Source organism: Podarcis gaigeae (assembly GCF_964106915.1).
Source record: "Podarcis gaigeae genome assembly, chromosome: 10".
Taxonomy (NCBI): domain Eukaryota; kingdom Metazoa; phylum Chordata; class Lepidosauria; order Squamata; family Lacertidae; genus Podarcis; species Podarcis gaigeae.
In genome coordinates, this window is record NC_139686.1 from 71,962,500 (window position 1) to 72,106,678 (window position 144,179).

The 144,179-nt window shown below is 42.5% G+C and overlaps 2 protein-coding genes and 1 long non-coding RNA gene across 9 annotated transcripts in view; all 3 read right to left on the reverse strand.

Annotated features, from left to right (window-relative positions):
• Positions 1-11,437: 11,437 nt before the first annotated feature.
• On the reverse strand, positions 11,438-13,291 carry LOC310826592. Its single transcript, XR_014555868.1, has 2 exons — positions 13,104-13,291; positions 11,438-13,011 (listed from the first exon to the last, which is right to left on the reverse strand). It is a non-coding gene; the product is annotated as an uncharacterized lncRNA (long non-coding RNA).
• A 658-nt stretch (positions 13,292-13,949) lies between these two features.
• HGF (hepatocyte growth factor) lies at positions 13,950-70,635 on the reverse strand. 4 transcript variants are annotated; one of them, XM_083701493.1, is made up of 18 exons: positions 70,360-70,635; positions 56,135-56,297; positions 53,191-53,303; positions 52,397-52,511; positions 49,482-49,609; positions 48,644-48,764; positions 41,829-41,947; positions 36,087-36,261; positions 29,753-29,880; positions 28,101-28,203; positions 27,023-27,162; positions 26,192-26,230; positions 25,366-25,462; positions 23,802-23,879; positions 21,017-21,160; positions 19,502-19,608; positions 17,864-18,009; positions 13,950-17,188 (listed from the first exon to the last, which is right to left on the reverse strand). In XM_083701493.1, the coding sequence occupies exons 1-18, from the start codon at positions 70,424-70,426 to the stop codon at positions 17,021-17,023; spliced, it is 2,151 nt and encodes a 716-aa protein (XP_083557619.1). In that variant the 5' UTR covers positions 70,427-70,635; the 3' UTR covers positions 13,950-17,020. The 4 variants fall into 4 exon arrangements, with proteins under 4 accessions (XP_083557619.1, XP_083557618.1, XP_083557617.1 ...); XM_083701492.1 differs by having other exon boundaries at positions 23,802-23,876; positions 49,482-49,624; XM_083701491.1 differs by having other exon boundaries at positions 49,482-49,624.
• Positions 70,636-120,108: 49,473 nt separating this feature from the next.
• Positions 120,109-144,179, reverse strand: part of CACNA2D1 (calcium voltage-gated channel auxiliary subunit alpha2delta 1) — a 399,180-nt gene continuing 375,109 nt past the window's right edge. For 2 of the 4 annotated variants that reach the window (XM_083701346.1, XM_083701344.1), the window contains 5 exons: positions 142,588-142,700; positions 140,866-140,948; positions 138,980-139,068; positions 123,151-127,100; positions 120,109-122,894 (listed from right to left, as the gene is read on the reverse strand). In XM_083701346.1, coding sequence (XP_083557472.1) covers positions 127,064-127,100; positions 138,980-139,068; positions 140,866-140,948; positions 142,588-142,700 — 322 coding nt within the window. In that variant the 3' untranslated portion in view covers positions 120,109-122,894; positions 123,151-127,063. The remainder of the gene's footprint in view (positions 122,895-123,150; positions 127,101-138,979; positions 139,069-140,865; positions 140,949-142,587; positions 142,701-144,179) is intronic. The other 2 variants (XM_083701347.1, XM_083701345.1) reach the window with 1 other exon arrangement.

Here is a 144,179-nt window from a genome sequence, read left to right on the forward strand (position 1 = left end):
TTGCTACCAACAGCTGCTTCTGGTTTGAGATTTTTAGATGGAGAAGTGGGGGTGGGGGAGAAAAAATAGTTCTAATAGTACAAAGACAATTTGCTCTCAGGGTTTATCCCAACATATTAAAGGCTAGATTAAGAGATGCTGGTTCATCTGCTTCAAAAGAGAGAAGATTACATGTAACCATAAAATGTCCTATTTAACGTTAAAAGGCCTAGTTTTATGAGGCCATTGGGGTGCATCTGCTGAAGCAGAGCTTGCAGCCTTGGCTTCCAGAACTTGATTTTATTAGAAATGCATGGCCAGTCTTAATGGGGGAGAGGACACAGCACACAAGCGTAATCAGAAGATAATTTGAAGCCACTGAATTAAATTAACAAAGAATAGTCTAACCCCACAAACAGAACATCCTCTGGGGCATATCACAATCTGGTGCAGGTTGTGGCCTTAAACCTTGGTGATAAGACTGGGAACAAATTGTCTAATCCAATTGGACTGAAACCCTGGTTAACCTTGGCTGTGGTCAACATTACTACCACTGAAACACAGCCTGGTGCAAATGTTGTCATCTTTGAAGTGCAGGCTTAAGAATTTTTATTCTCAGAGGCATTTTAAATAAAATACCTCGTTTTCACAGATCTGATGGAAAAAGGAAGCTATGTTGCAAATTTTATTATGTATATTTGTTCTAAATCTGTTGAGTTTATTTCCATTTTCATCAATTTTATTAGGTCTAAAACAAGTAGACATATGAAATTTATCAATATATAGATAAAATCAACAGTTTTATTGTTTGTAGTGGTATTTCATTATGAAAATTTTATATTGTTTTATGTAAAACACTTAAGAGTTTTTTCTCTCTGTTAAGTACAGTAGTATATAAATCTTGTTAAATAAATAAATAAAATAAAATTAAACTGTAACAACCTATTAGACTCACATTTCTGCTTGCCTACCCAAGATTGCTGCGTGGTCCATAGTTCAGCAGGCTACAGCAGGAATGGGGACACTTTTTCAGCAAGAGGGCCACTTTCCCTATTGGGTAACCTTCGGGGGGGGGAGTCACAAGGCAGTAGTGGGTGGGGCCACAAGCAAAAGTGAGTGAAGTAATTACCAATAAAAGTTATTCTTGCACAAAGGCTTGCAAGAGAGGTTAAAAATATTTTTTTAAAGTTTCTTTGTCTATGTTCGAAGCAACAGGAAGAACAAGCAAGTGGTAGGTCCTCTGTGTGGAGAAAACAGATAAATGTTATTGGGTAAAAGAGAGAAGGCGGAACTGCTCAACACATGCTTTGCCTCTGTATTCACCCAAAAGGAAAACAATGCCCAACCTGGTGATAAGAAAATAAATTATGTAAGGAGTGATAGGCAGCCCAAGATAGGAAAAGAAGTAGTAAGGGAACACCGAGCTCTTTTAAATGAATTCAGATCTACAGGGCCTGGTGAGCTGAACCCAGTGGTGGAGCGACATGCTCTGGCACCTGGAGCAGTGAAGAGGTGGAGGCGTGGCTGGTGCACGTCACAGGGGAGCGTGGCGCACGTTGCGGGGGACACTTGTTGCGCTTCCTGGAGGTGTGCGGTGAGCATCCTAGGCGTGCGCGGCGAGTGGCACACATTCCAGGGGGCAGCCACAATGGCACCCCCCCGGAAAAGTAGCCGGGCCAAGCTGCTCCCCCCGCCCCGCTTTCGTCCGCCAGTGGCTGAACCCAAGGATACTAAAGGAGCTTGCAGATGTAAACTCAGAGCCTTTGTCTGTGATCTTTGAGAATTCTTGGAGAACAGGTGAGCTCCCTGCAGACTGGAGGCAAGCAAATGTTGCCACCATCTTCAAAAGGGGGAGAGAGAAGATTCAGGTGAGCTTGACATCGTTACCGAGAAAGGTCCTAGAACATATAATTCAACAGTCAGTCTATGAGCACTTAGAAAAGGAGGGCAACCAAGATGATCAAGAGTCTGGAAACCAAGCCTTATGAGGAACGGTTGAAGGAACTGGGCATGTTTAGCCTGGAAAAGAGGAGATGGAGAGAAGTCACATGGAAGAGGGAGCAAGCTTGTTTACTCCTGCTCTGGAGGGTATGACTTGAACCAATGGCTTCAAGTTACAAGAAAGGAGATTCCAGCTAAACATCAGGAAGAACTTCCTGACAATAAGAGTTATTTGTGAGTTGAATGGTCTCCCTCAGGAGGTTGTTGACTTTCCTTCCTTGGAGGTTTAGAAGCAGAGGTTGGGTGGCCATCTGTAATTGATGCTTTAGCTGAGATTCCTGCATTGCAGGAGGGAGGTGAACTAGATGACTCTTGGGTCCCTTCCAATGCTACAATTCTAGGATTCTAGGATTTCTGCACCCACCCACCACTCTCCAGCAATCCAGGAAAGCAAAAGGCGTTATCAGAATTCAAGGAATTAATTCTATCCAGACCAAAGCACTCAAGGAGGGAGTGAAGCAAGCCAGTGAAGGCTGCAGCCTGGGAGGGAAGACGGTGATTATGGGAGGGGTGTGGCCTGGAGAGAGTCCCAAGAGTCAGAGGAGCACGGAGGGTTGCATTTTGCCTCTCGGCCTCTTGGCATCCCATCCCTGAGCTATAAGCAACCAAGCACAGCAAGGCACACTGTGAGGAGGGCAGCATTTGTATTGCAACATGCAGCCATGTGGTTGGAATCTCTACTGTAGATTTGACTTGTGGCAGACTTGCCAGCAGTAGAAAAGTTTTCACCCATCGAGACTAATGCTTTGTGATTTCCCTGCAACCCCATCCCCACCCAAACTCCAGCCTGTTAGTAGGTTTCATTCCCCCAAAATTACACCGTAATGGTAAAACCTTCCTTAAGTGGGGGCTCTGCATATTCCACAATTGTTTTGAGCCAACACAGACATTTGTATTTAACACTGAATTAGCATCAGGAGACTTTCAAAGCATTTAGACAAAAGACACATTTCAGCCCCTGGTGAATGAAATGGTACAGCAAATGAGTTTTAGGACCTGGAGTTTTCATCACTGCCCTATGCAAGCTTATGCTTACACAGAGAGAAAGAGAAAGAGATACACACAAAGAAACAAACCTCTCTCCCCCGAGCCCCCCCCCCAAATAGCTTATCTAATGTCTGGCAGGCACCTCAGTCTCCAAGCTTCTTCCTCTCCCCTCCATAAATGCCAATAAAATGCCCCATCTTTGAAGAATGGGGACAAAGTAGGTAAAAGTAGTACATGCTGCTCTGTGGATTCTGTTCTTTCAAAATTAAAGCACAGTGTTCTCAGGAATCAGTGAAACCCTCCAAAGACAATAATAATAGCCTTGATGAGATTTGCTTCTTCCAGAAAGACTGCCTTTGAGACAATCTCTTCTGTTCCTTTTGTTCCGCCTGGGATAACTAGTCTCCTTTTGTTCCCATTGGATATTTCACTGGCATATCTATGAAACACTTACTTGAAATCAGCCATTGCAATATTTGAATGATCTAATATTTGATTTCATACGGCAATCTAAAAGTAGGCTTCTGCTATTGGGATCAAATGGAGCCCAATTAAGTTATCTACATATTAAATTACACGCTTTACAATAACTCCAGTTACAGCTGCAGTCCTATGCATGCTTACATGAACTGAATGGAAGCTCCAATACCTAGGATTTGAAATATTAAAATTAGAAAATACGTAATTTTATAGTGCATGAATATAGTGCAGGAGAGAAGCTGTAGCTGGGTCAACTGCAAAGCAGGTAAACCCTTTGTTACCATCTTCCTGCTTTGCTTTGCTACTGCTCCTCTCTGAAGGGGGAGGAGAGAAGCTGGACCCTCTCTGAAGGCAGGTATGCCATCTGGGGTGGGGTGGGGGGCTGAGCCCCCCCCCCAATTTTCAAGGAGGGGGATGGACCCCGTGAAAATTCCCTGGCAGCCGTATGCACACCACGGGGCATGTTGACATTGTGTAGCCCCAGCCCCCTCCATCACGGGGGCAAGACGGTGCACTTTCCTGGAGAACACTGGACCCCCACACTACTGATTTGCAACAGCTGGCCTTGACGCCAGACTTCTGGGTAGTGTAGGGAGGTTAAATGGGGGGAACTGCTGGTTTGAAGTGAATGAGTTTTAGATGAAGCATAGGCTGAGGTTTTGTTTATTCGCTAATTAGTGGGTCAGAGCATTGCTTTGTTTATTATTTGAGTATTGTTAATGTTGCTTGCTACTGTTTATATGGCTGGTATTTTTTTCCATGGATGCTATGCTATATGAAATATTAATGTATTGTATGATGCCCCCCTCATATTGTATCTCTTTCTTTGCTGTAATATGCCTGGACACCTTTGAGTGACAAACGACTAAGAACAATTGAATATGATGATTTTGATTATAAGTATAACAGAGACGCAGGTGGCGCTGTGGGTTAAAGCCTCAGCGCCTAGGACTTGCCGATCGAAAGGTCGGTGGTTCGAATCCCTGCGGCGGGGTGCGCTCCCGCTGCTCGGTCCCAGCGCCTGCCAACCTAGCAGTTCGAAAGCACCTCCGGGTGCAAGTAGATAAATAGGGACCGCTTACCAGCGGGAAGGTAAACGGCGTTTCCGTGTGCGGCTCTGGCTCGCCAGAGCAGCGATGCCACACTGGCCACGTGACCCGGAAGTGTCTCCGGACAGTGCTGGCCCCTGGCCTCTTGAGTGAGATGGGCGCACAACCCCAGAGTCTGTCAAGACTGGCCCGTACGGGCAGGGGTACCTTTACCTTTATAACAGAGAAGTTATGAATGCAGCTGTACAGATATGACTCTGGAGCCTGTAAGAACCACCATTTGGATATCCAGCCTGGGAAAGACCCCTGCTGGAAGCCCTACAGAGCTGCTGAACGTCAGAGATGGATCCTTGGTGTGACTCAGTGTAAGGTGGCTTCCTGTGTTTCTAAGTGCTAAGCCCACAACGGTCATTTGTTTTGCAAGGAACTAAGGGAAATCTACCCCCCCCCCAAATTTGTGGTGGACTTCTGTATATTTTCTTTTTTAGAAAAATGGGAGAGGGGAAGAGCGATAAGATATCAGATGGTATTGAATAAGGTTTTCTATAAAACAAAATCTTGAATCCAATAATCAAGGAACAAGGGATTTAACAGGTTTTGGGATTGCTGTTTTTCATACATTCAATATATTTTTACCTTTTCAATTCCTAGCTCTGCATTTATCCTCAGATTAAGCTGACGACGAGATTGCTTCAAAATGTAGCTAGAGAGCAATTACATCTTGGTATAGAGCAGAAGCAGCCCAGATGTTCCTGGACTGCAACTGCAACCATTGGATATGATGGCGGGGGCTGATGGGAGAGGTAGTCCTGCCACATCTGGAGTACCAAAGCAATGGGGTACCAATTGCTTTGAATCCCAGGGAATTTGTTTGTGTTTCTAGTAGCCAAGTCTTTTCTGGGTCAATATGTGCAACAGACCACTCTTCTAGGAACCCATCTATGTCTGGTGGCAGTATATCTGCCTATTGCTGATAGTGGTATGCCAACACGAGGATGGTGCCACACTGGCCAGAGCAACCATGCCAGAAAATGGAGGGTGGCCCTCTTCTGTTCAAACAATAGGAACCTGAGGGGATGTTTTTGGACATCTTGTGTTCTGGGACAGCTCCCATGGATGCAGAATAAGAGAGGCAAAGTTCAAGACACATCTCCTTGGACCATTGTTGATTGTATGGTGGCAATTTGGTTAATGTCAAAGGCTTGCTAATGTTTTGTTTTGTCTTTTTACAGCTACCTTAGTTAGGCTACTTACTGAGAATAAGGAAAAAAATAGTATTCCACATGAATGCTATTTCTGCTTTCAGTCCACAGCTGTGACTTTTTAAAGAGAAAAACCCATTTGCTTATTAATGTCTAACAGATTGGCCTACAACTTGTTTTATAATTTGTTCTTGGAGGAGAATGAGAATCTAACTTTTCTCTTAAACAAACATTAAAGAAATCTGTAGTTTTACCTTAGACTTTGTTCCAAGGCTAAAAGCAATCCAGTTTCTGGAGAAGAATTTAAATAGCCAATATCCTGCATTTTTGGCGCCAGTTTTGTTTCTTTTTTAAACAAAATCAGTAAATGAATCAAGAAGCATTGAACTTTTTAGCACTAATTTTAGCTCTGAGTTCAGGTACTATATATCTCCATATCCATAATTATTTATTTATGTAAAACTGATTTTGCATGGCATTAAAAACTGTTTTTAAAATCATTCTAATTTGATTTATCTAATGTAATAAGAACGGGAAAATAGATTTATAATATCAAAATAATAGTAGAATGCAATACTCTATGAGAGAAATGGAAATTACTGTAATGGAAACTAAGGATGTCAGGGAACTCTGATGAAAACAGAAAACGGGAGAAATTGCAGGTGTTCACTTATTAGTCCCATGCAAAGCAATTCAGCAAAAATGATCAGTATTTGCTGTTGCTGCTACTGTCAGTCTGCCCCTCCTATGTGATTTCATAGTTTTTCCAAGTATTCATTGCTTTTCTAAGTTATTATTAGGTCACCATTTTCTGCATCTCCCACCTAACTCACTGCCTCCCCCCCAAAAAAACCCTCCTCATCTAAAAAGTAACTGACCCCATTTGGACCATTGCAATGTGTTACGCCCAGTGCTGGTAATTGTAGTCCAACAACATCTGGGGAGCCCTGGATTCCCCACCCTTGACAAACACAACATCGTATCCTATGAATTTTGAAGGACAGTGCTGCACATATGTCATGGGTTTCTCAGGTTAATCTACAAAATTAAAATTAAAGCACTGATTGCTTTAAAGATAGGGAGAAAAGGATACAAGTTTCATCTCTTCATTGTTACCTACTTCTGTAGAAGCTGCCTGTGGAACATTTCTAACTTTTCTTTTAAAAAGGTTTAAACTGAAGGAACCATTAACACAGTGCTGAGACAGAACAGCTGCCATACAAGATGCCAAAGAATACTTAAGCAAGTGTTGGCAATGTAGAGAGAACAGATATGCTTAGGCAATGAAATCTGGATGATAAGCAGTTTCTCTTCAGAGAGTGGTCATCACCTGGGCCTCAAAGAGGCTGAACAAGACTTTGGTCAAAGGCCACACATGGATCTTATAATGCCTACCACCTGGCTCTCATATTACCATAAGTGCTTATGGAATAAACATGAAAAATTGGGCTATGAGACCAGTAAGAAAGGTTTCCACTGTATAAAAAGGGGCAGCACTCCTAAAAGAAATAGTACTATTCGCAAATGGTTTACTGGAGACAGATGAATTTGCTCAGTGTGTTCCTGTAGCATAATATCATTGAAGCAAGTTGGACATATAACCTGAAGTGGCAAACATTCCCAAGTGACAATGAAAATATGCTATCAGCATTAAGTGGAACGTAGTATATATATAACGTTTCTAAATATATGGAGACACACTGTTAGTTCTCTGAAAGAACATTTCAAAAAGTCACATGTTATGGGGCTATTATGCTACAGATTGCCACATTATGAAAACATAAAGCTACATCAACATACTGTCTCAGTTTCCACTGGCCAGCCAAGGTGTTGTGGGGTGGTGTAAAGGCTCCCCGAGCGATTGCAGAAGCTTTCCTCCTTACCTGGTCCTAAGCTGTGCTGCTACACTGCTGTCACCATGCTATGGCTTAGTGCATGGGTTGGCAAACTAAGGTCTGTGGGCCAGATCAGGCCCAATTGCCTTCTGGATCCGGCCCACAGACAGTCCGGGAATCGCCACGTGGATCACCAGCATGTGCGTTCTTTCCCTCTCCCTCCCTCTCCCTCATACAGCGCCGCCGCCACCGCCTCCTCCCTCCCTCCTCCTGGCTTCTCCCCGCCCTGCCTAGAGGAGGAAGGGGGCTGGGCTTTGTTGTTGCCAGCAGCAGCAGTGCTCAAGCGGTGCCATTTTAAGCAGCGCCTCTCCGGAGCTCTTTCACACGCCGCTCATCGTCCTGCCACCTGCTGCCAGCCCCTGCCGCTCGCAAGACACAGGTAAGCAGCAAGCAGGGCTTGTGGTGCTCTTGCATCATCCCCCCTCCAAAAAAATATACTCCAGCCCCCCACAAGGTTTGAGGGACAGTGGACTGGCCCCCTGCTGAAAAAGTTTGCTGACCCCTGGCCTAGTGTGTCAGCCAACCCTGGGCTTCTGGACAAATCAAGAGCTGTGAACAAAGAACAATCTGGAGTGAGCAAACCACAAGTTCAGGTTCAAATAACACAATAAGGAAAACCATGGCCTAGCTCACAGCAGCACAGCAGAGGAGGAGCAAAATGGCTGTAATATTCCTCTCTGGGAACCTGTGGGCTCCAGAGGGCTTCCTCAGTGGGAATGAAACTCGGGCATGGTTTGGCTTAGCATTATGTACAAACCAGGTCATATGATGTCATGGTCTGGTTGGACGCAAAGGAATGGTAGGTGGAACCAGCTGGACGACTACCAAGGGAAGAAGGCTCAGATGAGTGGTCAGAGGGTTAAGACTAGGAAGAGAAGGCATCATAAATTGAAGGGGTAACAAGGTTAAGTGAGTTGGGAAGGTCAGTGGCAAAAAGAAGTCAAGAATCATAAGCTGAAGGCTGAAACTGGCAAGTGGGAGGAGGGAGGACAAGAGGCAAAGATAAGTCACAGATGTCTCCCCGTCCTGCTCCAACAAGATCCCCTCCCTCACCCATCTCCAAGAACCAGGAGAGGCATGAAAAGGGTGGAGGAGAGATTGGCTTTACACAGGCACAGTCTCTGATTGCTTGGGGAAAGCCCTGGAGAGGAGGAGACATAGACAGCTGTGGGGAGGTGGGGACCTTCAGTCTCAGGAACTGATTTCATGGAGGAAGACCCACTGAGTGAGCAAGTTGTTACTCAGGTCTGCTGGGGAAGGATTTAAACTGGCTGCACTTGAGCTGCTGTGTTCATCGGGCCTGACACTCATTTCTAGGCTACATACTATTATATTCACCTTGCTATAATTCACCACCCAGAATCATAGAATCATAGAATCATAGAGTTGGAAGAGACCACAAGGGCCATCGAGTCCAACCCCTGCCAAGCAGGAAACACCATCAGAGCACTCCTGACATATGGTTGTCAAGCCTCTGCTTAAAGACCTCCAAAGAAGGAGACTCCACCACACTCCTTGGCAGCAAATTCCACTGTCGAACAGCTCTTACTGTCAGGAAGTTCTTCCTAATGTTTAGGTGGAATCTTCTTTCTTGTAGATTGGAACCATTGCTCCGTGTCCGCTTCTCTGGAGCAGCAGAAAACAACCTTTCTCCCTCCTCTATGTGACATCCTTTTATATATTTGAACATGGCTATCATATCACCCCTTAACCTCCTCTTCTCCAGGCTAAACATGCCCAGCTCCCTTAGCCGTTCCTCATAAGGCATCGTTTCCAGGCCTTTGACCATTTTGGTTGCCCTCCTCTGGACACGTTCCAGTTTGTCAGTGTCCTTCTTGAACTGTGGTGCCCAGAACTGGACACAGTACTCCAGGTGAGGTCTGACCAGAGCAGAATACAGTGGCACTATCACTTCCCTTGATCTAGATGCTATACTCCTATTGATGCAGCCCAGAATTGCATTGGCTTTTTTAGCTGCCGCGTCACACTGTTGGCTCATGTCAAGTTTGTGGTCAACCAAGACTCCTAGATCCTTTTCACATGTACTGCTCTCAAGCCAGGTGTCACCCATCTTGTATTTGTGCCTCTCATTTTTTTTGCCCAAGTGCAATACTTTTGCTTTCCAATTTAATATGACTTTTCATCAGCATATGGCTTTTATAGACGTTATTGTTCCAGACCATCTCTGGAAAAGACAAGATCTGGAAACAAATATTGTCAAGGTTTGGGGGGTTTTCGGGTCAGTTGGAGTAAAGCCAGGGTGTCGCTAGTACTCTGGTCACAATCCCATGATAGAAATGTACATAACATTTGCCTGTGTTATTTTGTATAGATAGATGCCCCTGAGAAATTAAAATGGTGGCCAGCTGGTGTCTTGGCAACATAGGACTTTGCAGGGTGATGAGATGCTCTATAAAGACAGTAAATAAATAAGTAACCTAACATTTATAGAAAGGGGAAAAGAGATACAGATCACCCTCTAATAAAGCCCTGGGATGTGTGTAAGAGAGAGCTACTTGAAAAAACTACTAGTAATAAAAAGTATGCCCCTCATCTGGTGTTACTTCTATTATTAATAATAATTAAATTTATACACTGCCCTTCATCCAAAGATCATGGCGACAACTTGACTCTTCACGTGCTTCTAGCAGTGGAAGTCTGAAGTGAGAGTAGTTCATTATGCACCACCTTCTAGTGGCAAGATTGGTTTTTCCTGGAGCTGCATTGGTGTGGGAAGGGAAGATGGAATTTCTGTGTTTTCAAATGTTACCAAGCCTGAATCTGCACATATATTTTAAAAACACTGTGAAAATGCTTTTTTTAAAAAAAGAAGTTTTAAAATGTATATTGAATTTGCCATTAGCTCGCCATCGCCATCTAGTGTCACATTTGTATAATGCACTTAAAATGTTGTATTTGCAGCTGTATAGCTGAGTCCTTAGAACAGGGATGATGGAGAATTCTGATGGAGATTGCTGGTGTTCCCTTATTCATGACAAGTCCAGAATGGAAATAAATCCAGCAAATATGATTGGTATTCACTGTCTGCAAAAGATACATTGTTCATGACATTCCCTCCATCCCATTTGCACTGCATTCTTTTGCATTGGAATGAATGGTGTGGAATAATGTAATAATTTGATTCTGCCACAGCAGACAGCAAGACGAATAACATGGCTTTTGTGGGAAACCAAACTGCAGCGGAATGGAGACAGTGCTGCAAGTGAGGAACACAGGTTGGAACAGAAATTGTGCATTCTCACATCACTAGCTTATAATCACAGAAGGAGCAACACTGCAATGGCTCCCAGACACAACACTAATGTCAGAAGGGGTCCTAATAAATCTGCAACTTGAATGTGTGTCACTATAATTCATTTATATGGTGTTCTCCTTGACTTTCAGGGTTTGGGGGCTCTTATAGCCTGTATGGGTTTCGTAAAGAAAACAATACAAATGGAAAATTTGGAATAAGACACAGTTCATTTCAAAACTTAGTTGACATTCCCCCGCCCCTGGGATTCAGGCCACCATCCTCAAACTTTACTGAAGTGAGCTGGTGCAACATCTCAGGCAGAACAGGAACTACCACTGCTGCCATCTTGGATCTTTCTCTACGCACAAATCAACTGTATGAGAAATATCAACTGCAATAACACCACTGTCCAAGATGAAAGTAACAACTTCACTATGGGCACCAGTAAATTGGATTCTTCTAAGCACAGTCAATACAGTTGCTGCACCAGCTCGGAAGAATATAAAATGACAAGCACAATTTTCTTGCTCTTTCATCTCAACATATAAGTGTTTGGAATAATGTTCAAATAAATGGCATACACGGCTATTTGATAAAATATTTTATTAATAATAATAAAGATACAAAAATACCAACTTTAATGGCTAGTGAAGATGCCCTTAGTTACAGAATTATTGTAAAGTCAGAACCATAGTGTTCAACAGATTTCTAACATCAACAGGCAGCATCTATTAATAGAGGAAAATACTGAAGGAAAGTTAAACTGTGATCCATTTAAAAGTGGAGTGACACTCAATAATGACTTTAAAAAGAAATAACATGGCTCCTTTCACCAACAGGCCAACATTCACAAATCAATAATATACTGGCAAACATGGGGGTGGGGAGAGAACATTTTTAATATGGCAAAATATATCATGATAAATCAAATAAACTGAAATCTATTGATTTCCCAGGGGATGAGCTGACCCATAATCTTTCATATTTTTGTTAGAAAGGACACTACAACCCCACTAAAGTAAAAGCAAGCAACCCAAACCTCTGCTTTCTAAATACCACCTAAAGCAGTTTTCCTTTGGGAAAAGCTATTCATCTTCTGCATCTTCCAAGCCCAGTTCCACACACAAAACACATCTATGAATTTCAAGCAATGAATGCTCAATTATTATTTTGACCTCAAATAAAAAGTATGTGCCCTATTTTTCCAATATCTTTTCATGTCAATAGCCCCACCATGTTTTTTACAGAATGATAATATCCACAGCTTAAAAGATTACGTATTCCAAGGAGCACAGAGCTGCCCACTGGCAACTGAAGCCCTGGGATGAGTTCCCTCTTCTTTGTTAATAGATCTTGTTCTACTCAACCATGGCCTGGCATCATTTAAGCCACAAGGGGACGGGAATATGGGACAAGTTGTATTCAGTTTGCTAAGGGGGAAGAAGGCAATTGACACAGGCTGTCATTTTTGTTGCTGGATGCTTCATGTTTCTCGTAAAGTTGAGATCTGCCCTAAGTTGTACTGCACACTCCAAAGCTCAATGAGAGAGTTTCATCACAATAAAAATAGCACACACACAATCCAAAATAATATATATATACATACACCAGAAAGGAAACAACTGACACAACTGAAACCTGCTTTGTAGTCTACACTGCCAGGACTGATGAGGAAAACTTGTTATTCACTTGACGAGTTTTCCATCAGTTGTCGAGATATAGTAGAAAAAGAATGGTTACTAATTACATAATTCCTTGACAGTGTCCTTCTTAGCAATAGTTCTGCAATTGTAACACTTGCATGGCGAAGTACCATGGGTACCAACAAGCAATATCCACAGAATAAATGATGCAGAAACTCTTTGCCCTTTGTGCAAAGAAGCTGTTCCGTTTCCCTAGATTTGTTTTTCAGATTCCAACACTAGCAAAAGGAAGAGGGCCAATTAACACACTTTCTCCCCCCCCCCCCATCCCTTCAATCAAGTTTTCTTGAACATCCATCTCCAGGTACTTGCCGAACCATCTGAAAGACACAGGACCAAGCGATGGCTCCCCCCGCCCCCAGACCAGCTTGAAAGAGGGGAGGATTTAGACCAGGGAAATGGGTTAAATGCCATGTATCGGGGCACCACTTTTCTAATCCTTAAACCAGACTCATGGGGCTGACAATTAGTGAAACAAAAATTTCAGGCATGCCAAATCACAAGGATTCTAGGTATGCCTGGCTCAACCCACAGACCAAAATCCTACTAACTGTAAAATGATCTCAGGAAGCACAAAGGCTCTTTTGGCTTGTTTTTTTATTGAACAACAGCCCTCCAGAGCCTCACAGCAAACTCTCTTCGAAATGGAGGGCAGTTTTAAAATTCTACTGTTACATGACCTGTGATTTGAGAGGGGGTGATCAGCTGTTTGTAAAAATAATACAAAATCCAGTTAGGTTTGCACTAACCTAAGTAGCTCTTTGGATCCCAGTCCATATTTTGCAGATTTAATGCATGATCTGCATGATCTGTTGTGCAGCACTTCCCTCCCTTAGATCCAGAAATTACTGGCACACCTGAGAGCCAAAGGCTGCACAGTGCAATAGTCAATCACACTGTTTGCAACTGACTGGATTACATGACAACAGCTTGCACCAGGAGCCACAAGGCTGGGTGCTGTTTGAACTGCTCCAGTCAGTCATTAACAGTCACAACTGTAATGTGCAAAGCCTATGAAACCATGCAGGCTCCAGACCAAAGCACACTTTGTGTTTGCTGGGCCTTGGTTGCCTGAATCAAAACAATTTACAGACTGTACACGACAACTGCCTGGTCGATATACTACATTTATCCACATGCATGCATACCAGGAGATGATCAGGACAGAAAAGGTACTGTGTGAATGAGCCCCACCCAACAACAAAAAATCCAAAGCCTGATAGGCAAGAGCTTACAGAAGTATTAAGTTCTAAATTATAGACTCTGTACAATTCATTCTACTGAGACTTCACTGAAAACAAATACTTTCGAAAGCCTTACATGTATAACCCACCCACTCCCACATATATTCTTATATCTATATATCTATAGTTGTATTGTCTTCTGCACAGCAGAAGTTTATAATATTTTAGAATCACTTTTATTACACTGAACGAAATGTTTGCATACATAATACAAAATGCCTGCATGTATAATACATAGCATACATAAATCTTGATAGAAATGGAATGTGATTGACATTTTCATTATAGCCCCCCATTCTCTGCTTGTGTCTGGCAGATCTATCGGTCGTCAATACACTGCACAAGCAGAACCTTCCCTCCTTCTCTTCCCTCTGCATGTGCCTCCTGCTTTCTGAAATCTGGTCTAGGGGTTCCCCCAGCCCTTGAGATCATATGGGGAGCATGTGTGGGGAGGAGAGGGAGAGAAGTTCTCTTGCACAACCAGAAGTTGTTCCACTTACATAGTTTTTTGTTGGATATAACCCAGAAAGTTTCTAGGGAAAGAGTTTCACAATATCTTACAACTTCATAACCCTGTTGAATTGAAGCAATTGGATTTATATAGGTTGGTTAACGGTTTATGGGTTGGGTTCGATCCCAATTCAAGCGCACAAGTCTCAAAAATGCATGTTAATACTATATTTCATGTCTGTCTCTCTGTGTGCATGCACACCAAATTCAGAAATTCCATTTTCATAATTCATACCCCATTTTTTATTTGAACGTGTGTAGGTTTTTAAAAATTCATTATTTCTATTAAAAGTTCTGTTGCATAATTATAAACATTTTTACCTAAAAGACAGCAGAAGCAAACAAAAGCCCCACATATATTATATTTCGTTTTCTTGGTCTGCTGCTAAGGAGAATTGTGTTCAGGGAAATAAGGTCTGCTTCACACATCCTATTTTCCACGTGTTTGGTGAATTGCTTTTAAGTGTGATTATGAGAAACAGATTTTTGAACACTGAAGTGACATGCAGATCCATTTTTAATGTGGAGAGTCTTTCAAAGCTGTATGTAGCTGTAAATGCAGCTCTATGCATTCTGCAATTCCATTCTGTATAGGAAATTTACTGTTTATCCTGGATAACTAAACTAGGGATGGTGGCAAAATTCACTGCAAGCAAACCAAGCACTGAATTGCCCATAGTCTGCTTATCTGCTCTCTTTAAGAAGCAGTCTTGCTTGCAATGACTATCTGTGGATTTTCCCAATTATTTTTAAAGAGTTTTTCGAATATGATATTTGGTCTGAAAGATTTAGTCAGCTACTGTCATCACCAACACTTGATCTTAACTGTCTGCTAATTGGATCCTACTGAAATGTGCATTCATTCTGTCTTCTGTCTCATTGATTCACTGTTGAGGTGATTAGGTTAGCCTTTAACCCGTTGCTTTCTGTGAACACACAGAATGTGATGTCATTGTCTTACACCTCACTGTGAACCTATGATATTTATTTATATAAGAAAAATGGGTATTACTTGTATTGTGTGAGTGTTAAAATGCGAGTCTGGTGCACTTATTTTTGTAATAACATCAGTATATTATAGATTATAGCATTATAATAAGTGGTTACTTTTCTTACCATTCTTTTAATGCTTAATATTTTTCATCATCAATCCACACAAAGGGACAAACTGCATTCTTAGTTATTTTTTATGTGCCAAGTGTGGGGTTGGACTGGTAGTGGAATCACAACCACAACCTGCAAGCTATGCCTTGAACAATATGAATTGGGTTTTTGGGATGTGGTGGGTCACTCATTTGCTTGACAATATCAGTTACTGATATGCTAGCTAGGTGACAAAGAACAGTAAAGGGAATGAGGAGTCGATCACCTCCTCAGTCTCACTTGGACAGCCAGTATCCCTGAGGCAGGAGACATTTTTCAATGGGCAATTAGGGCTCATCTGGACTTCTGTCTATTATGGTTGTGGGAGAGGAACCTTTGAGAGATATTGTTGGGAAGGTTACACAACCTTCAGTTTTTTTCCTGCTGCTAATAACAGAGCCATACACTGCAATGGAGAAGCAGTGTCTAACCTTTAAAGTCATGAGGCAGAGGCAAAACATGTAGTTTCATCTCAATAAGCCATTATGCTGCAGAGTAAGACCACTGGGAGCAAGGTGTGCCCCCAAAATAACATGGCTGGTGTATTAGGAGCTTTGTACTGGGCCGACCTACTAGGATTTGTGTCTCCCTCTTTCCTTTGAATACAAAACTCCCCACCTCAGCACACCAGAGCACAAATTGCTTTTTGAAAGATCTCTAGGATCCAAAGTGACTTTCCACATAGTATGGTAGATGAGTAATATCAAGGAGCACATCAAGAACTCCACTAGGCACAAACAATTAGTTGTACACATCTTTGGATCCCTGCCTACCCACTGAGAGAAAATACACTGCTTTTTGCTTGTTGGAACCCATTCATTGACTCCTCTAGATTATTGCAAATATGCATAGAAAACCTAACTAGTTCAAAAATACAATAGTAATTATGGCTTATAAATTTTTATCAAACATCTTCTAGGCATCCCTATTAATTTAGGGTTTTTCTTTTCTTTTTTAAGAGTGTAAAACTGAGAACATGCAGTGAAATCCCATAAACAGTTTGTGCAAGTGATTCCCTCCAAAATCAGATATTGTAGCTTGTGGAACTAAACTGGGTTATAAATCCAAGCAACTGTTTACAAAGGGGATTGAAATATAATTCCATTTTGCTTTTAGTAGGAGAAAGAATCAATTCTGGCTGATGCATGCATTTATCATTGTCCTAAAGAAGTATTAAGAGGCTTACATAAGTATGGAAAAATATTGTAAATTTCAAATTATGTTCATGTCTCATCAACCAGCTGACGTAACCAGCAGCATATAAGAAATTGGGAATTCTAATTCCACAGAACCCATCTTCATCCAGCACTCACATTTTGAAATTCTGCTTTCCCATTCAAGTATTATCAGGAAATAGGTCACCATACTTGCTTAACTACAGTTCATATAATGCACCGACAGACTCAACATGACAGAAATATCCATAAATATCAGCAAAACTTGACTATCAAGCCGTACTTGATGGTTGCTGTTTGTTTAAAGAATCAAAGAACTTTCAATTACACTTTGATTTCATTCCTTCCCAAAATGTTCCAACAACTGGAATTTGCTTTCTTGGCTGGAGTGTTCAGCTATGATTTGAACGTCATTAGGATTTTATGTATCCATCGGGTGTAGTAGGCCACCCTGACAAAAATCCCAGGTCGCCTGAGATTTGCACATCCACGCCCAGGAATGATCACTCCCATTACTATTTTACTTCTGTTTTGCTCGCAGACCAATGGACCGCCATAATCCCGCTAGAAAGAAAGGAAAGAAAAAAGAACAAAATAAATAGAAAGATTCCTATATTGCTACAGAGCAAAAAGTAAAAACTGTCTCGTATATGCCTTACAAGATCTTGATGTGTGTCGTCAGGTGACCGGCCATCCTAATCCATTCAACAGGTTATAAGAAAAATGCCTCATTGCAATTTAAACTTGCTCCACTGAAATCAAAGGCAAAGCTTTCACTAATTTCATTGGTGCTAGAACATTATGCACCTATGTAACTAATTCTATCAAAATATAGGCTAAGCGATTCTTATCAGGGTTCAGCATCAAAACAGGCTCTGATTGGGTGTGGACCCAAGTACCCTAGTAAGAAGAACTTCAGCAATTCATAATGCTTGCCTCCAATTTCAGTTTTTGAATATTACAACTCTAGGGAAGAAGATGTAAGATGCTATTCTACAGATTTCTAACATTTTTTACATTGAGCCCATGTAGAGGTTTGAGAGTGTGATTAGGACTAGAGAGATCAAGGTTCAAATCCCTTCTCAGCTGTGAAGCCCAGTAGGTAACATCCAGCTAGTTATCATCTCTCAACCTGACCAATATCAGAGTATGGTTTTGAAGATAAAATGGGTAGAAAGAGATTCGTGGAAATCCATGAAGGAGGGTAGGATATAAGTAAATAAGCCAACAGAATTGTACCTCACAAGTTCCACTGCCAATGCTCTCAGCCTTAGCACACATTTCTGACTCTTTCACAACTATACTTGTTCCAGAATCTTGACTGCAGCGCTCATTTCCCATGATGAGCATATTTGCTTCTCGAAGTCTCCCATCAAAGGGTGCATCTGAAAACCAAAAGCAGAAATGAGAATATACTGTTGTTTGCTCTCTTCAACAATGAAGATCATGTTTTCCTAACAAAAAACAAGATCCCAAATATGGATGCTATATTGGTTCAAATAAAGAAGCATAACACAGAGTTTGACTTTGCTAAAAAAAATAAAAATAATTAATGCACATTTTGAGAGAGATGTTACCATGAGGCATAAATCAGACTAAGTCTACATAAAGTTGTAATTCTAAAACCATCTCCTCAAAAGCAATTCCATTGAAGCCATTTGACTAGGTACCAGAACAATATGCTTACCGTATAAGCCGACCTGAATATAAGCCGAGGCACCTAATTTTAGCACAAAAAACTGGGAAAACTTGTTGATTTGAGTATAAGCTGGTTCACCACACCACAAACCTGGTTATGGCAGCGGCGGCGGAGGAAGAACAAGCAGCCCGAAAGGGTTGCTTTCGAGCTGCTCATTTCTCCGCCGCCACCGCTGACAGCGGCAAAGGTGGAGGAGGAGGAAGGAGCAGCCTGAAAGGACCCTCACTCAAGTATAAGCTGAGGGGGGGCTTTTTCAGCATAAAAACTGTGCTGAAAAGGTCAGCTTATACTCGAGTATATACGGTAATTAAACACTAAGCAGAAAATACAATCAAGTTAACTGATCTGCTTCCTGACCATACCTGATAAATACCAGGAGCGCAGCAAAACAGATTTTTCCATACCACACAGACAACTAAATCACAACCTGCCATACTTTCTCCCTACTGGTGGGTTAGTTAATCAAAAATTTAAGGTGTGAGTTTATGAGGCAGGTGGTGCAGCAGAAGGTGTGCTGTGCAGGCACCACGGATGACGTCTCCCTCTCTCCAGCACTGAATGTCACGCTGGAAGTCCAGGTCTGGTGGAGGAACTCTAGATGAGCCACTGCCCTGATCTAGCAGGCTATTCTTACGTAGAGGCCAGACAACAGTTTGGGAGGAAAAATATGGGTCAACTTTTTAAAGTAGGATAAAGAAGACAACCATTTGGTCATCTCTGTGTTGTTGCTGCTGCTTTGCATAATCATATATATATTAGGGGTGACTGGAATTCCCAGGGAAATTTTGGTAGCCTTCTGGAAAACTTCTTTTGCTTTTTGCTTCTTTTCCCTCAAAACCCCTTCTGTTCTCCACACACCCACACCTTCAAATTGGCCTCATCATTTCACTTTTAGCAGCAGTGACTCTATCCTAATCAGTGTTAATTGTTAAAAAGCAGGACCAGTGCTTTTTTTCTAAAAAAAATGTTTAGGGTTACTCTCATTTTCCTACTCATATTGAAATACTGCCCCTCAATGGGGCCAAACTTAGATTCACAAAATATTTCAGGGTATGTGTACCCCCAGAAAAAAAGCACCGAGCAGGACCCTCCTATAATACATGAACCCACACAAACTGGGAACCCAGGTGGCTATCAGCATCCCAATGCACGTTCTACTTCAGAATAAAAGCTCTTACTTCCTGTATGTCCCCATCCATAAACAGTGCAAGCAGTGCCTTCCGGAATGGTACATCCAGAAATGGGCAACCTGATGATAGCCACAGCATCACTGCTGACTGCTGGCCTGGGAAGAGATTATAGAAAGACAGATTTATACTTATTCTTACCAGCCCTTTTAAAACAGAGTTCACGCTAGCAACAATTTCAGTAGCTAGATCAAGTGGACAGACATGTACTTGCAACTTTTCAAAAAGTTTAAAGTTCAGCAAAAGGACTTAAGATATATTCTAGAATTTGTTTTTTGAAGTCCACAGACTGAAAGTTCTATGGCAAATTTCTTTACATGCAGACCCTCCAAGTGTTCCTATTTTCTAGGGACAGTTCCAGATTTACAGAAGCCACCCTGGTTTCTGATTTGATCCTGGAATGTTCCACTTTTCCTTAGGACATCCCTATTTTCATCAGAGAAATGTTAGAGGGGATAGTAGGACACCCCTATTTGCATTGGAGCCATAGGAGCCAACTCCTAGGGACTAAGGGGTCTTCAGACTTCCCACCAATAAAATATTTGAGGGGACAGGGCCCCCGATGTTCATGGGCATTGCCATTCAAATGGTATTTGTGTGTGTGTGCCATGTGATTGATTACATGGGGCGGGGCTTACCTCCCCCTCCCCCAACATTTTATTCAAGTTGCCACTGTTGATTGGAGCAAAGAGACAAGACGACAGAGCCTTAGGTTGCTGGGGAAGGAACCTGGGAAGGAGCCTTAGAGAACAGTGGGAAGGTGGGGACTTTCAGTCCTTGCAGATGCCTCATTAGTCAGAGTTCTTGTGATCACTAAGCCTGTGCTGTTTTGGTTTCTTTGAACAAATATTTAACTTCATGGACACCTGTGTTTTCTATTGCTGACCTCGTCCTGACTCCAGCTCTTGACAGCACCGCCAGGTAGGATGCCCATGAGAAAATGCGTCCATTGTGGTGGTGGTGGTGGGGAGGTTCCCCATCCCTGCTACTGTCCATCAGCTGGCATAACTTGAGTAGAACTCATGAACTGGGATTCTTTTCAGGAAAATGACACATTTTTCTACCTGCTTATTGTCCATGGATTTCTTTTTGGGATCTGCCTAGTGGAATTGCCTACTGGAATTATTGTTTTGAGGACATTTTCACAAGTGTGTGGAGGAGCACATGTTGTGATGTGCAATGTGCAATTATTGTGTAATCACCTCAACAGTGAATCAATGAGACAGATGTTAAAATGAATGCACATTTCAGTAGGACCCAGTTAGCAGACAGTTAAGATCAAGTGTTGGTGATGACAGTAGCTGACTAAATCTTTCAGAACAAATATCATATTCGAAAAACTCTTTAAAAATAATTGGGAAAACCCACAGGTAGTCATTGCAAGCAAGTTCTCTGGTCACTTTACTTGGGAATTATATTATATACAGTAGCAAAGTCTCTTGCCATCTAAGAAATGCACAACTGTCAACACAAACCTGCAAAGAACGAAACATGATTACAACTGACCTGGAAAGTTTCAGCAATACCAGTTCTGATCCTTTGGGACCATATACCAGCTGGGAGATATTCAGAACTTGCTTATGCTTTTCTTCGTGTGCTCTTTCAACATTATGAATTCCAAGCCATGCTTGATAGTCTTTGAGATTATACCTAAGGAAGGAAAATTCAATGGCACTTTGTATGTGGTTCTCTGTCCAAATCAATCAACACTTGGAGTGGCTATACGCTCTCTGGATCAGTTTACCACGGGCAGATTTCAAACCTTTAAATGTGGTTCAAAGGTGAGCATGCAGCGTGGTGATGCATAGAGCAAAAATCATGGCTGCTTCACTCTTCTCGTGCCCCTACTACACTGCCAGGAGCCAAGTCACAGTTTGGCTCAGCACTGTATCTGAATCCAAGCTCACGGTTTGTTTCCTCCAAACAAGCCACGGACAGTAAGCCAAAAACAAACCTTGGTTACAGCTTTTGCTTTGTTCTAGAAGATAAATATCGCAAGCCAAACAATGGTTTATCTCCCAAGCAGTGTGGCAGCAGTAGGAATGGCAGAGGAGGGTAGCAGCAGCCATGATTTTCATCCCATGCACCAGAATGCTGTGTGTGCATCTTTAAACTATAGCCAAGCTTCACTAGAGTGGCTGGGGAAAGCCAGCCAGATGGGCGGGGTATAAATAATAACTTTTTATTACTATTATTATCACTATGGTTTAAAGTGTTGTGCAAATCAGACCACTGACTTGCATGCCCAGGGCTAAATATGAATACAATATGAAAACACTTTGTCAGTTTGAAAGACCACGGTGTCCTGTTGAGCCTCTTCGATTGTGGTCCAATACTTCCTGCATCCCTACTTAATTTAGTCTTCTAGTCCTTAGTCCTTCCTACTTGCTATCGGGGTTGTTATTTTTGTGTGTGTGTGTGTGTGTTTTTTTACACCACTGGCCAATCTGTTTTGATGTCAAAATGCAAGTGTGTCAGCTGCCGTCTCAGCTGCCTGACCCAAAGTTTCCCAGATCCTGCGTATAATTACAGGGAAGATGCAGGTCCTAGATACCTCCTCTCTTTCTGGAGAAGACGTTGACAGGCAATGCCACTCTCTGAGCAGGTTGCAAGTAAGAAGGTAGGCAGGTGGGGGTTGGCTAAGGACAGATTGAGGTTGGTGGGGAAGCAGGGGCGAACGAAGGCTAACCGACACCTGGGGCACGGCAAACCACTGGCTGCGCACACGTGCCGTCGCTATGTAGGGAGCAAGTGTGGCGTCGCTACATACAGTGCATGCATGCGACATCACGCATGCATTGTACATAGCGGTTACCCACTGCCAACACCCGAGCACTGTACAGATGGTGGTGGGATCCTCTCCTCACGGCTGCATCTGCAGTGGAGGGATACTTCGCTTGTGGCTTCGCGGTGACGGAGGGATCCCACCATCGTCTGTACAGCGCTCGGGCAACACCGGCGGCAAACCGCTATGTACAGCACATGTGTGACGGCTCTACGTCCAGCGCATGCGTGCAACACCGTGCATGCATTGTATGTAGTGGTTTGCTGCCGATGCCACTCGAATGCTGTACAGACGGTGGCGGGATCCTCTGCTCGTGGCTGCAGCCATGAACAGAGGATCCTCCACATGCGGCTGCGGCGGCACTATGGTTGCTTGCACAGCCACGCCCAGGGGCGGTGGGGTGAGCACCCACGGGGTGCCTTCTTGTCACACACCCCGACATGGCACCTGGGGCACACCGCCCCCCTTGTGACGCCACTGTGGGGAAGAGCTTCATTCACTCTGATAAACCAACCTAGGCTGAACATTGCCCATTTCAAATAAAAACACTTCTCATTTCTGTTGGTTGAAATGGAATTTGTATTATTACACAAAGGAAATGGCAAATATTGAGAACCAATGAAGCTTACAACTGCAAGAGATTTTTGAAAGAGTTCATCTGAATCTTTAGCTGAGATTTCTGCATTGCAGGGGGTTGGGATTCTATGAACCATTTGTTTGTTGGTCCATCAACACTAATCACATTAATACAAGATTATTATTTTTACATTATAAAATTCTGCTGCTTTACTTAAGATCTGTTAACAATGTGACAAAAAATGTCTAACGTGGTATTCTGAATGTATAAATTCTAAATACATATTCAAATGCAGTAGACCACTGAAACTGTGACTGATGCAATCTGGTAGGGAATAGATTTGCAATAATAAGAACCAGCAGAAAACTGTAAACTAATTCTTTTTGTGGAGGATGGAGCTTGTTTATTTCTTATTTTCACATACCCTAATCTACATTTCCTGGTTTCGATTACAGCTTAACGTAAGTACAACACATTTCAAAGAGCAATTGCCAAAGTAGTTTATGGCTACAAGGTCAAATTCTTGGAAAGCTCCAAGTTGCATCTGGATTCTTGACTAAACAGAATAGAAGTTTTGGGTATTCTCCGCCTCACCACCTAAGTAAATCAATTGTGTGGTAATATTAATTATATGAAAAGGATAATTAGAATCATAGAATCATAGAGTTGGAAGAGACCACAAGGGCCATCGAGTCCAACTCCCTGCCAAGCAGGAAACACCATCAGAGCACTCCTGACATATGGTTGTCAAGCCTCTGCTTAAAGACCTCCAAAGAAGGAGACCTCCAAATTGTTGCAGAATGCAACTTTATAAAGGCTATAGTTATGCAAAGCGGGCTAGGTTGCAACAGAGAGATTCTTACCACAAGCTCTTAAAGAATAAAATTATTTTTCTACACTAACTGTGTAGTAATAAAAAGTTACTTTACCGAGAAGGAAAACATTGTTTTGCTGTCAAGACCCAGTCTTCCTTGATTAATGAACCTCCGCAGAAATGCCTGCCTCTGCTGGAGGAAAAGGTTGAAATAGTTACTTGCAGTCATAAGCAGCTGCATACAATTCAAACCAATATTGCTCTTATTATAACTAACATAAGAAGAGCCTGCTGGATCCGGCCCCTGGCCCATCTAATCCAGCGTCCTGTCCTCACCGTGGCCAGCCAGCTGCCTGTGGAAGCAGACCAGGAGCAGAGGGGCCTTCTCCCCAGCCCTCCTCCAAGCTAGCTGCCTAATAATGGGATGCTGACTTCCAGAAAATTTTTCCCCCTCCACACCCAGGTCAATGTATCAAAAGCAATCGTACTCTTTTGCCATTGTACCATAGCATGAAAACAAGATTCCTCTTCCCCCAGCAAGTATAGCTTTGTTTTAGCTTCTGTGCATTGCTTTAAAAAGAAAGATAAGCTTGAGGCCCAAGAGTCTTCTGCTCTTGGGGTTCTATCCAGTAGTGGCTTTAAACGCATAGAGGCACCTCCCTTCGTGCAAGGCAGGGCACCTCTTTTTTGCTTATCTCTTCTACCCAATTTGCACCACCCACCCAATGCCTCTAAGAAGCTTCTCCTAAAGGTTGGTGAGCCATTTGGAAGAGTATGAGCTATGGCCCAGAGGAGAGAGTGAAAATGGGATAAATATCAATAAACACTCAGCATCCAAAACAGACCCACAAAGGGAATCAATCAACAAGAAGAAAAAGAAATGCTTCTGTTATCAGAGAGCTCTGCAGCTTGTTTCAACTTTGCATTCTGACCCCCATGAAGGTCTAAAATATACAAGGCTGAAATGCATTGAGCTTGTTTCTGAATAAAATACCATATAGCATATTGCAATTGTTCTCCTTTCTTTTGGGTGAAAATAGGATGCATCACCTGATACCAACATAAATGATTCTGCTAACACAAAACCACCATGGGCTGCAATCCTAGCCCCACTTATCTAAGAAGGAAGCCCCACCAAATTCAGTAAGACTTACTTCTGTGTGGACCTGCTAAGGAGTATGCTGTTAGTCAGGGTAATGGAGATCATTTAGTTAACCACAAAGGCCAAAGGACTGAGTGAGCAAGAACTGGGATGTGGCCCACCCGAGTACGAGACCCTGATCTCAGAACCAATGGAATATATAAGTGTGAGACTTATGATGTCTTGTGGAAGCAATGTAAGGAACTTGTTACTTAATGTGCAGTTAGAAATTCAGCATTTCTCCCCTAAAACGGAGAATCAGAGACAATAGGTCTGTCCGAATGTTCAAAACCACATGACGGTAATTGCATTAACATTCGTTCAGGGTTTCAGTTCACAGGGACAGCTTATGTGTATTCAACAGGTCGCTCCACTACGTGGACAGCCATGGGGAGAGGAGGGCATGGGGTGAATATGTGTGGCCCCATGCTCCTCTATCACACAATTATTGTTATGTTCTTCTGAATGACCAAATAAGGTCTTCGGAGGAAGGGAGGGTTGGATCCCACACATTAAAGGGCAGGACATACAGTCTTACCTGTCCTTCAAACTAACCATCCATCCTTTGTCAGGTTGAGTAGGAATTCCATTAACAACTCTCAGGTGTTTTGTTGAGGCACAAGGGATAACAGCAGCTGAAAGAATGTTCTTAGGTTACATTATATTCCACTTTAGACCTAAGACTTTGAACAGCTTATACAACTATACTTTCCCATTAAAAGAAAACAACAACTAACAAGCATCTTTTCTCTAAATAGTCTATAAGCCACCCTAAAATTGTTAGTGTTCTTTACCATCATAAATAGCAATGTGAAATTTGTATGTGGTTTTTGCTGTGAGCAGGAGGACAAACCAGGACCCAAGGACCACTTGCAGCATATATACAGACTCTTTAATAGACTTTGACAGTATTATTAATCATGGTTTGGTGCTTAAATGGGCAAGTTGCAGAAAGCTCAAGGAAAGCAACAAGTTCATGCAGTGCCTCTCTTTCGACATGCTCAGGAGGAGTGCAGTGGTACCCTGGTACTCAAACGGTTTGGCTCCCGAACAAATCGGCTCCCGAATGCTGCAAACCCGGAAGTGAGTGTTCCAGTTTGTGAACGATTTTCGGAAGCCAAACGTCTGACACGGCTTCCGATTGAGTGCAGGAAGCTCCTGCAGCCAATTGGAAGCTGTGCCTTGGTTTTCGAACCATTTCGGGAATCGAACGGACTCCCGGAAGAGATTACGTTGGGCTGTTTAGTGTTATGAGTATGACCAATGTGTGAAGTGGGCCAAAGATACACCCAGGAAGTGTGAAAAAGGATGGCTAATATACCATAACAGAATTTATTTATTGGATTTATATAAGCGCTACTTACGGTCTAAACTGCCCATTGTAGGAACGGCATCATCTTCACCTACACAGACAACGCAGTATAATCAAACCATGATTATTCTTGTTAAATAAACTTATTTACAACTACAATGTATGTATGAAAACCGTAAACATAGCGAGTATGTTGAAGAATATACATTTTTCTGCTTAACTTGTGGCACAGGTTCAATAATGTCGCCCACTATAAATATTTTCCCAAGAAGAATGTTTCCCAGAATAAGAACCCTAAACATTTATTTGATTTATAATCTGAAACAGCATCCCTCTTTAGGGGATGCAATAACCTTTCAAACAGAAGATCTATACTAGGAGCTAGCCAAAATATCCCTACCTACTTTTCCACCATGTTTATAGGCAGTCAATTTTAGTGGCTTTTCAGGGTTGATTTGGAGAAAGAACCTCAATCTAGTTACCATTCCCCCGCAACCCCGACCCCCCCACACACCAGAATGATGCTATATCTAAGGCATGCTGAAGGGGGAAATGGTGACTTCCATAATTTGTAGAATGTCACTTGACAATATTCTCGGAAAATTATCTGTTGGTTTCAGTTTATGCACACAATTTTAGCCAAACAAGGACTTGCTTTCATTCCATTTTGCCAATTTCGAAGCTTATCTAGATAAATTAGTACTATCTCCACGTTGATCAACTTTTCCCACCCCATTCTCACCAATATCAGCATCTGAAGCCTTTTTTTTAATTATCACATTTATCAGGTGGAGTACAGAACTATATATGCTCCCTCCTGACTTTTTCCCACTTCCAGCAATTCTGTAACAACATTGGCCTATCATTTATACTGAGCACTTACATCTAGATATAGGGCAGTAGTCCCAGGGGATCTGAGGATCACTTGTATAGCACCAAGGACCATGAACATCATCATCTGGATTACGACAATAATTTTTCTTCAACTTGCTAATATCTGGCTCTTTATATATTGGTAGATGCCTATAAAGAAAATATATGCCAGCAATGTACTTTAATAAGCTTGTATGAACACAAGTTGATTTTCTGATTATTAATGGACATATTTGCCAAGCAATTTGTGCTGTGACGGCATTCACATTTCAGGCTTATGGGGTTTAGAAATAGTATAGGAAATTTCCCCTAAGGCATGGTGGGGGAAATTAACCAGAAAAGCTCATTTGATAAGCAGAAGGCTTCATGAGAAAGAGCAGAGCATTGTGGGAAACTGTTGAGTACTAAAACATAGCTCTCTGTTTCCAGTTCATGTGAGGGAATGATAGAACATACAGCTTGCAGGAAACCCTGAAATCCAAGTAAAATAATGGGAAAATCAAGTCTAATCTCTCCCCCCCCCCCCCCGGACCTTCAAAACAACAGTTGAAGATTTTCCTGAAAATGTCTTATCTTTCCCAACACCACAATTTATTATGAAATTGCAAGCTGTGCACTGAACTTGAAATCTAATTTTATTGCAATTGCCTTTTGAAAAAAGTATATTGGACCCAAAATGAATTGACACTGGTCTGTGAACTCTTGCAAAAGCACCAGAAGAAGACTTCTCACAGTGCTACCACATCAGTAGATCATATAAAAGCCCCTGAAAATAATTTGGTCTTGTGACAGACTTCACTAGATTAAGTAGTCACTTTTCTTCTGAAACGATAAGAAAAACCCCTTGAATAGTGGAAGCAAAAGAGTGAAAGGGAGTCTATATAAAATGAGATGTGTTCATCCCAGTTCTAAACAGGGGTATAAGTGCATCTATGAGCATACCATCTTGAAACGAAAGAAAATAATTAATTTGAAGGCACTGTAAAAACTGTTTAGTAAAAAGCATGGAAGCCACTTGAACAATATGTTGCAACTTTCTCTACTGATTGAGATGGAAAATATTTTTTTCCTTTTAATTTTGTACATACCTTTGTAAGTCTTGAATGTTTTTATCCCACATAGAGCAAGTTAAGCCAAAGCGGGTCTGGGCCATATTTCCCATATAATTCGTCCCATTCCCTCGATAGCAATCTGCATAAAGAACAATCATTTAAAAGAAGCTACTAAAATACCAGTGTTAGTGGTTTTTCTAAATATCCTGTTAATTAAATATAATCCAGTTTTTTCAGCATGCTGTTTAGAAGGTAATAGATACAAAAGCAGGGCCAGTAAACATAGCCATAAGAGAAAGCTAATGTACAAGACAAGAGCTCTTTGAATCTTTTAAATAGTTATGTTTAAAGATATAAATAAGTAACTCAAAAGTAAATAAGTAACTTGCTTTCAATATCTATTGCAGATGTACTGGGAATTTTTCAGTTCAAATGGTAATTTGTTGACTGTGAACTTGACAAGGTCGCCCAATGCATTAACATATGTAAAAGCTGCCAATGTATCTTTAGTTCTGCAGTTTAAATCCAGATGTTTTCAGGAAGTTATAAAATTGAACTTTAAGCTAGTCAAGGAAAAGGTCCTGGATTCTGGCAAGGATAGATAAATGCTGTAGTTACTCATCCCCATACAAGGCAAAGGACAAGCTCACAGCTGATCTCAAGTAAAAATATTCCCATCTTTGAAACGTACATTTTGGTTTATTTTAATTCGGAAAACGTTTCACAACTTTGCTTATGCTGTGAATAAGTTTCACATCTGCAACACTTTTGACATTGTCACTTCAAATAGTCTTGCACCATTCTGCTACATTATAGTTGTGAAGCAGAATCACAGGATGTGGAATTTTAAAAAGAAAAGTGTGAGGTGCTGATTTAGTACGCTGGGCCTTTCAGACTGACCTTCAAGCCACCTGAGAAAACTGCAGAATGCAGTTCACTGGAGAGATTGCTTGCAGAATGGAAAAAGGACACTCACAAACCTCAAAAGTAAGGTAAGTACAACACAAACCCACCATCCCAAGTACAAACCCTCCATGATCATTTCACTGAAATTTCCTGCCTCTTTCGTTATTCTCAAATGTAATTTCTTTCTCATTAATTGATGCAGAATGGTTGAGAAGATCATGGAAGTCCGCTCCCCCCTTTTTGGTGGCCGGTGTTGCGGGACGGCAGATGCTTCACTGGGGCCCCAACGAGGGAATCCTGGCATCAGACCCCCTTCCTGATTGGTGGTGTGGGCGTAAGCCTGTGCCGCCTATCAGGAGTTTTGGTGAATGGGGATGCAGGCCTGGATGCGGATGTTGGGCCAAGGGCAGAGCCGACAGATGGGGAAGGCGTCCCTCGGGTCCGCTCCTTGCCCACACCTGGTGTTCTACCTGCTTTTTCTCCTCAAGAGGGGGTGGTTTTCAGCACAGCACCAGATTGCATTAGAGACATTTGCAAACCAAATATCCAGGTACAGAGACAGAAATTTTTACTCTTAGTTTGTGGTGGCCTCTCTTAAAAAATATTTAATTTGTCCAGAGAATGTTGAATCTGCTACTATGACTATTATGCAGTAAATGACTTAACAAAAAAAATTCTCATGATATTCCCAGCAGCATCCAGAACAAGGATTACTCTGAGGGCAATAGTATGGTTTCTTCCACAGTACTTTAGAATATTCTTATCTTCCTAGTAGAAGTTACCTTGCTCACTTGGTGCATCACATTTTGGTATTTGAAAGCAAAAGCCAGTGCGAGTTTTTGGGTCGGTAGTAAAACACCATGGTGCCTCAGCTCCATCTGGATTGCGGCAGTAGTTTTCTCTTAAGTCCCTATAAAAAAAATAAACATGTTAACATATGTCAGGCACAATGCTGCTGTTTTGCATTGCTTTTTCTAATGCAACTTAGGAATAACAAAAGCTGTTTGACATCTGTGTGTCACTAAGTTTCTAAAGCAGAAAGATTTGCACAAAAAACAACACAAAGTGTGCGCACACTCAAGTAAAATTTGGCAACAGAAAGCAGGAGACAATAGGTACATTTATATTCAATGAATAATGGCTATAGTATTTCACATAAAGTGTGAGGGTATCTATGCACTCCATCTTTCGGCCACCGTTGCTCCAAATGTATTTTACCTGTTACAAACTCTTTCATGTGAACTGGGATCAGAGCCATCTGAAACCTATTATAAATTCTGCTTTCAGGCTTATGCCAACAATAGCCGCTCCCCTCTCAGAGTGAATGGATCTATCTGGTTATAGGGGTAGGGCCCCTTTGGTTTTATCACTGATTTAATTAGGAAACTGAAACCCAAGAGTATGAGAAATGTGATTAGAAATCCTATACAGGTGTTACCTTTTGAATTGGCGTCTAACCATTAGGGACTCTCTTTAAAACAAAGTATCAGTTTGTATTAAAACTGTCAACCTCTTGAAATGTAAGTGTTACTCTCCATTCTCCTGAAAACTTCACTCAAGTTCAATTGAGTCTTCAATTTCATAAGGCTTTTTTTGGCCATCTGGAATAATGATTGATAACTGTTGGTAGAATAAATGTGTGCCCAGTCTTATTAACATGAGATGTCTTCATCAGACAGTCTAACAGAAGAAAGAACTATGACTATCTCTGACATAATATTTCATTCACTGCAATTTTTAAGAAATTGTAAGGAAACAGGGAATCTTCAAAAATGCAGAATTTGCGTTGGCTGGGAGATCAGCCATGAGAGCCACAATGTTCAAGTTGAATGGAATGTATGCTCTGTGTATTTGACTTTTCCATTGCTTAAACCTTGGGTGGGGAACCTATGGCCCTCCAGATGTTCCTGAACACCAACAAGCCCCAGCCAGCTTGGCCACTGGTCAGAGGTGATGGGAGTTGGAGTTCATCCTCATCTGGATGCCCACAAGATCCCCATTCCTCGTTTACACAGACACACATCTTCAACAGTTCTGTATTATTATTTGGGGGGGGGATGTGCGTTGGAAAATGTAACATCAACAGGAAACTAAAACTAACCAGGGTAGCATTGTAGAGCTTTCCCAGTACTCCAGTATTCTTTAAAAAACAAAAACAAAAATAAAGGGAGTTTTCCTAGGAAATAGGCTCAATGACAAATGTTGACTAATATTTCTAAAGTGCTTAATCAAAACTCCTAAGGGAGTCAATTGAGTGTTTTGTCTGAGACATGTTACAGGACCAGATCCCCCATTTCCTTCCTAGTTGGGTTAAAGAGGTTCTCAAGAAAGGATTTGTAGAGGATATTCCATATTAGTGCAGCTTTAAGTGAAATTTATGAAATTTGGCTCACTATTCTGGAAAAAGAGATACATTCAGCTCCGTGCATGCTTTTCTTTAAAGTATGTTACACATATTTGGCTGAACACTTGAAATCACATACTCTGGCTCTGACCGATTGATTGTAGCAGAACAATTTTCAGGGTGAAAATCCTGAGGACTGCTATAAAACTTTTACATCCTTATTCTATAGTTTTAAGGCTTTAATTCTGTGGTCTGAAGATAGATGTCTAATTCTCAACTCTAACATCCAAGCACCACCAGCTCAAAGCCTGGCTTTTCAGAAGTCCAGTTGCTTTTATTTGGACTTGCTGCCAATTAAGTATATGCAGCCAAAGGCATGTACTTCACCCTTCTACAAGTTAAATGGGATTAAATTCCAGAGGCTCACAGAGCCAAATGGACCCACCCACCATATTTCTAATGTCCACAGTAATTGCGACAGCTGCTCTATTAATAGCCTTGTTGATCTACGTTTATTTTGATCTGTAAAGTCTTCAATGATCTGCCCAGGAAACAGCACCAAGGCAACAATAATTACCAAGGGATCATGTTGCATTTAGGGGAAGGACCACAAGTCAGTGGTGCAGAAGGGGTGTTGTAAGCAAAAGGTGCCAGTTTCAATCCTAGGGTGGGAGAGACCCTGACCTGAATCTTGGAAGAGCCATTGCCAGCCAGCAGAGACAATACTGAGCTAGCCAGAGTTGTCTGGCTCAGCATAAGACAGCTTCCTATTCAGGTTCCTATGTGCCATTTTAGAAAGCATTCCCATATTCCTCATTTTCACCAGTGACTAGATCAGATTTCTAGCAACAGTTTACTGAGGCTGTGACTGCAAAACTGTTGCCTTATGCCTGCCATCATGACATAGCCAGGCAAGTGTGGGATTCCCTCCCACATTTTTGTTCTAGTGACGGGCAAGTGGGTAAAACAATGGGTTATGTACAAGGAGAGAAAGCTTGTCCCCTTCGAAAGAGTTTTCCATATGAATGGTTTGTGGCTAATGAAGAAGAAGAAGAAGACAATGAGAAAAGCTTCATGTCCCACCTCCACCTGCAACAGTTAAGGGACTCCTTGGCTGCCCAGCACCAAGCATATCTTCCTGCAACCGTTGTGCACAATATAGCCATTTTTACAGCACGATCCTAAGCATGTCTACTCAGAAGTAAGCCCACTGAGAATCAATGAGACTTACTTCTAGGAAAGTGTATAGAGGAATGGCACCTGGCTCCTGGAGTGCTTTACAGTGCCAGTGGAACACTCACCTAGGCAATTGTCAAATTAATTTGAGCAAAGGAATATAGAAAGGAGAAGTGAAAAATGCATTTATTGGAGTCGCTCTACAAATACTATAAAATCAATTCTCATAACATTGCCAAAAGACTCTTCTGTGCATATGGCAATAATTAATGCAATACAAAATAAAAAGATCAAGTCCACACACCATACATAATGCACATTTTCCTACCATCAGCTATATAGTAACATAAAAAACTTATTTAACAAATATGACACATAAAAGACAGTAGGAACTTGGTTACATTTGCAAAAATTATAATAGGATTTCTTTTGATCCTTCCTTGCTGGTCCACCTTCAGCTCTGCAGTGCAAGAAAACAACAGTGTGTCATCACATGTCCAACCGAGACCTTCTCCCCCGTCCCCCCAAGAAAGCAAGCACTGACAGAAAATACACAAAGCATATACCCATATTGCTGGCTGTTGCAGTGGAACTGTGGGAGTCTTCGCAAGAGATCCCTGGCTAAGATCACACAGGAGTCAGAGTTCTATGAGCTATCACAGTCTATTTCCATCATCACCGTGACTCCATGGACACTGGCATGCAGCGCAGAAAGCCCACATTGCAGCAGTCAACATGAGGGGGGTGATATCATGCATGTACAACTGTGCTGTACTTAGCTAGCACCGCCACATATCAGGTTCACCACAATAAAAAATAATCCTTTAGTAAGCACCATGCTGGAGCCTATCCATCTCGCTAGCAAAACTTGGAATACAATTATCCCATATGTAAGCACACTTTCACCACCATGCCACAAAAAATTCATTGGCACTTGAAGTCAACATTAGAAGAGCCTGTTGGATCAGGCCAATGGCCCCTCTAGTCCCACAATGGCCAACCAGAGGCCTCTAGGAAACCCGCAATCAGGACCTGAGCAGAAGAGCATTCTCTCTCCCTTGAGGTTTCCAGCAACTAGTATTCAGAAGTTATTATTGCCTCTGACTGTAGAGGCAGAGCATAGCCGGTGCTTATTGGATACACATGAGAATCAAACAAGCTGTAGCAACCGTGGCATCTCAGCCTGGTACCAAAGCAGCATGGAATGAAAATGGCAGAGCCACAAGGACTTGCTTCCAGTCAAACAACACCAGTTGCATCGCAGCTGATACTCTAAGTTGCAACTGAGTGCAGGCAGCATTCGCCACTCCCAACCATCACCCTTGATGAACGACATGGGACTTTTATTTGCAACAATGCTTCTGAGTAGATGAAATTTCTAGTAAAAAAGGAAGGAAAGAATAAAAGACAGTTGGTCACAGTGTGGGGTCTTTCTGGGACAAATCCATTTCAACTGATTCCAGCCAGACAAGCTGCAAAATTACTTCAGACTGTTTATCTATCCCAGTGCACAGCTAGATGACGGCACCTATCAAATTCTGATGAATACTGTATTCCAAAAGATACTGAAATATGTCCCTTACAACAGCTCCCATTCATGTAACATTAACCAACAATGCTGGATTATTAGAACACCATTAGCCTAATAAGGATGGTTCTCCAGCATCTATATATGCTTCATTGCACTAGTGTTGCTAGTGCCAATAAGTTCTTTCTCAGATGGAAAATGGAAGCTGAGCTGCAAAAGTAGGTTTCTGAATGGTGCATGAACATGGTGTTCCAAGGGAGAAACCATGTGAGTGTTGCACAGCACTTAGACCATGCCATTCACATCACAGGATCAGTAAATGTCTCAGAAGTGTGCAGGTGGCACAAAGGAGGGATGCTTCATTCTGCATGCATCCTGGAAAAGAAACAGCAGCAAGGGTAAGCAAAATAACTTTTTGCTGAGTGCTTTTGGTCACAGTTCCCCAAACATTCAGAGTCACGATGTAAAAAGAGCTGCTTCAACAATAAATACGTATTTTTAATATTGAGAGTACTAGAAGCAGGGCCTTCCCAAGACATTTTGGCACCTGAGGTGTTCCCCTGCCCACCAGGGAAGGAGGAGGGAGGGAGGGAGGGAAGAGCTCCATCAGGAACAAGCAGTGGGTGGAGAAAGATTGGCATCAAGATCTGCTGCCCCACTGGATCCTGCCATCTGAGGTGGTTGCCTCACCTGGCCTCATTTGTGGGCCATCATCTTTCCATCCTAGAAAGGCCTCCCGAACCCTTTTCCTCAGGTTCCCTTACAGTCTGGAACCACCACTGAGTCAGCCTTCCAATTCTAGCAGAAAGACACTCTTGGGAGCAAAACCAAGCACTGTGCACCTCTGTCTGAACTTGTGTGCATTCATTACCCAATCCTTTTATTGTCGATGCAAAAGCTGGTCCTTCAAGAAGGGGGCTAAGGGGGAAGAAACTATATGTTATCCTGCATATTTTCAGACATTAAATTCTACACTAGCATGAATATAAAATAGAGCATTTCCAGATGGAAAGTTCTGAATTTTTAATGATTTTTAGTAAAAGTAAAGCACTGGTAACAACAATCATACTGGACACCCATTCACCCTGCATTGAAAAACAAGCACACTCTCACAAAACCGTAGCATATTATCAAGTCAGGATAACTTACCCTCAAACAAGATTCTTGTCATCAAGCTGCTACTGTGGCGAAGGTTTCTGACATGGACAGGTGACCGAAGCCTTTCATAGGACACAGACAGCCAATTTAAGAGCTGAAGAATGAGCAGCTACAAGGGATCATGGTTCCACACAACCAGAGCTTCTATAAGCAGCAGGAATCCTAATTAGGAGGGGAAGAATTGATGCTGGGGCTTGCATCATTTCAACTAGTTCACCTGTAGATGTATTAGGTTCCCTAGAAGGGAGAAGGGAACTTTCAGACAACTGGGAAATGGGGGGGGGGTGTTGTGGGGGGAGCAGTGGCTTCTTAAAAATATCAGAGAGTTGAGAAGGTAGGAAGTTTTAGTGTTCAAGGTAAGATAAAGCCATGTTGCAGAAAAAACCCTGAGTGACAGTTTAACACCTCTCCCAACTAGTTCCAAAACCTGTGACCAATTCACTTTTTTACCATCTTTCTTACTGGAAATGTTGGTGTGCCTCCATCACACCAGTATACATAGTCCATGTGCACACACATAAAACCACCACACTACAGTTTGCCAGGTACACTGTGAGAAGCTGGTACTAGACACCATCAGGCACTATGAATACACCACAACTTATGCGCCAGTTTTGCAGGCCAGAAAAAAAGGCTCTGAAGATTCCCACATTGGATTGTTCATGGATCCATGAAATGAGTCCACCAAACATGGAGCAGTTATATAAATCAGATTCAGGTGAGTTGTCCCAAAAGCAACACTTCAGAAACATAGCTACGATTCCTAGATAGTGTTTGACATGACAGTAAAGTATGTTTTATACCACACTCTACAAGTCACATGAGTATTTATTGGGTTGAAGATTAATAATGATTCTGCAAGTCATAATCACTGCCATTAAAATGGTGACACCCATGAGGCCCTACTCACTTGCATTTATAGTTCTGCGATGTGAAGTTGTGTTGATGAGGAGTCTGAGAGTCCCAAGGCTGACATTCAATGCCACTCCATATGGTGCTTATAGTTCCACGGTACCCGTCTCCTTGACCTCTGATGCATTCTCTCGTCTCAGCTGCTGCTGAAGAGCTGTCCACAACATTCTGAGCTAGAAAGATAGACATGGTATCTTGACTACTGTAATTCGTTCTATGCGGGGCTGCCCTTGAAGCTGTCCCAGAAACTCCAGCGGGTACAGAATGCTGCAGCGAGGCTCCTCACGGGGTCTCTGCCATGGGAGCATATTCACCCAGTGCTTTTCCAGCTGCACTGGCTCCCGGTGGAGTACAGGGTCAGATTTAAGGTGCTGCTTTTGACCTTTAAAGCCCTTCACGGTCTAGGACCCTCGTACCTACGGGACCGCCTCTCCTGGTATGCCCCACGGAGAGCCTCAAGGTCCATAAATAACAACACCCTAGTGGTCCCAGGCCCTAAAGAAGTTAGATTGGCTTCGACCAGAGGCAGGGCCTTTTCAACACTGGCTCCGGCCTGGTGGAACGCTCTGCCTCATGAGACCAGGGCCCTGCAGGATCTGATTTCTTTCCGCAGGGCCTGTAAGACAGAGTTGTTCCGCCTGGCCTTTGGCTTGGAGCCAATTTGATTCCCTCCCTCTCTCTCTCTCTCTCTCTCTCTCTCTCTCTCTCTCTCTCTTTTCTTTTCTTTTCCTTCTCCTCCTGTGATGAGGCTACATTTTAATATTTTAATGTTCCATTATTTTAATGTTGTATTTTATTTTTGTTTTAAAGTTGTAATCTTTCTTCTTGTTTCTATTATTGTTTGTAAGCCGCTCTGAGCCCGGCCTTGGCTGGGGAGGTAAGGTAAAGGTAAAGGTACCCCTGCCCGTACGGGCCAGTCTTGCCAGACTCTGGGGTTGTGCGCCCATCTCACTTAAGAGGCCAGGGGCCAGCGCTGTCCGGAGACACTTCCGGGTCACGTGGCCAGCGTGACATCGCTGCTCTGGCGAGCCAGAGCCGCACACGGAAACGCCATTTACCTTCCCGCTGGTAAGCGGTCCCTATTTATCTACTTGCACCCGGAGGTGCTTTCGAACTGCTAGGTTGGCAGGCACTGGGACCGAGCAGCGGGAGCGCACCCCGCCGCAGGGATTCGAACCGCCGACCTTTCGATCGGCAAGTCCTAGGTGCTGAGGCTTTAACCCACAGCGCCACCTGGGGAGAGCGGGGTATAAATAAAAAAATTATTATTATTATTATTATGGTTGTTGCTTTCCTTCCTGCAAGTCAACCTGATGTAAGGGGAATGTTCTACAGTTCATCCTTTGATTCCTGCAGACCACTTAAAAGATACATTGGGTCCTAGGAAACAAGGCAACCCCTTAGGCTGCAATATTATGCATATTTATGTGGGAGAGCTGGACCATAAAGAAGGCTGATGACCAAAGAATTGATGCTTTTGAATTATGGTGCTGGAGGAGACTCTTGAGAGTCCCATGGACTGCAAGAAGATCAAACGTATCCATTCTTAAGGAAATCAGCCCTAAGTGCTCACTGGAAGGACAGATCCTGAAGCTGAGGCTCTAATGCTTTGGCCACCTCATGAGAAGAGAAGACTCTCTGAAAAAGACCCTGATGTTGGGAAAGATTGAGGGCACAAGGAGAAGGGGACGACAGAGGACGAGATGGTGGAACAGTGTTCTCGAAGCTACCAACATGAGTTTGATCAAACTGCGGGAGGCAGTGGAAGACGGGAGCGCCTGGCGTGCTCTGGTCCAGGGGGGTCACGAAGAGTCGGACACGACTATACAACTAAGCAACAAGTCCAAGTGAACATTGTGAGACTTGCTCTGAATATGGATGGGAAAATATTGCACATTTCTCATTTTTCAGATCTTAAGTTCAGTCTTTCCTCATCAATTTGTGATTTTTTAAAAAAGAAAGTCTCCATGAAAATTCAATAACATTTTAGTACAATTTTCTTCCAATATGAAAAATCAGCAAGGCCACCTCCCCCAATATAACGCACCTGTGTAAGCTATTTTCACTAATACATGCATATATATGCACAACCATTTTTGTATACATTACTTGGCTGGATAACTACAACTTGGAGAAGTGTGAATTTAGATGGAGGTTAGTCCACACAGGACTTCACAGAAATTAAATTCCTCAAGCATTATGAATCTTAGCTAATAGCTACTTCTACATTAGGCTAGCACTGAATTCCATCAGTTCAAATGTTGAATTGCTTTGCATGAGAAAGACTTTTATCTACTGTGATTCTGTGACTGTTTTAAGATTTTGTTCTGCAACACAGTAATGGATTTCATTTCCAAGGTTTTTCCTATTAATACAATGGTACCTTGGATTACCTCGTAATCCGTTCCGGAAGTCTGCTCTTAAACCAAAGTGTTCTTAAACCAAGGCGTGCTTTCCCATAGCAGTGGGGACTCAATTTACAAATGGAACACACTCAACAGGAAGCAAAATATGTTCTTATTCCAAGGCAATGTTCACAAACCAAAAAACCTACTTCCGGGTTTGCAGCGTTCTTAATCCAAGTTGATCATAAACGAAGATGTTCTTAAACCAAGGTACCACTGTACTTCTATTTGGACATAAGCAGGAACACCACTAAACACCAGGTTTCTGTTTGCTAGATTGCAGTTTCCCAGAATGCAATTCACAGTGCCTTTCTCTCCCTGTGCTGCGCAACAGCATGCTTCTCAAAGAGCAGAATACTAGGAATCCTTGTAAAGGCACTGTGTTTATGCACCCTGGCCTGAATTACCCATAGCTCAAACTTTATAAAGTCAATAAGATTTTGTGGGTTCACATCTGCTTGCACAATTAGGGTCTACTGTCTAACCTGGAATATAGATTAGTTTTTAAATGTAAAGTCTGCTGGTAAATACAAAGGTAATTCTTCAAGAGGCATATTTTGTTGTTGTAACCCCAGTCATATAAACATGTACAAGACGAAATCTATTATAAACCCATCTAGCTACTTAAATCCCTGGTTCCACTTCAGTCAAAAGAGTATTTGCGCATGGAAAATTAAACACACAAATCAGTGTTTTGGCATCCTAGATTTGTTCTATGTAGATCACGCACAATTATGGATTAACGCAAAAGTATCTGATTTTTTAAATGAATACATTCCTACATTTAATATTCTAATGGCTTTATTAAGCTAATATTTGTGCACTTTAAAGAGTGGCTGTGCTTCTGTAAATCTGATATCAAATTCTCCCTAGAGTAATATGTTTGGAAAGCCAACACGTTTCTCTGTCTCAAGACCTTTTGCAGATGTCTCTGCAAGCTGCCCTCAGTCTGGCGTGGACTGTTTTGAACAGAATTCTGGAAAATGGTAGCTCCTCAAATGAGTCACTCAGGCAGGCAGGCACAAGGCTTATTTTTACTACTTACAAATTTGTGATAACTGGAAATGTTTATGGAACTGAGGCCGCATCAGGAACATAATTAGAGATATAAGGGATTGAATTTGCGACCTTATTCATGCAAAGTAAAGCATGGGAAGTGAGTGCAAAGCATGTGCTGTACCACTAAGCTAATGGATTCTCTCTGTATCTAACATTATTTTTTCCTGACTCCTCTAGAATACTAATGGTCATCACTGAGAGTACTGTATACCATTTGCAAAAGCAAATTTGTCTTTAACAGAAGTGTATGACAATCTGTGATGTTTTTGCAGCAGAGTGATTAGTTACATCACATATTGTGTACTTTTGTAGAAATGTTAGGAAGGAGCTGTAACATAGAATGAATACATCAGAAAAACCAAACGTTACTGCAGAGAAAAATATCAAACTACTCCTTAAGGAAACTGCAATAATGCAATTCAAGGACATTCAAACTCCTACTGGGGCATCAATATTTTCTTGTGTGGCAGTTGTACATTTCCATTGCATTCTTTTTTTATGATCACATTGGTTCAGAGTCATTTCCTGACAAAGTGGTTCAGAGTCATTTCCTGACGTGAGCCACTTGTAAAAAAATGCCCTGTTACCTACAGCTTGTGAATTGCAAATTCATGTAGGAACAGAAAAGACAGAATAATTCCCCTTAAGATTCTTAGGATTCCACAAGTAAATCAGTATATTTTAAAATGGCAAAGATCTTCTACTGGTTGTACACAATTCCTATCTTGCATTTCCAGTGCTTTTTTCTGTGGGTACGCAGGTGTATGCATACCCCTAAACGTTTTGTGAATCTAAGTTTGGCCTCCTTGAGGGACAGTATTTCAATATGAGTAAGAAAATGAGAGGACCCCTGAAGGGGGAAAAAGCACTGTGTATATCTCTCTACACTATTTCTGCACTCTGGCGAACGAGTGCACACCTGCACCCAAGGTAAAACAGGACAAAGGAGGCCTGAGAAACCCCAAGCATGCAGGTCATCTCCTCAGGGAAGCCCACCTGGTGTCAACTTTGTTAATGTTCCAGCACCACGAAGACATTTTTGTTTCCCCAGGCATTCAGGCAGCACCAGTGATTGGATGTTTTTTATCCTCACTGTGTTTATCTGTTTTTATTATTGTATTTTTATTCTCATTTTAAATCACTTTGGAACTTTTTGTTGTGGGCAGCAATATATAAATTTAATAAACCTAAACCTGTCGTTCAAACTATTTATTTATAATACTAGAAAACTGGTTTTCCTATATGAGATTCATGAGCAAATAGATTACCACTCCAAGAGAAGGTAAAATGCTCTTTAGCTTAGCATTTTCAGGCTCACGGAAGAGAGAAGCAGCCTCAAAATGTTTGGAACATGCCAAGTCTAAGCAAGATCGGGTCTTTGATCAGTTTAGTTTGGACGTCAAACATTCAGGTAGCATGAAGTCCAGATGGCAATAAATGCACCAGATGTTTGCATTCTCAGGAGAGATTTTTCAGCACTGTTTAGCATGCTAATTGCTAACATAAAAGTAAAAACTGCTAGACAGTCGATTCTGAGATATTATTTGTTACCTTAAATAGCAAGGTCTCATACATATTGCATTGCTTAAGTGGATTGCAGGGAAAGATAAAGGATTTGCTAGATGTATGCTGAAGCGGATCTCTTATCTTTTCCCACACCAATAAGAACTCTGACCTCAGGAGACCTGCAGCAGCATTGATCTAATATAGTTGTTTTTAAACTGGGTTTTCAAGAACTCTGGGGCAACACAGGAGCTTCAGAGTGTGCTTAGAGGGAAGATAGATATTGTCTACCACTACAACCTTCAATAGAATGCTTCAGAGGATGCTTGGGCATTTTCTAGGTCTCATCTGTACATGCACCTTTGCTTGTGCCCAGGCAAACTCTGTCTCATAAATTCTGAGCTGTTACCCTTAAAATCTGCTTTCAAGACTAATTGTATTATTAGGCCTGCAGCTTCCAGGGAAATTTGTGCATGTGGAGAGGGATTGGTGGAGCCTGTGTGATCTGAGGGCAAGGCCAGAAATGTAGCACCCACGCCCCAGAAATTGCACGAGGAGTCTTTTACACATAAAATGCACCAAGAGGGCTGGGGAGAGCATATTAGGCAAGAGAACAGGGGAACAACCAAACAATGCAGGGGATCCTTGTTATAAGGAACAGGACAGAAGCCTACAGAAAATATAAGAGGGTTGTCACGCAGTGAAGAGACAATCTCAGATAGCCTAGATTAAGGAAAGGGGAAAGTCACAATAAACATTTGCATGAAACTCACCACACGTTTTAATTGTGCAAAACTCCCAGGGGGTGTTTGGGTCAAGAGTGTAGCACCACGGCCTCGGCTTATTATCTGGATTGCGGCAGTAATTATCATCAAGCCCTTTGTCAGGATATCTGCAAAGCACACCGACAAGCACGTCAACCAAGTCAGCTGGCAAGGCTACACAGGCACACAAGATGCAGCCCAAATGACCTCCAGCCTGATAGGGTTCTGAGGCAGTTGGGGCAAACAGGAACCCTAACGTGTGGGGTGCCAAATACCTACAGATGTGGGAGGAGGAGTTGCCATCAAAAAGCAGTCAGCAGCTGCAATATCTGGAGGAGAACAGTTTTGATATGCTGCAGGGCATCCAACAGGGTCACTCTGCTAATTGGGCAACCTCCCATTAGTGTCTGGCTTGACACAATACCTTTACTCCCTATCTTCAAATGGCCCAATTAAATGTGGACAATATAAACACTTCCTGGCATGCCAGACTCATTAAGGAAATGGGTTCAACAGTCCTGGGTTCAAACTGGAAGCTATTTTCAATAAACTTTGTGCTAATGATAGCTCTATTTTTAGAAGTCTGCTTATTCTGAGGGCATGCCCTCATTTCCAGCACTGCAAGGAGGAAAAATGCAGTTTTCCTCTGCCCTCCTTTATCTTGTCAATTTTTTTTCTCCTTTTAATTATTTCTATACCCTTTGTCCTGGAATTACTGAAAGAAGTGAAGGGGGTAATTGATACAACTGTCAGTTTCTTGAATGAATAGCATTTGCTTATTCTTTGAGAAATAATTGTTTATATTACATTTATTATACATGGTATGTATAATAAAGTAAAAACCTTTATGTTTAAGTTTATGTTTATATTTATGAAAGTAAAGTTCTTTTGAATATTAAAAGTCTGGACATTGTATAGCCTTTACAAAGAAGCTATCAATCACCTGGCTGTAAGCTACTCTGCTACTTTGCATATCATCAAAAATTATTTTGATGCTTATTTGATACTTGGACTCAGCCTCTGAGTAAATCTAGACAAGGTCTAGCTGTAACAGAGTAGCAGCTTTCTAAAAGGTAGTAAAATTTCTTCTCTCTTTTCTCTCTCTCCTTCTGACTCTCTCTCTCTCCAATTACATTTAACGCTCTCCATCAGTGCTTGTTATTTCTCGATTCCAGGCAATTGTGATTAACAATAGATAGAAAGGATCTTCCCAGGCATTTCTCAGCTTTAATGGGTCATTAATTTCATGCTTCCCCCTTACTTTACAACTTAACCTGCTATTTAGGTGGCCACTATAATAAGTGAGTAATGCAAGTATAACTGACACTTCCATTAAGTGACTGAAATTTAAAACGTATGCTGTTAATCAAGGCCAAGCTGCATATCCCAAGCTCTGGACCTCCAGGGGAAACATTTAAAGGCAATTGCTCTATCATCTACGTGAATTATTTTATTAGACTACACAGCATGTGCTTTTGTTTACATTCCCTGGAGTTGCCATTTCAGAGGAGAATTGCAGACAGAACTGATCTTGGTCAATCAAAAAACGCCATGTACTGATGACACCTCTACCACTATAACACCAAATATCTGTAGAAATAAATCTAGGTTGTATCCAACTATGACATACCCAGAGCTGAAATAAGAAAGTTATATTAGAAGTACTGACAATGCCATAGCAAGAGTTAAGACTGGGCATGTTTTTGGTGGGTTGGGGGCCAAAGGTCAGAGGAAACCCTGAGATTTTAAATAGGTAGTTGCAGTCTCCCAGTTTCACATACTCAAGTTCCTGTTGGCTTTTGTTTTTGTTATTTTAATAAGAGTTTATGCAAAAGATATTCCAGAAGGACAACAGAATCTTATGCAACTCATTACTTTGCAGAGTTTTGATTTTTTTAAAAAAACGGGGTCCCTAATTTCATCATATTGGCATTTTGCTATTTATAGCAACTCTATAGGATCCTGTGCTATATGTCAATTGTTTACAATTAAGCTGTAGTGGCCTAGAGCTACAAAACAATGACATGTGGTTGATCTGCTGCTATACTGTGTCTTCCCACAACACACACTCAAGGGGGTGGTTTGGGGTTCCCCAAAAAGCAATGGCACAATTACTTCTAAGCCTGATTTCTCCAGACCCACTGGCTGTTGGCACAGCCTTTCTAGTCAGCAGGGAGCAGGCAGAACTATGCTAAATTCTACTCTTTAAATTTATCAGCTGCAGAAAGAAGTAGAGAAATGTAGGAAGCCTGTGGTTTATTGCTTTAGAAAACTCTTGAACTCCCATCACCACTATCAAGACCCAATGTGCAGTAACTGGCTTCTTTTCTGCTCCTCTGCTGTTGATTCACCTCCCAGTTTCAGCTTCCTTTTGCTAGTACTGTACAGAAATTTGTATCAATACAAGCAGCAGTGTGCTGTCTGAATGAGAGTCCTCAGGTCTGACTGGGTGTTACATACACTCAGGTAGGTCTTCAATCCTGGTGACTCCATCAATGCACTTGGAGTTCCCAACTGCAATGCACAAGCCAGGTGGGCTGACAGAGACATTTTCCAAGGGCTGCAATGCTCCCAATGCCTGCTTTCCAAAACTTTCCCTGTGAATTTTGTTCTCAGTCTGATAAAATCAATACGCCAACATAATATCCAATCTTTTGGGTGTGTAGTATAGCAATGAAACTCCCATATTAGTCTTCTCATCACTTCACCATGGCATCCTTCTGGACCGTCTAGGTGGGTTGGGAGCTGGGGGCACTGTTATGCAGTGGTTTGGCTCCTTCCTCCTGGTCCGTCTCCAAAACGTGGGGGGGGGATGAGTGTTCAGACCCCTGTGCACTCACTTGTGGGGTACCTCAGGGCTCTGTCCTCTCCCCCATGTTTTTCAACGTCTATATGAAGCCGCTGGGAGAGACCATCAGAGGGTTTGGGTAACTATTACCCAACTAATCCAGAATGCGAAAGCTAGACTGGTGACTGGGAGCAGCCACTGGGACCACATAATACTGGTCCTGAAAGACCTACATTGGCTCCCAGCACATTTAAAGCACAATTCAAATGTTGGTGCTGACCTTTAAAACCCTAAACAACCTCAACCCTGTACACCTGAAAGAATGAGAAGCTTAGATCCCCATAACCTAAAGGTAAAGGACCCCTGACAATTAAGTCCAGTAGTGAACGACTCTGGGATTACTGCGCTCATCTTGCTTTACTGTCCGAGGGAGCCGACATTTCTCCACACACAGTTTTTCCGGGTCATGTGGTCAGCATGACTAAGCCGCTTCTGGCGAAACCAAAGCAGTGCATGGAGATGCCGTTGGCCTTCCCGCCAGAGCAGTACCTATTTATCTACTTGCACTTTGATGTGCTTCTGAACTGCTAGGTTATCACCTGATAAAAAACCATCATAGACAGGACCCCGAATTTAGAACTATCACAAAGAACAAACACACAAGGCTGGTCCAGGCCAAATGTCCTTCTTCTCTCCTGTCACAAGGGAAATGTGTTATGTGATATTATCATGTTGCACACTTCCTTGTGGCCACCTGTTTATTAATTTAATAAATATATATGCTGCTTTTCAAGAAAAATCTGTCCCAAAGTGGTTTACAAGCCACATATAAAATAAAATTCAAACATCACAAAAACAGCATAACATTTCAAAATCTTACAAAAATCAAGAGAACTGAGCCTAATCCAGCCTTTCTCAACCTGTGGGTCCCCAGATGTTATTGAACTACAACTCCCATCACCCCTAGCAAGCAAGGCCAGAGCTCAGGGATGATGGGAATTGTAGTCCAACAACATCTGGGGACCCACAGGTTGAGAACCGCTGTGATCCAATGTGATATACAAATTTTCATTATCAGCTAAAAATGGGGAAGCTCTGCAACTCAGTTCAAGTTAGCTGCTAATGACAGTGGTAAAGAAGTAAGACTTTTCACAGTCACGCACAGCAGCCGTATCGAAAGCCCGCCATGTAAATACACCACATCATGCATTTCCATTAAGACATGTTATTTACACCATCACCTACACCTAGCAAACAATTTCTGCCTGATTCAGGAATCAGGCATGAGATAAAATGTGGAGCCGGTTGCAGGCCACCGTTCCTGTAGTTAATGAACAAGTGTTCCAATACTGTTAGCAACTGGTTTCCAAGTAGATTACAGTGAAAAAAATATCACTTGTTATGCAAGTGGAGCGCAAAATGAGTTAATGACCATTCCAAGGTCACAAACAATGTCTATGGAAGGAGGACATGGAACCGAATACCAATTCCCTTATTTCCAGCTGTATGATCACACAACTCATTGCAATGGAAGCAAGAACAATGTTCGTAAACGCAAGCTGGTTAAAAGTAATTCTTATGATTAAAAGTCAATTCCAACGTGAGCCACAGTTTATGAAATCCTATCTACTGGACTCCAGTTAAAAGACAGCAGAATTAAGTAGCCTGTAGATAAGTCAACCGGGACGCTGGTGGTGCTGTGGGTTAAACCACAGAGCCTAGGACTTGCCAATCAGAAAGTCAGCGGTTCGAATCCCTGTGACAGGGTGAGCTCCCGTTGCTCGGTCCCTGATCCTGCCAACCTAGCAGTTCAAAAGCACGTCAAAGTGCAAGTAGATAAATAGGTACCACTCCGGCGGGAAGGTAAACGGCGTGTCCGCGCGCTGCTCTGGTTCGCCAGAAGCAGTTTAGTCATGCTGGCCACATGACCCGGAAGCTCCCTCGGCCACTAAAGTGAGATGAGCGCCACAACCCCAGAGTCAGTCATGACTGGACCTAATGGTCAGGGGTCGCTTTACCGTTACTAGATAAGTCAACTGCTCTCCATATACTGTATTTAAGCACTACTTTACCACTTTAACAGCCATAGAAGATCCTGGCAACTATACTTTGCTAAGGATGCTGACTTCACAGAGCTACAACTCCCAGGATTCTCCATGTCTGTGAAAGTGGAATAATAGCACTTCAAATGTATGGTGTGGGTGTGACCTCAACATTCAAAGGCAAAGAATTTTCTTATGCAATTCATATCAATGCAAATATATATCCTACACCATAGGACATATCTACACTGCAAATTAAAGTTTGATGTATACCAATTTAACTGCCATGGCTTTAACAGAATATTATTCACCTATTATTATTATTATTATTATTATTATTATTATTATTATTAGTATTTTTTCCATTAAGGATTCTAAGTCCCCCTCACAGATCTACTGTTCCAAGTGTTTACTGAAGAGAAAGAATAACTATTAAACTAGTTTACATCTACAGTGTAGATACCCCCCCCCCAGGACCATTCTGCATGGCCTAAATTACTCTATCAGCTCCTTTTGAAGGGCTCTAAAGTACAGATCACACTGTATGCTTGGATAACAGCCATAAGAACAAAACCTTTTTAGTCTGCAGTGTCCTTGCATTGGCTCAGATTCACGTTTTTGGCATGAAGTACGGTAAATACTGCAACAACTTAAGTAACTGTCCAAAAACAAAACTCACAGCAATGAACATTGCCTTCAGCCAATGTTTTTTTGTCTGTGGGATGGGAGGATGGGAGGATGGAAGATAAATAAATATTAGCAAAACAAAAATCAAAACCTTTATAGCTTTAATAGGCAAAGGATCAAAAATCTGAGAAGCTTAAAGGTTAAGTATTCTGGTAGAGATTTATGGAGGACAGTAAAGATTAAGCTCATAAATATTTTCAATTATTTAAGTCACTTTGATAACAAGCTATTTAAAGTTGGTTGGGGTTTTTTAGAGATATCTGTACCTGTGTGTGCATGGTCTCTCTTCTTTCACTCTCTCGTTCATTAAACCCTAGTTATGCTATTAAGATTACCTCATGCTTTTAATTAGAAGCTTTTATGAGCAAACATAAAAGTGAGTTACTTCTACTACTCAATCAATATGAAGTTTAACAATTTCCAATGCTATGTATGGTTGTAGTCCAAAGTTCATTAAAATTAATGAGGATTGTACATGATTCAATACGTCATAGATTGCATAGGGTTTATGTTGAACAATTAGCATTCAAATGAATGGAACACCACTGACATTGGTTTGGGCTTGACACATGAACGCTCATGGATTGGGTGATAGCTCCAACATCTACTCAAGTTGCAGGTAGCAATATTCCTACAGTCTACTTTTCAAAAGCAAGCAATGAAAAACTATGTCTGCTATAGAGGATTCACATACCCAGATAAAACTTTTTTCTGGGCCTAAATAAAAGTGCTGTATTTCCATTCAAAGTGCTGGTTTTGACCTTTAAAGGCTTCATAGCTTGGGGGCAGCAGACCTATAGGATTGCCTAGATTCACATCCTATAAGACCTTTCACAACAGCCCTTCTTAGGTGTCCCCATCATCTGGGCCTTTTTAGTGGTGGTGCTCCAGTTATGGAATGCTGTCCTCAGAGAGACTCACTTTACACATACATTGTTATCATTCTGATGCCATTCTGAGGCACTCTTATTTTCTCACGCCCTTTCATTTCAGTTAGTTTCTTCTCTGCTGAAGGTTTTCATGCCATCTTTAGATTCTGCTATTTCTCCTCTGTGCTCTGCATTTTTTGTTTCCTTATTTTTAAGCTACCCTGGCAACTCATTGGAAGGACAAGACAAACATCATTCTAGTTACTAATTAAATGCATGAATGAAGAGTTGAAATCCAATTCATGACGTAAAAAGGTGTGCATTGCAATGATTCCAATAGCCCACAGACAGCAACATTGCAGCAGTCCTGTCTCAAAAAGACAGACAGGTTCCATTCACAATCTGTACTTCCTTAAAATAAATGAAGAGCATTTTTACTTCTCTGGACGAAATGGATGCCTGTGTGGTCTCTGAAGGTCCCAGCGTTGACATTCCTTGCCAGTTTCTGTGTGGTCCATGGGGCCTCTATAGCTTTCGCCATGGCACGTCATGCATTCAGCTGAAAGTACAGAAAAGTGACTCTTTTCTAGGATAGTGTTGAGCTCAACACCTCATTCCAATACTGCAGATAAAGGCATATGTCAACAAATAGCAACCCCCTGTTAGATTCACATGGTCTTCTATAAAATTAATTATGGTTTTTATCAATTTTTGCCTAATGTGAAATTTGAAGTACAGTGGTGCCTCGCAAGACGAAAAGAATCCGTTCCGTGAGTCTCTTCGTCTTGCGTTTTTTTTCGTCTTGCGAAGCAAGCCCATTAGCGGCTTAGCGGATTAGCGCTATTAGCAGCTTAGCGGGTTTAGCGGATCAGCTGATAAGCGGCTTAGTGGATCAGCTGATAAGCGGCTTAGAGGCTTGGGGAAAAGGGGGGGAGGAAAAAAACCCCACAGGAACTCCCAAGACATTTTCGTCTTGCAAAGCAAGCCCATAGGAAATTCGTTTTGCGAAGCACCTCCAAAACGGAAAACCCTTTCGTCTAGCGGGTTTTCCGTCTTGCGAGGTGTTCGTCTTGCGGGGGACTTTCAAGAGTTTCCAAAAGGCAGCCTAGATTGTCACAAAGTTTGAATCTTAAGCGTGAAGAAAACGTTGTCTAATAATTGTCAGAATCTAAGCTGCACTCAAAAGACAGAAATTTGTGATGTGTCATATTTGTAAAGTTAATTCTGCTTCTGCACAAAACTGAAATCAACTAATGGTTGACCTTCTGGGTGTTACCTTCTGAGCAGAGGGGAATGTCACAGGGTTCGTGACGCTTCGTTGGGCTGCTCGTAAAGCACCAGGGCCCGCCTTCCTCTCCCCGGGGATTGCGGCAGTAGTTTTCACGTAGATCTTTACCTCGATAGCTCGAAGGCAAAAAGCTAGTTTTAAAATGACAATCATTACAGTATAAGAGCATGCAAACTTTGTCACGAACCTTAATAATTAGTTTATCTGACTCCTATTTATTTATTTAATAAATGTTAACTGCCGGCTGACTTTCCTGCACGAGTTAAAAATAATACTTGAAAACTATACAGTAAAGCAGTAGAGAACAAAAATGTAGTCAGGCGAACAGCAGCAAAGAGCATCTGTGAGCTAGAACTGTACCAGTAGGTTTTGCCGGTGCCAAATAATATCTTCCTCTGCAATTATTAATTAGACTCCCTAATTTTATACCCGAGTCTACTACTTTACATATGCTTATCATCCAGGCCAGGTATGGTATTAATTTATATTATACACCTGAGGACATTTTACGGCAATTGTTGGCTAGAATAGGACAGTATGAACATATAACACCAGTTCTGCCTTGGCTGAACAGGTTACCAATTCATTTCCAGGCTCACTTCTAGCTCATATGCTAGAAACATCTCTTTTTTCTGGAGTAAAGAGAAGAGGTGCCTTTCTCATGTAGTCCCTATTTTTCCTTATTTCCTCTTCCATGCTATCAATCTTTCATAACCTCTTTGCTAAGGACAGCTTCAGGGAAGCTTTTCTGACAGAGAATTACATTCCATGTGTGTGTTTAACAATGGTATGCCCTTGTGTTTTGCAGTATTATGGAAATTTCCTCCCCCACCTCTTTCATCAGAAAGTCCTAAGCTTGGGGAAGATAAGCATTAAATGCAAGCCAGCAACATTCAATCCAGATTGCCCTAAATATGTTATCATACAGCCTTTCATATAGAACAACAAAAAAATTCTTGTTACAGTTTTGGAGGATGAGATCCAATCCTGTCTACTAGCTTTCCAAAGTTCTGCTGGGACACAAGGGCCAGTTTTTGCTTGCCAGTGCTACATGGGCACATGACTTGGAAGCATAAAAGAATGTCACAAGCAGGCAGGGCTCACCATGAAGCATCACTTTGGCAGGCAACTAAAGGAGCCTCAGTGCTGCCTGAAAAATGTGCTCCCAAACTTAAATGTGCTGACAGTGTCTACATATTGAGCGTTGTTTGCCTGTACTTATGCACATACCAAAGGTAATTATGTAGAGGTCACAGGTAAGTGTGCACTGGGTCCCACCTTTATCTAAACACAACAAATAAGCAGAAAGAGCAATTCTAGGGGAAGAACACTTCTAAAAAGTAGCTTGAAGTTGATCACCGTGATGCTCATCAACTCTATTGTACTAACTAGACAATTCCCATATTTTTTTTATTTTTTTTTTTTTTTGCAGAAAATGGCAATGAAATCTACTCTACAGAACCTTTTTATTACAGAAATTTATAACAAAATCTACTGGACAGAATTTTTCTGCCTTAAGAATCCTATATAAAAAAATATTTTGCCCATACAATGAAATCCAAAATAGGGAAACATCTCCTAAACCATGAACCCAGGTTCAGACAACACACTCAGCCAAACGGTGGCTTGTTCAGCACAATGCAGAGGTAAAATTGTGTTCCTGCCATGAGTGGGTGTGGATTTCACCACCACTACCTAGAAGAGACACAAGAAGAGACTTTTCCAAGGGAAAGGGGGTGGCAGTCAAGGCGAGGTAACCACTCATGGGGAAGCAAACTGGGGCTAATAAGGCCACTCCTCTCCTTCCTCATCCTCAAAGCAGCCACAATCTCTTTTCTGAGCTCATTCACACTAAGCCATCATTTGACTTAGTGTTACGTGCAAACTGGGCTCCCAACTTTAGCCATGAATATTTTTAACGCTGGAATGATCATGAAACCACTCTTTATGTGAAAGAATTTCAAAAGACTTCTCTTATCTGGCTTTTGCAATACCTGATTCTTTATGCATTTCCCAGGATATGTATTCTTCACGGAAAATGCCCAAGAACATTAATCTATGATCCTGATCTATTTTACATTGTCTGTTTATATTTCAGTGAATGGTCTCCAAATACAAGTATTCCAGATTTAGTACAATTTAACTTCCGTTTTCTCTCCTTACAACATGTTGGAATATCATACATTCAATAGCACAAATCTAGCCATCCCAGTGTAATAAATTATGGATTAACCTCAACATTTGGAGAGAAAATTCAAGATTCTCACAGTTTTCATTTATCATTAATGAAAATTAAGCACTTCCTCTGCTTTGAGGGCCCCCATCCTGCTGTGTCCCCCATCCAGCACTGCTGTCTCAACGTACAGCACTTTTCAAGAACCACTTCAGCTTTTCTGATGTATATATGGAAATCATTCTAGTGTACACCTTAAAAATAAAATGATACTGCAACAAACTTGTGTTTCCCAATATGTACACCCTACAGAGATCATCAGCAGTCTTAGATCTGCAGGTGCATTTGCTGTCAACTGCCCAGTTGTTCATATGACAGTCATCTTTCAATGTCTCAAGGGCTGTCACACAAAAGATGGAGCAAGCTTGTTTTCTCCTGCTCCGGAGGGGAGGACTCAAACCAATGGATTCAAGTTTCAAGAAAGGAGATTCCAACTAAACATTAGGAAAAGCTTTCTGATGGGAAGAGCTGTCTGACAGTGAAAAAGTCTCCTTTGGAAGCTGGTGGACTCTTCTTCCTTGGGATTCCTGCATTGCAGGGGGTTGGACTAGATGACCCTTGGGATCCCTTCCAATTCCACCATTTTATGATTCTATTATCAATGAAAGGAAAGGAAATTGGCGGGAGAAAGTTATGCAAGACTGGGTTCTTGTGATCTCATCAATCTTACCTGTGTTCATGAGGTATTGTGGAATTCCATGCCTGACACCGAATGCCACTTTTTGTGACTGATATGGTTCCCTTATAATTTGCTCCTTTACCAATGATACAATTTCTGACATAGTCTGTGGGAGATGAATCATAAAACAAAGCAGATAAATGGAAGACCTCACATTTTATTAGTGAATAAAAATGCATAGAAATTTAGCAAGTGTACATTTATACTCACACATAATAAAGGTCAACTCATCTTGCTTTGTGCCAATTGTTCATGACTAGTACAATTTTAAAAAATCTAAAATTCCATACAATAATTTGTTAAATGTTTGGGCCAGTATCCCAAGAACTATTCAACTAATTCTGTGCACCAAGAGGGGCTCTGAGCTTCCGTTTCTCAAACAGCACCGCCCCAGTGCCAAATGGCAAAGAGATGAGAGTCAAAATAGTTCAGAGAATGAGCCTGCTGTTCAAAGTAAACAACATCAAATCATTGGCCACTTACAAGTCCTTGGCCTTATCTATATTTATTCACTCTTTAAAACCTTTGTTGGGACATAAGAAAATGTTCTGTTTCGTTTCATTAATTTAATCCTGCAGCTAAACAAGGAGTTTTACTTGACTTTTTTTCCTGGAACTGTTCTTTTCAGTTCCCCATCTGACCCTTGGAATGAAAATGGTTCCCCATCTCTGTATTAGAACTAAAGGCAGGGGGGTTCACAATAGCCAATGAGACATTATACTAACTCACTCACTCAGGCAGGCTTTCTTGTCTATAATGTCATGGCTAACGAAGAAGCAACTTACCTTTCTTTTCATACAGGTCAAATGTGTTGTCTTCCCTGCTCCTCACTCCATTTTCTAGGGCAGTAAAGGAAAACCAATGGCAACGTTTGGAAGCCTTATCAAATGCAAAAGCCCTGTGCAGAAAATGGGATGAATAAATAGTCAAACTCTAGTAAGATGTCCAACTCTGTTTGGGAAGGAAGAAGTCTCAGTCTGACTGAGGAGACTCTCAGGCCCTTGACAGACAGAATGCAACATCTGGCCCTAACAAATGCCGAGGTTTTTCCTCTGAACTTCCATGAATCCACTCCCCATTCCCCTCTTTCAAAATGGGAACGAATCACTAGCCGGTTCAGGGAGATCTTGCATTGCTACCAATAATGAAAGTCAGATACTCATTGTTAGAAGCCTAGAAAAGTACAAACGTTGCTGGTGGTGATGATGATGATGATGATGATGATCCAATGGCTTCCAACCTTGCTTCCAGTGGCTCTTGGGGGGTAGGAGTGATGGCTGTCCTCACTGACATCACATGAATATCTCATGGACTTTTGCTATGTTATTATGTAACATTATTCCCTATTCTGTTTCCAGTAACAGAGCCAGTGTGGTGTGGTGGTTAAGAGCGGTAGACTTGTAATCTGGGGAACCGGGTTTGCTTCCCTGCTCCTCCACATGCAGCTGCTGGGTGACCTTGGGCCAGTCACACTTCTCTGAAGTCTCTCAGCCCCACTCACCTCACAGAGTGTTTGTTGTGGGGGAGGAAGGGAAAGGAGATTGTTAGCCGCTTTGAGACTCCTTAGGGTAGTGATAAAGTGGGATATCAAATCCAAACTCTTCTTCTTCTTCTATGTGCCTGAGCCCAGGAAAGAAGGAAGGAAGGAAGGAAGGAAGGAAGGAAGGAAGGAAGGAAGGAAGGAAAGAAAGAAAGAAAGAAAGAAAGAAAGAAAGAAAGAAAGAAAGAAAGAAAAGAAACTACCCTAAACTCAAAAAACCATGTCCTCAAAAAGGTCTTACAATTTCACATACACACACAAATCCAAAATCGAATCAATCTTGAAGGGGGAGGTATTTGCACTCTATTCTGCACAAAATGCAATTTAACTCTCCCCCCCCCCCAAATCCTGGGCCAAATAGTTTCACATAGTTTTAGTAGAAATCTGCTGCCTCATCTTCTTCCTTCTTGTATCTGTTCTGAGAGAGGGGAAAGTGGGCTTTCCAAGTGGCTCTATTGGCCAGAGCTGGGAATAACAGTTTTCAGGAGTTACTGCAATATGCAGCGCCACTAGCATAGAGGTGCCATCAATATAAAGTGGAAAAGCCAAAGTTTTCAGGAAACAGATCCGTTCTCTCTCTCTGTCCACCTGCCTCACTGCCCCAGACACCTGGCTCATCTCCCAGGACATGCTCTGAAAGCTCAGTGATTATGCTATCATTTTTAATGACCTGAAAGAAATCTTCCTTTCATAACTAGTAGAAAAGGCCATGTTATACAATAAAAATCATTCTGATTTAATTCATTGACTACAAGATATTATTATTATTATTATTATTATTATTATTATTATTATTATTACCTGAACTTCACCAGCTGGTCATAGTGCAGGTTACAACAACTTAGGTTACTGGACTACAACTCTCATCAGCCCTAGCAAGCATAGCCAGGGATGATGGGAGCTATAGTTCAGCCACATCTGCAGGGTCAAAGGTTCCCCACATCTGCCATTGGGCAACGTAAACCAGAAGAAAAATGTGGACACATTCCAAAATGGAAAAAAAAATGCTTTTGTTCCACAAAGACATATAGGATATCTGCTGCTATAAGCAGAAAAGCAATCAGCAGCCAGATAAATGGAGAATAAGCAACTAGCAATAATAATAATAATAATAATAATAATAATAATAATAATACCTGCCCATCTGGTGGGTTGCCCCAACCACTCTGGGCAGCTCCCAATATCATCGTTGTCATCATAACAACAACAACAATAACAACAAGCATTAATAGTAACAATCAGATCCTATATATCAAATAAGCAATACTCAATAATCCATTAGGATCCAATACTAAACAGTAAAAATAAACTAGCCAAACCATTACATATATCACAAAACTGTCTAAGGTGAAATTACATATATATAAAAAATGCTGTGAAAATGCTTTTTTAAAAAAAGTTTTGAAAAATACATTGAATTTTGCATAGCCTTGTTGCGCCCTGAATTTTGCATAGCCCTGTTGCGCCATCTAGTGTCGCATTTGTATATTGCACTTTACAACACATTTAAAACATTTTATTTGCAGCTGTATAGCTGAGTCCCAAGTTTGCAAAATACATGCACGTGAAGCTGATCTGGGCAATTGCCTGAAAGCACTTCTCTCTTAGAAACTCTTGGCCCTGGGCAATTCCTTCAGTTTGTTCTTTTCCAAATGGCTGACCACCAGCAAATCTCAAAAAAAGACACTCCACATTTACTTACTTTTAACACCTCATTATATTCCAACTTCTGAAAACATGATCTCATTTTATAATATTTTATAGCCTTTTTCCAAGCAAGTTCAAAGCAGTAAAGTTGTCAAAATGTCATAAGAAACAGATAAAACCAACAAAACAAGAAGGCTAGAAATATCAACAAATTTATTAGGAGGCTATTCACCCCTCACCCTTCGCCTGGTATCCCAGGACTGTCTTCAAAAGAGATCAGTAGCAGGAAATGAGTTTATGCAATTCTTCCACAACCGCAGGGGGAACAACAATAATCTGAACAGGCCTGAAGTCATATAAACAGCGCACCTAATATCACCTAACATCAGCTCAGCCAGCCAGCTTCAAAAATATTTTGCTCAAATGCTCTTCTAAAAAGCAACGTTTCCTCTTGTCTATGGAAGCTTGTCAGTTAAATATCATGATGCTTGGACTAGACTAGTATTTTGGCAATACTAAAAGCAAATTAAAACATTGCTTACTTGCAAGAGAATGGAAGTCCTTTATTCCTGTTGCATCTTTTGGCGCACTGTTCCGTAGTATTTAGCAGCTTGGTCTTCACTTTCAGCGCCTTGTCTATTCTCATTAACGTGGCATCAGCTGTCTTCCTGTAGTCATGAAGGGCATTTCTTTTCCCTTTGCCTTCTGCAGAAAGAACCAACAGGTTCATAGAGGCAGCACTTTTTCCCTAAAGAAATATTTAGGGGAACTCCCATTTCCCTACTCATATTTAAATACTGCCCCCCAATGAGGCCAAAGTTAGATTCACAAAATGTTTAGGAATATGCCTCCCCCTGCGTCCCCCCAGAAAAAAGCACTATATACAGGCATTAATCACATATGGATGAAGAACTGGGGGGGGGGGGCGGAAATGAAGAGTAATGAACAACGCTAACAGACACTCAGGATCCAGCAGTAATTGCAGATTTGGGCTATAAATTGGGGAGATGTGGCAGGAGAAAGGTGATGATGGAGTGATGGTAGCTGAAGGAAAAGCAGCAATGGACAAATTACTCTTTGACTACAGGTGTAGCTTAGGGCCCAAGGGATGGTGCAAGACCTGACAGATGGCATAAACTGAATTCAAGCTGAGCCAAATGCTTCTTCCCTCGTTTTGTGGGACCATTCATCTCTCTTGAAAGTGAGGGGGATATTCAACAATTCTGGGGGCAGGGGGAGGCAGGCAAATTCTAAAGTGGTGGCAATCTTACTTTTATGATTCCATGATTCTATGAAATCAGAAGCTGGGATTGCGTCTGTAATTCCATAGATGTCCTGGAGAAACAGGGACACTTGGTGGGTATCTACTAGTAGACCAAGAAAAGAAGCTTGGAAGTTTCCCTGCCAGGGCTAAAAGAAGCCGGATGGGGGCGCAATTTTCATCAGAACTGTACTGCAAGAAGCAAAGGTTTATATCCTCCTCCCTGTGCACTGCAGTCCCAGCACATTTCCAATTACCTAAAAGCATTGGGTTTTCTTAATGAAATAAATCAAATATAGACACAGTGGCAAGTTTATCATCACATCTAGTAAAGGTAAAGGGACCCCTGACCATTAGGTCCAGTCGTGGCCGACTCTGGGGTTGTGGCGCTCATCTCGTTTTATTGGCCGAGGGAGCCGGCGTACAGCTTCCAGGTCATGTGGCCAGCATGACTAAGCCGCTTCTGGCGAACCAGAGCAGCGCACGGAAACGCCGTTTACCTTCCCACCAGAGCAATACCTATTTATCTACTTGCACTTTGACGTGCTTTTGAACTGCTAAGTTGGCAGGAGCAGGGACTGAGCAACGGGAGCTCATCCCGTTGCGGGGATTTGAACTGCCGACCTTCCGATCGGCAAGCCCTAGGCTCTGTGGTTGCAGGCTTGCTTCCAGCTGTTGTTGAAGATAATGTGAATGCTGAAGGGGATGCATGAAAAGTTGTCAAGGCTACTTTGTCCTAATGTGGCCCTAGAAGTAGTGTTCATTTTCACTTAGGGTAATTCCAACTGCACACACCAAAATGGGAAAGGACTGCTAAAGCAGCAACAAATACACACCCAAACACACCGGAAACCTCAACAGACAGGGTGGTAGACTGGATAAATTGTTGGGGCTTGCATTTGGAAAAGCCAAATTCACATTCTCACTCAGCTGTGATGTGACGCTCACTGGGTGGCCAAATACTCTCTCTTTCCACCCCACCACTGCCTAACCAACACAGCAAGCATAAAATCCCACTCAAAGGTCCTTGAGGGTGGGCTAAAAGTGTAACAAATAAGCACAACAAATAAGTATTCAGCCATTTGGAACACAAGCTGAAGCCTTTATTACTTTTACCCACTGGTTTGCATTATGATCTTCTGAGAATAAAGCTGATTTCACTTTAGCAAAGAAGCTACATAAAATGTAAATCTAAAAACAACTTTAAAATAGTTGAGTGCCAGAAATCTGTCACGTTACTGCACATGAAGTATACTTTTGTTTCTCCTTTTGCAATATTTCCTTCCTTCCTCTAAAATACATTGCACCAGTAATAAGCTAAAGAGGTGTCACAAGCAATCAAGATTACAACAGAGGTTTCCTAGAAGGCCTTTTTTTCTTAAAGCAACTGTAGACTTCTACATCTAGTGGCTCCACCACATTTTTCAATCTCGGTGACAGCTTGGATGGCTTTAAAAGAGGATTCTACAAACTCCTGAAGGAGAAAGCTGCCAGTCGTGGTTCTGCTCAGGTTCTGGTTTCAAGCTTCCCATTGGCATCTGGTTGTTCTCTGTGAGAACAGGACGTGGACTCGACGGGCCATTGGCCTGATCCCGCAGGCTCTGCACAGGTTTTTAAGTGTTATATGAAACTTTCTCAGCACCCCTCCTCTCCTCTATCCCCACCTTCATGATATGCAGCAGATTCCACAGACCTAGCTGGCCTGACCTTAGGTCCCCCAGCTTCAAGCCTGTTGCCACCAGGCAATCGATCACCTATCTGTACGGGGACTGCCTGGTGGTAGCAGTGGAGAGCAGCAGCAACACTGTATTCAGCACTGGGTTGCTTGGAGCCACAATTTCCCTCAACGGTCCCTCAATACACCAATGTATTTTTTGAAATTTAAGTGGTGATGCCAAGCCACCTGACACAGGGAAGCTTATGGTAGTTATTATAGCAGTGGCAGTGTTTCTCAAACTTGGGTCTCCATCCATTGTTGGACTGCATCTCTAGCTAACAGGACCAGTGGTCAGAGATGATGGGAGCTGTAGTCCAACAACGGCTGGAGACCCAAGTTTCAGAAACACTGGATTAGAGCAGCAGAAGGCCCTGTCAAGGCAATGGGGTCCCAGCAGCTGCTGAAGGATGCAACACACTAAACCTTGACCTGTAATACCATCTACAGACTTTTGGCTGGCCGTTAGCAGCTGCGTAGCTTGAGCCCTTGGACCCTATAGAAATGAAAGTAGGTCTAATTCTGAAGCACCCTTCACATATGAAGGAGATGCTTCCACATAGTGCAATCTTCCAAAACTGGGAGATCCATATAAATGACAATGATCTTGCAAGTGGTGCCAATTTTGGGGGCCTTTCCCACCTAATTAGCATCTTTCCTTCCACTTGTGATTGCATCATTCACTCACAGTTCCTTCATGTGTTGAATTGCCTCTGTAAAAAGGTAAAGGGACCCCTGACCATTAGGTCCAGTCGTGGCCGACTCTGGGGTTGCAGCGCTCATCTCACTTTACTGGCCGAGGGAGCCGGCATACAGCTTCCGGGTCATGTGGCCAGCATGACTAAGCTGCTTCTGGAGAACCAGAGCAGTGCACAGAAATGCCGTTTACCTTCCCGCCAGAGCAGTACCTATTTATCTACTTGCACTTTGATGTGCTTTCGAACTGCTAGGTTGGCAGGAGCAGGGACCGAGCAACGGGAGCTCACCCCATCGCGGGGAGGTAAAGGTAAAAGGTAAAAGGACCCCTGACCATTAGGTCCAGTCGTGGCCGACTCTGGGGTTGCGGCGCTCATCTCGCTTTATTGGCCGAAGGAGCCGGCGTACAGCATCTGGGTCATGTGGCCAACATGACTAAGCCGCTTCTGGCGAACCAGAGCAGCGCACGGAAACACCATTTACCTATTAATCTACTTGCACTTTAAGGTGCTTTCAAACTGCTAGGTTGGCCTCTGTAGGAAAGCACAAAATGAGTGTCTGAGTCATGGTGAAAAACGTAACGCTGGAACAAGGGTAGGGTACCCTTTCAGCTCCATGGATCCTTATCAAGATCAACCTTGCAGGCCAAATTTGACATGCGGGGAGGGCCACCCATGTGGTGACATGGCATTTTATTCCTGGGATAGCTGACAGCTCAGGCAGCAGAGAATGAGATTCTTAATCTCAGGGCTGTGGGTTCAAGACCCACGTTGGGCAAAAGATTCTGCATTGCAGGGAGTTGGACTAAAATGACCCTCATGGTCTCTTGAGACTCTGCAATTCTATTATTCTATTATCATTATGACGTTGCATGATTGATAGGTGGGTTGTCCTCCCCACCTCTCAAAATCCCTTGTGCACCCATCAGTCAGCAGCTGACTACAGTATAACAAAGAAATCACTCACTGGGAACCTGCTGCTTTCACCCCCTCAAAGAGTGAACATAGCTAGTGCCAACAGGACCAAGGGCCACAATGGGCCACTGGGAATCAAGAGGGTGGTATCAGAAAGCTCAGAGGAACCCCAAGCTTTGCAGAAGTACCAAAAAACCCTTCGAAAAATCCTGAGGGTGCACAAAGCCCCCAAACAGCCTTCACAGCAAGCCCAGTAGCTATGAAATATTGTCAATTGGAAAATAAAAATAACATATAGTCAGGGAGTGGAATGCTTGAGATCTTTACAGTTTATAGTATCCTGGAGGAAGCCATGGCTGGCTGGCAAGAACCCTGAACAGGAGATGTGGATATACTGCAATATTTTGTTGCAAGTACCACCTGTATATAACCGGTGAAACTAGCATTCTTTTCCAAGTACTGCTGCACATTACGCAGGGGGTGGGGAACTCTGAAATAAAGTGTTATAAGTTTGGGGGGTGGGGAGCAGGCTGTATGCCAACTCACTCTAACTCCTGGATTCAGCAAGTGTTAAAAAAATAAGCCAGGCTGGCTTCCTTGTAAGGTGATCACCTAGGTGATGGGCTATTAAGAGGAACAAAGACGTGGATCAGTGCAAGATGGCAAGTGGGTGGGTCCCCTTCCCTCAAATGTTTGCTTTCTCTTGGGATTCAAGGCTGTGGCTGTTGGGGAAGCAAGGCCTTCTGGAGGTGTTAATGCTGTGAAACCCTCCATCGTAGGCTCAGGTTGTATATATGTGTAAATAAAGCATGTTCTCCTTCATGGAGATCACGTCTGCTGAGCCACCCCTCTGTTACCAGGCAGGGTCTCTAAAGTTGACCTGGGGCAGTGATTGGTTCACTGGGTTGCTGGGGTAAAAGTTATGTTGCAATTTTGGTGGGAGGGGTAAAATGTTTAAATACTCTGCACGCAGCCTGGAGCTTTCTCTTTGCTGCGTGCAACGGATCACCCGCCCACCTGCCCTTGAGTAAGGGGTTGTTGCATTGACCTTGTTATGCCTGTCATGGGGTCGTCTGCCGTTGGGGCAGGGGCCTGGTAGGAATTTTGTCCATCTGGCTGATTGGCTGGTCCATTTGGTTTTTGCCTACTGCGTAGCAAATCGTCACAACTTGTAAGTTTGCGGTTAGGCATTGGTTATAAATTGGTGGAGGAGGGGTTAGGATAGGCTGGGCCTGCCCCTCCATGGTTGCTGCGGAAAGGGAATTCCATTAAAGGAATCCTGGGGCTTGCTATCTTTTCGTCCAATCCCTGGAATGGGACTAGGGCCGGCAAGCCTTCGGGGAGCATGCGGATGAGAATTGAGGGTCTGTGACTCAGCTCCATTTCTCCCCGACTTGCTTTCCCCTGCACTGTCTCTCGGTGGTGCCCGGAAGTCAGTTCTGTCCCCAGGCGGGGGGACAGATAGTCTTAACCAATGCCTAAACAACCACTCACAGTTTTGTATTTAAATAAAGTTGTGGCCAAAATTATGCCAAAAACCTTAAACAAAAATTAAGTGTGCGTTGTGAGTTATTTGGGGGGTGGCTTGGGGACCTTGACACGAAAACCATGTATCATAAAGACACCAGGCTACACTTCATTTGCAAAGGAAGCACAAACCCCTGGGTAAATGCCTGGAACCCTGCAATCTCACCCTGCTAGGAAATTGGGGTACAACAATAGTGTATTAAAGTGAAGAAACATGAAATCTCCAAACTCTCCAAACTGAAAGGAACTTTAACAGAGGAGGCAATTGTATGCAGCTTCCATTTTTTCCCTGGACTTATGTAAAACTGAAGACATGCCAAAGAAAAGATTACATCTTTCGCATTAGTAGGTGGAATGTCAATAGATATTTATCTATAGAAAGAGCTACTGACTAGCCCTTAAACATCAGCTTAAAAAAATGCAATCTGTAGTTTTGTTTTGTTTTTAATTAAGAAAAGAATTTCACTTGGTATTGTGTAAGACTGCTCGTTAGCAATTAGCATATGGATAATTCAAGTCAAATAAATACTAAAAATCAAGTAATTTGTAGTAAAACACGCGCACGCAACTAGGTCACAGCAAAGTTACAAAATAGATTTACAAAGTACAGTCAAATACAACCCCAGGGCTAATAAAATTGAAGTCCAGCTCAATTGATTTTTAAGGGAAAACAGCAATGAATATGCTGGAAACAGCAATGGGTGAGGGAGAAGGCAATTTTTAGGCAGTTTGGTATTTTTAAACACTTTACCATTTTTACCAAGGAAATGAATGTTACCCAGCTATGATATACATTGAATTGTCTTTTTATCTTCTTTCCAATCCATTTTTCAGTATATTACTGAGGCTTCTGTTTGTGCAGTTGTCACATAGACCCCAAAGGATTTGCCTTTCATCTGCATCCTGCATTCTGTACATGTTGCCTTCACAACCTACATCAAGAAGGGCTACCAATGCAACAGGCAGTAACAAAGAGCCACACAGGCTGTTTTATGATATAGTTAGGGATTTTCCTGGACATTACTGGGACTTCAAAGGCAAGTCCAGGGGGAATTTCTGAAAGGCGGTGCTTTGTCCTGAATCATAGCCAAGTCAATCGAAAAATCACATGGGGGTGTTATCTAAAAAAAGCTGAACAATTTCGGAGTCTTTCTATTGGGGTGTCCTGGTTTTTACTTTTTGAAATATGGCAACCCTAAGTATAATTGGAAGGTACATGCCCCAGAGAGGGACAGCCCCTTTCTTCCTTCTTCCAGGAATAGGTTATCTGCACATCAGGGTGGTTTGGCAGCCTGGCATAAGGTTTTGTTCTGCTGTTGTCCCTCTGTAGATGCCTATCAGTCTAGATACACATCGGACGAACAGCAGCACAAAGCTTCCAAACAACGAATAAGAAGCTTTTGTTTCGACGTTCAGTGTCCCCTCCCACCAGTAATAACGTCACCAAAGTTTCCACTCCTTTTCATAGGAAACAGTTCCCTTATGTGACATGTATAATTTTATAACTGGTGCCATTTTTGTTTTTATTCTGCTAATGAATATAAGTAGCCTGTGCACTCCCATTGGGTTTGAATTCAAGTGTCCTCAGCCCAAGTCAAATTCCATATCCAACCCCTAGATTAGCTCTTGTAATTTTATTATCTTAGTCCTGAGGAGTGGGTTTTAATAGATGAGAGAGGATAGTTTAATTAGAATTTATCTCTCCAGGCACCCATGTGTGGGGATTGAACAGAGTTTGAAGTCCCATCCTTAGTAGCAAAATTGAAGCATAGGAATTAGGCTGTAAAGCATGGGAAGGCAAACTAAGGACCGCGGGCCGGATCAGGCCCAATTGCCTTCTGGATCTGGCCTGCGGATGGTCCGGGAATTGCCGTGTGGATCACCAGCATGTGCGTTCTTTCCCTCGTCCTCCCCCTCCCTCACACGGCGGTGCCGGCACTCCCTCCCTCCCTCCCCCTGGCTTCTCCCTGCCCTGCCTAGAGGAGGAAGGGGGCTGGGCTTTGTTGGTGCCAGCAGCAGCAGCAGCACTCGAGCGGCCGCCATTTTAAGCAGCCCCTCTCTGGAGCCCTTTTGCATGCTGCTCATCGTCCCGCCGCCACCGTCAGCCCCTGCCGCTCGCCAGACACAGGTAAGCAGCCACCGGGGCATGTGGTGCTCTGCCATAATCCCTCCCCCCCAAAAAAAAATATAGTCCAGCCCCCCACAAGGTCCGAGGGACAGTGGACCGGCCCCCTGCTGAAAAAGTTTGCTGACCCCTGATGTAAAGCATTGCTTTGAACAAGTCCAGCTACAAACTAAGCTGGCTCCTGCTTTTCTCACCCCGCCTAACAAAGAATCAGACAGCAGACTGGGGAGTAAGTTTAAAATATGATTTATTTACTTATAGTCATGCATCAGTTCTCAGTTACAGCAGTAGTAAAAACTATGCAGATAAAATACTTATATTTTCAGTAGAAACAGGCATATGCCTGGGCTGGAGCACGTGGAGGGCATGTCTGCCCCCTCGCTGGTCCAAGGAAGAAAATGGGAGGGAAGGAACAGGAAATACTTCTTTGATTCTTCCTGCTCAAGAGAAAAGGGGAAATGACATCACACAGAGCCCTCTCTTTACCAATTACATTTCTATGGTCTGAGTCTTTGCCTACCAGCAATACAGCTCTGTGGTCATTAGCCCCTAAACTTACTAACTACAGTCATACCTCAGGTTGCGGACATGATCTGTGCGGGAGGCACGTTTGCAACCTGCAGTGTTCGCAACCCGCAACACTGCGTCTGCACAAGTGCGTGATGCGATTCATATTCATCCATATTGCTTGGGAAGGAGAATCTGGAAGGGTAATAGTGTGGCAGGGTATCACATCCAAGAATCCCTGAACACAACAATTGGTGGGGTGGCGCCAGTTTCCTTGGCATCCCAGCTGGAATCAGGGCGAGAGATGAAGCAAGACATACATCCAGTGAGTATTAAATGTAACTCCACATTCTATGGCTCTCCACTTGCACTAGTTCAAATTACTACAGCAGCAGTTGTAGTACTCATGTAGAAATGCAAAGGAACAGGTTTAATACTTGAGAAATACAGAAGTCTCATTCTTCTGTGAAGTCCCTGCACTGCTTCGTTAAGGCTAACTTCCCTCATTTCTAGCTAAGTAGTTTGGTTAGGGCAGGCTAGCTTCAGAAGACCAGGAGGATAATATGTGCACAAAGTCCTACACACGGAAAAAATGAATGATGATGACAGCTTGAAAAAGCAACAATGGTTGAAAGCAGAAGTGAATAAATATTACTGCACGGTGAACAACCCACAGAAGGACTTCATTAAAAAATGTTAGCTCACCATGACATTTTCCTGAGCTGAGTTATACAGAAATACATACCAAATTAAGAAATGAGGGCAGGGAGTAAAGAGGAAGAAGCAACACATCCCCTCCTGTGTTTGGAACAATGAATGGCCATTCCTATTCCCCAGCTTAACACAGTGTGTGATAGCGTAGGCAAAACAATTCCTCGCCAAACTCCCAAACACAACAATCACTGACATGACATGCCACTATGACAGGTGTGGAGAACCTTTGGCCCTACAACTCCCATCAGCTCCAAGAAGAATGACCCATCCAAACTATGGGAGTTGTAGTACAGCAACACCCAAAGGACCAACAGTTCCCCATACCTTCTCTGTGAGAATGATCTGAGAAGTAGGAAGTCCTTTTTTCAATTATCACATCTAGCACGAACTCATTGGGTAGCTTAGGCCGGCAGCATTGGACCATCGCACAAGGAAGCTGCCTCCACAGCTCCCTTGCATTCCGGATCCAGGCCCCAAAGGCCCAATCCAGCTGCGACTTCCTTCCCCGCAGCTCTGGCCTCAGTGATGGAGCCTGTCGTGGGGGCACCTAGTTGTGCCTCTAAAAAATGTACCTGGGTCCATGCCCCCCCCATGCTACACCACTGCCTTACTCTATCTTACCATTCAGTGTGTGTGTTCCAGATGTTGTGGACTACAACTTCCATCAGCCTTGGCCAGCAGAATCAATGGACAGGGATTTGAGGAGCTGTAGTCCACAAATATCTGGAGGCCCCAAACTGCCTATCCCTGTGATTGAATATCCACTGGATTCCTTTCGAGCACTGTGGATTTATTATAATGGGTACAATATTTATCAGATCATATTAACTAAAGATGGCATGTCCATTTGAAGCCGAGGTGTTCCAATATGCCTGTTTGAAAAACTGCAAGCAGAAGCAACGTGAGCGCAATTCCCCACAAGCAGTTTTCCTCTTGAATTCTGCTTGTTCCCTACCCCAGCCAATCCCCACTTCCCCAGGTCTGGACTGGCTGCTTATTGAACTCTGATTATCAGCACCAACATTGTCCTCTGTATCCATGACTATGGACTGCAAAACTTGCTGTTCCAAAAAATAGCTAATTCTGGTCAAATAACAGCGTTCAAGGGCTTCTGACAGCAAGTTTCTTCTTGCTCTGCACCAGCCATTTTTGTATATGTAATTTTCTTTTTCTTTTTTACCCTGAGATGCATCACTTTACAGTTGTTTACACTGAAATGCATTTGCCATTTGCTATCCCATGACTGCTAGGGACGCGGGTGGCGCTGTGGGTTAAACCACAGAGTCTAGAACTTGCTGATTAGTTGGCGGTTCGAATCCCCGCAATGGGGTGAGCGCCCGTTGCTCGGTCCCTGCTCCTGCCAACCTAGCAGTTCGAAAGCATGTCAAAGTGCAAGTAGATAAATAGGTACCGCTCCGGCAGGAAGGTAAACGGCATTTCCGTGCACTGCTCTTGTTCGCCAGAAGCGGCTTAGTCATGCTGGCCACATGACCCGAAAGCTGTACGCCAGCTCCCTCGGCCAATAAAATGAGATGAGCGCCGCAACCCCAGAGTCAGTCACGACTGGACCTAATGGTCAGGGGTCCCTTTACCTTTACCTATCCCATGAGTGCTAAGCTTACTTAGGCCATATTGGTTCTGCTCCAACAAGGCTTGTTCTTCTATATACTTGATCATTATGGGTGGTATTCAAGCACGTTTTGCTCACAGTAGACATGTTGGGGTGTTTTTTTAAAAAAAAAAAAACCTGCAGCAAAACTGTCATTTTCCTGCCTTTTAAAATCTGTCATCCAAATTTCACAGAATGTCTGTGTGCACTTTGTTCTCTGATATCTATACCCATTTTTTTAAGTTTCATGAGGAACAGCCTTCACACACCCATCCACCAGCCCTCAGAAGCAGAGATCCCTCACTCTATAGCAGAGAATGCACATTTCCACTCTAGCTTTAGACCATGTTATAGAGTGAGATAAGCTTTCCCCACTAAGAGGCTTTCCTTTCTTTGATTTCAGCGGATGATTTTCCAGTTTTTACGCAACATCCTAATCTTGAGCCCTTCAGCTCCACTTTCCTCATGCTGCTCTGCTCACTAAAATAGCTTTAAATAGGAAAAGTGGAGGGGGGAACTCTGATAAAGGGGATCAAATGCTATGTGCTTTAGGACTCCCCCCTCTCAGTGTGTGTGTGTGTGTGTGTGTGTGTGTGTGTGTGTGTGTGCGTGTGTGACCAATAAGCAGCTATTGGCACTTTGCACCGAATGGATTCCATTATCCAAAAAGAATACAGTCTTCAGACTGGCAGAATATCATTTTAACTGCTGACAGCATACGGCATAATAATAATCTACAGCTGAAAGAATAAATCACTGCAGGCTAATGACATGTAGTTATGTAAACACAGAGCCAACAATACACAGCAAAATCTCTACTATGCTTCTGAATATTTTGATTCACCAAAGTTCAGATTTTCTTCATCTGTGATGTGTGGCTACATGAGTCACATGGAAAATGCCATGAAATGTGACCAGAAGCAGGCATGTTTGCAGCAAACTCAGCTTCCTTGTTAGGTGGTTTATTTACACACTTGAAGTCTGAGTACTCTGGAGAGGTTGTGGCAAAAGCATCCACACCATACATTTAAAGCACTCTTACACCTCTGGGGAAATCCTGGGAACGGCGGTTTGCTAAGGGTGGTGGGAATTTGTGAGGTCAGCACAATTTAAAAGTCTACAGTTCCCGGTTCTCCTGGTGCACATCAAATACAGCACCTTTACAGAGAGAATGGGATGCAGCAGATTCCTATTCCAACTCAAAGATGGCCTTGACTTAATAATTCTCTCTCAAACTACTGTAATCTAATGCACAGGGTTAAGCTAAGGGTGTAGCATTAATCCACTATGAAGAAATTTGGCCAACAGATTCGACCACTAAAGTGTTACCATAATTTAATAAATCCAAAATATAAGGGGGTAATGTTTTTAATTAGTTGATCACAAAAATATATTTAGGAGCAATTATAATCTATAGTGTACTGTCACTAAGATATATAGACAGCAGATTTTCTAAAAGCTCAGGGAAGTGTCACAAACTTTTATCTGTGATTTTTCATAACTTATATTCGCATGTATACTGAAAGAGATTCTGATAATCTAGAGCAACTCACAACTGAAAAAGTCAGCATGCATTTTTAATTGAAGTCCCCCTGCCCATGCCCTCAAGAATGTGATGCAATTCAAATAAGGTGTGATGTATAACAGAGGTCTTGCTCTTGGCTGAAACAAACAAAAACCTACTTTGCAAGTATAAACATTTATGTTTATATATTTAAAACTTGACCAATCCAAAACCAGCCCAGACATCCAACAGCAGAATAACCATGATGTAATAAGACTATTTGATTCCCAGATACTTGCAGTGATCAACTAGATTAGCTTCTGGAGTTTTATCTATGAGAACTGATATTAAGAATTTTAATATAAATCCTGTAGCAAAAATTAAATAACACTTTCCATAACAAAAAATTAAGAAGAAAATAAAGAAAATAAATGGTAAAGGGGGGGGAATATTTGTGTTTATAATACTGTATGGAGTCAATCTATTGTTTTTCCCAGCGTGTGAAATATTTACATTCTGAGAAAATAAGACTGAAATAAAATGGAATTTGTCTATCCAAGGATGCACTTTGGGGATGGAAATGAAATAAAAACTTGTCTTCATCCTAAATCACGTTAACTGGGATCAAATGTTGAAAGTGATTGCAGGAGAGAGAGGCGGTAGGACAAGAAGGATGCTGAAAGTACGGGGGAGATCATGTTAGTGACATGGAAACTAAAGCTCACCTGGACCGTCATTAAAATAAATAAATAGAAATAGCACTTCGTATCAGACAAACTACTCGACTATCAACTCTTCACAGCTGTATAAATAAGCTGCATTAATAAGATGTATAAATAAATTAGAGGAAGTTAGCAAAGTGCTCCATCATGCTGTCAAAGTTATCTACAAAAAAGGTACTCGTGGTTCCAAACCGATAAGCAGGTATATCTGTTTCCACAACATTTGCCTTAGCTAACTTCAAAAAAGAGAAAGAGGGACAAAAACCCAACGTGTTTCCTTTATAATAAAAAAATATCCCCCAGACAACAGAGAAATGCAAGCCCCGTCCCTCTGGTGTTCCAGTCCCATGGAAGACACTCAGAAAACAAAAAACCAAGTCAGCAGTTTCCAGTTGTTGATTGCTGATTGTTTGCTCTTCCTACTTTCCACAGCCTCGGGAACTTGATTGGCTCGGAGATGAAATGTTAATTAACTTGGTCCAGAAATAGACAGTTTACTGCACTGGAGGCACACACAAGGACATGGCCCTCATTTAGGTGTTCGTTCCAAGCCTTGGAACTAGGTCTCCTGAGGTTAGGATGCTCACTGTTGTCCTCATACTGCTTAACATGTAATCAATTACACTGCAATAAGGGACAGATGTTTCCTCTTGCCCCATCACAGTTGAGAGAGCCTAGAAACAAGCAGCGAAATAACTCTCCCGCTTCCCCTTAGATCTGCTAATCTGTCCAGTTCACAAAGATTGCACATATGTAGGTCTTTGGGCTCCGAAAACTGTGCACATGGGGGTTTTTTAGGGGGGGGGGCAGAGAGTGCCTTTACACAGAACAAGACAAATTCTGCAGCCACATCCACAGAGAGTTCTCTTCCTGCACAGATCCATGAAGTCTTTTTAGATCTACTGTATTTACAGGAACACTTAGGTGGGGCAAAATACATTTCTGTTTTGATTTCTAACCCAGCCAGTCTCCCACTTGCTCAGAGAGGATAACGGGGTTTGCTTTGAGGCGTATTTTTATTTCGCTGCCACTTTCTGGCATGGATAAAAGGGAACCATATTCGATCCAGACACCTGAATGATTTGATGCCCTACTACAGTACAAGCGTCCTGGGACACGGATCAGGGGGTGTCGCAAAACAAACTTAACCCTTTAGTTGCCGGGCGCTTTTCACACGTTCATTCGCCCTCCGGACATCCCTCGCCAGAAAAAAAATAAATCGAAATAGTTCTCGTCATGCATTTGGATACATCCTAAGCACAGAAAATTCTCAATATCCCCCCTCTCCCGTAGATGCATACTCGCGCGCGTTCACACGCACGTGTGCGCGTGTTTCCAACACAAACGTGGGGAACTTTCAATGCACGCAAGAAGCGCATTTGTTCAAAAAAGAAAACGAAAAGGCAAGAAGTCCCGAGTGGAAAACGACCGACCAGCTCCTTGAGGGGAAAAGAAAAGCAGGAACCGAACTCACCTGCCCAAGGGATGTTGCTGATGGAGTGGAGGAAGAGTCCGAGGGGCAAAAGCCGGCTGGTCCACATGGGGGCTGGGGGGGCTTCGGTGGCCAGGAGGGAAGAGGAGATGCCCAGCCGGCCAAGAGAGGAGACGGAGCGAGCCGAGCTGCTGCTTTTTATTGCGAGGAGCCAAGTTTGGTTGTGTGATTAACTGGAAAGCTCCGGGTCCCAACTCCCTCTTACGGTAAGAAAGTGTTGAGACAACACTCCCCTCCTCCCTCTCCCCGCCTCTCCTCCAAGCCAGTCCAGAGAGAGAAGCACGAAGGGCGCAGGGACCCCCGCAGACTCCGACGGGCAAGCCGCGCCCGCCCGGGGGAGGGAGGGAGGGAGAGGCGGGCGCGGCGCCGACGACACGCGCCCAGGCGCACAGGGGAAGCCCCGAGGCACCAGGCTGGCGGGACGCGGGGAGCAAGCACCCCGGCCGGCGGGGCCACGTGTCAGCGGAGGTGCAGAGAGACAGGCTGGCCTGCGGAACGCCCTGCCCCTAGAAAACGCTTTATCTAGTTATCCGTTTGCAAAGATGTTGTTGTTTAGTCGTTTAGTCGTGTCCGCCTCTTCGTGACCCCCTGGACCAGAGCACGCCAGGGACTCCTGTCTTCCACTGCCTCTCGCAGTTTGGTCAAACTCATGTTCGTAGCTTCGAGAACACTGTCCAACCATCTCGTCCTCTGTCGCCCCCTTCTCCTTGTGCCCTCCATCTTTCCCAACATCAGGGTCTTTTCCAGGGAGTCTTCTCTTCTCATGAGGTGGCCCAAGTCTTGGAGCCTCAACTTCAGGATCTGTCCTTCCAGTGAGCGCTCAGGGCTGATTTCCTTCAGAATGGAGAGGTTTGATCTTCTTGCAGTCCATGGGACTCTCCTCCAGCACCAGAATTCAAAAGCATCCATTCTTCGGGGATCAGCCTTTTTTGTGGTCCAGCTCTCACTTCCATACATCACTAGTTTGCAAAGATACAGCCCGCTTTTCCGCCAAGGGTGCAGACATACATCTCTCAACAGCCCTGTGAGGTGGGTTAGGCTGAGAGGGTGAGTGACCGCCTGAGGTCACCCAGTGAGCTTAATGGCCAAGGGAGGATTTGAACCCTGGTCTCACCTATGCTAGCTTTCCTGCCAGTGAGTATGCCCATGTTTCTACACTCTGTGGCTCGATGGGTCTGGCTGTTAACCAGGAGGTTGGGGGTTTGAGCCTGTGGGCAGGATTGGACTAGATGACCCTCAGGATCCTTTCCAACATAAGATTCTATGGTTCTGTATTCAGGGGAGGGTTTTTGTTTTTACAATGTGGTGGGAGAATCACCACATCTACAGTGCAGCAATACCTTTATTAGTCCTACCCAGCATTTGATAAAATAGTGAGGTATCACTCCAGTTCTGCAGGACACATAATGAGGATGGATGTAAGAAAAATGGGAGAGCAGGGACAAAAACAACTGACTTGAGTGTTAAGCTCACCCCCCCCCATCCTCCCCACCTTAGCTTGGGGCCTAGGCTGGAGAACTCAAAGTCGTGCTCACTATCTTGTTACACTTAGCTTGATTATTCCAATAATTATATTGCCCAACTCTAATGCCATGCTGGGCTTTTAGAAGGAAGGATGGATAGACACCTAATTCTTTAAATAATACACATTAATAGACCAAGACTGCTCCCTGCTTTTACAGTGGTACCTCGGGTTGCAGATGCTTCAGGTTACAGACTCCGCTAACCCAGAAATAGTACCTTGGGTGAAGAACTTTGCTGCAGGATGAGAACAGAAATTGTGTGGTGGCAGTGGGAGGCCCCATTAGCTAAAGTGGTGCTTCAGGTTAAGAACAGTTTCAGGTTAAGAACGGACCTCCGGAACGAATTAAGTTCTTAACCCAAGGTACCACTGTATTACTTTCTTTTTGTCCCTTGCAGAAGCATTCAGAAATGTAAACTCCCATCCACAATTTAAAGTGGTCCTGGCGGGGTAGAGAGAAATACCGCTCGATTCTGCTGAATGCATCAACAGGGCCTGAGCCAGTATGTTTTCAGCAGCTGGGCTCCTGTGCCTTTTTTAATTGCTGCACGGTGGGCAGAAATGCTGCAGGTACATGCTTAGCAAGGGAATGTGGCGGTGATGGAGAGAGCATCACCTGTTGCATTTATGGTTCCAAAGCTGCTGTTATTGTTACAGGACTCCTGACTCTTTGCCCCCATTCCCCGGATAGTTACTTTAGCCTGCTCATACTCCCTTAGAACACTTTAAAAAAAAATACTGCTCTTAAGCATTTTTGCAGCCTAGGCAAAAGAACTGGCTTGGTCTTTTCCACAGAATGGAAGGTGGCAGGATCCCCAAGGAGCTGGCTTCAGGCACCAGGACTGTTGGCAGACCAACTCTGCATTACAAAGATGTTTGCAAATGGGACATGAAGGGTGGCAACATCAACCCCGCCATGTGAGAATTCTTTGCAGGCGACCTCAGTGCCTGGAGACAGTCAGTCAAGTTGTGCATCCATAACAGTGACCAGAGGAGGAGTGAGAAGAAACGGCATGGTTCATCTGCAGCAGCACAAACAGATGCCTTCACTTGCCCCAGCTGCAACAAAACATGTCTCTTCTGCATTGGTCACTACATAGTGGTGTCGCAACGGGGGGGCAGGGGCGGGAGGGGTGCCATGTCGGGGGGGGGTGACAAGAAGGCATCCCATGGGGGCTCACGGCGGCGCAAGCAGCCATCGCGCTGCCTCAGCTACATATAGAGAATCCTCCATTCACGGCTGCAGCCGTGAGCAGAATGTGCTGTACGTAACAACACCGCACATGCACTGTACATAGTGGTTTGCCGCCAGCAACGCTCGAGCGCCATACGGACAGCGGTGGGATCCCTCTGTCGCCGCTACAGTTGCATGTAGAGGATCCTCCGTTTGCGGCTGTAGGAGCAACAGAGGGATCCCGGCACCATCCGTACGGCGCTGAAGTGGCAGCACCGGCAAACCACTATGTACAGCGCATGTGTGGCGTTGCTACGTAGGCCGCATGCAATGCCACAAATGCACCCTACGTAGCAACGCCCCAAGTGTCACGACGCCTTCGTTCGCCCCTGTCTCTACAGCCACAGCAGGTGCTCTAACCTTTCAACAGTTTGACTTCACCCCCATCTCAGAATGGGTTATGCTACAGAACCAAGCTCCCTTTAACATTAGCACAAATCTGAAGAAGCCCAGTAACAATTAGATTTGAAATCCCACTCACATCGACTCGACTGTACCCCAAAACTGCATCTCTTCTTAAATAGCAGGCATCCACCCAAACCTGTGGCAGACTTGCCAGGGCACAAGCCCCTTGATTGTCAGTCAGAGAAGTGTCCAAACTCAGATGTATCAACCTTCTTCCCCAGTATACTCTGAGTATGACTAACATTGGCTACAACCTGATGTTTGCAGTGTGTTTGAATGCAGAGGTAGTAGGGAGCAGGGGTGAGCAACCTTTTGTCCATTGCATGTTAGTGGGCAGGGCTGACGGTGGGCAGGGCTGGAGCCAAAAGTGGGCAGCCACTGGTTTCTCCTCTTTCTAAAGCCAGTTCTAGGATTGAAGGCACAGGTGGCTTTTGCCAGAGGTTTGCAGAGACTGCAGATTGCATGAAGCACTAGATTGCAGCTTGCCTACCCCTGGCATAAGAGATAACACTTATTAGTAGCAAATGAGCAGAGATATGGCCAGCCATTATTTTAGAGGGTGAGTGCAATTGGTGAAAAAACACAATGTGGTTGTCTCCCATTCATCAGATAAGTAGAATTCAGTTCTTCCCTACGTAGTTGAGTGAGCGCTTGCCATTTCAATTCTGGGAATCATAGTATGATAGAATTGTAGAGGAGGAAGGGAAAGCTTGCAGGTATTGCATTTTTTTGCTTTTTACACAGTTCTTAAAGGTACAGAGGCCTGCCAGAAAGATGAACTCTGTGAATGGTATTGCTATTGCACCATCTGTGTATATAAGAGCTCAAGCTTCCAAGTACACACATACAGAGTATTTGCAAGAAGCCCTGAGGATCAATTGACACATACACGCAGTTGTTCATACTGTTGCAGGCCACCCAATCTCAGAGTGGTGTGAGATTCCAGGGGTTCCAGACACAGTTCGCGTTTCCTTTTGCAGATGAGACACTGCAGAGACTTTGGTGTCTTTAGGATATATGGTTTATTTATACATATGTACAACTTGAGCCTGGCAATCCAGAGAAATTTTATCAGTGAAGCAATTTTCCCCACATTCAAGTGTTCTGTTGAATTTTAGATTTTTAATGTTGTTTTTCTCCTGCAACTTACTTACTTACTTTCTCCTGCAACTTACTTACTTATTTTCTGTTTGCTTATTCAATTTATATCCTGCCACATGCTTTAAAAGGCCTCAGGGTGGCTCTGTTCTGTTCAGAGTTGTATCACGTTATCTTGCCTTTATTTGCCTAAGTGCTTATTCAAAGTGCTGCCAAACTTCGTTTCTCCACAACCATATTTATCTTCACCTACCCACTGTCAGAATTTGGAGGTATTCTCTTGAGACTACCACTGAATGAATAATCCAAGTAAGGTGGTATTTTCTGAGGTGTTTAGTCCAAAACACACTCCCATAAAATGGTGTGGAATACCTCTTTATTTCCACTGATTTCAATGGGACTGTCTCTTCAGTAGGTGCATAGTATTGCAGTCACAGCCTATTGCTTTTGGTAAAGGGAACAGAGATTTCAAAATGTCAAAATAGAATAAATTAGAGAATACATACAGAAAAAAGCTGGGGAGCTTGGATGCATCACAAGAATATACTTTTAACATGAACCAGCATGGAGTGGGATCTGACATGACACTGTAAAAGGTAAAGGGACCCCTGACTATTAAGTCCAGTCACGGATGACTCTGGGGTTGCAGCGCTCATCTCACTTTATTGGACCAGGGAGCTGGCGTTCAGCTTCCGGGTCATGTGGCCAGCATGACTAAGCCGCTTCTGGTGAACCAGAGCAGCGCACGGAAACACCGTTTACCTTCCCACCAGAGCGGTACCTATTTATCTACTTGCACTTTGACGTACTTTCAAACTGCTAGGTTGGCAGGAGCTGGGACCGAACAATGGGAGCTTACCCCGTCGCGGGGATTCGAACCACTAACCTTCTAATCGGCAAGCCCTAGGCTCAGTGGTTTAGACCACAGCACCACCCGCATCGCAACATGACACTGTAGCAGGTAGGAAAATAAGAATTATCCCATAGGTTAGATATGGAGTTTCTGTTTGACTGGTCCCTGAAGTCACATTTGGCTTGAGCAAAGTGTTGTAGATGAAAGTCCTGTGTTCAGAAGCTTAGTTCAATAAGTGGTATTCAATCCTTGACCGACTCAGAATCAGCCCATTGAAGTTAATAGACATGACTAACTTAAATGGGTCTACTCCGAGTAGGACTTACAGCCCGGTGTCGTGGCATGTAAAAGGCTAGTTCACATGTACATATGCATAATTTGATTTCTCTGTACCTGATTGCTATATACCTGAGCTGCTATCTGAAACTTACTAGGGAAAAAGTCCCTTAAACACATTGAGATGTATTTCTGGTTAATATTCATAGCACTGTGCTGCCAGGTTTGGAAACAGGTGAATGCTCTTCTGTGGTGAAAATCTGCCAAAATTAAAAAGTCTAGTTCAAGTTTGTTTTTATAGGCTTGTTTGTTTGAATGGACTGCCAGATATCTAACGCCATGGGCAGAATTTTTATATCACAAATGTCATGCTTTCCAGTGAAGTTTGCTCATTCATTCTTGACCAAGTCACAAAGTTAGATACTTAATAACTGTGACATCATGATGACTTGAATATATAAAATGGTCATCACAGACATGTCTCTACACCAACCGAAGCCATTGGGGTCAGTTCACACATTCAGCTGTGAAAAATGAAGTCACAGTAATCGAGAAAATCAAGTGATGTGCCAGAGTCACTGGCAGCTGAAAGGATGGAGAGAATAAGTTGATACCAGATGTTGGAGGATAAAAAGTATGTATGTATGTATGTATGTATGTATGTATGTATGTATAAATAAAACGAATAGGAGACATGTTTAAGATGCCACAAGACTCCATTTCATCTTCTACTGAGTTTCCACGTACTTCTACAGTTTCTATTAATAAAATTACACTTGCATTGTACTTAATGTAGCATCAGTTCTATCCATGTTAAGGTTAGAAATACAGCCTTTCATTTCTTCTGGTGTAATGACACCTTTTCTCCATGCTCATGTCAGCATGTCACACACATTCAAGTAAACAGACATTAAGGAAATGTAAATTGACTCCTGCAAATATATTGGAAATGAAATAAAGAGAGGCTGGCAAATGCCTTAGCAAGGGGCAGCCAAAAGAAGCCTGACAAAAAGCAAGTTAAAAGCAAGGGTGCAATTTTATTTCATATTTTAGATATTTTAGGTGTGCTTCTCAATTTAAACCCCATGGTTACTGTCACTGAGCCATGCCTGGCAGAGGGTTGTTACAGAGATAAAATGCAAGGGCAGAGAAACACTTTGAGTTCCTTAGAAGAAAGGTGGGCATAAAATATAATAAATCCATGTAAGACCTGCATGCTTAAATGTATACAAACACATTTCTGAAATGAGAAGTGCTGGCATTCAAGCCTGGCAATGGTTCCTCTGCAGTGAAGGAAGCCTATGAAGTGTCCAACTGAAACAGACCACGGTTGAATCCAGTCTAACATATTGTTCCTAGCAGTGGTCAGCCTCTGAGGAAACTGGAAACAGCACATGAAAACAGCCTCTGTTTTCTCTCTCTCTCTCTTTCTCTCTTTGTCCTCTAGCATCTGGTAGGCAGAAGTATGCTGATAATAGTCTTGAAGGTTTCACTTAACTTCCAGGCCTAATAGCCACTACTGATAGACCTGTCTCTTCCACAAATTTGTCTAACCCCTTTAAAAAGCCACCTAAGCTCATAACCGTCGCCACATCTTATGGTAGCTGGACACTCTCAGCACCACTTTCCTTCATTATTTTTTCATTTGTTCCAAAGCATCAAACACAAATTTTCCTGTCTGGGACTGAGCAAAGGCTCAAATTAGGTCCTATTCACCTATGCCACCTTTAGGTACAAAGACATCTGGCATTTGATCCCCAGGCTTAAAATAAATTGTAGATGACCTGCAATTAAGTGGCAATGTGTTTCTGAAAGAGGTCTGATATGTAGTCCCATAGGAAGAAGTGGTGTAGAAAACTGGCTCCAGATCTGGAAATAAGCTTATAATAACTAGCAGAAGCAGACAAATGACTAATTTTGTGAACATTATATATTGCCTTTCAGACAATGAACACTGATGACATTGCTAAACCATTTCTGTAGAAGCGTGCTTAGAACTAGGTGGGAAATGAAAAGGGAGCGTGCCTTCGCCCTGTCACTATTTTGCAGGAAGGATTCATAAGTGCACACCAGAACTTTAGGTTTGTCCAGCTGAAGTGGATTAGAGACTTCTGTCCCCTCGTGCAACAAAGCCACTTAAAAAACCCCAAAAAGTACAGTATTGCACTCTTTGTGGTTTGGAACGTGTTTGGGAACTGCACTGAACAGTATGGGATAATGACTAAGGTAAACATCCTGCAAACAAATCAGGATGAACACAAGATGAATGCTCATTGTTGTATAATAACAAACAAATCATGATGACTGCTCAGTTATCTGGAGGGGCCTTAATTTAACATTTCACGATTGAATTGAATTTTTAAAAATGTTGTAAAGAACTATATTCATGGAAAAATGATGTTTAATACTTTCTCCTGGGCTGCTTTACCCAAACTCTTCCAGGGACTGTTTCCCCCCTCCTTGCCTGGGGATTCAGATGCTAGTGTGCCACTCTCTGCAACACACTCACACTAGCTAAAGTCAAGAGTCTCCAGGTTTCCTCCTTTCTTTCCAGACCCACAACATTGAAGGTTTTTCTGTTTTCCCTCTTAAGACCTGTGCCCCTGTGTGTCCATAGGGCTGATTAAGTGAAGCCCTCACTCACTATCTTCAGGTTTGTTTTCCACCAGCCTTCCACCAATATTCTGCTCTGCAGCTTACCAATAACCATGGATGTAAAGCCTCTCAGTTATGTCCAAGTTGGCCTTCAATCTCCAAGGGAATCATCTTTCTTGCTCCTATGAACAAATCTTTATATGGGAATAGTGCATTGGTTGGTGAGTGTAAAGAGGGGTGTGTGAGCAAGAGGGAAAGGTGACATAGACCAAAAGAAGATATTGCAGGTACCCACAATAAACATGCATCCACAGATTTCTGCAAGTCTCCATACATAATGTATTACCGTACTTCAGAAAACGCTATCCTAAATAAACTTCTAAAGCAGATCCCCGTGTTCCACGAAGCACCTTCTTTTTGATATTATAAAATTGGCTATCTAAGACTTTCAAAAATCCAAATACAGTGGTACCTCGCAAGACGAATGCCTCGTAAGATGAAAAACTCGCAAGACGAAAGAGTTTTTCGTTTTTTGAATTGCTTCGCAAGACGAATTTCCCTATGGGCTTGCTTTGCAAGACGAAAACGTCTTGCAAGTTTGTTTCATTTTTCTTGAAACCGTGCATTCAGGGGGTGCAGTTGCGACTTGACTTCAAGGAGCCTTGTGGTAGCCTTTTTGAGGTTTTTGAAGACTGGTGATTTTTGAAGCTTTTCCAAAATCCGTGCTTCACAAGACGAAAAAATCACAAGACGAAAAAACTCGCAGAACGAATTAATTTTGTACCACTGTACAAGGGTAGCACTGAAGGGTTCAGAACCATGACAAAAGAGGGAAGCAGAATTCCTAGGAAGTCTCAAAGGCCCCACTTAGAAAATTCTTCTAAGAAATGTTACATTATATAAAGTAACTAAAACAGATAAAAATATTCAATATTAAACTAAAAGAAATAATTACACTTCAAAAGTATTTATGGATTATATAAATTCATAGAGGATTTAAAAAATAATAATTCTCAATAACCAGAAATTACCATGTTCTTGGGGAATATTCACATGTGATCTGTGATGGTTGTGTAAATGGGGCTGCCCACCAAAGACCAGCCATCTATAAATTTCATCCTGCTGGAAATTATTATCCATCAGGTTGAATTTCTGAAACTGGATATTGGTTCACATTTGTAGCCCTGCTTTTTTGAAAATACAAAGGAATTGTAGAGAACACTTGGATTATGCCAAAATCTACTGCAGAGCTTTATTGTGATATTAATACACTAATAAAAATGCTATGTAACCATTACAACTTCTTTTAAAAGCTGGTTTCACTTTATAGTTGGTCTAAATAGCAAATGCAGATGTACAAACCGTACTAAGATTGAATGTTACAAACTGCCTGGCTGAGCTCATAGAGGTGGTCCTGAGCCTGGTGTCGAAGAACTCTCAGTTGTTAGTCCTGGAGGATTACAGCATTCACATTCATTCAGAGGCCACCTTATCAGGTACAGCTCATGACTCCACGGCTGTCATGGCAACCATGAGGCTTTTCTGTTGTGATTTAGGCCCTACATATTCCGTTGCTCATACTCTTGACATGGTATTTTACTTTGGATATTTCAATGGGGTTCTGGGAGTAGGTAAAACTTTCAGGGTGCCATGGCTAAAGAATTGCCTGATGATAGGTGACAATGGTTTTCCCAGTAGTGATGTATGGGAGCTGGACCCTAAAGAAGGCTGATTGCCGAAGAATTGATGCTTTTGAATTTTGGTGCTGGAGGAGACTCTTGAGAGTCCCATGGACTGCAAGAAGATCAAACCTACCCATTCTGAAGGAAATCAGCCCTGAGTGCTTACTGGAAGGATAGATCCTGAAGCTGAGGCTCCAATACTTTGGCCATGAGAAGAGAAGACTCCCTGGGAAAGACCCGGATGTTGGGAAAGATGGAGGGCACAAGGAGAAGGGGACGACAGAGGACGAGATGGTGGGACAGTGTTCTCGAGGCTACCAGCATGAGTTTGACCAAACTGCGAGAGGCAGTGGAAGACAGGAGTGCCTGGCGTGCTCTGGTCCATGGGGTCACGAAGAGTCAGACACGACTAAATGACTAAACAGCAACAACAGGTGACACAGGGCTCTATAACTTTCAAAGTGGTTGGTAACTGATTAAATCAGAATCATAGAGTTCAATCCCCTGCAATGCAGGCCTTTTTTTGCCCCACGTGGGGCTTGAACCCATGAACCTGAGATGAAGAGTCTCATGCTCTACCTACTGAGCTACCCCAGCTGTTGAATCAGTTTGCCCCCAAATGCTGCTTGTGTCTCTGGACTCCCAGATTGCTCTTGGGAATTAGAAGTCAATCTAGTAGGCTCTTGTGCTGAAGCCCTGGTCAAAATTAGGATTTGATTTAGGATGCTGAAATTCTTTCCTGTGATTTAGATCTGAAACTGATTCCTGAGGAGCTGCTGTTGGTGGCATGATTGAGACGTTGACTAGAGCACAGGTGATGGGACACTGAGGATGAGCCCAAGTGAACATTGGTTAAAAGAGCTCATTTTAAGTTTCTAAATTGGGCTATAGACCTCTGCCCTTCTTATCTAGTTGTATCTAATTGTAGGAAGCCATCTTGCTAATGAGCATGTTTCTGTAGGACTATTACCTGTCAGTCACCATGAAAAAGGTAGTCTTTAACTCCCTTCATTAAAAATCTAGACCTCACTGACCTATGAAATTGTAGATCCATATTTAATTTCTCTATAACATCTCACCTGGAAGAGGCCAGATCAGTTGTGAGCTGCCCTGTGATCTTCAGGTGAAGGGCACTATACAAATTTAATAAATAATACACTGAGTGGAGCACCTGGCCACACATATATTACACCTACACTGAGTGCCTATTAGCTACCCAGCTATTTTCGCACCATAGGGCGCACCGGACCATAGGGTGCACCTAGTTTTTTGGGGGGGAAATAAAGGGGGGGAAATTATTTTTTCCCCCAGGCGCGGGGCTGGGACGGGGGAAGCTCGAGCTTCCCCCGACCCCAGCCCCCAAACAGGCAAGTCTCCGCAAGCCGTGGGAGCGCTCCCGCTGCTTGCGGAGAGGTCCGCGAACCCTGTACGCGCTGAGCTCAGCGCGCGCAGGCTTCAGCATGCAGGCAACTCTCCGCAAGCAGCGGGAGCCCAGCGCTGTCCCCCGAGTTTGCGGGGCTGGCGACGGGGAGGAGCCGGCTTCTCCCCCCCGCCAGCCTTCTAGCCAAGTCGGGGGACAGCGGGAAGGGCGTGCTGCGTCTCTCCCGCTGTCTCCCGAGTTTGCGGGGCTGGCGACGGGGAGGAGCAGGCTTCTCCCCCCGCCAGCCTTCTAACCAAGTTGGGGGACAGCGGGATGGCGGCATTCCGCCTCCCCGCTGTCCCCCGAGCTTGTGGGGCTGGCGGTGGGGCTCTCCTGAAGCCTGGAGAGCAAGAGGGGTCGGTGCGCACCGACCCCTCTCGCTCTCCAGGCTTCAGAGAAAGCCTGCATTAGCACCATAGGACGCACACACATTTCCCCTTCATTTTTGGAGGGGAAAAAGTGCGTCCTATGGTGCGAAAAATACGGTATATTGTCAACATATAAATCCTTGAACAACTCGGCACAAGTTTGCAACATAAAAGCGGCCCTTTTCCATGGTGGCTCCTATCCTCTGGAATAATAATAATACATACCCTGCCCAGCTGGCTGTTATTCAGGAAGCCCTGAGTCATGAGTACTGTTAATGCAAATTAAAAACTCACCTATCTGCAAGGGCTTTCCCTGAACATTTCCTACTATTCTATATTTCTGTTACTATCTGTGATACTGGTTTCATTTTGAAATGATTTTATTTAATGTATATTTATTATTGTTGCTGTAAACCAGATCAAGATTTCCCTTTAATGATCAATTGTATAATATATTAAATAAACAAAAGCTTCTTTTTGAGCAAAGTGCTCATGAAGCTGAGAGTCTTAGGTGGAATAGCCAGGGGGTTGCTGCCACTCTACACCATCTGCACCCCAAAGCAATTTTGCAGCCAGGTGTGCTATAATTATACAGCCAAATCTTTTGTTAAGAGTAATTTGGAAGGCTTTCCCATTCATGTCTTCCACTAGGAGTAAGATTGTTGTTTTCTGACTCAAAATAATTGCCTTTTGCCCTGAACATCCTGCATAAGTTGCTGGTTTTGAGCACCAGTTAGAATTCACTACATAATGCTCAATTGACTGTCCCCACAGAGGTGCCTCCAAATCTGCTTCACCGTTGACTTCAATGAGTTGTGCAGATCATGTGTGATCTTGAGTGTTACAGCTTCCTTAAAAATCCTCAGAAAAAGGATATAAACAAACCGTTCTAAGGCTTAACAGTCCTCAGGAGTCTTGCAAAGTCCCTTTTGCTCAACTTTCAGAAATATGACTGAAGTATTGTGCAGCACCATTCTGCACATTTAAATCAGATGGAGGTGGAGAAGCCAATTTTACTTCTAATCCATATGGTAGACAGCTGTTCTTCACATGAGCAAGTTCTTAAGAAAATGTTTTCTGGAAACCACAAAAAAATAAAACAATGAAAGTTCCAGTAAGTTTATCAGAGTAAAATGTTTCATGACAAGATGGGTTGTTGGCGTGGCTAATAAGGAACAAGTTTTGAACAGTTAACAGCAGGCAGCGTATAATCAAGGGCTGCCATTTTCCAACAAAACAGCAAGGGAGAATAAAGATTTGCAAAAGCAGGGACCAATTTAAAACAATGTCTGGAAATGTAGTGTGTATTTTGGAAGGGGCATTTTGTATTGTTTTACGATTATGTTTTTGAAAGCACTTTCTATAAGCCAATTCGGCTCCACAACAAATCTCTCACTGACTTCAATAGAAGAACATTTTGTTGCTGTGTCTTCCTCAGCTTGTGTCAAAGGCTGATTTTCCACCGGCATTTAAAGTAATTTAAGTTTGCATTGTCTTTTACTGAATGAGCTCTACTTATTTCAACTTTAGTTTGTGATGTTAATATTAGCTTGTGCATACTTACCATTCCAACTCTGGTTTCTGTTTTGATCCTAATCATAACTCTCAGGGATGGCTATGCATTCTTCATACATGATGCCATACATCTTTCCATTTCCTAATTGTTTGAGGCAGAGCATCAGAGGGTATAGAAACCATAGGGGTACTAGGAATTAGTAAGGTAGGTGGGTTTCTGTACATTTCACAAAATATGCAAATTTTCTTTGTAAAGTTCAAACAAGCATTTATGAGGAAATCCACTAAATCAACCCATTGCCATTGGCCCAATCCAACTCTCTTCTTACGTTCTTAAAGGGCACATTAAGTCATTGTGGTTAAGCCAATAATGTCAAGGAAATGCTTTTACTGAACAGCAACCCCCAAAACTATTTTGGAGATGGTCAGTGTTCACATCTGATAGTCTTAGCATGCAGTTAATCAAGCCTCAGAAATGTTAGCGACAGTCTTTTAAAGGGTCATTTTCCTTCCCTGAATATTGGAAAATTATGGTGAGTTTGTAATACATGTTTATTGACCTATATGCAAGCTGAGAATTGAAACCTAGGAAAACATTCAGATACAGAGAGTGCAAGTCTTTAAAACAGAAGCAGTTCGATCCAGATGTCCACAAATCACTGTTGCCAAGTTGTCAATTGCAACCATCCAATCTGCTTGCCATTCTTGGCCTACAGACTGAGCACAGAGATTTCCTCCATGCCTTCCACATTTTCCTTTAATGAGATGCAATTGTTACAATGACTAACAACAACAACAATAACAATTCATGTAGCTTGGACTCATATAAAAATATATCTCTGTGGTGTACAAAATCCTAATTAAAACCAAAACAGCAGAAGTGCATAATGGGGAAACTGACAAGGAGGTTATAAAAAACAGTAAATCATTTTCATAAGGAGGCTTGCTGAAATAACCTACTCGCAGGATGGCACCCAAAACTCATTGCAGATGGTTCCAGCTTGATTTCATTAGGTAAAGAGTTCCATAACTCCAGGGCCAGCACCCCAAATTTCATGTCCAGCAAAGTCTGATGCTGCCAGGCACTGTCAGATGTGCTTCAGTGACAGATCACACAGATCAAACAGCGGTATAAGGAATAGGGAGATCGTTTAAGAATACTGCCAGGATGTTTAAGGTTTCAAATAGTAATAGCAAGATCTTGAAAGTAGTGTATTTGTACCCAGTACAGCTCCTTCAACAAAGGTGCTATATATCATCCTTGGGCAACACCCAATAACAACAAACTGCAGAATTCTGCACCAGCTGTAGGTTCTAAACTGGCCTCAAGAGTAGCCCCACATACAGCACATTGCAACAATGCAAACATACGGTTACCAGTGCTCGAATCACCATAGCAAAGTATCCCAATCCAGGAATGGTCAGAGCTGACACAACAATTGAGGCAACCCACTGAAATAACCTGAGGCGCAAGAAATGGCTGGATCCAGGAGCACCCCCAGATGGTGTACCTGCCCCTTTAGGGGGAGTACAATCCTGTCCTGAACAGGCAACTGGTTTACCTCCTGGACATAAGAACCACTCACCCACAGTGCTTCCATCTTGCCAGGATTCAAATTCAGTTTTTTGATCTTCATCCTGCCCACCACTGCATCCAAGCACTTACCCAGAACACCCCACCTGTTATGTAGAAGTAGAGCTGAGCGTCATCTGCAAACCCCCATTGCCTGCTCCCAGTGGCTTTGTATAGATGGTGAATGGTATCTGTAGCATCGGGAATAATATAGTCCCTGCAGCACTCCAGAAGCACCGGTAGGAATGGGGACACACTTCTCTAATGCTACTGCCTGGACCCAACCCCATAGGGAAGATCGGAACCCCTATAAAAGAGTGCCCCAGGACCATGCTCAATGGCATCAGAAACCACAGAGAAATCAAGAAGTTAAAGGGCTGCTCTCGCCCTGTCTCTCTCCCAGTAAAGTTTATCCCACAGGGTGACCAAGGTCCACTGAGCTCCCAAACCGGACTTGAGCCCTGATTCTAATGGGTCTGGAGAATCAGTCTCCTGCAAGAATCCCTGCAGTTGCACCACCCACTTTTTGACACCTATGCCACAAAGGGGAAATTTGGAACTGAGCAATCATTGCTATAAACCTATTGATTCAGCCATGGCCTCTTTAGGAGAAGCCGCACCAGTGCATCCTTTAAGGCAGCAGGCAGCTTCTCATCATGTAATTACACATTAACTGCACCTTAGGCCCACACAGGCATGATCTTAGATGGCAAGGAGCCTTTAAACTGTCTTGATGCTTTATTTTGGTATCTGTAACACTGAGGAATGCCAGAATCCTGACTTTCCAGATTCCCGTTAACATTGTTAACAGAAAACACATCTACTGTTCTGTTTTGTTTCAGAGGTTTCTGCTCATTACTTCTTTCTCTCCTTTTAAAAATAAAAGGAGTCTATTACAAGTTGTACATATTTAAAACAAAATACATAGATGCAAGTCTCAATTTAAATTGCCTATTTGGGAATTTTTAGCCACTTTTGTCTGTACAATTAACAGAAGCACGAAGGAAGGGATCTTTTAACAAATAAGCAGCAAAAAATAATAATCATGTGAAGTTCAATTAGTGTTTATCTTATTCAGAAGTGCACTTTTCTCTGTTTCTGCATTGATATGGCATTGCAGGTATGGATAGCATAAAGTAATAATCTGATTGATCTCAAAATCCACTGTGAGGCAAATGCTCCCTGAATGTCACCTAATTTTTACATGTTTTAGCTGATTTCCCCACATTTGCCTGGGAAAAACTGCATTAGCCCAAGCTCATTAGCAACCATGAGTTATGCAAAACTCACACAATTTTCCCTAGTCTTATCCATATGAAGAAAAATGAGTTGTGATGGGACTTGTGAATTTTTATTTTTGCTTTTGCATAACCTTAAATTGCTACGGAGTTCCACCAAAACTGAAAGTGAGGCAAATTGGAGGTTCTTGCCCAGATAAAACATCTGTTAAAAGAGGAATAAAAATAATGTTGCTGTTTGGACAAGAAAACTCCAAGTTCAAGTCCACATTTTGCTTTAAGAGAAACATTGCTCCAATTTAGGTGCATGCTGATTGTTTAGAATGATTGTCAGTATTCGTATTCACTTCCCATGGACAAGACTAGGGAAAATGTCTAGGGTAGCATCTACACACATATAAAAAAGTTCTGCAAATGCTTTTTTAAAAAGCGTTTTAAAAAATACATTGAATTTTCCATGAGACTTACCATCACCATCTAGTGTCACATTGTATATTGCACTTAAAACACACTCAAAACATTTTAGCTGCAGCTGAGTCCCAGGTGCAGCTTTGCATGCTCCTTGGTTAAGCTGTTGCGATTTCTCAGGAGTAGGGTGAGCTGGCATTCCACAACTGGTCTGCCACAATTTTGTTATGGGACCAGCAACCAAGCTTCTCTGCGAGCAGTCCTAATACTGAACAGTTTGCTCAAGCTGCAGCAAATGCTGGAAATAGGATTCTCTGGATCCAATAACACTGGATCTAAAATCAATAACATGGGTTTTCTCAGCAGCAAAAAGCCTTGTGCTTGGTACTCCCACCCTTACACAAATGAGCTAGAAGAATTAACCACTGGGATGTCTACATTGCAAGTGAACTATTTGGTACTGGAGTGTTAATTGGCTACCTTTGGTGAAGTATTGACAGGCCAGAAATCTTGCCATCTGCTTCCTAGATGGATTGCATGAAGTGGCCACATGCAATTGGGTCACCCTGAGCCAAAAATTTCTGCTGCTAAACATGCCTGCCATGTTTTTGTTACCAGCTGTACTCTCTCTGCAAGTCCCCTTTGGGTTCCTGACAGCATCATGCAATGGCAATCTCCTCTTGCTTTTCTGTATGCATTTCCCATCTATACGTCATTTGCACAACTGCACAGATAAACAAGTCACACAATGATGCCTGTGGTAAATATTACCTACTGTTTATATTGTTCTTTCCTCATGCAATAAATATTTGATTTGTCACTGACAGTACTTGTTTCCATAATGTCCAAAGTTCTTAATTGGAAGCAACTGGTCCCTTCAAGGTGAAATTGAGGTTATTTAAAATTCAGTAAAACCCGCAGTAAGAAAACCAATACTTTCAATGACAAACCAAATGTATTTGATTATGTTGTTTTGCGTAAATGTTTTATATATATATATAAGATATTTATCAAAGTTTTCAATATTAATACAAAAAGAAAAATCAAAAAGAAAAAAGAAAAAAATAACAAAAATACAAAAGTAAGAATAATTAAAAAACACACAAAATTTCCACAACTTATTTTCCATTGACTTGTTTCCCAGACCTCCTCATACCTCCCTTTTTTGTATTCCAATTCAAATTGTTAATTCAGCAAATCCTTATCAATAAGTTTTAACCTGCTTCTGAACCTTTTTTTTCCCTATTCTCTTAAAACATTACAGCTAGAAACCACTTAATTTCTATCTGACATCATTCTAACATTCATTAATTTTACAGTGTTTCTGTAGATAGTCTTTAAATTTCTTCCAATCTTCTTCCGCTGACTCTTCTCCCTGGTCTCGGATTCTGCCGGTCATTTCTGCTAGTCCCATATAGTCTATCATCTTCATCTGCCATTCTTCCAGAGTGGGTAGATCCTGTGTCTTCCAGTACTTTGCGATGAGTATTCTTGCTGCTGTTGTTGCATACATAAAGAAAGTTCTGTCCTTCTTTGACACCAATTGGCCGACCATGCCCAGGAGAAAGGCCTCTGGTTTCTTCAGGAAGGTATATTTAAATACCTTTTTCATTTCATTATATATCATTTCCCAGAAAACCTTAATCCTTGGGCACGTCCACCAAAGGTGAAAGAATGTACCTTCATTTTCTTTACATTTCCAACATTTATTATCGGGCAAATGATAGATTTTTGCAAGCTTGACTGGGGTCATGTAAATGTTTTGGGGTTGTTGTTTTAGTGTGTTTGTATCTGGGACAAATTGCATTTATTTGCTTTGAATGGCAGATTGATTGAAAACTGATTTTGAAAACTCTGGCTATACTTTTTGGATGAGACATAGAAATAACTGGTGGCTGAAGACTTGCTTTCCTCTTCTCTTCTCCTGCCCCCCCCCCCCCCGTTACAATGTGTGTATTTGGACTCAGCAATATATCACAGCTTCTATAGCCTACATACGGTGGGGGTATTTAAAATGAGTGTCATCATAATAATCCATAGTTAAAGGTAGAAGTTGGCAAATGTGTCCTCTTTTTTGCTGTTCAAAATATGACAACTCCAATTTAATAGTTTGGGAATTGTGCAAAACTAATTTGAGGGCTCAACTTCTTCAGGCCTTCTGAGATGGAACCCAGAATTATTGACATGACTTACGATGTTACTCACCAGACTCTTAAGTAGAGCAAATTGACTAATTAAAGAGGGCATTTTTATATTGGATTTCATAACCAACAACCTTTAGCTGCCTTGTCGTACTAAATGAGATGTCTGCACAAAACGTAAGCTGAAAATATGACTAATACGGGGGAAATCGAGCATTATGTAAGCACTTTGACCTTTCTTGTGGCTTTTTGGTACTTGAGTTTATAATACGACATCTGGAATGTATCTGTCTTATGAACAAACAGGTCTGAAAAATCACAGTGAATAAATTCTAAGGCTGGACAAAATCTGATCCAAAAGCTTCATGGGTGTTTTTTTTAACAGTCTGGGATGCTGGAGCCCACGTCTATTGACCCTTGTTGGGGGATTGGCTGCAAATATCACTCATTGTTGTGGATGATGCTTCCCTCTTTCCTAGCAGTGCTATAACATTAGGAGAGTCACCTGGCTGCCTAGCCAATGCAGGGATATCTCCTCTTTTCCAAGACTCTCAGTGCAGTAGTGGAGAATGGGCAAAGTTGCTCAGTTTCTAGGCAGAAATAAAATTAAGACATATTTGGGATGGGGGGCATTCTGCACCCCACAAACCCCCAGTTTCATGCCAAATTTTCAAATGGGAAACACTTTGGTGCACACTTAGTTAATTATTTGGTCCAACTTTAGTATCTTCCATAGGACTCTATTTCTGATTTTCTATCAGTTCTGTATGGGATAATGGGTCAGAAATTATTTCCTGGCATCAGTCTTTTCATGCAGTTTCAATTTTAATTGTTCATACTCAGCCTTGTAAACATTTTACTACTTGTAAGGCACCAAGACAGAATCTCCAGGATTCCTGCCTCCAGCAATGATGAGCTCAGTCCCAGTATGACTAGAAGAGTACAAAACTAGGACCATCCCTTGGGATGGTAACAGAAAGCTACAAAGTACGAATAAGGCTTTATCCATATCACATTTTACAATGTCTTGTGATAGGACACACATTCAGTGATGGACGACGGGGGAATTCAATTCACTTCATATTTAAAGGTTAATCTACCAAATTTGCACTTTCCATATCCTTATGAGAACCAAAACACTGCCATCCTTTAAAAATCGAACTTTTCCGAGCTTCGCATTGGAGTTCTCCAACCACACTTGGTGGGGTGGGACTAGCCCCATAGTGTTACAGCCCCACCCTCACCCACTCTCTCCCTTGTGCAGGGTGCTTTGTGGCAACCTCCCATTTGGGATTCGTGCGCAGCATGGCCTAATACGTTATTAAAGGCCTTTCAGGGATATGCTAAAGCAGGGGTCCTCAAACTATGGTCCGCAGGCCAGATCTGGCCTGCCAGGGTCCTGAACCCGGCCCGGCCGGCAATTGCAGAATCTGCCACGTCCCCCCCCCCTTATTTTCCTTTTCCCGCAGGGAGGCTCTAAGGAAATGCTCGGCACACACAAAAAGGGAAGAGGCAAAAAGGAGCAACAATTCCGTCCTCAGCGTTCCAGAAGGCTCCTCTGTGTTCCAAAAGGGCCCCTCCTCTGCCCCGCTCCACACCCCCAACGGCACCCCCAACATGCCAAAGCTTACCCGCCCCAGTCCAGGAGGGCTCTGAGGGGAGACACACGGCACCGCTGGGCTGCTGGGAGAAGCAGGGTAGTGCTAGCCGAAGGTGCTTCTTTTAATATATGTTGGTGTGGCTGCTTGCTTGATCGCCTTTCCCTCCCCGATGGTCACAGATCCATCGCAAACACAGGAGGGCAACGTAACGGCGGGCGAAGCTCCCTTTCTCTCTGCCTCTCTTACCCCCCCACCTTTTCCCCTCCCCAAGCCCAGGCCAAGAGACAAGCTCAACAAGTATACGACCAATTTAATAATAATGATAAGGCGTTTCGGACAGTGCTGTAAGTAATTGGGAGTTGGGCAAAACTCAGTGTTACTCCACGTAGACCCATTGAAATTAAAAGACCCAAGTGACTCGTGTTCATTATTTTCAGTAGACCTATTCTGAGTGATCTAGCAAACTGGCAATGGCTACAACCCATAATCTAACATTTTTAATATTGTATTGTTTTCCTGTTTTTTGTGCACTACACATAAAATATGTGCAGTGTGCATAGGAATTTGTTCAATTATTTTTTCCAAACTGTAGTCCGGCCCCCAACCATGTCTGAGGGACAGTGAACTGGCCCCCTGTTTAAAAATTTTGAGGACCCCTGTGCTAAAGCATGATCACAACACCTCAGAGTTTTCCTAGGACCATATCTCTTAGAAAATCAACATGCTTTGATTTCACAGGATAAAAGCAAGTGTCAGAGCTGCCCCAAGGTCCCAGCTCACAGAGGACCAACGCCAGGTCGTCGTTATGTACAAAAGTCTTTATTGAAGTTCAGTTTCCATTTCAAAGCCGCAGCGCGCAGCTCTACGTCTTAAACCCTAGACCGTCGAAGTCCCGTCTGAGTCTCCTCCCCTCTGACACCAGTTTAAGATCTTAGCCCTGCTCCACCTCTTCCGCTGCTCTCTCCTCCTCTGGGTCCTCCTGCCCGCTGGGGCATTCCCCTTTCTGGACTCTTCTGACGCTGAGTCGCCTGACTCCTCCTCCTGCCTCCGGCGGGCTTTAGGACCTGGTTCCCAATCCTCATTCTCTGCTGTCCCGCGCTCCTGTACATTTGAACTTGTCCCTCGCGCCAACCCAGTGACCTTCCTCCTGACCGTTACACTGCTTCTGTCACTGCTTCCCTCTTCCGGGAGGCTAGCTGGACCTGACCTCCCCTCCGTTCCCTGACTCTCCGATGGAGGCGTGGTCAGCCCTGACTCATCTTCTCTCCCTGGTGGGGGATACGCTGGCCCCGATACCTAGGACTCTTTCCCCCCACTATGCTCTGGTGGGGAAGCTGGTCCTGATTTCCAACTGCTGCTCTGGGAGTCCCCGCTGGCCCCTTGCTCCTGGAGTGTCCCCCTTGGGAACCCCCTTGCCCTGGCCACCGGCGCCCCCTTCTGTGAATCTTCCGATTCGCTGGAGAGGCTCATGGAATCTCTCGAGCCACTGTCATCTTCCCCCATGCTCCCCTCGGATTCTTCCCCTTCGCTCTCCATCTCCTCCCTTCCCTGTGCTTCTGCTCTTGAGCCCCTGACAGCAAGAATTAGCTTTTATCTTTAAAAGTTAAAGGCCTAATTATTTTGATAATCTTTAGTGTGTGTGCTATTTCTAAAGTCTGCTTTTATTGTTATTTTAATGACTATTTTATACCATGTTTTATATACCACTTCAAGTGAGACATTTTGAAATCAAGCAGCATATAAAATCTTGCTAAATAAATGCGTAAGCATGACAGATAGGTAGAGAAGGCCAGAACTCCCGGAAGTCCTTTTTACATTGTCCTAATGGATATTCATTTCACTTCCTTTTAATTTCTTCTGATGTTTTGCCTTAATATTTCACTATGGGCAAAGCATAGTGGCAGTTTAAGAGTTTTACATGCTACTATCATCAGCTCCACACCAATAAATGTTCTGAGCCTTACACAAATTCACTTTGCTTTCCTCACAGTTCCTCAGATTTGCCACCCAAGCAGGGCTTAGTTAAATGCCAAAGTCTACTCAGTTAAAATATTAGCCATGCTTGTTTAGAAATCAATCAATAGCTATCACAATGATGTTACAAAATGATTTTTAAAAAACATTCTCTATGGCTTACAGAAGAGGAGGCAGTAGGCAGACCAACAAAGATGAGTGTGTTTTAAAAGAGAGAAAGAAACACAGGCTATACTTTAATCTCTATAGGGATTTACAGATTATGGGGATTAGAAATGACAACCTCTATATGTCAGTTTTCATCAAAAGACATCCTTTCAGAAGAGCTCTTTATAAAGGAAACATTTAGTCCCCTTTCATTTTTATTGTGGGTATTTTATATGCAAAGCTGTACTGTATACACTTTTCAAAAAAATTCTGTATCCACTATCAAATACCCGGGCAGTTTATGGCAGCCCTTAGCAACAACACAATGGTATTAAAAAAATAAGGAAAAATCTTTGTGCAGCCTAACTTTCAAACAACAGCAACACAAACTCACCAAAAATTTGGGGGAGTCCAGAGACTTGCAAGCTACCAAGCCAGTCTCCAATGGGCGACTGAGAAAATCTTGAAGCAATAGGTGAAAATGTCTCCTGTGCCTTTTAGAACAGCAGTAGAGCGGCTGGTTGGTGGTTGCCTGTGGAAGTGTCTGGCGTGTTTTCCATAAAGGAACTCCATACAGGGGCAGACTTTGGTCCTCCAAATTTCAGCAGTGCCCTGTGCATGGCCACCTCTTGCCTTCTGTTCTGCTCAGTTTACTACATCATAGTTGTGACGCCCTGCAACACCCCCCAGACCTGGCACCGTGTGTGGTGGAACCAGATGCGTCCCCCTAAATCTGCCTTTGTTCCACGTACCTGAAAGCTGTGAACAAACAACAGGAGAAGATTATTACTTCAATATCTTGGACAGAATCTGACTGCAGTCCTTAAACACCGTGTGTTGTTGTGGAAAGAGCTATGCATCTTGCAGCATAGCAGGCCTGCCCGTGCAGTTCCATGTTTGCTAACCTAGTTGCTGGCTGCATTCTGTCCCAAGTGACAGGCTTGCAGCAAATTTGACGTTGGCTCATGTACATATATTGTATAACCCTTCAAGTGGTTGCCCCAGCTAATGTTAGTCAGACCACATAATTTCAGGTTCTTTCATCATTTCCTGGAGTCCTCAGTAACAAAGATTATTGCTTTACTACTTCATCAGCCTTGTAAAGGTTTTACTACTGTAAATAAGAGTCACGGTGGAAGTAGTAGCATGTTTATCTCCAGCAATGATGCTCCAGTATCATGAGCTGCTGCAATGAGGAACTGACAACCACACAGAGGATATTCACACTGTCAGCCCCTTAAACCCAACCCAAGGACTGACGAAACAACAACTAACACTGCTATATCAGCACTCCTTCCCCATAGATCAAGGAAGGGCCTAGCCAAGAAATGATCTTGGAGACAAAAGTTATAGCACCGCCTTCCGTAAAACAGATGTATGGCGGCAGAATGTCTCTGACCAGTTTGTCATGTATGAGCATGTGCTTTTTATGCAGAAGTTTCCAGGTTCAATGCCTGGTATCTCCCTTTAAAAAGGATTAGGCATGAAATGCCTCTACCTGAGACCCTGAAGAGCCATAGAATCATAGAATTGTGGAGTTGGAAGGGACCCCAGGGATCATCTAGTCCAACCCCCTGCAATGCAGTCAGAGTATCTATTTTACTGCTGAGAGGCCTGCAGAGTTCAAGGTTTTGCCCTTAGCATTTAAAGCCTTAAACAACTTGGCACCAGCATATCTAGTGTTGCAGCCAGTGTTCGAAACTCCCATTGTTCCAGGTGCATTTTGCGACAGGGAATTTCATTAATGAGAGCAGTATCTGAGCTCCTGGAGCGCCACTGCTGGAAGGAAAAGAGGACCTTTTTCTGCCTCCCCACTTCCAGCCACTCTCTGAAGACTGGAGAAGGGACCCTCATAAGAATATGAGGGGAGTGGGCAGGGGAAGTATGGCTTTGTTTTTTGCAGATGAGGACTAGACCGTGTGAAAAATGAACATAAAATTTTAGCTGCAGTTCATTCATTTTCAGCTTTGTACACCTAGACACTCCATTGTGGCGCCCATAACCTAGGTTTAAGGTGCCATTTAGCTCCTAGCTTTCATATCTCAGTTTTTAAAATTGGTTGCATGTCCAGCTTTCAGGAATCAGTTGCCAATCAAAATCAGACACGTGCCTAATGTCATGGCTAGGTGCCAATAAAGACATTTTTGTTTAAGAAGGCTTTCCCTAAGGTATGACTCAGCCATTTATGGAATATCCATTGTATATTTGCAGAAATTGTTTTATTGGTTTTATAATTGTTGTTAGCCGCCCTGAGCCTGGCTTCGGCTGGGGAGGGCAGGATATAAATAAAAATTATTATTATTATTATAATTTGGAAGGATGATTTTACTGATTTTAGTTTGTTGTAATGCTTTTATTGTTTTTAGAACTTGTGCTTTATTCTGCTTGTAATCTTGTACATTGGTTGGTAGTATGCTGGGAAGCGGTCTATAAATTTGTTAAATAAATTGTGTGTGTGTGTAGGACTTGATGGAGAGATAGTTTGCTATGGTAGCTTCCAGTGTTCTTACATATGGTGCATTACACAATATCCTATTTCCATATATTTATATCTGTATGGAGGCACGCACACAACTTACAGAGTTTAATGTTTTATCCACATCACCCATTGAAGTGGTACTCATAAGCAGGTGCTTGGGGGTGGGGGCTAATTACACGCAAGTAACATGGAATGCTTAAGAGGATGACAGGCTGAGATAGAAAAGAAGAAGACAACCAGAAATATTTGTGAGCTTACTGAATAGCATTTAGGTGAGGCCATTCTGGGGGAGACACGGTGGGCTTACATTTCTCAGGTGTACTCAGGAAAATGAAGATCATTTCCCCCCTTCAAACTATTTTATGTGGAACCAGTCCAGAAGTGCAGGGCTCATGACTGTTTCCACAATGTCATTATGAACGGCTTTATACCAGTCAACTCCAAAATGCAAGCCCATCTGTTGACATCCGACTAAATTGCCTGCAAAAATGAGTCAGTGCTTCTAAAGGTCACTCTGGCCTGATGTTCACTTATTAGTCACCACCACCAAAACAGCTCTCTATAATAAATATAGATTAAATAGGAGAACAAGACAGGAACAGCAAGATCACCGATTTCTTCTTTCTAGTCTTCATACTTTAGCTCTTGTACAACAACAAATCTTGGACCAAAATCTTCTCAGGAGCCAGACCCACTCTAGTCAGAGACTGAATGTTGAGGAAATGTACATCTAGAATTGCTACATACGTCTCTTGCAGTACAATATTTGGCACCCAGTATGTGGCATTTAGGGACACGGGTGGCACTGTGGGTTAAACCAGAGCCTAGGACTTGCTGATCGGAAGGTCGGCGGTTCAAATCCCCGTGATGGGGTGAACTCCCATTGCTCACTCCCTGCTCCTGCCAACCTAGAAGTTCGAAAGCACATCAAAGTGCAAGTAGATAAATAGGTACCACTCCAGTGGGAAGGTAAACGGCGTTTCCGTGTGCTGCTCTGGTTCGCCAGAAGTGGCTTAGTCATGCTGGCCACATGACCCGGAAGCTGTATGCTGGCTATATGTCTTCTCCACATGACTGCAAAACATTACATTGGAATTGGTCTTCATAAAAAAAAAAAAACCCTCTCATATACCTCACAAATTAAGTCAAGAAATGTGAATGAGGCTCTTACTGCATTTCAATAGATTTTGAGTTAGAGCTACAAACTGTTCTACTTTGCTGAGCTTGGAAAGATGGTGTCACAAGAGGCTGGCCACATTTAGCTACTTCTCAAATGCATTATTTTCACATTTTTGAACTGAAATAGCAGAACAGATTTCTGCAGTTCACACTTTTTAGATTTTTGACTTGAAATATGTGGAATTGGACAATTTCAACATTTTTTTCTATTTCTGTTCATTTCTCTGCTCCTAGACTTCCCAAGCTTCACGTTTTGAAAACATTATTTGTGCATGTTTTTGAAGAAGGATGACTTTCCAGCTTTCTAACTATTCCTTTGCACCCAACTCCACTGTATTGCTAAGCAAGCAATTCACATGTATTAAATGCACAATATTTTCCATGGATCATGTGCAGGAAACCTGGGCAGAAGTCTTAGGGCCCCATTTGCCCTAAATGCCCTCATCTCTCACTGGCTGCAGAAGCCTGCCTGCTTTAAGTGCACTAGGTTCATGTGTTACAACAGTTACATTATTCAGATCATACCTTGAGAACTAGACTTGCAAATAGTCAAGGAACCTTTGAACATTTTGTGTGCATATGCCCGTGCAGCATTTCCCATCAAACATTTTAAAAAACTTTTAGATATAGTTGTTTGATCCAAGCGAATGCTTTCAAGCCAAAATACAATTAGTACAAACTCCTCATTATGATCTTTGCAAATGCTGTTTGCATATAATTAACATTACCACAATACTGGTAACATCCACTGCAACATTCTTTGGGCAGAAGGTGAAACTGAAAAAAATCATAGCAGCTACCCTTGTAGAATAACAAAAATGTTAAGGGAAATCTGTTAATTTTAATTGGATGTTTACAAGGGAGAAACACTCTGTAATCATAAGAAGGGGGAGCATCTCCAAAACGGTTTGATTGTATATCGTTAACACTTTTGGATTGACAATGCAAACAAATGTCCATGCCCCATGGTGCCATATTTTAGAGTAGAATTCATTTGAGAGAGTGATAAATCCAGAGTGAAGCTGTCCAGTGTCTGAATACTGCCCCGTTTAATATGGGAGCCCTATCACAATTTATGCAGTATGCTCCTCTAAAGGTTAACAAGAAAGCATCCAATCTCTTCCGCAAATGTCAGCCAAGCACTTTATGGATTTCTTCACATCCCCTTCTGCTGCCCCTTCCATTAAATTAGTGCAGCTGTCTCCACCATCAAATTTAAGACCTTGGTTTGAGAGAGCATGCACAACAGGATTTGCCAGTCACTGATAAGGTGAGTGAAATATTTGTGTAAATAAGATGTGACAGTGGGAGAAGGGAGGAAGCAGGCGAGGGGGGGGGCTACAAACTGATGCCTAAAAACAGACATAGCTTAAGGATACAATCATGCAAAGCACAGCACTGATGCCTGGAAATATTTTTACATTGATGGGCAGAGTATAAATTAATAAAATAGAAGAAAAAATCAATTCGATTAACAGTATGGTCCTATATATGGCCTCTCAGACATAAGTCCCATGCAATTTGGTGAAGTTCACTCCCAGGAATGCAACCTGAGTGACTTAACTAGTCCTGTGCTGAATGTTAGTTTTTATTAGCTGACCTGTTAAATCTGGTATCAAAACAGTAAAGCAGCCATTGCTCCAGCCCCAAAACCACAAGTGAAGTGTATATTCTATTTTGCACTACTGGCAATAGCCTCACCCACCCCACAATAAATATATTTATTTATAAGGTGCCACAGTAATCTTCCTCATTTTTCCTGCTATTGATGAAAAAGGTAATTTGTTTGGGACATAAAGTGAGACAGTAGGTGCTGTGGCAATTTAGGCCTGATAACGTAGTCTGTTTTCAACTACCGGTGTTGAAAGGCATGCTTCACCGACCCCATTCCACATGCTTGCCCCCTACTTGATTACAGTACTGGTAATGACTCACAGTAGAAGGCAGGGACAGTTTGCTGGGGAGGGGGAGAGAACTATAGTACTGTGAAATCTCAGGGATGTTTTTTGTTCTGTGGTGGCTCTTTCACACATTCAGGTCATCTCTGGAGTGTGTGCAGTTGCTCAGAGATGAATATGCACACGTGACCAAGGCCTGTAGGAGAGATTCTATTTTTCTCCAAGGACCATACAACATTTTCCATCCCACATCATTAAAATAAGCAGCTAACTTTTAGATGTCAACATTTGGACTTTCATTGTCATTTTAAAAAGTTCTAGCTCATCTGAAGCCCTTATTGGCTGCCTGTGTCTCATTTCCTTTTAGCATGAAGGCAGAAACTGTTGGATTGTATGAGCTTTGTTAAAAAAAATCAGGACATTTAACTGCATGTTTTGAGTCTGGTGAAATCATGGATTATAATTAATCCAGTGTGGAGTCACTTTGTTTTTTTTTTTAAAGTATTTAAAGCACAAGCTCTCCCCCCCCCCCCTTATTTCAAAGTGGGGGGGGGGGCTGCACTGCAAAATCATTGTAAGTACTATTACTTCCTGCTTTTCTTTTTCAACCTAACTAGGTTTGTAAAGCATCCTCCTCTTCTGGTTTTAGAAACTTCATCTGTAGCTGAAAAATTAGCAAGAGGCTTCTAACTTCCCTGCCCTAATTTCTTAAAAATAGAGTTTCCATCAAGCTTAGTGGCATTGTTATTCAAATAGCCTGTGTAAAATGAATTTAGAGCAGAAGTGAAAATTGGCAAGTGAGCATGGAAATCAATGCCTTTGCAATCAACAGAATCATAAAATAGAGTTGGAAGGGACCCTGAGGATCCTCTAGTCCAGCCCCGTGCAATGGAGGAATATGCAACTGCCCCATATGGGGATCAAACTTGCAACCCTGGCATTATCAGCACCATGCTCTAACCCATGGGTAGGCAAACTAAGGCTCGGGGGCTGGTTTCGGCTCAATCGCCTTCTCAATCCGGCCCTCAGATGGTCCGGGAATCAGCGTGTTTTTACATGAGTAGAATATGTCCTTTTATTTAAAATGCATCCCTTGGATTATTTCTAGGGCATAGGAATTCGTTCATTCCCCCCCCCCCTTCAAAAGATAGTCTGGCCCCCACAAGGTCTGAGGGACAGTGGAGCGCCCTCCTGCTGAAAAAGTTTGCTGGCCCCTGCTCTAACCAACTGAGCTTTTGTTGGACTGTACCTAGGGATGGGGATAACTTTGATTCAGTTTGTATTTAAGGAGAACCAACCCAATTTGTGCTTTCGGGGGGGGGGGGACAGCTGTCCTTACTTCTCACAATTTTGTAGTGCAGCTCTCCTGCCAAGTAGTATGTGTGTGAATGCATATACCTGGGTAAAATGTGCATTAAAGTCCATATATTAGTGAAATGGGAAACTAGCCTGCAAAATGTGTATGTTAGACAAAATTGCATCCAAAAATATTAGGAGAAATTAACATGAAAATGCTGACTTTTCATTAGGACTTTTAAAAATATTCACAAACTTATTATTTATTCAATATATACCCCAGTATATATTCAATATATATTTAAGAGAGAGAAAATGAGGAACTGAGAGAAACTGAAATTGACTGATTCACCTGCCCCTAACTTTACTGCTGCAGAGAAATGCAAATTTGACTTTTCCTCCACGAGGACATGTTGTAGAAAGAATCTGAGGGAAAGATGCCCGTGCTCTTTGCTTTATTTGTTTTTTATGTGAGAGCCAGTGTGTTGTGGTGGGTTTGAGTGTTAGGCCAGGACCTGAGAGACCAAGGTTAAACTACCCACTCAGCCATGTAGCTTTTACTGGGTGACCTTGGGCCAGTTACAGTCTCTCTGCCTAGCCTACCTCACAGGGTTGTTGTAAGGATAAATGGGAGGAAGTGAGCCATGTGACCACTTTGAGCTGGCGGAAGAGAAGAAAAGATATAAACAAGCACAGCAGGTCAGAACAATGAAGTAGAAACAGAAATCTCCTAGAAGCTCCGTGAGTGTTGGCAATGCTGTGTTCCAGCAGGTAATATCCACATCATGAGAGAACATTTTGGACAAACCACTCAGGCTTATAATGAAGGAGCTCAAATGCCAGTGAAATGCTGCTGGATAATCCCAACCCACATGTAAAAAGGTTGCATTTAGTTGCTACCACATTTTGAGTTCTATACTCATTTCTAACAGAAAGGAGAATTGTTCCCATTAAGGTTTTACAATTAGTCTTGCTGTGAAGCCTAATTTCCATCTGTCCTAAGTCTTTAGAAACTGGGACTTTGCCTTAATTCCTCACCTCCTGCCAATTTACTTCTGTGTCTGAGATTGGGATGCATTAAGGCACCAGTTCATTAAGGTCAAGGGGTTGGGTTTTTTTCTTTTTTTAATGGAACCCCAGGTTTTCTTACAAGTTGAACTGAAGATGGGAAAATAACGCATTAACATTTGACAATGTGTTGGCGGTTTGAATCCCCGTGACGGGGTGAGCTCCTGTTGCTCTTTCCCAGCTCCTGCCAACCTAGCAGTTTGAAAGCACGTCAAAGTGCAAGTAGATAAATAGGTACCATTCCAGTGGGAAGGTAAACGGCATTTCCGTGTGCTGCTCTGGTTCGCCAGAAGTGGCTTAGTCATGCTGGCCACATGACCCTGAAGCTGTACACCTTGGCCAATAAAGCGAGATGAGCGCCGCAACCCCAGAGTCGCTCACAACTGGACCTACATGGGAAAAGAGCCTCCAAGTGAAACAGCTCACCTTCAAACAATCCAGCACACCAACAAAATATGTTTTCCCATCAAGCAAGGCACAACAGGCTACAGACCGAATTGGTTTGGTCATTTAGAAGGAGTTGCTAAATAAACATACAGAAATCAGAGGTTTATCTCCTTTTCTAAGATTCTTTCACATCCAAGACTGGTACAGATGCCTAGATCATAATGGGGCAATTGGAGCAAGGTGGGTCAACTCTTCCTTTTGTAGCAACCCTGCAAATGAGAAAATTCATAGCACACTTACTGAAGTGGCTGAAAACAATTGCAGGTCCCTTTTTATTTTTTGCTAAATGAAATATGATCCTAAGAAAAGGGTGCTGCCTGTAATATTATGTAAAACAATCCTTTTACATTTATAAGTGTCTGCTTTCCTGTTTTACCTATAAAATATCATCCTTAGGGAGACAACCATTTTCAGCACAAACCATAAAAGCATTGTAGCTCATGACAACATTAAAATTAATTTACGGGTACAACAAGGAACATATGTGATATGATGCTACATACATGTATTGAAGAATTTTTGAGGGATGGGAACAGATGCAAAAAGGGGATCATGATACCATAATATTTGAGATGCTGCAACTGAAATCTACATCACCTAAATGACAAGGGACATAAAGAAGATTATTATTAATGGAATTTTTGCAGGGAAGCTTAAACCATATGGGTGAGAGCATAAATATATATGATATTTTGCTACAAAAATTTATAAGACCAACTATTAAGGCCACAATCCTACACATCCTTACCTGGAAGGAAGTTTCATTGAACTTCAAAGGACTTACTTCTGAGTCGGGAGACACAAATTTGTCTTGTTTCCACATCACTTTACATCTTTCTTTCTTTCTTTCTTTCTTTCTTTCTTTCTTTCTTTCTGTCAGTAGTGCTCATCTTTCAGCTCCAATTCAAAACTTTTCTTTTCCTTCACACCTTTTGATTTAGTACTTTGGCTTGAATGATGGTGTGATGACAGTTGGAGCCATTTAGTGTTTATTTTTTAGTTTTGGTTGTTGTGAGTCGCCCTAAGATGGTATTATGATGGTGGGCAGGATATAAATAAATAGCCATATTGAAGAATATTAGTCCCATGCATTTAATTAAAATGAAACATGGGGTTATTTAGCTGAAAATATAACAGCTTCTGTGAAAGAGCAAGCCTGAATAGAAACAATTTGCCAAGGGCTTGGGGCCTTTTAATTAGACACTTCATGGCTTGAGACGTAGACCTAGTCACCGTGGTTTGAGAGTGCCCAGGCCTCAGAGTCCACTTTAGGTGCAGAAGTGAAAGGATACACAACATTGGTCCACAGTGAAAAGCTTTTGGATTGGCCAGACAGAGCCTAACCTTCTGCTTTACCTGGACAACAGTGTGGTGCTGCATTTCAGAACCCAACTATTCACTTTCTCAGGTATGTCTGGCTTCCACCTCAGCAACAGGGCTTTGCTCCCCCCCCATCCCCCGCCATGACCATTGCCTTTGCCTCTCAGCCCAACCAACCTAGAGTGGTTGTTCAAAATGAGCTGAGGTTCCTAGTCATTCCTTCTTCTTCTGCCATGGCTTTCTTATTTGGAGAGGGCAGGTAAACAACCAACAGCCACAGGAAGAGGAGCAAGAGGGCTGGAGGTGGGTCACCTGTGGACCACCGACTGAGTCATGGGCCTTGAGAAGTTTTCAGTGATGTTGTGGTGGTCGAATACCAACCTGGGACCCTGTGGGCTGAAGGGTGGTCTAGAAGTTCCCCATATTAATAAAACTTCTGTCACCAGCTCTGCACAACACAACAGACTCAGAGACCCTAAGCTGGAAGACTTTACATCCAGGTATGGTTGCCCAGCCTAAGCTTGACGAAAATGAAATATGTCTGCATATAGGAATGCCAAAACAAACCCATATATTCCAGAGAAATCACAGCTATTGACCTACGTGTCAGTGTTCCCAGGATAGGGGCTTTACAGACCCCACAGCCAAACTGTGTTCAGTTTATTTTTCTTTACCTGTGTGCATGGGAACAAGGACTCCAGTATTTATTAAAAGCAATGGGCAATAAGTGATATTTAACCTTCATCTATATATTTTTGAAATTTAAGTCTGCCCAAACATTAATATAATAAAGCAATGATTCATTCTATCCATAGTAATGAAATTCAACATGTACTGTGTTCTGGCAAAGGAACCATAACTTTAGAATCCAACCCTCCTAACAATATCTGTCTGGTGATAACAATATATAGCCCTGAAGTGATGTCAGCTGAGAATGAAACAGAAATCTACTATATTTGTGCTGGTCTCAGGTTGGGTTTGTGTTTATTTTATAAATCAAATTCATGATACTCTTTCTTAGTCTTTATTAAGCTGGGGAAGGTGGATTTAGTTTGGATTTCAAGAAATGGTTCCTTTACACACCCAAACACATGCACACAAGCATGAGTGGAAATAATACAAGCCAATAATAAATATTTGATATCTCCCAAAAGAAAAGTTTTCTAGCCTTGGTGTATTGGGAACTATGCTATTACCAATGCTTAATCTGTCCTCCCTTTGTGAAACTTCTATTATCTAAACATGTATAAAATTATTAAAGACCACCATCTTGAACCTTAATCAGTGTCAGGGTGAATTTTAAATTACTGAACTATAGAGAACACTTGATTTGTTGGCACACCCTAGTATTGAAGAACCTCTATGGACTGAAACTGAAACAACTGCAACTTTCATACCTTAAATTAGGGTGAAAGCAAATCCTAGACTTTATTATTATTATTATTATTATTATTATTATTATTATTATTATTAATACTATTATTATTATTATTATTAATAGTAATAGTTACTTTCACTGGTATCTTCATTTTTACACATGCTTTCCCATAATATACATATTTTTAAAACACTGGTTGGCTGGAGAACTACATTGCAAAGTTCAGATACATGTGAATTTTAAAGAATAGCTGTGTTTCAGTTTGCATATTGTTTTGGAAAGTGTGGATTTGATAGATTTGGCCTTAATGCAGACTGAAGTGAATTCCTTCTCCATCCCTACTTGGAAAATAATCTCCACTTCACACAATGCCGCTTAGTTCCGAGCAAAATGCACAGATTCAATTCATCAAACACATTGAATATTTGTTTAACAAAAGCCTTTTCTTCAGCCGGCTGAAATGCAAACCTCTAGCTTCTAATTCAAAATGCACATGCTCTTACAACTACATTTTACCATTCAGACTGCTAATCGCGGTAGGAAGCCCATCAAAGGGAAAGCAAAGGATACCCAGCACACACTTGATTCTTTTCCTCTCTTTCTCTTTCTTTATATTTAGACTCTTGCAGTTTACATTAGTGGTTTGTAATGTTAAAACCGAATTCTTGGTACTGTCGTTTGTTAAGGGTTGCTGGAGATTGCATCATGTTTGTGTCTGTGTGACTCTTTTTGTGTATCCTCCTCTTTTATTAAAAGCCGAGCTTGCTGTTAAGATGAGATTTTCAGCGTGTGCACTGTTTACCCTGAGAGAAAAGTTTCTACATGCCAAGCTGAAAAAACCTACTTTTAAATCAGCTAGAAACTCACAAGCAGAAAAAACTAACTTTCACCCTGTTATTCATTGCACACCATTCATCTGTTGGCATTTGCTCAGCAAAAAATATTGAGGCCCATAGCTCTGTTTTCTCCACCTCACCTAGAAGCATCAAACTTATCATTGATTTACAACAGGTCCTTCCATCATCAACTGGCTAATAGGCTGTTGTGGAAGTCCCAAGAGACTGACAAAGGAAATATGAGCAGAAGGTAATTGCTACAACTGGAATCACATTGCACTTCAGAAGCATCTTAACATCATTCTCAGATGTGTGAATAATCCATTAGTGACCCAAGGGATCATTCACTGGCATAGAATGCTTCCTTTCTAAGAGGATGCTACCTTGCATTTTGCTCTCTATATAATAAAAATGTAAGAATGTCATCACAAAGCCTTCATTGGAGGATCTGTAGTGGATTTTGAATTTTGCAAAATCTGGATTTGCATGAAGTCATAGTTGGGTAGGGAAGTAAAAATGAAGGCACAACATCAGTCACTATGGCATGGGAGCAGGAAGGTAGAGAGAAATTTAAACAACAGTAGGAGGTTGAGGAAAGCAGCAATGGAGGTCATTGAGATGAAAACGGTAGTTTTAAACTACAGTAAGGGTTAAATAAAGCTTAGGCAGAGAAATACTGAGGGGGGAGTGTTCATGTTAAACAATGGCAGAGGTTTGAGTAGAGCTAGCTGGGAGTAACATTTGAGGAGGGAATTAGCAGTTCAAAATGAAGTTTGAGTACAGCAAGATGGGAGTTTGGAAAGGCTCTGAGTTGTACCCATCTTTACTATTTCTCCTGGTTAAAAGCGGTTGGTTTTTTGTTTTTGTTTTACAAAACAATCCTTTTGTTTGCCTCCATCCTTGCTTTACGTCCCTACTTGGTTGGATTCAGTTTGCAGACAAAAAACATATACCAACATGCATTCATTTTAATACCTTCACTATGACAAACAGCAGGTGTGGGGAACACTTTTCAGCCCGAGGGCTGCAGTCCCTCCTGGGCAACCTTTCAGGAGTCATATGATGGGGGGGGGAGGGAGGCAAAAGTGGACAAATCAACTAATGCTAATTATGCCTTTGTACAGTAGACTAGTATGCACACAGGCTCACATATCCCTCTTTATCCTCCTTTAATGGAAGGCAAGAGGCATTTTCAAAGTTCAGTGACATAGTCCAGCCAAGCTAAAACACGCAGCAGGGGTGGTGAAGGGCCTGGTGAAAGGAGATGCAGCCAGGGACAGAATGTGGTATAAAGTCCCATGGTATAGCTAGCGAGGCTTGGAGGTCCACATTTGGCCCCTGGGGCCTGAGGTTCTCCCCTCCCCGACACAGAGAGTAGGAACTGAACATGGCAAGCCAACTAGAGATGCCCCTTTCCCTTACAGCATAGGACTCACATAACACACATATAGACATGTCTTATGGTAGTTTAGAGGTGAACAGATTTATTATAGCATATTGTGGTATAAGCCACAACAAACATATGCATCTCTAATGTTCCCAAAGACTCCATGTTTTGATTTTTGTAAGAGACTAATACAAATGCTTCTCAGGAATTTGATGCACACACATACAGAAGCCATTGGCTCCACACAAAATTTCCCTCCAGATTCTGAATAGCTAGCAAGGAAATTATTATCTCTGTGCAGAATCCAGTCCACTAACCACCGCAGCCACTTAAGAGAAGAACCATCTAATAAATAGCAAGGTTTCATGTCTTGGCAACCCAAGTGGTAGCAAACCAGTCTCGTGTCACTGATCTCATTTTATGCATTTGGCCATGCAGATGGCCGCAGTGACCTAACGGTCACTTTCACTTCCTGTTCATCTTCTCAGTTTGGACAGAGTATGCGAGGCTGAGTTCTCAAAGGCGTAGCCAAGAAACTGTCTCCCGATGGTTCCTCTTCTTTAGACACATTGTGTGGGATATTATGCAACATCAGCAATAAAACAAAAACAAGAAATGTAGGGCAATGTTCAGTTGGCCGTTGAGCACGACACACAGTTGCTAAGTGACTATTTCAGCTGAAGAATCAAGAGTGACTTACTCTGCAGCACTGATAACCAACGTGGGGCGCTCCAGCTGTTGTGGGATTCCAACTCCCTAAGACAGCATAGCCTCAGCCAGTACAGCCAGTGGTCAGGGATGACAGGAGTTGGAATCCAACGACATTTGGAGGACACCACATTGTCTAACTCCGCCTTGCTGCCTAGTAGAAGATGGCAGTGATGGCTGTTAAATAAAATGGCCATGCTGCTTCATTATTGTTTTCTAACATGTGCTAGGCATTTATGAACATGGCAATCCAAAAATTTGGGTTTATTCTGATGATAATCAACTAATGGTTTAGTGTAAATCTGGGCAATTCTTTTCCTCCACCTTGAAATTCTGGGCGGTCACCAGCATCCAAAGAATCTCAACCTTCATTTTCCTTTTTCTTTTTTAAAAAGAGGGTGGAAAATAGGCTTAGCTTCCATAGTTGCATGGTCAAAATTGTTAGGGCTTAGAAACCAGGAGGCAAGAAAAAGGAGCCTAAATCAATTGGTTTTCATGTATTAAGGTTACCAAGACTTCTTTTTGCCACAGTTGTTTGTTTACGCATCTTGCATTTTCAGGATCATTGAATAAGCACAGCAGAACCTTCCATGGAGGTCATTGAAACAATACAAAAATTATGACATTATAGCAATGAGATCCAGTCTTTTAGCCCATGCTGTACCTTTGCTTAACAAAGGTAGTAAAAAAGGTTCTATTGATGTTGGCTGTTGTATGGACCTTTTGGTGATTTCTAATGGCTATGCCTGGCACAAAAAAGTGTTTGTGTATGTGTGTGTTTGTGTAGAGGAACATTTTTCTTCCATGCTTTGTTACATTCTGCCTGCTTAGATTGCAGGATTTAGTGGTGGATTCCTGCAACATGGAACAGATAAAGACAGACTACCTAGACAATGCCAGCTGGCTGAGAAGTCCTGTTGGCTTCAGCTACAGAAAGGAAGTTTCTAGTTCTGACTTTCCTGGCTGCAGGAGATGCTAAGCAGCAGCCATCTGCAAGAAGAAGGGGTGACATGAGAGCATAGCTTTGATAAGTCATGCCAAATGACCTGCCCCTTATGAAATCGAAGCCAGAAAATAATCTGAGGCCCTCTGAGAAAATTCTAATGACAAGGATCTTAAGTTCAGTTCCTCTGGATTTATTTCTTTGGTGGTTTCCTGAAAACATAAAATATCCTGTGACTTCAACAAGCTTTTACACAGTCCCTGAAGTACAACTTCCAAAGATCGATCATGTGGTTTTTGCCTCTCCCAAATCTACATCTAATCAAAGGAAAGCTCCAACATGCCATTATAAACTCTGGTCCCGTCTTTTGGACACATGTGCTAACATGTGCTAGCGTGCAACACCCCCCCCCCATGAGCACTAAGTTTCTAAGTGCAGCAACTACCTCCATAAATTGTTTCCAGTACCAAGGTTCAGTGCATGTACAGATTGCCTTTTCTCCTCAATGGGTAAGTACTTCTCCTGGATCATTATATTTAGAGGACTGAGAAGCAGATTTATGCCCCAGTGACCTCTGTCAAATTTAACAACAGAGCAAGTCTCATTGGTTTCTTATAGATAAATTTACTGTTTTATCTTTCTTGTATACTGCTTTGAGGGTTTTTGTTTAGCAGTCAAGCGGTGTATAAATTTTATGAAATAAATAATAGCCTACACATATGCCTCAAGTGGTGTAGTACATAAGATTTTTTAATTTTATTTTTATTTTTACAATAAGGAAGTGTAAAAATTGTAATTAATTAATTAATTAATTAAACCAAATGGCACTCGGGACAGTTTACATAATCCATTAAATTCATTAAATACCATCAAAATAAAACCAACAGTAAATCTCCATTTAGTACAATTTTCAGAGGAGCCTTACAGCTGGAGGAGTGGGAGAGAATTTTGTTTTTGTTTTTTTAAAAAAGAACTTTTCCCATGTGTGGGTAGTAGGCACAACCGAAAGTGACCTTCCTAGCTTGTTTTCTTTAAAGGACAATTAAATAAAGGAGTGGAATGAATTCACAGTGAACTTTTGTGTGTGTGTATGGTTAGATTACTGACATCACTTCAGCAGAAGTGTAGATGGCCAAAGAGCAGATGTCAGATATCAACTGTTTTCTATTATAAACTGGCTCCTGACTTGGGAAATACAATGATAACATCTGAATTGCACATTTACTACTCAAGCGCCAGTGTCCAGTCATGTTTACAAATAAATCTGGAACTTGTTCTTTACAAGCAGTGACCCAGTTGTCACTTACAAGAGAAACATATGTGGGTGGAAAATGTCCCTATGGCCATCGTGTCACTGTCACCATTGAGTTTTGATGTGGGAAGTGAGGTCTTCAGAACTTAATTGCTGAAAATTTAAAGCAACTCCCATCAGCCCCAACCCAATGGCTTGGGATGATAGGGACTCTAGTCCATCAACATTGCAGTGGGGATGCAGGTTAGTTAGTTGGAGCTACGACTGTCAAATTTTGTTTCTCTAAGTTTCTCATTTTTCTGTTTTTTAGTTCAGCTCTCTCCACATCATTATGTGCATCTTTAAAAAATGAAGTTCTCGTGAACATTCATCAGCATTTTTGTGTGAATTCCAACAAATATGCATAATTTCGCAAAGCAATTTCCCCTTAATACAATAGTATTTTTGCACATAATTTTCACTAATATATGCATTTTTACACACCCGTTACCCTAGCAAATGCATTTTGTACACAGTAACTTGGCTGAAGGACTATATTGCAAAATTTGGACAAGGTTAAATTTTGAAGGATAGCTGCATTTTTTGGACGAGGTGTAGTTAGCCTTAAAAACAAAAACTTACTGAAACAAACCAGGGTTTGAAGCTGGATTTGTTTCAGTAAATCATGGTTAAACTTTGCCATAATTTAGTATTAGGACACAGTGTTAAATTGCTTTTATTAGTAATAATAATAAAGGTAGCAGAGTTTCTTGTTTCCTCCTTGCAACTGTAGCAAAGAGAGAGAGGGAACACATGAACCCCAAAGTTTGCCTAGGCTCAGTCTTGTAACATAAAGCCATAATCTATCATTATATCAAAGTACAGTCTGCAAGTTCCCAAGAAAGAAAAGTCCTGAGATACCAATTTTGCTGAAGAGAATCTGCAGTCCCATTTTAGGACTGTAGGAAGAAGAAGAAGAAGAAGAAGAAGAAGAAGAAGAAGAAGAAGAAGAAGAAGAAGAAGAGTTTGGATTTGGTATCCCGCCTTTTACTCCCTTTAAGGAGTCTCAAAGCGGCTCACATTCTCCTTTCCCTTCCTCCCCCACAACAAACACTCTGTGAGGTGAGTGGGGCTGAGAGACTTCAAAGAAGTGTGACTGGCCCAAGGTCACCCAGCAGCTGCAGGTGGAGGAGCGGAGACGCGAACCCGGTTCCCCAGATTACGTGACTACCGCTCTTAACCACTACACCACACTAGCAACATATGCATCCATAGGGCTTGGCTGCTAAGGAGGACAGTGTAAATTTTGAGGAGACATTGCTGAACCCTGGACTGAGGCCCTTTGTGTGATGAACTGCTAATCCTTGAGTGACACCAAATGTCAATAGCATTGTGAAGAATGCTGCCAGATGTGCTGCTGAAGGAATTCATGGCAGGAAGGTGTGAGGAGAAGAAAGCTCACTGCCTTCCCATGTTGGTGATCTGCCTGGAAGGTGAGGGGCACTGCTCAGAACCCAGGAGCCAGCAGAGGGACACTTTGGATGCTGTGATGAGAGGTTAGAGGAACTGTGGGTGGAGCAGCAGTGGTGGGTCGCAAGACTCATTAAACGAGAGAGACATTGGAGAGATAGAAAATGAGTGCAAAGCAGCAGAGTAAGTGAGAGGGTGTGACTGTGGATGAAAAGAGAGAGGAGAGGAAGGTGCAAGGTGATGCACGGATGTGTGAAGGTATGAGAGGCTGAAGATTCAGGAGAAGTGGGACTGAGAGAGAGAAAACCAGAATGTGCTTTTAGTAGTAGATGTATATGTGAAGAAACACGAAAATGAAAGCTGGACGTGTGTATGGGGGAGGGGACCAGGCTACAAGGTAGCAGGGAAGGAGAAGTCTGTTGAGTCAAGCACAGAGCTGGAGGAGAGATAAATTAAAAAGGCAGAGGGAAATATCAGGAGTGTGAAATAATCCCAAGTGTGTTTGATAACCAGTGCTTTCCCCCCCGGAGGTACTGAAGGGTACGCAGTTCCGATGCCCTTTTCCTAGAAGAAAAGCACTGGTGATAACGAAAGGGAAGACACCAGGGAAAGGTTTATCCAGCAAAAGGCTAATTGCCCAGTACTTCCTTCCTGGGAGAAAACAGGCAAAGGCAGGAGGATGTGGAAGATTTTGGGGGTTAATGGTAGGCCATAGACTAGAAAAACATAGAACATCTGATGCAGAGGGTGCCCTATGATGAAGAGAACCTCTAGTATGAAAGAGTGAAGGGTTCAGCAGGAATCTCATGCATAGAGATGTGCAAGGGATTTTGGGGACATGTGGGACTCAAAGAGGAGTAAACCTCATGTAAGGTTTAACTGGAAGCACCTAGGAAGCTCATGAAGTCATTACCAAAGACTTTCTCATGTGTGTGCATGGAAAAATAAATATCTTAAAATGCGGACATGCAAACAAATGCTGCGGGTTCTTCAGTTATTAGGTGCAGGGCGGATTTTGCAATACTTCTTCACAGAAGAGGAGCTTCCATGTGCTTCTTCTTCTTGAGGCATTATGCTGCTCACCTGAGTGGTTAATTCTCCTGTCTGACTAACTTCTGTAAGGTGACTGCTATGCATGCTGTAGAACAGCACAGAAGACACCATTGGATGGATTGGAAGGGAACCGCACTGTGGCATAGTTAGTTTTATTATTTCACAATCTTTGCCCTCAATCTTCTTTTTCTTGTCATTTTTAAAATCACTTTTCTTTCTTTCTTGGCAACACAGCTATTTCCAGTCATAAATAACTATAAATCATTCTATGCCAGTATTTTAGGGAACCCCAGAGATCAGGGATTACCACATTATAACCCGGGATGTTACAAATTATTCCTGTAAAATGGAAAGCATACACATTTGGCATTTCTGTGGTATTCCCTGGCAAATTCTCCAATGGTAAACTAAGACCAGTGGATTGTTAACTTGTAAAATAACAATATTTAGAAGTCTGTAGTTGGATTGAGTGACTTCCAGAAGAAACCACGTATTCTAGTTTTATATCTCCTGCACCCAAACCCACAAAGAAGAAATAAAAAGATAAGTAAAGATGACTGCTTGACAAGTATAAATGGAGATGCAGTATTGGCCACAAAGCTGAAACAGAAGCATTACTAAGTTTAAGTAGAAGCATATCATCTAATTAAAAATTATATTACTTTTAAAATGTGGTCTGATCAATGGCATAATTTACCAGTTACGCTATACAGAAGACAAGATCTTGGCAATAGAGCCAATAGAGTTCCTGTTCCTTATTATCTTGGTGCTATCCCCTGGAAACACGTGTCATAGCTCCAATGGCAATTTGCAGAGATTGTTCTTTAAAAAGCAGGAAATCTCCTGGCTTTGACTTCATAACTGAGATTTCTAAGAAACAACCCCTTCTGAGAACAGGTTAAGGTTTCACAGGAAGTGCATTGATACAAACAACTCTTCCTGTCTGGACTGTGTTAAAGGAACAAAGTGATTCCTTTTGTGCAAGTGTTTCCACAGGTCTGGTGCCGAAAGACAAGGACCAAGATGATATCTGACCTTACATAGGGGTTGAGAGCAACAAATTCATCAGAATGCAGGTCCTCATATGAAGAAGTAGCCCCTGGTTTCCCCACTCTCATGGATTTTTAAATTTTAATTTTAATTGCTTGAATTGTAATTGTTAGAAAGGTTGTTATGACCTAGGCATTATAAAGCTCAAAACTGCAAAATATATAGAATACTGCAAGGCAAGCTACTAGCTTTAATGTGCCCATTTTCTACCCTCCAATATCCTGTGGTCTCTATAAAGCCTTGTCTTGGTCAGAAAAGCAATTCCCACTGGAACTCCCCTACCTTTCTCCGGAAAGCTGAAGCAATCCATTGAGCAGACTCTTTGGATTCATCTCTACTCAAAGCACCCTTCAGGAGTTACCCATAAAATTGTCCTTTTGTTTACTTTCTCAACTCTGTTTTTTGGAAAACCTCTTTTGTCTGCTGCTGCTCCCCAAGCACCTTTTGACCCAACACAACTCACACTGCTCCGGCATATGGCACTAATACCCCTGGTTCTAAATAAAAGGTACAGTGGTACCTCGGGTTAAGAACTTAATTCGTTCCGGAGGTCCGTACTTAACCTGAAACTGTTCTTAACCTGAAGCACCACTTTAGCTAATGGGGCTCCTGCTGCTGCCGCACCGCCGGAGCACGATTTCTGTTCTCATCCTGAAGCAAAGTTCTTAACCTGAAGCACTATTTCTGGGTTAGCGGAGTCTGTAACCTGAAGCGTATGTAACCCGAGGTACCACTATACTTTCTTACAACCAAACAGAAGGTACGCATGCCAGAGGGTACAGGACTCTAGGCATTTTCAAGAGAAACTGGACCTGATCAGGTAGCCATGGCATATTCTGGTATGCAGGGCCATTGTTAGTGAGTGGCCTGGAGGTGGGCAGCAGACCTGAGCTCTGGATCTTAGATTTCCTGCCCTTTCCTGCTGTTTAAAGATAGGTATGCTGCAAAGCACTACCCACCATCTAAGTTTGCTAAGAGGTCTAACTAGGGCATGGGGCTTCTCTAGCCTTCAACAATCTCCATGAGCCCTGACCATTGGCCAGCTTGCTGGGGCTAATGGGAATCATGCAGGGACATCTGGAGGCCACACCTGGTATAAATTTATATTTGTATACAAAATTAGCATATGAAAATTGTTTGCAAAATTGCATATTGAGCTTTTGCCCTAACCTGAGTTTTTAAATACATAGAAACACCTCTGCTTTTAGCCCTTTCTCTCTCTTCACCTGTGTGATACTGTCTATGACTGGTTGGACACAGAGGAATGGTGGGAGGAACCAGCTGGAGAACCACCAAGGGAAGAAGGTTCATACGTCAGGGAGGAGCGGTGGGAGGATGAGGATGAGTGGTCAGAACGAGAAGGAGGAGAAGCCTGGGAAGAGGAGGTCTCAGAAGCTGAGGAGGCAACATGGCTTAGTGAGCTAGGGGAGTCTGTGGAAGAGAGGAGTCCAAAGTCAGAATCTGAATGGGATGAGGGAGGTCAAGAGGCAGCAATGAGTCAGGCTGGTGAAGAGTCATGCTGTGACAAGCTCCCCTCCCCCGCTTGTCTCCCAGAAACCAGAAGAGGCATGGGAAGGGTGGAGGAGAGAGTGGCTGCAGACACAGACTCTGGAGGGGAGGGGAGCATCTGTGGGGAGGCTACCTACCAGGGATGAGTTGCTGTGCTGGCCTGACACTTCACCAAGACTGGCAGATTGTGTTTTTGCTAAAAAGAGTTAACTCCAACTTTCACTGTGTGATTTACTGCTGGATCACTCCTGACAGATTTTGAAGTTGTTTTAATAAAGCAACCTAGTCTAGGACTTCTTCTTTGTCTTTCCCTGGGGCCTTAATGCAGCTCCTTCATACTCTAGAGTTGCCCTTCCCCACAAGTGTGGCCATGCTGTCATGGGAAGAGTTTACGTCAACATCTCTGCTGCAGTGGATCTCACACTGCAATGCCCCTCTCCCCAGGATTATCTCAGGATTATGCTGAGAGTCAAACATAAACCAAAAAGATGTTAATTGACTTACTACCCACAGGTAAACATTCTTCAAGATCATTTTAATGTGACTAGAATAATGGTAAGAAGCCTGCTGTATTTCTCTGAATGAGTCCATCTGAGCAGAGTATATTCACAGTTGAATGCATAGTGCAGTTGCCAGAAGTTTGCATACTGTATGCTATTTTTTATTTCATGCTTTAGTCATTCATTTTTATTTTTTAGCTTTCATTGCTGACCCTAAGCCAACATCTCCAATTCCCTTCAGCTCAAAATGTATGACTCTCCTGATTCTCAGTCATTATGAATTGGTGACTTGACTTAGGCAGGAATGGGAACTGGGTCAACTGTTTTTCTTTTCTATAATATTAATGGGAAGTGAAATAAGTAAATGGGTTCTTTTGTGAAATGGTTTCAGTTTTCATCCTGTATTTCAATATCTATTTAATTCACATGCTTTCCTCCAGGACTCATTAGACTAGAATGTGCCATATCAGACTTGCAATGTCTTAATCTTTCAAACAGCAGTTTAATTTCTGGTTTTGCTATATACTGGATAATGCAAACAGGGGTTCCTTTGACTCTCTTTCTCTTTCTTTTCTTTAATTGTGAGAAATGGTTTTTTTTATTATAGATTAAAAGATTGCTCCATACAATTAGGACCACCTACCTGTCTCTGTCTCTTCCCACCCACCAGTCTAGTGGTGGCATTGAAAAACATACCAAATGAATGATATGTCAGCAAAATAAATTCTACCTTGAATTAAGTGGTAAGCATATTACTGTGTGCGTGTTCTTTGAAGCATCCTGAAAGCATTTCATTGTGAGCATGAACAAAGGTGAAGCAAGATCAAACTAGACAAACGTTTCTTAACGTTGCTATACTTGGTTAGGTGTGGACCTTTGTGCTACATGTCATTTGTGTTGTGTCATGTATTTGTGCTGCCGAAAAGGGGCAGCTTAGGCAAATGTGTGAATTACAGATGGTCTAGATGTTATTCATTTGTATATTTCTAGCCCATCTTTTGGCCGTTAAATCTTCACCTGCCCCTTAGAAGCTGCATGGCTTGGAACAGTATATGTACACAAAACCAGGAATCATACTTGTGGGAGCTGTACATGAAGGCACTATATTATTTACTTACTTACTTACTTACTTACTTACTTACTTACTTACTTATACCCCGCCCATCTGACTGGGTTTCCCCAGCCACTCTGGGTGGTTTCCAACAAAGATTAAAAATACATTAAAATGTCACACATTAAAAGCGTCCCTAAGCAGGGCTGCCTTCAGATGTCTTCTAAATGTCAGGCACAGTAGTACCTTGTGTTACAGACACTTCAGGTTACAGACTCCGCTAACGCAGAAATAGTACCTCGGGTTAAGAACTTTGCTTCAGGATGAGAACAGAAATTGTGTGACGGCGGCAGCGGGAGGCCCCGTTAGCTAAAGTGGTGCTTCAGGTTAAGAACGGACCTCCAGAACAAATTAAGTTCTTAACCCGAGGTACCACTGTAGTTGTTTATCTCTTTGACATCTGATGGGAGGGCGTTCCACAGGGTGGGTGCCACTACCGAGAAGGCCCTCTGCCTGGTTTCCTGTAGCTTTGCTTCTCGCAGTGAGGGAACCGCCAGATGGCCCTTGGATCTGGACCTTGTGAACTAGCCTTAAGTCTTACAACCATGCATCTGAAGTAATAAAATAAATTATAATATATTAATATCTATTTGGATTTTCATCTTCAAAAAGCACAGTGAGGTCTTTGTTTCAACACCTCCATTTGTCATTCCTTATGTACATTTGTGGGACGCAGGTGGCGCTGTGGGTTAAAGCCTCAGCGCCTAGGACTTGCCTATCGAAAGGTCGGTGGTTCGAATCCCTGCGGCGGGGTGCGCTCCCGCTGCTCGGTCCCAGCGCCTGCCAACCTAGCAGTTCGAAAGCACCTCCGGGTGCAAGTAGATAAATAGGGACCGCTTACCAGCGGGAAGGTAAACGGCGTTTCCGTGTGCGGCTCTGGCTCGCCAGAGCAGCGATGTCACGCTGGCCACGTGACCCGGAAGTGTCTCCGGACAGCGCTGGCCCCTGGCCTCTTGAGTGAGATGGGCGCACAACCCCAGAGTCTGTCAAGACTGGCCCGTACGGGCAGGGGTACCTTTACCTTTACCTTTATGTACATTTGTAATGTGATAACTCCAAAGAACACAGATATCTTAGAATTAAATTTGGTACACACATTCAGTGCACTATGCTATCTTTCAATGCTCATTTGATTCTGCCACCATTCACTGCTCACCTCAAGCAGCTGGTGCTCCAGCTTCCACAGGGCTACTACTGTATGTCCTGTTCTGGCCCCATGGAGAAGCCCATTGGGCAAGGCAGCAACACAAGCCAGTTGTTGTTACAGCACCAAGGAGAGCTTCTAGGTAGCAACGTTTTCCAACAAATGTTGGACATGAACTGAGGCCCTGTGAGCCTCTGTTTTCAGTATAACTTTTCTAGGATTCACATTGAGCACCTTAATAGTCAACCTTCTGGCTTGAAGACAAACACATCTCCATTCTGTGACTTTCTGCCTGGTATGCTGCCTGCACTGCTGAACTGGTGAGGTTCTGTGGGATGCACTTGGTTCTTCTGGCCTAGTGTGCCCCCTGAACTGGAGGATTGGGAAGGTACTGAGCTGGATTGAATGCCCAGACTTAAGGGACAGTGCTTGTGAGGCTCCTGGCTCTGATTCTATGGGTCCTACATGCTGTGGCATGCTTTTCAGAGCCTAAGGTTCAATGTGCCCCAGCACCATGCTCAGAGACAAGAACCCAGTCTGGCTCCATAGCCAGTGACCCTTCAGCCTCTGACTCAGTGTGATGGTCACTGCTGGGCTGATGATGACATGCTTAGCATGAAGATTTCCCATGCAATAAGGCCAAACCATGTAGTGAGCTACATAGATGCAGAAGAGGTTTTTCAGGGGCAACTAAACAAGCAGCATAACACCTAGTGCAACCGAAGGCTATTCAATCTATACTCCCTTTTGTCAAAACATAGATAAAGCTCATTTTTGGTATGCCCAGGCTATAACAAGACCAAGCATCAGAAAACCTGATAAGAACAGTGTGTCTTACTTTATATATTACAGATGCTTTTTTAGAAATGAATGAATGAATGAAAGAAACTTTATTTGTGTCAGCTATCGGCCATAGCCACAAAAGAACATTGCGGTATCCACAGAAGAAAATAAAAAGTTGATTAGGAACATAAAGGGACATTTCAGGATCTTCTATGCTTTAAATTAATACATTTTCTTTTGGTTGGTACCAACAATATGATAGCCCAAGATGAATGACCTCAAAAGCATTAATCTTGTATCTTAGACCACAAGACAAAACACTACTGAAGTCACTTGAGAAACATTCAGATGACTAAGATTTCTTTTCTTTCCTTTTCTTCAGCATATGTTATGCCTCAATTCCATACAGGCCTAGGCTGAATATATGTAACCTTGGGAATCTGTAAGAGTTTGGTTCATGAAGTTTAGTTGTCTCGGAAATAACCTCTTGAAGCTTAAAAAGAAGTTAGCCCACCCTGTGCTTTCAGTAGACATCTGCCTACATTGCTACAGATTACATTACTTCCCAAAGTTATAACCAGATGCTCTAAAGTCACTGATTTCCAGAATCGTTGGTTGTGGCTTTGATCATGTATTTCATTTCTAAGACTTTGCTTTGGCAAACAATGAATAATACTGTCAATGAAAACTGAATGGAACGTGCCTGGGCCTTGATTGGGAAGGGGATGTGCTGTGGGAAGCCAGGAAGTATTCTTGCAGACAGCAGTAGAGGCTTGCAAGACATCAAGAACTCCGTGCTAGCAACTTGCACTGGAGATAGAGTGTGTTTGCTGCAGAGAATCTGTTGTAAAATGAAATCATTTCAACCCTATAGTGGAGCTATAGACATCAGGTGGGTTTTTATTTTCAGCTGAAGGTGCAGGAATTTTGAAAGCCATCATAAAAGCCAGTTACTCCAGGGAAGCATAGTTTTACAGTTTGGTAATGCACTAAAATGGTTTTTTTTTTAAGGTTTTAACAAAAGTTATAGGAATAAGATATCAATTTGCATGAGTCAGCGTCTTCTGGAAACAATAAAGATACCTATCTTGGGCTACTCCGTTGTTCCACCTTTCCTACTCCCAAGATAATTCCACAGAGGGGAGAGCCAGAGACATTTGAAACCATTTCTGAAAATAAAGATGAGAAAAGTGACACAATGGGTGACTTTTTATCTATAGGCAATACAATGAAATCTTTAAAACGGGATTCTTCTGGAGGCAGACAGATTTTGCTAAGGAGTCCTAAAATGAAGCATAAAAGCACACAGGAGCTGCTGAACCCTGGTGAGGCCACTGTGACCCACTTGACCAATCGCAGCACACCAGCCAGGTATTGCAGCCTCTCAGGTGCCTGGACACCACCTCTCTTCCTCCTTTTGAAGTTCCATGCAGACAACCAAACAAAATGTTGATTGGGTCTTTAGTGGGCAGCAACTTGAATAAAATATTGGAGGGGCCCAGGTAAATCCCGCCCTGCATAATTGATCACATGATGTGTTGCACACACAGCATTTTAATGTCAATGTGCATCAACTAGGGGCCGCCCTGCCCCCTCAAATATTTTAGGGGGGGGGCGAAGATCCCTCGGCCTCTAGGAGTTGGCTCCTATGGTAGGTGGCATTAAGCTTAGAGGCAAACGTTGGGGCGCTGTGCTCATCTGGCGTGCAGTAATTGGGCCTAATAAGTTCATAGTTCTTGTTCATTCTTTCTCTGCAGCATCAGTCAGGTTTTAAGCCTCACATGATTGAAATTTTATGAGAGGGGCAGAATGGGGGGGGGGGACTCTGCATAGAGGCAGCTTCCCTCTTCAGAAGCTCATGTAGGGATCTAGATTATGCAGGGGGAAGGGGAGAACAGGCTTCCCACCTCACTCAACTTGGGGAAAGCAGAGGACACAGAGCTGGAGCCAGAGACCAGACCAGAGAACAGCTCTCAGAAGCAGGCCGTTAGTTCAGCAGCAGTTCCCGGCACATCGTGGGGTGTTTTGACAGCTCTCTCTTACATTAAAAATGAATTTCTAAATCTGCTTCAATACATGAGGTCAGCTTCAGTTTTCTGCCTCTCTCATGCTTTAATGTCTGATCTTGTTTGTTTTTTCCTTTCGAAAAATTAACAAAAACGTTTTTTAAGATGTCTGATCAGGCAGAAAAGAAAGTGAAGAGTATAGGATTCAGTAGCAGTATATTATCAGCACATGGGCAGCCAAGCCTGACTGCACCCTGGAACCTCTTCTTGATTCCCAATGGAATAAGCTCAATTTCAGTATATTCTCTCCTCCCCCTCCCCCGCCACAAAATGGCCACATAATTCCAGGATTCCCACGATTTGGAATCTGATTAAGTCTCCAATATTTCTTCTGCTTCACTGCCATAGACTCAGTCCAATTTTCTCTGCAAGGTACTTCTGATTGCCCTGTAGATATGACCAATCACAACTTTCATTTTTCAGCTGGCACTCAGTTCTGGCACCTATCAGGTAGACACCATTGCCATTATAAGAGAACAAGTCCACTCATCCCTTTTGGTGCGGCAGTGTTGCAGGACAGCAGAGGCTCCACTGGGGCCCCGAGGGGGGGATCATTACTTGAGGGCCCCTTCCTGATAGGTGCCGGGGGCATAAGGAACTGGATCCAGAGGAAGGCCACCCACACCGACACCACGGCTAAAAATGTTTGGGAACACTTTCAACCTGCTCAGCTTTTGTCAGCTTTTTGTGTGCTCTTTGTATATATGATACTTCAATTTTAATGTGTAGGAATTATGAGTAGAAATTATTCATAAAAATGATAATGGCCATTCGTTATCTCTGCTGACTGGACCCATTTTTTAAAAAGTAACACAAGAACAGTACTTGATTTCAAATGATAAACTTTTATTCTGAATATACTGTTTATTCCACAATAATTAAACACAACAATTTTCAGGATTATAAATTTTTTATAACAGTATTGTACAAATTTTTACAAAATGTTTTGCATTTGTTCCTTATTCCAGGCTTCTCAAATTCACAAAAGTGTCAAGAGAACACAATAAAAGGGAGAAAAGTTCTATCTGTCCACTTCAGAGCATTTCCCTCCATCTTTTTTTTTTGCTACTGTATATTTAACATTTCAATAAAAAATAGCTCCCTAAGCATGATATCCCATAAAGCTTAAGACAATTGGATAGCTTTGTTAGATCTGAATTGCAAATCCAGTTAGCATTTTAGTGAGATGGCAGCACTTTATTTTCAGCAAAATAAATACTTTTCCAAGATGTGACTTCTGTGTTATAGAACACATAGAGTGATAGATAACCAAATTGCTGATAGCAGGCAGCAGCCAACTTCTGAAACTCTGGACACTTTTTGAACGCTTTTTTTTTTTTTTACAATAGTCTACAGCTGATATTAACAATATTAACATTGTGGTATGAAAGAAAACAAAACAAACTAGCAACCCAGAACCTTGGCCAGTGTTACAGGTCTGGAGATCACAGTAAACTTCATATTAAGCATGTGATTCAGTTGCCTCGTGTGTGTGTGTGTGTGTGTGTGTGTGTGTGTGTGGAGATATTTCAAATACAACAGAGGACTCTGAGCAATGGTGTTATCACTCTTTGGATGTGCTAGTTTGGTTGGACATTGCAAGATGGCTCAGTTAAAACATTTCCTTTCCTACATGTTTGTCACCACTCTGTGGTCACCTTCCACATTGCACCACTCATGTCTGAAGTTCCAGATCAGATGAATTGCCTGGATTACAATGGTACTTCCAAACACCAGTTTTGCAATCCCACCAGTGTGGGAAGTACTGACACAATATGGGAGCTGAGCACAGAGAAGCAGCAATAACACCAAAACAGATGCGTTCACATGTGATTTATGTGAAAGGCGGGCTCAGCCCATCTAAGGGGTCCAGGACCCAGATGCAGGCACTGCCCCAGACCTAGTGCACATTGACTAGCCTGACCCACAGGGTTGAGTGTGGACAACTGCAGGGGGGAATCTGTTGCAAGTGGACCTCTGCACAATCAGAGTTCGAGTGCAGAGAGCTACATGTATAGGCTTCCCTAGTGCAGACACAGGGATGTCAGGCGTGTGGCTAATCATGCTCTCAATGTCAGGGTGAGGCCAGCAGTGCATCTCCACACCCCTTTAAAGTATAAGTAACATGTAAAAGCAGACTTCTGGAAACATTCAAGCTGAGCCTACTTTTTCTAAGCTTCAATGCAGAATGGAATGAGAGATCTCCATGTCCTTTCGAAGATACTGCAAAGTTTAAAACAGCAAGTAACACTTGGGTTGCAAAGGTCACTTAAAAACGGGATACTGCCTATTTGAATGCAGTAAGGCCAGCGCTTAAAGTCAGTAAAAGGAATAGTATACGAAAACTTACAAATGGCAGCAACACTGTTTTCCTTGTCAAGTTTCAGCAATAAAGCCTCACGCATTAGAAACACATAAAGAGATCATACTAAAGTCTTTAAAGGTACAAGACCTAAAAAAAAATATATTCCTCAGTCAAACCCGTGAAGTATATGTCATGTTGAAAACCTGGTACAAATATGGACCACACTCAGTGTTTTGGCAGTAATGCTGGTTGTTCTAATGGGGGTACAGGGGAATAGCAGCTAAACCATTCAATCTGTGAGCTGTTCTCGCTTTTCCTTTTTTTAAAAAGGGCAAAACTAGAATGCCTTGACTCATTTGTTGTTGGTTAATGCAGCGGGGCTTCATGGTTAATGCAGAAATGAAAACAGTTCAAAGAGCTTCTCCATATCCCTTGGTGCAGCTAAACATTTTCAAACATATATAAACTTTTTCATTTTTCGCTTTTACAATATATATTTTTATAACCTGTGCTTCCCAAGCCAATTACTATGAAAAGGGATTGTTAAGAACATAAGAAGAGCTGGCTGGATCAGGCCCATCTAGTCCAGCATCCTAGTCTCACAGTGGCCAAACAGATGCCTATGAGAAGCCCCAGAGCAGGACCAGCGTGCAATAGCCAAGTCTTGGAGGAGAGCCTGCAAGGACGATTTGCAAGTTGCTCCCTTTTAGAACATAAATTATTTCTAAGACCTGTCCTTCCACTATTCATACTGTGAGAGACATTTACAATGTCATGGTAAGTTCCCCTCTTAATATGTATGTGTGACACACCCCCCCCGCATTGTTTAAACATTAAACAACTGGATACTATTTGCATACTATCAGCAAAAAGAGTTTTCTGCAAACCACCAGGCAAAATCCAGTAACTGAACATTATGAATAATACGTAGGGCCAAAGTGAAAGCTTTGCTTCTTTTCACTGATGTCAAACTACGTGTTAGTTTGCCAGGAGTGTTACAATAAGTGACAAAGGAAACAGGCCTCACCCAGACAGCTGAGCTGCTGCCCCTTTTCCAGGTGGGCTGACTAGCCCTTGGCTGTGTTGTCACATGAGAGCCGCACAAGGCTAGAGGGGCTTCACTAACAGAAAGTCAATGATGGGCCTCTAAATCTAAGACATGGGTAGGCAAACTAAGGCCTGGGGGCCGGATCCGGCCCAATCGCCTTCTCAATCCGGCCCGTGGAAGGTCCAGGAATCAGCTTGTTTTTACATGAGTAGAATGTGTCCTTTTATTTAAAATGCATCTCTGGGTTATTTGTGGGACCTGCCTGGTGTTTTTACATGAGTAGAATGTATCCTTTTTATTTAAAATGCATCTCTGGGTTATTTGTGGGGCATAGGAATTCATTCATTATTATTATTTTCCAAAATATAGTCCAGGACCCCCAAGGTCTGAGGGACAGTGGACTGGCCCCCTGCTGAAAAAGTTTGCTGACCCCTGCTCTAAGACATAGTGGACATTCTTTTAGACATTGTTTTAATACAAATCAAAAACTAGCTCTTTCCTGGACTGTGTACACATATGAATGTGTTTGACAGTAAGAAGGTGCTTGCTCCTGTTTGTGTAACTATCAGTTCTTCTATTCTAATTTTCAGATATGTTTGTCAGGATTCTCCTATTCTCCACCGAGTATGAAGCAAATTACATTTAAGCACTGTACAAGCAAGCCAGTTGCCTGGATCATCTTAACAAACAGTAAAGAGAATTTCCAACAGGTTTCTGATCAGTTAAAAATTGTTGGTTGCTTCCACAGTCACTGAAACCTTCCTTTTCCGCTAGAAATGCCATCACTAGATTATCCTCCAAGACCCATTTCCATGACTAAGATCTCTCTCAACAGAAGTCCCCTGCAGCGTTAGTTAGAACCTCCTGCCTCTACTTGATTTCTGTTCAGTGCAGCCATGACATTACTGATGGATTTCTCTTCAATTAGTTCAGCAAGTTTACAAGTAGTTTCTTTCATTTATTTTCTTCTTCACTGTGTATTTTAAAAAGATAAGAATAATGAGAGAAAGCCACTGATTAATCTGCCCCCCTTGCAGGGAACAAGAGGTGATTAATTAAGGAACAATGAATGTCCCAGTTTTACCGAACAGGAAACAGAGGCAGCACCAGCAGGATGTTGTGGCTTCTAATGAAAGTCACAGTAGCCCTGAAAAACCTCCGTAGTGTTTTGTTGGTTCACACTAGCAGCTGACGTTGCACGTATGCTTGAAGTAATCGAAATGTTTGCCCTAAAGCAGGACTGGAAAAAGGTGGGAGGATAATACAGAAATACCAGAATGCAAGGGGCTGATAGTGAACATCTGGCTCTACCATAAAAAGTGAGTGAACACTGAATGCCAGAATAAACTGCCAGTGTAAACACAACCTTTGCTAAAATTCTTCCCTATACTTAACACAATTACATTTACCAGTTGTCTTACCAGTGCTTACTGTCATGCTATAACTTACCACTTGATAAATGGCCCTCTATATTCACTAGGGCTGCATCTAATGTTCATATGCGAACCCTTGTTTGTGTCAACATAGTGCTTGTGGGATGTTATGAAATGCACCAAATCCTCTCTCTCTCTCTTTTCAAGGCCACTCTCTCTTTTGCCTTTTTTTGACAGCTGTCTGCTGGCCAGTTGGTGGCTCGTTCTGCACCATGAGATTCTTGAGATTCTTCATGCTGATGTTATCCCAGCAAATTGTCTCAGCACCCTAAGAGATTGTACCTAAATAGGGGATTTGTTTGTGAGCCCTTTTAGGGGACTCTCCGATGCTGGGCTGAGATGATTTTCACTACTAAAATCTTGGGAATTAAGAAGAGGGATTGTTGTATCCCTCATGCTCTGGTCAAGTTCTCTTAAACACCTGTGCCCAGCCATTGTTAGGCGGAATGCCGAAGCAGGTGGACAAATGGCCTGATCCAGCAGAGGAATTCATAAGATGCAGCTCTTCCCACTAGTCTAACCATCCAAGGCACAATCAGCTCCTAGCAAGATGAAGTCAAATTCACTCCAACAACGTTGCAATTTTACTCCTAATACATTTCAGAAAAATAATAATGAAAACACAATACTTAACTGCCACCTGTTGGTGTGTGTGTGTGTTTGTTTGTTTGAAACTAAGATGCAAATGAATACTTGCCAAACAAACTTTCCTGCCTTGTGTCTTCTTCATAAAGAGAATATTAGTTGAGATAAGCTAATCATTCTGGCTCTGATGATATTTGGGTAAAGGCAACAGAAGTGCAGCAGAATGAGACTCTCCTGAGTTATTTCCTTTCCACCATTTTCATGTTTCCTTGGGATTACACAACTGCTTCCTATAAATCCATTGAAACTGTTCTTTTATTTACAACCACATGACTTTACAAACAAGCTGTTAAAGAACTGTGCTCATGATGTTGCTCTTCTATAATCTCTGATTTTCATAGTAAAGCTAGAAGCAAGGGTACTTAAGAAGAAAATAATTCAATGTTGGACAAGACTAAAACCAGAATCTTTAAATCCATATATAAATATGAATTGGGTGTTGTTGTTTTAAAAAAACTGTCATTGCATATGAATGCATTCCCAATAATTTTCATAGAAGTTTGGACTCAACATTAGATGAGAGTCATTTAACAACACTATTATATTACATTTTTTAAAATAAAAAAGTGGGGTTTCTTATACAAAGTAAATAGCACACTGCAGCTGTTAGCAGATTTCTACAATATCAGTAAAGTTAAACATTCATTGGTTTAGCTGTCTTGCAATACTGGTTAGTTCTGAAATATATGAGGGTGAGAACATATTTTATCCTGCATCTACAGTATTCTTTACTGTTATTTTCCTTCACCTATCCGATTCATCACCAGGTTTGTATAAAAACAGTATTTTTTATTATTGACAATCAAGTATCATTGAACATACATACAGATTCAAGGCTCCCCATTTGTTCAGGTTTTGCTACTGTTTTAGTAAAATTCAGCACAGTTTTAGTTGAATTCAGCACATTTTAACTGTAAAATAATAAAAAGGTGAATGCTTTATAGGTACTAATAGGTAGATACTAACTGCAATGGAAACAAAAAAGAATCTACCAGATACAAATCTGAGCATACATGCTCTTCAAAACTAAATGCCTGTAATTTGATTTCATTTATTTAAAACACCTGTAGATAGAATTTTAGGTGTTTTCACCTGCATAAAACCCATTTTTCCTTATTTGTGCAGACAGATAAACGTACCATACCCCCTTTCCACTTTTACATTGCACAGTATATTCAGATATCTGTTTAAAATATATAACTTAAGATCAAATTGCATCACATTGCAATATTTGGTTTCTCACACAACAAAAGAATCACTCAGTTACCTTTTCAAAAAAACAAAAACAATCCCAAAACCTATACTCTACCATCAAAAGAATAAAGGGAAAAAAACCCTGAAAGAAACAGCAAAAGTAGCAGCTTCAACATCATGCAAAATACCCTTGGAAACCAACGTTCAATATTCACGAAGACATTTTTATTCACAAACTTTGTGTCTGAACGTTTTGGAGGACTTGGCTAGCAGTAAGTCATTGTTCTGCGAACAGGAACCTTGATGTGGACATCAACAACTGTGCAATGAGGAAATGGACACCAAATTTGGGATGAAAACCACATTTTCTGCCGAAGGATGACATTCTCAATAACTCTTCTACTTAGACATTATGTTGTTTCATTTTTGCCTTTTAAAAAATTGTATTCATTTCATGAACCTACTCAACCTGGCCACCCTTTTAGACTAATTTTGGCTGGGGGAATCATTCGTCATAAGGCATTTTAAGTCATGTTTAATCTCTGTAGAGGTCTAGCCAGTCTGAAACAACTCTGGATCAAAGTCTATTTTGCATTCTGGACACAAGTGATATTGAAAGCAGACATTAAAACATCAGTACACTAAATAAGAGTGCTAAGGGAAATGGCCGGGTTTCCTTCTCCCCCTTACAAAGCATTCATGTTAAAGAAAAAAGAGTGCAACCAATTGAAAACTCAGGTCAAATTAACCGAAACCATGTCATCACCTTTTAAAGGGGAGCCCTTTTTACAGAAGTCTTCAAAAGCACAGAAACCGCAATTCTTCAATAAAGCACATAGAGAATTCAGTTCCAATGGCCTAGATGATGCAGCATTCACACACGTTTACAGATCTGACACGCCAACATGCAGTCACGATGGGTGCCTTCAGAGTCTTTCCCAAAGAATATATCAAGTAATGGGCTTTGCCATTGATCTGCGGTCTGAGCAGACGGACCCTCCTTTTCCAAATGAAATGGTGGGCTAACATTTTGGCAGGATCTTGATTTATTACGCAGGTTTTGGTTTTAACAGGGTCATAACTGGCAGTGTCTGCTGCCAGATAACAGCCAGAGCAGGATAAGCTGAATTCCTACCATAGACCATAGTGATGGGCTCAATCCAGAGACCCCACCACAGTCTGATGCATCCTCCTGTAGGCAAAAAAGAAAAAGAAATAAAGAGATTTGTCAGTATTAGCTGAAATTACTAGCCAGTTCCAATAGCTCTCTCACCATGTGATGACTCGCGTGTTTTATCCTCACAGAGGTGACCCACATGGGGACCAAACTTTTAACAGGTTCACTAAAGTATTTGCATCCAAAATGAGCAGCTCTTTACCCTAGGAAGGGTAAAGTCAGATCATTAACATGTGTGCCAAAGTGCTCTGACACATGGGCCCAGCCCCTGGTATTGGTGGTGACTGCCTAAACTCAGTTTTGTCACCATTCAAGGTGCCAAAATGCAGCTGTTTGTCACCATTCAACTTGCAGTTATATGAAAAGGGTCTTTGACTTACTTTGGAGAGTGATTTTTGTCACACACTCCCCCCCCCCCAACTTGCAACTGACAGAAGTCAACACATACATATTTTAATCTGCGTGGAAATGTTAATAGAACACAATCACATTACACACCTTACCACAGCAAAACACTTTCACAGGGTTATTCTTGCCGCTTACCACATGTACAGTATGCATGTACATTCAATTAATAAAGAACTTGTGTTCTTGTGTTCTTAAAAATAACAAGTGCAGTTTAGTTGTTACCGTTGCCATTTGTCAATTTGTAAACACATGTTTAATTCAGTCACAGCCGGTTTGGAAGCAGTTACATCATATGACTCTGGCTTACACCATCAGACCACTGGCCCATTTGTTCCAGTGTTGTCTTGCTGGTGGTGACTCTTTGACTTTCAGGTAGATGCTCCTCCCATCCTTCTCAACAGGCAATGTCAAGGATCAAACCTGTGATGTAATGTCTTCAAAGTAAGTGCTTTAATGTTGAGTTAAGGGCACTCCCTAACCTCACATCATATTGGGATTTATCGTGTCCCTGGTCACGTGATAATGAAAAGGACTCAATAACTGGGTGCACAACTCACTTTTCAGATCTTTCTGGTTTTATTCAATTTAGTTGGCAACTTGCACAAGCCTCAAAGGTTTTGATTGCTTCATCTGAACCTGCCATTGAGCTTCCCTAGCCTGCATTGGTCCAGCTCAAACCAACCAGTACTGGTACCAAGAACAACAGCTTCTTTTCCCAGTCATGCAATGGGACTCAAATACAGTATATTTGTCTAAGTCTAAGGAATAAATTGAACTTGGGAATGCTGTTTTATAGCTTAGTTAAATTATTAGCAGCAATCGTTTGGTTGCAGAAAGAACTGTGATTGGTGCTTTACAGAATGGGAAATGCTTAGGTTAATAAAAACCAACATATTGTATCTTTCTCTCCCCCTCCCTTTTTTTTTACAGAACACAGACAAAATTGCAAGATAATTGGGCAGAATTGTCCATAATTGTAATAGCTTATAATCAATGCAGAGGTCATGATAGACCTGCTAATTATCATTGGATAGGTTGGTTGATTTAAAAGATTGTTTACTTTTCCTAGTTTGTATGTATGTCTGTCTGTCTGTCTGTCTGTCTGTCTGTCTGTCTGTCTCTCTCTCTCTCTCTCTCTCTCTCTCTCTCTCTGCTTTTGGTGGCGGTTGATGTAAGTCTGTTCTCCCCACGGATGGAGGCGGGTGCCTGCTCCATTTTGTGGTCCTTTCACTTTCTCCTCTTTTAGAAGTTAACAGCCATTTTGTGTTATGCCATGCCCCACCCCCACAGCAGTCACCTTTTGACTGGCACCCACAGCACTTTCTCAGAATTCCAAATGTACCCACTGGCCCAGAAAGGTTGGCAACCCTTTTACTAAAACTAGACCATATTTCAGGAGCCCTGGATATTTTATCTTCAGAAGCACGTCTACATTTCCCCTCAGGAGACCAGGACAGCTTAGGATCCTTTGAATCCAAGCCACTTTCCAGAATGCCAAGAGTTCTGCTTTTGGCCATTCCAAGCTTGGAATTCCAACCTTGGTTGGGCCAGGGTTTCAGAGCAGCTGAGTGATGGAGATGAAGTATTTGACACTGGACCTGAGTCTCAAGTCTGCCTTTTAACACTGGAAGGTTGGAGCTGCCATTTAAGCCACTGGGACACCATCCATAAGTTTGCTCCCCCACCACACTTTCCAAATCCAAATACTTGGGTATTTACTTTATTTCAATAATGCAGGTAATGTAAAGGACCCCTGACAATTAAGTCCAGTCGCGGACGACTCTGGGGTTGTGGCGCTCATCTCGCTTTACTGGCCGAGGGAGCTGACATTTCTCTGCAGACAGTTTTTCCAGGTCATGTGGCCAGCATGGCTAAGCTGCTTCTGGTTCAATCAGAGCAGCACGTGGAAATGCTGTTTAGCTTCCCAACGGAGCGGTACTGATTTATCTACTTGCACTTTGACGTGCTTTCAAACTGCTAGGTTGGCAGGAGTTGGGACTGAACAAAAGGAGCTCACCCCATCGTGGGGATTCGAACCGCTGACCTTCCGATTGGCAAGCCCAGAGGCTCAGTGATTTAGACCACAGCACCACCCACGTCCCGCAATAATGCAGGTACCAGTTAATAGAGCCATCAGGAAAATGTTGCATTCTATTTGGCACACAACCCTATCTGGAATAACATCAGATGATATACTGAACTTTTAGGGTTGTTTAGTTTGGCTCCCTCTCCCACTCATTGTGTCTGTGTTGTGTCATGCTGTAGCAGAGCTTCTTTCATGAAACTAAACAAAGACCAATTGGTCTTTCCTCAACTGATTAAAAAAAACCTCCTCCTCCTTTAGTACCTTAAACACAGAAATTTATTTACTAAGATTATACTACCAAGCTGTTAACTGAGTTTAAACATTTGGTGATGAATATGAAATTTTATAGGAGCCTGTTATCTAAATGTATGGATTCTACTGATAATAAAATGAAGCAATATATAATCAGGTAATGAGAAAGAGTTCTGGAGATGCTCAAGTTAGAAGAACATTGGAATTATATATGCAAGTTTCATCATAGCTATTCTTTACACATATTTTTGAGAGAAGACTTCTAAAAAACTTAAACCTCCCAAATTAACAAAAATGTATGCTGTCTGGGAATTGTGTAAGATATCGTTGAGTGGATGCCACCTATCTTCACACATGGTGGAGACATAGGAGGCTGAAAATATATTGGCAAAATATCTTAGGAGTGATTAAGAATATACATTTTTATAAAATCCAGTATAACCCATTAGTAAGCTTGTTCAGTGAACTAAAACTTACTCTGTTAGTTGACAGCCAGAATCTTTATTGGCAAAATTTTGGAAAAATGGCTTGAGTGGTTGAGAAAAGTGTTGCAGACTGCTTTAATGAATACGTTAACATGTTCCAGATGGTTGTGGGATGGGAAGCTATGCTCATCCAGTTGTTTTTCTGAAACTTGGTCTCCTTTTATAATTTTTTGGGATGGAGTTGTGCATGAAAAGAACATACGGCAAGGCACTTTAGAGCTGATTTAATATTATTTTGAATAAATGAAATATTTTGTTGTTGTTGTTGTTGCTGCTGCTTTGACTCAGCATTACCTATTATGGGATGCCTCCAAATGTATTTCTGCCTAAGCAGAACACACTTTCTTTCATGCACACTTTCCTTTTTGATGATCATGCCCACCCACTGCAATTCCCCCATGTCTTCCCTGCAAAAGCTGCTCTCCTTAGGACTGCAGAACTTTTTAAAACAGTACGGGATGTGGCAGCAGGATCCTGCCTGATGCAAACACCTTTGGAAACATGCCTATGTGAGTAATGCTATTTTTCTTGTTCCATTTTTTATTTGTATATTTTTAAAAATAATATCTACCATAAATGTTATCATTCAAAATTCTTAAGATCTTTTGCCAATTCATTTGTTAAAGTTTTTCTAGACAGCAAGTGAATTTATTAAAATAATTTTGAAAGCTCCCTTTCACTAAAAATGATATGTAATTTAGATTATGCGTATGAATGTTTGATTTTCAAAGCATCTGAAGATTTATACAAAGGGTAGATATGGCCCAGCCAAGATTAGAATGAAATAAAGAATTAAGAGACATGGACAAGGAAACTTCCAACAAGATAAGGAATGAAATATGTCTGAAGAACCAGTTTCTACTGTAACTTCTACTCTGCACTGAAGTATTTTTGGAATGACTACTGTGGAATCATCTGCACGGAAAATGCTGTTTCAGAACTGGTTATTCACATGATATTTTTTTTAAAGAAGAAAATATATGGGGATGACTGAATCCAACAGAACAGCTCTCGGATGTATGAATTCATAGGAATCTCTTCAAAAATATTTATCTGAAGGCAAACAGTATGTCAGAAGAGTGTGAGCATCTCAGCTCCTTGAAGTGTTGGAACTTGGTCAGTGTTTGCAATTTAAAATTAAAGGATAAATCTTTCCAGGTGTGTGTGCATGTCCTACCAAATGAAAAACATTTACAATCCTGAAATATTCAGTATGCCTCCAGAGACACAGAAAACATACTAAACTGGGTTTGCTGTATCTCTATCTAATATTCCTAATATCTCTAAACCAGGCATGGGATGGGGCTTGGGAGAGAAACATCACTAGAGTGGGTTACCCTCGGGGAGAACTGGATCTCTTAAGCTAGAGGAATGCACTGGGACCATCTTGTGGTCTATCTTGTGGCACTTATCTTCTTTCACATTGGCAGAGGATGATCCACATAGTTTCTTGCTACATCTGTGTTGCTCACATGATTACTTCATGGAAGCAGGCATACTATTTGCTGATAATCTAAAAATGTGGCTTAGCTCTTTCAGCTTGTGTCTGTCCTAATGCAAATTTCTCTGCAATGGGTTTTTATTTGCTTGAAATGTACATGTGTCTAGAGATGAAGTTTGCCCAGTATTTCTGCTAGGAGGCTATTCTGCATTCATACTTAGTGCACATACAAATTCTGCAGAAAGCTTCTGTGGAACTTAATAGTGAGTGACTCAAGCAAGAGGAAGCCAAAAAACCCTTATAGATTTGCCTTCGGAAAGTGCAAATAACTCATAGCGTTGGCAAGGAACTTAGTAGCACTTCTGGGATGTCCAGAGAATCTTTGACCTCATTAAAAAAAAAAAAACTAGTGTTAAAATGCACATCCAAAAGAGATCACATGTAAGCCCCTGACTCAATATGTTATTGTAGCTTTGCAGGATCATTTGACTGTGGGTAAAACCTCAGCGCCTAGGACTTGCCAATCGTCAGGTCGGCGGTTCAAATCCCCGCGGCGGGGTGCACTCCCACTGCTCGGTCCTAGCGCCTGCCAACCTAGTAGTTCAAAAGCACTCTTAAGTGCACGTAGTCCAAGCGGGAGATAACTAGAGCATGCACCACTCTGGCGAGACAGTCCGCGGGCAGGTAGGGTCTCAGCCTGCGTACCAGGTGGAGTTGGTAGACAGCTGCCCTGGATACAGAATTGACCTGCGCCTCCAAAACGACTCCCAGGCTGTGCACCTGGTCCTTCAGGGGCACAGTTACCCCATTCAGGACCAGGGAGTCCTCCACACCAGCCCGCCCCCTGTTCCCCAAAAACAGTACTTCTGTCTTGTCAGGATTCAGCCTCAATCCATTAGCCACCATCCATCCTCCAACCGCCTTGAGACACTCACACAGGACCTTCACCGCCTTCATTGGTTCTGATTTGAAAGAGAGGTAGAGCTGGGCATCATCTGCATATTGATGGACACCCAGTTCAAACCCCCTGATGATCTCTCCCAGCGCCTTCATATAGATGTTAAAAAGCATGGGGGAGAGGACGGAACCCTGAGGCACCCCACAAGTGAGGGCCCAGGGGTCTGAACACTCATCCCCCACCACCACTTTCTGAACACGGCCCAGGAGGAAGGAGCGAAACCACTGTATAACAATGCCCCCAGCTCCCAACCCCTCTAGACGGTCCAGAAGGATGTTATGGCCGCTGAGAGATCCAGCAGAACTAGGAAACAACTCTCACCTTTGTCCCTAGCTCGCCGGAGATCATCAACCAGTGCAACCAAGGCAGTTTCAGTCCCATGATGCGGCCTGGATCCCGATTGGAAGGGATCCAAATGGTCCGCTTCTTCCAGGCGTGCCTGGAGTTGTTCAGCAACCACGCGCTCAATCACCTTGCCCAAGAATGGAAGATTTGAGCCTGGGCGATGTTGGCCATCTAAAGATGGTTTTTTAAGAAGCGGTTTAATGACTGCCCCTTTCAGCGGATCTGGGAATCTTCCCTCACAGAGGGAAGCATTCACCACCCTGCAGAGCCCATCGCCCAGCCCTTCCCAGCTAGCTTTTATTAGCCAGGATGGGCAAGGATCAAGGAGACAGGTGGTTGGTTTCACGCGTCCAAGCAGCCTGTCCACATCCTCGGGGGTAACGGATTGAAATTGATTCCATGCAACTTGACCAGACAGAGCTCTAGCACTCTCCCGCCCCAGCCCTGCTCCCACGGTGGTGTCTAGCTCCTTCCGAATATGAGTGATTTTATCTGCAAAAAAACTTTGCAAAATCGTTGCAGGAGATCTTGGGGTCTTTACAAGGCCCCGGTGGTAAAGGTGGTTCCGTTAAATTGCGAACCACCTGAAAAAGTCTCCTGCTACTATTTTCTGCAGATGCAATAGAGGCGGTGAAGAAAGTCTTCTTCGCCGTCGCTATCACCACTTGGTAGGCTCGACGTTGAGCTCTAACCTGTGTCCGGTCAGATTCGGAGTGAGTTTTTTGCCACCGACGCTCTAGCCATCTCAGCGATTGTTTCATCGCCCTCAGCTCCGAAGAAAACCACAGGGCTGTCCGGGCTCCATGCAATCGGAGAGGGCGCTTCGGAGCCAGACAGTCGATAGCCCTGGTTAACTCCGCATTCCAGCGGGCCACCAGGGAATCAGCTGAAAGGCCATCAACATGGGATAAAGCATCCCCTACCACTCTCTGGAAACCATTTGGATCCATTAAGTGGCGGGGGCGGACCATCCAAATTGGTCCCACCTCTCTGCAGAGGGGAAGGGTCACGGAGAAGTCCAGTTGCACCAGGAAGTGATCTGACCATGGCACTTCTTTTGTTTCACTTTTACTTAGTGTCAGATCACCCAGGTCACTAGAGGTGAAATATTCAAGGCTTCACTGGGATGACTTCACTGACCTCAAGAAAAGGCCAGGCCTGTACTCCCATATAGGATTTATCTCATGTAGGATAAATATAGCAGGACCCATTTTCAAATTGTACTCACCTAGTAAAACAACCCCCCTGTAGTGATTGTGCCACTCTGTTGCTCAGGGGCACCATTGGGGGGGCAGAGGGCAACCCCCCATATTTTCAAGGAAGGGGTCAGGCTTCTCCAGAATTCAGGGCCCTGCCACATCCCTTTGAGGATCACCAGGGAGGGGCAGTGCAAAGCATCTTCGCCCCACACATCCCTTTGGCGTTCACCAGAGCGCCTTCCCAGAGCAAAAGAAATGCCTGTGGAAGGGGTTGCACAGGGTGAAAATTTCCCCAAACAGCTCCCCCTGAAGTCCCCACAGTCTCTTCTCAGGTTCTGGAGACCTTGCTGAATGGAGTGGATTGTGAAATGACAGCGTAGAGGAGAAAATGAGGATCACTGAAAACCTGCCCACAGAAGGTGTCATTTGGTGCCATTCCCCCCTTCCTCCTCATCTCAACCCCATTCAGAAGGGTCTCCTTATCCTTGGTAGAAGATTGGGGCAGGTGGCTTCTGGATAAAGAATGGGGTGGGATAGTTTTCATAGAATCATAGAATTGTGGAGTTGAAAGTGACCCCAAATGCCGTCCAGTCCCACCCCCTGCAATGCAGGAATCTCAGCTAAAGTATCCATGACAGGTGGCCATCCAAACTCTGCTTAAAAACCTCCACAACCTCCCGAGAGATTCCACTGTCAAATAGGCTCTCACTGTCGGAAAGTTTTTCCTGACGTTTGGTCCGAATCTCCTTTTTTTGTAACTTGAAGCCATTGGGGCACAGGTGGTCTGTTTGTTTCATGCCCGGGGAATAAAGAGTGTTTATGAGTTTATTTAGAATACGAAGTTAATTTTCAAAAAGTTATCAAACAAGCTGTGCACAACAGAAGGTAAACAAATGCCAGAAACTAATTTGTCTCCCACCCCCGATATCTTGAAGAAACAGTGCATCTCTAGAGATGGACATCAGATATCAAGTCTAGCAACTGTTCTTAAGGTGTGTGTGTGTGTGTGTGTGTGTGTGTGCCTACATGCACAACACAAACAGAAACCCATTCCCACTTTTATGATTTTTCTCTATTCAATGTTAAGAGATGGCCAGGATGATGTCTCCCTCTAGTGGGACTCTGGGAAGATAACAAAAAAAATTCCTTCCAGTAGCACCTTAAAGACCAACTAAGTCAGTTCTTGGTATGAGCTTTCGTGTGCATGCACACTTCTTCAGATACTTCTTCTTCTTCTTCTATCTGAAGAAGTGTGCATGCACACGAAAGCTCATACCAAGAACTGACTTAGTATACTAAGAACTGGCTACCTATCTGTATCTGGGAAGATAAGTTAAGGGTAAGGATTGATGTAAGAGCAGTAGGGCTGCTCTGGAAATACCCTCACTACTTGGAGTCCAAATGTACCTTCCTTCTCCAAGCTTGACCTCTGAAAACTGGAGTCCTGCAATCCTAGAGCAGAAGCAGTGATTGCCCAGCAACCCTGACCTTCCTAAGAGAAAACCTGCTCCACTCATTTCTGGAGCAATTTCCTTTTTAAACCAATAAAGGTGAAGAATTAAAAACTGAACATTCAAACAGTGTTCTAAAAATGCAAAATGCCTCACTGAACTACAGACAGATGACTAGAAAACACTTCATTTCCTGGAATCAGTTTGCAAAGCAGCTAAAAAGTTTTATGTGAGCCATGTTCATGTTTCATCCATCTTCACCCCAGTTCAGCAGGCATACAGTGCTTGTAATCAAATATCCATTATAGGGCATATATACAATATTCTGTATTATATATTACATAGTAATATATTATATAGAAAAATATGCATTATCACATACCAGTATAATTAGTATATAGCTCTGCAATATCACAAGCTATGTCTTTGTATGTAATATCCTGGTTGCTCAAGGCATCTTCAGATGCCACATGGTGCAGCAAATTATGCTGAAACCGAGTTGGTCGGGGTCTGGCGAGTGGCTGGGAAGGAGGACTGCCTAGGAACCCTATTCATATACCGCTTAATCAGAAACCAACCACCTCTAAGCAGTTTACAAGAAAATACAGATAAAAATACTGATAAAATCAGCAGCAGATAATGTAAAGTTATCAAACTTTAAACAAGTAGATAATGTAAAGTTATCAAAATCAACAGTTTAAAAAACCAAATATACCTAATAAAATTAAGTATCTGTTTTTAGTTTGAGCTTCCCAGGGGAATCCTTTCCTGGGGAATCTGGTTTTTGTTAGAGCTTCCCATAAATTAAATAAATAAGAAAAGAGTTTGTTAATCTGTGACAACTTCTAGCTGTGACTCAAATGCACCGAGATGGCCATAAGGCGGGCCAGTATCATAAGCAGAACTTGGCAGAGATGAGCTCTTATTAGAGTAGCTTTAGGAGCAGTTGTGGTGGTACATAAAAAGGCCAGCATATGCTGAGCTCTGCAGCCTGAGTTAGCATGACCAGGACCACCTCAGCCCATGGTAACAATGACTGGAAGTTAGCCAGGTCATGCGCTTACCAGGTGATGATCAAAATCCCATGGGGCAGGGTGCACTGTTTTCACCAGATACTAGAACCACATGCGTGGGAGAGATTCGCCATACAAAGTGTGCCAGCTTTTGCACATAGAAGACTCCATGTGAAGCACATAGTTCACATGATGCACTAGGCTTGGGTAGAAGGAGAGGCACACCTGTTACTTCACAAGATTAAATGAACATCTACCAGATAAGTGAATGAATGAGGCCACTCACTTATTTCTAAGGCAGGGGGTGGGGGTGGCCTGAGTTTGCCCTATTTGAAGGATGTGTTTTGCAGCAGGTAAAATTGCCTGAAAATATGGACTCAGCTATACTGGTAAAGATGGCAGTGTGGAGTCCCGTTTTTCTCTATCTGTTTTCCCTGTTTAAATTTAGTGCTTTAAACTGAAACACTTCTTTGATGTGTCTAGATCCAGCCTATTAAAAGAAGGATTAACCTTGTCTATAAAACATACAATTTCCAACAACTAGGATCCTGTCCTCAGCACTATGCACAAATAAGGACTGAGGGTTTTCAGGGTGGAATGACGTGGTATATGGGAAAACACACGTTTCTCAACCATTTGTCAGATGACATAAATGTAAAGGGGCATTTTGGGGTGAAGAGGTTCCCCATATGGGGCTCGTCAACCAGGCTAGGTAGCCCATCTAGTAGAAGAAAAATTCTGGTCCTAAACCTTTGCTGCCTGGCAGGAAATCATCTGGAGAAGAAAAGGCTCAGGAGTAAACCCTAAGACAGTTGGATAGCACCATGTACGCCTCCTATGGGCAACTCCTGCAGCCAAGCTGGTGTTTTCCTTTGGACCACATCAGTGGGGCCGAGAGTGGGTCTCGTCATCTAGGCAGCCTAGGACTTCTACGGACACTGCCCTGAGGAAGTAACTTGAGTGCTGCTAACACAGCAGTTTGACTTTACCCCCAGAAGTGCACTCCATTGACTCCGAAGTCAGACGGAACCAGCAGAAGGGAAGGGGTGCTTAACTCCCCTGCCTTACTGATTAACCCCTCAGAGGTGTGCCCCCCAGACAAATTTCTCTTTCGCTTCTCTTCTTCTAGCCTCAGATACCAACTGAGGGAAAATCACAGGAAAGTATGGTTCACAAGGAAAGAGCAGCTTAACATTACAAAGCAAGTTCAATGTTGAAAATATTGTATTTGCTTTGTAATGTGTAGTCCAGCTGTATGATTGTGAAAATGCCACAAGCCCCTTATTGAAAGAAAATGTTAAAAATGCATGCACTCTTAGGCAGCAACAGCTTTTTAATTTTAGCTCACTATATTTAAATATTATATTTAATATACTGTTTTCGTTTGCTTGTTTCCTTTGTTAGGCTCAGAAAAAAGGCTAGTGCCGGCATTGTGAAGTCGTACCTCTTAATGGGAACAAGAACAAAACATGAATAGTCTCTATTGTATTGGTTACACAACCCTCCTAACAACTAAGAATGTTGGCATGACTCTAATTTAGAGATTCAAACTTTTTCAGATTTCTTATCGTGGATACAAAATAAATAACAAAGGATTGTCAGGAGCAGTTGTTGTGGTCCCTCTGGGCAAATTCCATCTATCCTAACTGGCCACCAGAAGTCCTGAGACTCAGAGAATGAGGTCTCTTATATCTTGAAACTTGCTAGGGACTGAACCTGGTGTGCTCTATCACAGATCGCTCCTTAGGAGCAACAAGGGTGGGCTGTGAAGTCTTCAAGTTAGCAATCTGCTACAGTGCTGGACCAGGAAAGAACAATAGGCAATACAGTTCTGTCTTCAGGTTGTGATTCTAAGCAAGTTCTGAAACAATAGGATTCACTTCCATGTGTCTTGTGGCCCATGACCCAATGGGCCTCTTTAGAACTGTATCTGTCTTCCCCGATTATCCTTGGGAGTGCAGTCTCTCTACTTGCCACAGAGAGAAGGGAATGTCTAAATTAACTGAATTACTACCCAGAAGATTAAACCCTTTTCAAATAACCACAGACTCTCCCATTCAGGAAAGGAGGATGTGCTCCCAATCTATTCTCAGGGGGAAATAGCTCCTGAACAAGCCCAATAAATAAATAAAGCCACTTGCTCCAAGTTATTTTCCCCACCACCACCCCAATTAATACATGTTTCTGTGATACACTAACAAAAATGCTAAACTTTGAAAAACAAAATGAAACACAAAATTAGAGAAAGTAACTGACCATCCACACCACATGAAAACTTGCAGAAAAATGGAGATAGGAGCGGACATCATGGCAGAGGCACGACTCGTTGTGCATATAGGCTGATCCTATTAATAACGGGCAAAATAGCAAGTAGAGGAAAGGAAAGAAAACACAGAAAGAAACACATACAAGATGAGATTTCATGCAGTTTGCTGGCAGTTAGCAGAGTTAATGTGAAAGCATTCACCCAAGAGCAAAGAATTTCACAGTGAGGATTGCAAAGTAAACTTAAGTAAAATATTACACTAATACAACTACAGAAGACACAGTTAACACAGATAATAGCACAACAAGCTAGTGAGCAAGACTCCTTGTACTTTCACACACAACAGATCCAGGATCAAGAGCATGGAGATGGGCTAACAGTTGTTTCTCCCAATATTGCCGCCAACTATCTCCAGCACATGAATGTTTTCTTACTGTTAAAATTGGGTGCTCCTATGTTCTCAATGTGGCAAACACTTTTCAACAAAAAAATACCCATTTGTGTTCATGTTCTTAAAAAAAAAATGTATAGTATAGTGTAGATCTGGGACTCTCAAATTTTGGTACAGGAATAATTTCTACCAGGATCACCAACTCTAGTGGCAGAAGAGGCATTGGGTTGGAACATTAGCAGGAATGGGAAGAAAGGGGGATTCCCTGAAAGAATCTTGGAAGGTGGTGCTTCCTATCCAGAAGCTCAAGTCAAGGGCTGATGGGCCACAGGGCACAGCAAAAGCAGTTCACACCATGGAAGACTGCTAACCATGGTCAACCACAGCTGTCAATCAACCGGCAAGTCATAGAATCATAGAATCATAGAGTTGGAAGAGACCACAAGGGCCATCGAGTCCAACCCCCTGCCAAGCAGGAAGCACCATCAGAGCACTCCTGACATATGGTTGTCAAGCCTCTGCTTAAAGACCTCCAAAGAAGGAGACTTCACCACACTCCTTGGTAGCAAATTCCACTGTCGAACAGCTCTTACTGTCAGGAAGTTCTTCCTAATGTTTAGGTGGAATCTTCTTTCTTGTAGTTTGGATCCATTGCTCCGTGTCCGCTTCTCTGGAGCAGCAGAAAACAACCTTTCTCCCTCCTCTATGTGACATCCTTTTATATATTTGAACATGGCTATCATATCACCCCTTAACCTCCTCTGTGGGTTGGTTGATCATTGGCTACACGCCCAATGCCAATGCCAAATAAAGTTGTGGTCTAATTTCAATCCAACACATGTCTCATAGTCTTTACTCACTACCTGCTCGCTCCTCAACCACCTCACTGTCCATGGAACCACAATATGGCAACCCTTACAATTAATCCAATTAATCTAGATCAGGGGCTGTGAACCTGTGAACCCCGTCCCCCAAGTTGTTGGACTTCCATCATCTCTGACCTGGCTGGGACTGAAACATCTGGAGGGCCACAGGTTCCCCACCCCTTACTTTTGATCCACTAGATCTATTATTCACAGGGAAGACTGGGACCAGGCAACTACACTGCATCTTCAGGACAAGAAGAAAAGCCACAGAGTTTTCTAGGCATTTTTTTTCAAAGGTTCTGATGACAGGATTGCCAAGCAGTTACCATGATGCACAGAATGGTAGCAAATATTGCCCTACCTCCCTCTTTAAAAGAATCATGTGTGAAAGCACAGCAATTGCAGAAAAGGCAACGCAGAAAAAAAGCAGCTGTTAATTTTATGTTAATCATGGGAACATTTGAAATAGAGTGACTATGATTCAGAGTCAACAATCAATTTAATGGAAGATAGGTTATCATCAATGGGCATTTCAAGGTGCACAGTAATCATTTAAAAAAACTTTTTTTTTCTAGTGCAGGGAAGGCATTTCCTCCATTTCTTAGAAAAGCAAACTTACGTCAATATCATCATCAAAGCAGACATCGGGTCCTTTTCTGTATCTGGGTTGCTGAACCATTTCACAGGGGTTTGGGCCCTCATCTGAATGTCAGTTAAGGAACATGGATAATGGAATGCTCACATTTGCTAGAAGAAGAAGAAGAAGAAGAAGAAGAAGAAGAAGAAGAAGAAGAAGAAGACAACAAACTAGAAAACACAAAGAGAGTGAGGAATTGCAGGGTTTGAACTGGGAGCCTTACCTAGTGAGGTGCTATGGACTGTGTGTGTAGAGACTAGAGATGTGTGAGACCCCTCAATAAACTGTGTTTTTCAAGTGTGCCAGTTGAATGCTTGAGAAACTATGAAGGATTTGGGGTGTTCAGTGTGAACCCTTGGAAAGCCCTATTTAGCTACCATTCTGCCATCGCTGCCAGTCCTCCCCCTTCCCTAGTGAAAAAGGTTTTGTAGAGGGCATACCAGAGAGTGTGTGGCTCTTAACAGCACACTAGAAACCATGCCAGGCCTCTCCTTAGCTACAAATTTTATGTTAAAGTCCCACGATCTCCAGCAGGAAATGATGCTTCTCCTTCATTAATGGCAGCCAATTCAGTTCAGCCTATTTGAAGGACGCTGAACCTGGAGAATTTGGGTTTCTCAATTCGAGCTGGGAGAGACCCCAGGTGTATAGACACCAGAGGCCATTCAAACACAGCAGGGGGAAATGGTGTACTACATCAACCCCTGAGTTATGAAGCCCCTGGATTGGCTAGACATCAAATAAATATTAGAAGCCTGGATTTATCCCTCCAGGTGCCCTTTTTATTGTGCAGTCATGATTATATCAGAGCAGTTATATGTGATTCTGATTTCAGTACTGTTTGTGCCTGTAGTAGCTGTGGCAGACATACTGCTTTATTTCCAGTTGCTGCATGTCCTATATCTTCCTGGTGAGATCCTGCAACTTTTCATACCACAGGCAGCATATAAATTTAAGTCTAAAGTAGGTGGGAGAAAATGGTAACTTGAAAGGGAATTTGTGTGGTCTTAACTTGAAGATGGAGAGGATTGGGGCTGACTTATCAAGGCAAAGTGTGGGATTTAGAACATCTTTACTGTTTTCATGGCAGAGAAGACCATGGCCATTAATGTATGGCAAAGCAACATATCATGTACTGTACAATAAAACATGGAAATTTTGGGCAACAATAAACTAATCAGGCCTGCTAACAGAAGCTAGCAGAAGAACTTCTGCTAGCGCAATGGGGCTTTCCTTCTGTGTGCCCAACAAATTGGCCTGGATGTTTTTGTGTCAGGAGAAGGGGGAGGAGAGGGGAAATCAAGGAAGGAGAAATAATTGTGCTACTGCAGCAATATCCTTAGTGGTATGTTGAATTCCCTCCTTTAAGTGTGTCAATCATTCTCTTAAGGGTTTTTGATTCCAACAATATTGTGTTTGTGTTATATATTAAGATCATGCAAGCAGGGTGCTAGCATGGAGTGCGTATCTCACATTAGAGGAGAAATGGAAGAGATACATGCCTGTGTTGATCCACTATTCACAGAAACAGTTTCCAGTCCGTGAATGTGTGTGTGTGTGTGTGTGTGTGTGTGTGTGTACACTAACTTGTCCAAGTTTTAGGAGCAGCTAAGAATCAGATACTGGGGGTTCTACAGAAATGTGTGGTGGTGTTATTTTGTGAGCAAACACAAATTCAGTGTAAACTTAAACTTCAAAGGATACCAGGCTTCTCTGCTTGCATCAGTGGCCTTGTATCACAGTGACGGCACATATGTTTGGTGTCACTCATTATGAATACTAAATTTGTATTGGAAATCTTCTCTGCGTGAAAAAGTCTGCAAACAGAAATGAAGCACAGAACAAATGTTTAATGCTGGGGGGGGGGGGAAAGGAACTTGCAGGCAATTTTCTATAAGTACTTTTGACAACCAGGTAAACTCCAAAGGCTTAATGCAACTTTTGCACCATAAGCTACAAATAACCTGATTTTGTGCAAAGATCTCCCCACCTCAATTGGGCAGTGAACAGATATATAATATATATTATATATTCAGAACCTGTCTTCTGCTCAACAAAATCAAACCTTCTATTTCCAAGCAATATGGACTGTAAAACATGATGCCCATTGCTATTGAAGTATATATAAATGCAGCAAGGTAAACTCATCTTTGAGTGTCTTTACTAAGAGAGACACATTATGTGGAAATAAGGGAGAGAACCTTTTCTGTGGTGACACCACAGCTGTGGAATATTCACCCCACAGTGAATAATACTGGCACCAATATTACAATCTTTTCAGTGCAAGGTTAAAACCTGTTTATTTGTTGAAGCATTTTGAGCATTTAAAGTGTTGTTCTGTTAACTGTTCTGTTGTTTCTGTTGTTTTAAAATGTGCTTTACTTGATTACCCGTGTGCATGTGGGACGTTTGCTGGCTATGCCTTTGTACACTGTCTTGTTATCCATAAGGATGAATGGTAGGTTAAAAAAAAATAAGTAAATGCATTAATACACATCTATATTTATATCATCTGTATCTATATCTACTTCATAAAGACTCTCCTCCCTGGAAGAGAGGGGAGTGGTTGTGGGCGGGAGCCCGAGCACCGCCTCTAGCAGGGGGCGTTAGCCCCCTGCCTCCACCTCACCTGGCTGGCGCCCACGCCCCTCGGCAGGCATCCAACCAGGTGCCTCAGAGGGGGCGTGTTCAGCAGCCTTTTGCTGCAGCGCCAGCCTCTCCCTGGCCTCATTCTCCGCCATTGCCTCGTTGTGAGTCACCCACCCTCCACTCCCTTTGAGTTAGGGCTTAGGTCATTGGCCTTGCTATGGACCTTAGGTTGGTCATCCTGGTTGCCCAGGGGGCCTGGTAGGAGTTTTTCCATTTGGCATTAGGCTTTTTGGTTTTTTCGCCTACCTCGTAGCAATCGTCAAACTTTTGTGGTATTGGTGGATAGGTTAGGCATTGGAATAATGTGTTGTGGTGTGTCAAAGGGCTAGGTGTGGCCATCGCCTATGCCTTCAATTCTTGGGTATTCCGTTAAAGGAATCTGGCGGTCGTGTATTCTGTCCGATGCCTGCTTGGCAGGAGGCCATGGCACGACCCTCGGTGACATCAGGGGTGAGCCTATAGTAGGATTAGCATCACCAGGCTCCACCTACTGGTGAATAAACCCCCCTTGTTTTAGAATCATAGACTCATAGAGTTGGAAGAGACCACAAGGGCCATTGAGTCCAGCCCCCTGCATCCAATGCCTAAGCTAATACCTTTTCACTGCTGTAATCAATAAAGTTGTGGCCTTTCCTTGCCCATTAACC

Bases quoted from the DNA above. Each gene is read 5' to 3' on its own strand.
- HGF (XM_083701491.1), bottom strand. From the start codon at position 70,426: ATGTGGACCAGCCGGCTTTTGCCCCTCGGACTCTTCCTCCACTCCATC. The intron at 56,298-70,359 runs GTGAGTTCGGTT...TTCTTTCTGCAG, and splicing joins CAGCAACATCCCTTGGGCAG to AAGGCAAAGGGAAAAGAAAT. The intron at 48,765-49,481 runs GTAACACCCAGA...CTGTACTTTCAG, and splicing joins CATTCCCCTCTGCTCAGAAG to CTGAATGCATGACGTGCCAT.